This window comes from Symphodus melops (genome assembly GCF_947650265.1).
Source record: "Symphodus melops genome assembly, chromosome: 21".
NCBI lineage: Eukaryota > Metazoa > Chordata > Actinopteri > Labriformes > Labridae > Symphodus > Symphodus melops.
In genome coordinates, this window is record NC_136711.1 from 12,890,204 (window position 1) to 13,032,641 (window position 142,438).

General features: G+C 39.8%; 9 protein-coding genes and 1 long non-coding RNA gene across 11 annotated transcripts in view; 1 reads left to right on the forward strand and 9 right to left on the reverse strand.

Moving 5' to 3' along the window:
- Nucleotides 1–4,312, reverse strand: part of LOC306817219 (zinc finger protein 385D-like) — a 65,338-nt gene extending 61,026 nt beyond the window's left edge. Inside the window, exon 1 of the mRNA XM_079333921.1 lies at nt 4,137–4,312. Coding sequence (XP_079190047.1) covers nt 4,137–4,179 — 43 coding nt within the window. The 5' untranslated portion in view covers nt 4,180–4,312. The remainder of the gene's footprint in view (nt 1–4,136) is intronic.
- Nucleotides 4,313–11,833: 7,521 nt separating this feature from the next.
- LOC306817370 (ras-related protein Rab-5C-like) lies at nt 11,834–17,235 on the reverse strand. Its single transcript, XM_079334184.1, has 6 exons — nt 17,042–17,235; nt 15,971–16,318; nt 15,313–15,464; nt 13,926–14,048; nt 13,699–13,792; nt 11,834–12,784 (listed from the first exon to the last, which is right to left on the reverse strand). Exons 2-6 carry the CDS (start codon nt 16,137–16,139, stop codon nt 12,660–12,662), a joined length of 663 nt encoding a protein of 220 aa, XP_079190310.1. The 5' UTR covers nt 16,140–16,318; nt 17,042–17,235; the 3' UTR covers nt 11,834–12,659.
- A 1,250-nt stretch (nt 17,236–18,485) lies between these two features.
- LOC306817514 lies at nt 18,486–19,404 on the reverse strand. The gene is made up of 4 exons (XR_013778038.1): nt 19,337–19,404; nt 19,157–19,242; nt 18,808–18,921; nt 18,486–18,680 (listed from the first exon to the last, which is right to left on the reverse strand). It is a non-coding gene; the product is annotated as an uncharacterized lncRNA (long non-coding RNA).
- A 1,443-nt stretch (nt 19,405–20,847) lies between these two features.
- Nucleotides 20,848–51,894, reverse strand: kcnh4b (potassium voltage-gated channel, subfamily H (eag-related), member 4b). 2 transcript variants are annotated; one of them, XM_079333919.1, is made up of 17 exons: nt 51,730–51,894; nt 51,188–51,636; nt 42,795–43,028; nt 40,960–41,091; nt 40,406–40,539; nt 34,343–34,583; nt 33,431–33,588; nt 32,914–33,115; nt 31,818–32,012; nt 31,139–31,338; nt 30,634–30,883; nt 30,336–30,550; nt 26,787–26,825; nt 25,607–25,986; nt 24,480–24,571; nt 23,368–23,444; nt 20,848–22,632 (listed from the first exon to the last, which is right to left on the reverse strand). In XM_079333919.1, exons 2-17 carry the CDS (start codon nt 51,261–51,263, stop codon nt 21,712–21,714), a joined length of 3,546 nt encoding a protein of 1,181 aa, XP_079190045.1. In that variant the 5' UTR covers nt 51,264–51,636; nt 51,730–51,894; the 3' UTR covers nt 20,848–21,711. The 2 variants fall into 2 exon arrangements, with proteins under 2 accessions (XP_079190045.1, XP_079190044.1); XM_079333918.1 differs by having other exon boundaries at nt 51,188–51,894.
- A 4,544-nt stretch (nt 51,895–56,438) lies between these two features.
- ghdc (GH3 domain containing) lies at nt 56,439–61,241 on the reverse strand. Its single transcript, XM_079334261.1, has 11 exons — nt 60,998–61,241; nt 60,503–60,793; nt 59,741–59,937; nt 59,437–59,631; nt 59,168–59,287; nt 58,638–58,935; nt 58,308–58,497; nt 57,986–58,057; nt 57,744–57,877; nt 56,980–57,068; nt 56,439–56,889 (listed from the first exon to the last, which is right to left on the reverse strand). Exons 1-11 carry the CDS (start codon nt 61,080–61,082, stop codon nt 56,668–56,670), a joined length of 1,893 nt encoding a protein of 630 aa, XP_079190387.1. The 5' UTR covers nt 61,083–61,241; the 3' UTR covers nt 56,439–56,667.
- A 431-nt stretch (nt 61,242–61,672) lies between these two features.
- LOC306817171 (FERM domain-containing protein 6-like) lies at nt 61,673–65,988 on the reverse strand. The gene is made up of 12 exons (XM_079333843.1): nt 65,557–65,988; nt 65,274–65,364; nt 65,016–65,095; nt 64,817–64,875; nt 64,436–64,658; nt 64,014–64,352; nt 63,857–63,925; nt 63,462–63,636; nt 62,718–62,882; nt 62,285–62,416; nt 62,164–62,186; nt 61,673–62,075 (listed from the first exon to the last, which is right to left on the reverse strand). Exons 1-12 carry the CDS (start codon nt 65,626–65,628, stop codon nt 62,034–62,036), a joined length of 1,470 nt encoding a protein of 489 aa, XP_079189969.1. The 5' UTR covers nt 65,629–65,988; the 3' UTR covers nt 61,673–62,033.
- Nucleotides 65,989–66,198: 210 nt separating this feature from the next.
- Nucleotides 66,199–82,568, reverse strand: gpam (glycerol-3-phosphate acyltransferase, mitochondrial). Its single transcript, XM_079333753.1, has 21 exons — nt 82,368–82,568; nt 79,341–79,478; nt 79,031–79,150; nt 78,403–78,476; nt 77,667–77,780; nt 77,391–77,540; nt 77,155–77,254; nt 76,720–76,856; nt 75,992–76,091; nt 73,906–74,118; nt 73,679–73,792; nt 73,176–73,261; nt 72,285–72,397; nt 71,251–71,321; nt 70,542–70,809; nt 70,294–70,451; nt 70,080–70,157; nt 69,803–69,940; nt 69,464–69,653; nt 69,317–69,375; nt 66,199–69,226 (listed from the first exon to the last, which is right to left on the reverse strand). The coding sequence occupies exons 2-21, from the start codon at nt 79,422–79,424 to the stop codon at nt 69,110–69,112; spliced, it is 2,484 nt and encodes an 827-aa protein (XP_079189879.1). The 5' UTR covers nt 79,425–79,478; nt 82,368–82,568; the 3' UTR covers nt 66,199–69,109.
- Nucleotides 82,569–83,531: 963 nt separating this feature from the next.
- On the forward strand, nt 83,532–85,574 carry LOC306817286 (large ribosomal subunit protein eL19-like). The gene is made up of 6 exons (XM_079334038.1): nt 83,532–83,638; nt 84,442–84,548; nt 84,655–84,777; nt 84,943–85,063; nt 85,170–85,280; nt 85,382–85,574. The coding sequence occupies exons 1-6, from the start codon at nt 83,634–83,636 to the stop codon at nt 85,506–85,508; spliced, it is 594 nt and encodes a 197-aa protein (XP_079190164.1). The 5' UTR covers nt 83,532–83,633; the 3' UTR covers nt 85,509–85,574.
- Nucleotides 85,575–97,027: 11,453 nt separating this feature from the next.
- On the reverse strand, nt 97,028–122,473 carry LOC306817371 (SH3 and cysteine-rich domain-containing protein 2-like). The gene is made up of 11 exons (XM_079334185.1): nt 122,177–122,473; nt 110,039–110,405; nt 108,765–108,859; nt 103,453–103,537; nt 103,124–103,236; nt 102,939–103,002; nt 102,075–102,130; nt 101,837–101,925; nt 100,902–100,953; nt 99,452–99,589; nt 97,028–99,109 (listed from the first exon to the last, which is right to left on the reverse strand). The coding sequence occupies exons 1-11, from the start codon at nt 122,258–122,260 to the stop codon at nt 99,011–99,013; spliced, it is 1,242 nt and encodes a 413-aa protein (XP_079190311.1). The 5' UTR covers nt 122,261–122,473; the 3' UTR covers nt 97,028–99,010.
- Nucleotides 122,474–135,484: 13,011 nt separating this feature from the next.
- The window catches only part of med1 (mediator complex subunit 1), a 10,426-nt gene continuing 3,472 nt past the window's right edge, over nt 135,485–142,438 (reverse strand). Inside the window, exons 7-16 of the mRNA XM_079333751.1 lie at nt 142,263–142,334; nt 141,917–141,991; nt 141,430–141,590; nt 141,191–141,302; nt 140,858–140,982; nt 140,636–140,763; nt 140,201–140,402; nt 140,021–140,116; nt 139,751–139,856; nt 135,485–139,661 (exon numbers count right to left, since the gene is read on the reverse strand). Coding sequence (XP_079189877.1) covers nt 135,851–139,661; nt 139,751–139,856; nt 140,021–140,116; nt 140,201–140,402; nt 140,636–140,763; nt 140,858–140,982; nt 141,191–141,302; nt 141,430–141,590; nt 141,917–141,991; nt 142,263–142,334 — 4,888 coding nt within the window. The 3' untranslated portion in view covers nt 135,485–135,850. The remainder of the gene's footprint in view (nt 139,662–139,750; nt 139,857–140,020; nt 140,117–140,200; nt 140,403–140,635; nt 140,764–140,857; nt 140,983–141,190; nt 141,303–141,429; nt 141,591–141,916; nt 141,992–142,262; nt 142,335–142,438) is intronic.

A 142,438-nucleotide genomic window follows, 5' to 3' on the forward strand; every position in this document is an offset into this window, starting at 1 on the left:
ACTATTGTAATGTAAAGATCACCATTTGTTAAGTGTAAGGTCACCTCCCTCCATCTCTCTGTACTGCATATAAGGACTTGTAATGTAAGGGTTCGGGAGAAGATGCTCTGGCCTCTCCTCCGTGCTGCACGTATTAAAAGAGATCTGATTCAAGCGCCGCCGTGAATTTTCTTCTTGAGAATTAGCAACTCTCCACCTCGTAAAAGGAGAATTTTCCACGACAGACTGCAAGAGAATTGATCCATTTTTCTTTCACGTGTATTTTCTCTCACACACCGATCCAAAGACAATAGAAGGTCTATCTAACGGAGCCAGTGCAATTAGCTTTTCAATCATCATTTAATTCATTCAAATAAACACTCTATGGTTCCAGATTTTCAACAGAAGATTTCCTAGTTTTTCGTATACTGTTTGGCCTTAGAACAATATCTCTGTGTATTTATTATAATAAGAGAAAAAAGTGTACACATTAGCTATATCCCAAGGCAGATGAATAGTATTCTGAAATATGACCAACACAAAACAGCTTTTTTGCTACGTCTAAACACTGACAACAAAGATCTGATGAAAATCTAAATCTAAAAAAAAAAGTCCTCACACTCAACAGAACATCTTTTTGCGTTTGTTCATTCCTTGGTAGACTTTATCAGCAGGAGCCAGGAGTCCATTGACATAGAAGGGCGGGAGCTCAAGCTGCTCCCATCCCAATCTCGTTCCACATGATTATTCTCAATTTCACAGCTGATGGTTTTTACTGAGACAGACGACGGCAGCCAAATGGCAAAAAGAAGAAAAACGCTCAGAGGTAAGACAGACAGAGGGCGGGGGGAGAGAGAGGGGGGGGGGGGGGGAGAATTTATTCGGGTGGTCACTCAGCTTCATCATCGATGTTTGGGGTAGAAATAATCTGAAAATGGACTCATGCAAGGCGAGAGGTGCTGCAAGATCCCAGATCTGAGTTGTTTTTATTTTTATTTATTCAAAGATTGTTTTGGTAAATCATAAACAATATTTATAGAAGGCCTGAACAAGTTCTCAATATGAAATCAAAATTTAAACTGTCAATAACCAATTTAGTGGAATGGTATTTTTTTATTTTAAAAATGATTTTAAAAAAATGGACTAATGTGTTTAAACATTTATTTTGTATTTTATGTTTGTTTTAATTTAAAATGTTTAAATGTATTTTAGATTAAATAAAAGGAAAACATTTGAAAGTGTATCATCTTAAATAAATCACTGCATTGCAGCAGCAAATACAATTCTGTAAACATAAGGGAGAATAATTAATTGTAGACACCTTATATCCCATATTATTATTAACTTTATTATACACATAAAATATTTTTTTGAAGTTGAAATATAATACTGAAATGACATTAACCATGACATATATGAACTCATTTCCTCATGGTATCTGCTAAAACAACTCTCATATGTTAGACTACATTTGGTTTTGATCTGAATTAAATCAAATGCAGTTCATTGATTGATACATCTCATTAATATGATTATTTTTCTATTTTTTTTGGGCACCTTTAAATGAGCCTTGAATTCTCCACAGATCAAAATGATTCTCAGGTCCAGAGTTCAGACGGGTCATGTTTCTTTTATGTGTGTTCAAAAATCTGTTCAACACTTAATGTGGTTGTTTTAAATCTGCTATATAAATACACTTTGATTGGATTTTAGAATATTTTTTGTCCACAAAGCACTCAGCAGCCTTTAAAACTTTGTACGTACCACAAGATAACTGGAACTCTAAGGTCACTCTATAGTGTTTGGATCTATGACTGGAACTGTGTCTTCAGTGACTTCAGGTGAACCCAAACTCTCCTAATCCACTTTTCTCATTAAAAAAAACAAGACCGTATATTCTATAATTTTATTTAAACTTGGTTTTCTTTCTGTATCCATACAACAACTTCAGACACTGTGACTTTATTCTTTGTGTGTTTAATGTATATATAGCATAAATACTCAGCTTTACCTTTCTTTAAGAAACTGGCTCCTTTCATCTGAGTCTTCATGCTGCCCTGAATGTGATACTGACCCAGCTGTGTAACCAAGAAAGAATAAAAAACACGACCAACTCACAGCAGCTCACACAGGGGGGAGTGTTGGTGAAAATTACAGCATCACCCAGGAGAGTGAGCGATAGGGGGGGCGAGGGATTTGATGAATCAAGGACCTTTTGTTCACAGAAGAAAATGAACGCTTGCATGCAGTTGGAAAGAACATCTCTCCATCTCTCGGGCAGTGCGGCGCCGCTTGGCAGGAAGGGGGACATCATTTGGAGCCATTTAGGTTTGAAGCTGACGCAGAGGCGACGGAGGAGAGCAAGGTCATTGAAAGAGGATGCAGAAGATGACGAGGATGTGGTCGGTGCTTGGCGGGGGGGCTACTCTGCTTGGATCGAGGAGAAGCTGAGTCTGCCAATGCAACACTTAGAGTAATGACAGTGTGATAGACACACGCCCATGGAAAGATACGACAGAAATATGACAGGTCAGGTTAACATGTCTCTAGATAAACGAACATAACTTGATCAATCTACTGATAGAACATTAAACTGTAAACGCCTTGTAATCTCCGAGATTTTTTAGTATTATTGTAAAGTAAAACAACAAATATTTGGTGATTCTGTCCTCTTAGAATCTTAATTACAGCAAAACAAGCCAAGAAGAATTTCAAATGTGATGAAGATGCCATTCTTCAGGCTTTTTTAACAAATATTTTTTTTAGGTAAAGCTAAAGAAGGCTAAATTAATTCATGTGGTCCAAATGGCTTATTTCCTCATTGTGTTCTATACATAAATTTATTTTTTAAAACGTGTTCTATACTTAGGATGTATAAGGATGATTTCTTCTTTAAATCTTAGTCTTTAGGGATCAAACTACAACCATTGATCTGAAACTACAACCTTTTTCTCCCTGAGAATTTGTTACAATACATTTACATATACCATCAGGCTGTTCACGTTCTCCTCCAGCACACACTGCAGAGGCCAAATCTACATCAGGTGTAGCATAAAGAACGCAAAACAAACTGCAAAATATATATATATATATATATAATGAGATTTGTATTAAGCAAAGGCATTTAAAAAGGTTAAAATAGACTATGAGAGAGGGACCTACAGATATGATATATGACAGAGAAGCAAAGGCGAGTGGCCAATAATAGGGTGACACCATTGTTGTTGTTCCATAAACAGGAGAAGCTGTGCAAGCTACATATCAAATATAATATAAGGCGTTGGTTAGAGTTCAGACTTTTTTCCCTCTGTCATAAATTGCTGTTTGTAGTCCTTTGAAAAAAATAGACAGTGAAGAGGTCTTTCATGTGCTCATACAAAAGCCAGGATGACCCAAAATAAAATACACAAATGGTCGTTATATAATGTGCCTTATCTATCTCTAGCTCTTCAACTCCCAATACCTCTGGTGAGTAAAAAAAAAAAAAAAGCAATATGTGAGCACAAACACATTTCTGTTGTGTGAAAATGTGTGGTGAGTCAAACAGGCAGCCACACAGATCTCTGGACACTAGCGCAACATTCAGGCTAAACGAGTTGATTTAACCTTCACCTGTGAGCAAGACATCATACTTAAAAACTGCATGCAAAGCGTAACGTAAAAAAAATAGAAACACTTACATTTCATGATGTTTGAGATTCTGAGACATTATTAAATCCTAAATTCTCATTAATTTAGGGCAAACATGTGCCTACTACTGCTCTAAGAACGAAACAGTTTGCATCCTCGGACAAAGGTTAATGGCTCAACAGTGAACCACATTCAAAGCCACCAGTCCATTCCTAAGAAAAGTAGAAACTGCGTCTTAAACACAGGTAGGAAAAGTAAGAAAACTGCAAACACTTTGACAAGCCGACACCAGGGAGGATAAATAAAGATAGGCCCAGTCAAGTTATTTAAGTGACCAATGAAATGAAAGCTCAAGCCAAACTACCTGAAGCGAAGCCTACAACCTCAAGACAAAAATTTCTGACTGCGCTTTTATATCCAATTAATGATACTCCAAAACGTTTCTGACTATGAACTTTAAAAACACCGACTGAGAATCCACGTCCACAAGTAAAACAAGAAATAAAATTTTAAAAAGCTTCTCCTACCTGTTTGAGACGACTTCAAGGCTGCTCCGTTGTCACTGTCCATTTCCAGCTGTCACAGCTTACAACGCAAGCTCAGCTGCAACCTCTTTTCAGCACCCGCGAGCGAGTCCAGAAGAGATACACCACGCGGGTTGTGCGCGCACCGAGCGCTCTGTATGGAAAGCCAAGAGTGCCATAATTTTTTGAAACGCGAAATGCAAAACCTTATTTTTTAATGCTTTTTATTATTATTTGTGGAATGCTGTTTTTACTTTGAACACATTATTTGTTTTTGTTCTCCATTAAAAGTCATGAAACTGTGTTCATTTTAAAACTTAGACGTCCAATTTGGTGCCGCAATAAGTCCTAAAACCATGAACTGAATTTAAATTTTGGCACTTCCGGTTACATTGTCTGTTCGGTTAGATGCCTGAAATATAGTCTTTTTTTTCTTTTCTTTTTTTAACATATACACCTGGACTTGTCCCATTATGAAATTTGAAGCTTTACCAGTGAAGTGCAGTTGAGAGACCGCTCTAAGGTAAGCGCCAAACTATCACTGGTGTTGCTGGTGAACATGTAGCCTGATGTGTGATTAAGATAACAGTGAGATGGGGGTGACGGTGGAGCTGTGGCACTGCGCGTGTCCCTATGCATTGCGGCTACAGTCCTAGTGCAGATGTGTGATTTTGGTCTGCTATAGATAATAATAATAATAATAATAATAATTTACACTTTATTAATCCCACGAGGGGAAATTCGGTTTTTTTTTACACTCTGTCTAACACACACATAGGCCGAGATACACACTCATGCACAAACAGGGTTCTAGTGACATGCATTAATGGAGAGGTCTCAGAGTGAGGGGGCTGCCCACAGCGAGCGCTCCAGAGCAGTTTTGGGGTTCGGTGCCTTGCTCAGGGGCACCTCGGCAGTGCTCAGGAAATGGACTGGCTCCTCTCCAGTTACCAGACCAGTTTCCGGACTTGGTCCGTGCCGGGACTTGAACCGGCAACCCTCCGGTTCCCAACCCAAGTCCCTACAGACTGAGCTACTGCCGCCCCATCTTCACTGGGATCTTCACTGACTATCAATACAGCTCTCTCACAAAAATGAGAGGGGGTATTCTGTAATTTTCACATTTTAAGGGGGGGGGGACGTGCAAATAATGGCACTGTAGGCTTACCATACATTATGAGCTACCAAGTCATTGCTTTTATTTATGAATATCTGTAAAGTTTTAATATGTATGTTATTCTGTGTAGTATACTGTATGTAAACTAAAAGAGCCAAATAAAGTATCAACAACTCATATCAAGAGAAAATTCTGAGTTAAAGAAAAAGATGGTAAGCTATTTTAAGTTCTCTCTACTGTATAATACTGAATTCAAAGTTCCCTTTATAAATAAAACCAACAAAAAACTCCACCATACAACACCAAATGGCAACTGAAACCCCTTCTTTCAAAGTTTATAAAATAGTATTTGCTTTGTTAAGAAGTTATCCAGAATAAGATGAGATGGGCGAGTTATTTTCTCAGACTTCAGGCTTCCTCTGGAGCCTCTATGGACAATTTACAACATAGAGTGTCAACTGGTCTTTGATTGTAAAACTGTTAAAGCACCTCTTAAAAAAGTGACTGTGTTCGGTGTCCTGGAAGCCATAGTGTTAAGCCCTTGGACTAAAGAAAAGATTATGCTTTTCTATTATTTGCTCAGTTACTCCAGTGAAAGTACATTTTAGCATGACCTCACTTTAAGTATTTGTAAAACATCTCCTGGATTTTTTAAAATATGTTAATGTACATCCTTACACAGTACGAGTTAAGACTTTCTGCCTCATAACAGCCTCATGAAATAAGGCACACTGGTCAAGAGGTCAAAAGAAAATGTTGTATCACTCAGACATATCAAATCCTTTCAACCTTTTGGTCCTGTTTGTTTACAGGGGGGCTATCACCAGGCATCATTCCCTAATCCCTCCCCCTTTAACCCCCCTCATTAACATTGTTGGGCTGTGTTCAAAAGCAGATGCCTGCACATGAATTTTGGAGTACAGTGACACAGGCACATGCCTTTATGTGCTTCAGCCAACCTGGGCGGTGTCTGTTTTTGTCAGCTGTCAGCCGAATGGTGATGGATGTGCAGTGGAAAGATACTTGGACTTTGAGCTATGTCCTTCTCATTGAAGTCCTTTGGCACCCTGCTTGACCCCGGTGCAAGGCAGCAGCCCTAAAAATAAAGGTGCACATGTGCTTGTGTGCACATACAAGCAGAGACAAAGGTGTAAGATATCAAATCTCATCAAAGTGATGTCTCTGCTTGTGTGTGTGGCTAGAAAAAGGAAACACATGCAGAGCTCGCTGAAAATGGAAACTCCCACAATAGAATTGTTAAGGTTGGATACAAGTTTGAAATATATATGTATTAGGAGCCAGGGGCACGTTAGCCCTATGTACAGAGGCTGTAGTCTTCGAAGTAGACAGCCTGGGTTAGTATCTGACCTGTGGCTCCTTTCCAGCATGTTATTCCCCACCGTTCCACCAAAATGTTCAACTTAATCCCCTGTCCTCTCTCTTTCCAATAAAGGCACACGAAAGGACAAAAATGAATCTAATGTATATATATATAGTATATGATTTCTCCCTTTCAAAAAAGTTTAAGGCAGCTCTCAGCTCCTTTATCATCTCAAGTGCCTTCATTAATGGCCATTTTATTCCTCTGGTCACAGATGTGATTGAGAACCTGCCATCACTCAGACAATTACAGTTTAACCTAGCCATGATAGCAATGTTTTTTTTCTTTTCTTTCTTATTTTTATTTTTAATTTTTTTAATACGATTTTCACTTTGTCTTTTGAACGGAAAAGTTTAAGAGAAGTTGCACTTGAATGACATTGAAGGGGTTCATAGAGTCTTGAGGGAGAGAAAGAGAACAATACAGTAGCAGCTGGGACAGATAATGAGTGATGATTGGAGCATTGTTACCCTCAGCACACTTAAGATCATCTTCTCATCATCATCTCGCTGATTTTGACACACAGTAAAGTTATTAGTGCAATGTAGCAACTGAAGCAAGAAGTCATTTGAGCATTTATTTTTCAGAAGTTGTGCATCATTTCTTGGTACAGATTGACCTTGACTGATCGTAGAGCAATAACTTTCAGTAAAGAGAGAAAAATGCATCAATGTAGAAAATCTCCAGATATCTAAGACGTAATTAATTTTCTTTACGTATAGGTTAAGATAGGATAGAGTAGGATAACATACAATAGGATATGATAGGATACACCTTATTGCCCCTTTGGGGAATTTGTGTTAGACCAAGTACTGCACGTGTATCTGCTTCTACACCTGTATCAATTTAACAAATAAAAGAGAACAACAATCCAAATATATAATAATAACAATGATAATAATAATAATATTAATACAAATATCTATATATTGACTGTATGGAGAGGTTTAAGTTATCTCCATTTCCTTTATGGCTGTCCTAAGTGAAGGTTACACAAAGCGGGTGAGTGGGTTTGCATATTTTCTATTGATTATCAGCATCATCATCTTTATCATCATTAATTTCAATAGTCATGATCTTCTACTTTTGAACATTTTGTGTAGAATTATTTTTCTCTCTTTTGTTTGATAAATCATTAAACTTATCTGAACTTTGAATTTGATTTTTATACGCATGAGTCAGAGTTGTATGTTCACTAGTCTGTGTGCAGCATATTCTTCAATCTTAGCCTCTGAAATAGTCAGTTAGCTAGGCATTAGCACTGTATATTGACCGATGCAGCAATAAAGACTGGTGTTTATGATGCAGATTTGAATTTATTTTAATGATTTTTTTTTAAACTAGCCTGTCAAATATGCCAGGACATATGCCAATTATGAAAGGGGAAAAAGAAATGCTTACATAGGGCTTTCCATTTCATGTCAAAGAAAAAAAGCATGACTACTCTAATATTACTGCTAATAATGATAGGCTAGTTAACAGTAAATTTAAAAAAACTCAAAATTTAAAATAATAAGTTGCTTTTGTTGTTTTGAGGAAAATATACCAGTTTTCAGTGCTATTGTTTACTGTAGACGTCCCTTCCTAGCCGCCTGCTTTTACGGAAACATGGAAATACTCAGCGACAAATATCCCTCTGCTATGCCATCTGTGTCCCTTCAAGTCTTTATGCTAAGCTAGGCTAACCCGTTGTTAGTCAATCTTCTTCTTTAATTGTATGGAAGTAAATGAATACATGGGGGTTTTCCCCAGTGGCTCACATAGAGCCGTATTATGACCTGAACCCAGTGCTCCTCGTCGATTACTACATGGGTCATTTGCTGCATGTCTTCCTCATTGTTCTCATTCAGGTTTCCTTTGTCATTCCAGCTGTCACTGTCAAATAAAGGCAAAATGTCAAAAAAAAAAAAAAAAAAAGATAAGGGAAATGATCATTCACAGTCACATGATTCAATACAATGGAACAAATTCAAATTATGAAGAAAAAAAACAGATCTAACGACAGCTGACTGTGCTTCTGTGTCCTACCTCGCTACCACGCTATCAGTTGGCGACAGAGCAAATTTCAGATAAGAGACAATTAATGTACTGCGTCGCATGTGCTATCGCTATCAGCAGAAATCTCAAAGCACAGAATGCAGTCCAGATACCACCTCCCCCCGTGCCCTTGGTATTTAATGACATTTCTGTTTGTCCGAGGCGAAAGAAGGAATCTGTCTGAGCGAACATCTGAGACATTCCTTTATTCATCTCACAACAGAGAAATTTACAAACATTTGGAAATGTTTTCACTGTTTCCTGTCAATTTAAACCTTTGCTACAAAACAGTGCCAGTCTTTCTTAAGAAAAACACATTTACTGATCTTGAGCTAATCCAAAAAGCCCTGTTGTTAAGGCAAGCACACCATACCTGAATTTAACGTGCCTGATGTTTTAAGTATAAAGAAAAAAAGATAACGTGAAAGCACTGACAGCTATCGCCACCTTGATTTTCAGAGTACATTTCCTCCTCTCGACACAATTTCAGCCCAGCTTGATTCACAGAGGCCAAGTATGAAATTAGTTCTTTTTTTCCCCAACAGAACATATCTTGATTGACAGGGCAACAAATGAGAAATCATTTACTGTGAACCAAGTGGCTGCCTGCTTTTTGGCAGAAATGCAGCCCGTCTCTGAGGTGAGTGTGAGTGTGTGTGTGTGTGTGTGTTGAGATGGCTTTAAATTAAGATTTAATGGCAGGCTGCAGACATCAAAACCACAATAGCAGAGCTGTCAGCCTAACGGACAGTTTTCACTATATTCTGTAAAAAAGGTTCACCTGTTAACATGAATGTCAAAGCAACAGATCAGACTTTAATGTGCTTCACTTATGAGTGAAACATAAAGATAAGGTTTAAATGTGTCCCCTGTCCATGACACAAACTTGAGTCTGTTAAAAACGTCTTATACTTTAACTTGCTGCTTAAACTTGTTGTGCACTTGTTATCCATTTAAAGTGAATCCTTTCTAAAAATAAATGAACATCATTTTCACAAGTATGATTATCAATGATGCATAATCCAAAAAAGCATTGTTTCACATTTTACCTTAGAATCTTTAGCTCCTCATGGGGAAAGTGTCTCATCTGTGGAGTCCACCATGTTGTACCTTCATGTTTAAACACTTCAAGAAAGGACCAATCAGACACTCTGGCTTGATAATAGGTCAAGCACTTTGCCTGGTTTCTCCTTCTAGCAGTTGCTTGGTGAGGTAATTCCTGCATGCTGTGTTTCAAATAATTAAAGCTTCTGTTTTTGTAAAGATACACAATAAGCAGCAAATGAAAAGATCAGATCTACAGGAGTAATGAAAAAATGTTCTCATATTATGAAAAAAAATAAAATCATATCCATCTCCCCGTAATAAATAAATCAAATATGTTGTGATTTTTGAAAATACCAAATAGGTTCTTCACTACAATTAAGGGCTAGAACTGAAGAAGGTATTACAAACAGCTCTCAGGATATTGCGTTTACAATCACCTGCGGCAGAGGCTCGCTCCATTACAGGCTTAGAACATCCGCAGCATTAAGGCCATTTAACAGATAATGCATTTTTTTTAAATCTTGAAACCTTGAAGAGCTTTATGTACTTCTATTTTAAAGGTCAGTGTTCATCACAACAAAGTGACAATCTGCATTAACCCAGAGAAACCTGCTTTAAAGTGAGCTGGTGAATAATTAGGTGAGCACTCATGAAAGCACAGCGCTGTGATGCCACTCCTCTTCAAGACAGCAGTAAAAAGCTTTTTTGGAGAGACAATCTACATATTGTCCTCTTTAACACCCCTTTTATGAATACACACAGTGGGTGTATTCATGTAAATGCAAACGATAAATGTAACATTAATCCTGATTCAATTATGGGTAAAGGTTCATGCTTACATTCAGCTGTATATTGCTAATATGTTAAATACAACACAAAAACACTGAAACACTCAGTTCTTGAGAATTTTTTCTTAAAAATGATGTCGAGTCTTTATCAAAATAGTTGGATGTACAACTGATTTCACCTGAATACGTTTTTTTAATATCTTTATAGAACAGAAATCAAATCTAAATTAAAAGGATTGTGTGCTTTTTGTTGAATCTAAATGAAGGCATGATGCTGCCATCTAGTGGTTGGAAAGATTAAATGTATGTTTGAGACTTGTTTTAAAGTTGTTAAAATGTGGCCAACATAGTGTTAAGACAATTGTTAAGTGGACGAGAAGTTTGTTTTTTTTGACAGCATTGGTCATTTTAACCATTGTGAATATTTTTTATTGGCCCAAAGCTCTGAACAAAGCTTTACTCAAATAGTGATTATGGAACTAATAGAGCTTGAAAAGCATATTGCTTTAAAAACTAGGATTTTTTTTTTTTTAGAAAAAACAAAAACTAGGATTTTTATTATTTTTTTTGTTGAAATCAGTCCAAGACAAAGCTTTTTATATGTATGCATGTACCTTTAAGGGCAGTCGACGCACATTACTGACTAATGATCAGATTACAAAACTTTGTTTATCCCCAGCGGGGAAACTCCTCGGGACCAAACTCAAAACTGATTTGATCTTTGAGGGCAATCCTTTTGATGTTTTTTTGGACCCTGAAGCTCCTTCGGTGAGCGACTAGTGTTGCCTCAGTGTGACGACTGAGGACGCAGATGTTCAACAGTCAGATATTTTAATGAACATGTTCAGTTGTGGCTCTGATTCGTTGCTGTACATGATGGCTCAAATAGTTTCAGTGGTGTTTTTTTACTTGTCGTGTACTGTGGTTGTACTATCGATGTATGAACTGACATAGTGGCAATGCCAATCTCTAAATATTTTAATTCAGCAAGGTAGGGAGATATATGAAAATGTACATGTATTTAATACTGCTTAATAACCACAACATTTTGAACAAGATATAGTAAGAAGCCACACACAAAAATTTTGGAAATTTTGAATGAAATCAAGATAGTACTTCTGAATTGAAGAAGATTCAAAACCGAGGTGTTTATTGGTGTAATAAATGGGACATAAATGACTGTCTGAAAAGTCCAGCTAGTTCCCTCTGGGATCGTCTTGTGTTAATGTCAAACCAGGTGGGAGTGATCTGAACCCCTCACTATAGTCAGCAAACAGATGTAAAAATTCAGATGCAAATCCTCATCCACTCCAAAGCAAGTCAAACAAAATAAATCTTGCATGTTATTTATTCTTTTTAAGATTTACAAGTTATTTTCACATTTCTTTTTTTTCTTTTTCTTTTTTTAAAAAGGGCTAACAACTCTCTGGTGTTACAAGTATGGAAACACAATGAATGCAATTAACTGCAAGTGTTGCAGAGTTCGGAGACATCTTCACACGTGTAGCCAATGGAATCACGACCTGCTTTCAAAAAAAGCTGGAGCGTTTCTAACAACTGTGTCATGTTTAGGTCCCCTTTAAGAACAAATTGCTCTGATCTTAAATGCATTAAGACAAAACACCGTCAGGTTGTCTCTGTCATCTGAAACTTCTGCAATAGTAGTTGGTAATCTTTAAGAAAAGATGATCACTTTCGAGGGAAAGAGTAGACAAGGAAATTCAAATTCCAATAATACATGTATGCATATGTACTATAAACATACATATACATAACTAAGACACGCACTGAAAAAGGGGGATAGCAAACAACCTCAGCATCACACTTCAGAAAAAAAATCATTTTAAGACTATTGAATCAACTGAGACAGGCTGAAGATGAACAGGGAGGTAGATAGATAACAGGGGGAAAAGACAGAAGAGAAGTAGTGAGGGATCTTTGTAACTCCCTCTAGCTTATGATTCTTTAAAAAAATGTTCCTTTAATCAAAGAGGATCCAGATAATCTCATCTGTAATCTCAGTTTAAGTGCAGGGCTGGCGAGTGGCTCTGCCTTCCCCTGCCTCTCTGGGTTTTTTTTCCTTTTCTTTTATAGCTAAGAGATGTCCTTAAAATGATGTTCAGGGCTCGCTCACTAAGGTCTTTGTGTTGTACTGGCTAATTTCCCGAACTGCAACATGAGCTGCGGCTCTGAGGAGCAGCTTCCTGTAGATCCACGCCCGTCCTGGTCCGCCCGCCTTGTCCAGCTCCGCCCTGGGCATCGCTCTTTGGTAGCTTCTTCGCTAAAAGGGACAAGATCAGGAATGTTTAAAGTTATAACACATACAAAGCTATACTTCTGGATTCCATTAACTGCTGGCACTTGGGGGGGATAAAACATTCTTGGCACGTGACAACGAGATACATATATAATAATATAATAAAATAATTAGTGTTTCAATGGCAGCTTTGAATGGTGCCGCCCAAAAATACCAGTACCAATTAGGCCAATTCAAACCGCCTCCGTCAGAAGGTAGGTCCATTAGGGTGAGAACTTCTATTGTCCGTGAAGTGAAGCAAATCATCTCTTTTTCTTTTTGTCCATACTACTTGGGAGGTTGCGAGGGAATCACCTGAAATAACTTGAGCGCTTTAGGTAGCAAATTCCTTTTTAAGACATTTATGCAACTGATTGATTGACAGTGACAGTCCGTCTGTTTAGAGATTCTTTTAAAGTTTCCACAATAGGATCATAGTTTGCAGGATACAGATACATTAATACATTAATTTCATGCGTTATTCTCATTTCCAAATAATCGACTCCTTCTCCAGGAGCTGAAAAAAAGACGTTTGTGATTTCAGTTGGAGTCTTGTTCCTTTTCGATACATTAAGATATTTACTTTGACTCCTGAAACTGTCTCAAAACGCTCTATTATTTCTAACAAACATGGAAGTGAAGATTTGGTTCACAAAAAAAGGACATCTGCATAAAGCAAAGATGCCTGATATATATGGAGAGTCTCTAAATGAAGTTAACAGTAAATATACATCTTATCTAATCTAATATATATCATACAGCGAACGCTTTTGAATTCAGGTAAGGTTTGAGAAGCTGTGCCAGTTTTTTTTAATTGATCTATTTATATATAATTTTTCTTTGCTGGATATAAATATGCATCAGTGGGAGCAGTGGATTTATGATTTTACTTGACTTACCTATAGCCATGAAAATTTCATTGACGTTCATGGCAGTCTTGGCTGAGGTCTCCATGAAGAGAAGACTGTTGTCATCAGCGTATGTCTGTGCCTCCTGAGGACATCATTTAGATACATCAAGCGTTGTATTAGACATGTTATTACATTCACAAGTTAGAGGCGTTAAAAATCTTAAAATCATAAAGCTGTAAATGCTAAAGTTAATCGATATGTGTGCGTGGTCATACCTGGAGGTCTACAGCTCTCTTGTTTGCGATGTCCGCCTTGTTTCCAGCCAGAGCGATCACTATGTTGGGGCTGGCTTGTCTCTGCAGCTCCTTCACCCAGTTCTTAGCTCGTGCAAAAGTATCCTAAAATAGCAACATGCGCTTACCTATAATATTCCCCCACAAATAACGCATATGAGGAAAAAATGTACACTATGAGCCTCATTTACACTTTCAAGTGATCACTTGCAATCACAGTGATCTGTATAAATATACACATTTTTAAACTTATGCTGAAAGTAAAATTATATATACATGAAACTGACCAACACCTGACCTCAGACACCCACCTGTCTGAACCTACAGGTCTACGGTGTACTGAAATCTTCAGTGTACAGGTCGTTGGTTGGCCTAGCTGTTGGTTAGTGGGCCCCATGTATTCTGCCTCGGTACAGGTGGCCTGGGTTCAATTCCAAACTGTGGCTCCTTTCTCGCATTTCATTCCCTACTTTCTCTTTTTCTATAAATTGACCAACCTATATTAAAGCCTAAATGCCCAATATTGAATTCTGAAATAAATAAACAATATTAAACAGATGAACATTCTGGGGCTGCATGGTGGTAGTGATTAGCGCCGTTGCCTCACAGAAAAGACGTGTGCAGGTGTGAGTTCTCTTCGGGTACTCTGGCTTCCTCCCACAGTCCAAAGACATGTTTGTTAGGTTTATTGGTGAATTTAATTTGCACAAAGGAATGTGAGTGCAACTGGTTGTCTGTCTGTATGGCCTTGTTCACATTGCACCTCCAAATCTGATTTTAAACACATCCAGATTGTATGTAGTTTTGATTTTTTTGCCAGTCTGGACACAAAAAGCCACATGAGATCAGATTTTTCCAAATGTAATTCAAACCACATACACAGGTGATTTGAAATCTGATTCCTTCGGATCCTGAACATCTCGGTCGCTTCAAATGTGTCTTCTGTGTCACTCTCAATGCGACACCATGGAAAAATAACAATGACGTAGATCTAGCAGGTTGGAAGTTAACTGACAGGCAGATCAGATCTGGTCACTTACGATTTGTAATGTGGACAGTCAGTCAGTTAGATCAGATTTGGGCAGCAGTCTGAACAAAGTGTCGTGGTGCAATGTACTGGTTACTGGTGTTCAGTGGATAGTTTGTAACGATAGCTTGGATCGGCTAATATACATATTTAAGATAACGGATAGACTTAAATATTTAGCTTTTAATTATTTTGATGTCACTGACAACATAATGTAAACACAAAATATTTTAATATAACTACAAAAATGTGCTGAAGTTATTAACTTATATAACCCATATATTTAATTTCAGTGAATGTTATGACCCTGACCCCACTCATTACCCAACAGATGGAACCTACTGTATTGGTAATGTCGTAGACCACAATGGCGGCCTGAGCACCTCTGTAGTACATCGGAGCCAGACTGTGGTAGCGCTCCTGACCTGCTGTGTCCCAGATCTCAAACTTCACAGTGGTGTCGTCAAGACAGACGGTCTGAGTGAGGAAGGCCGCTGAGAAGAGTGACAAAACACAGCTGAATGACGATGTGTTTGGGTTCATCTTCCTAACAGATTCTTTTCATAAATGCAGCGAGTGATTGAGTGATTAAATTCTGTTCATAGCTCGTTGTTGTTTTTTTTGGACAAGTTTCAACCTAAAATATTTTTAAAGGGACAAACTTAAATGTGCAACACCCAGTGTCAACAACACTTAATCCAAATTGGTGTCGATGGTTGCATTATATGTTCAGCTTTCTTTATAGAACGGTTCCTGATTTGAACTTGACCTTTATGGAATTAAAAGAAGTTGAATGATCATAAAGTTCAATTCAATTCATATCAAGAACTTCGTTTCTATAAAATGTGTTTAAAATATAATCTCCCTTTGTGTCGCAATAAATAAAAGAATGATAGTTCCTTGTACACAAAAAACTGAATACTACTTACCCGTTTAGTCACCTGAAGCCATCAGGAACATTCCCTGCTTTTAAATCAAGAACCATGGTTATGTCTCTTACCTCCAATGGTACTCTCTTGGAATTCATGAAACTGGCCTTTGACAAAGCGCAGCACCAAGCTGGACTTTCCCACCGCAGACTCCCCGAGCAGCACCAGTTTAAACTGGCAGATTTTATTTGCTGCTGTGGCACCATTAGGCCTTGTTGATCCTCCTCCGCGCCCAGCCATTTTCAAAAACAGAGGCTTTCCAAAAATGAGAAGACAATCTACAGGTGTGTGCAGGGTGTAAAGATAAAGAACCTCGTCACACAGGCACTGATGGTGAGCAAGGTTGGACAACCAAAATCCTACAAAGGAAGAACCAGAACAACGTGGCAGTGGTGGAGTCAGCCAAGACTCTTTCTTTCCTATAATCAAAACAGAGAAAACAAGATTAATTAGATTAAAAAATGTACACAAAAGAAAATCAAAACATTTTTATGTTGCAGATCTACTGTCAAATACAAGCATCGTTCATGAAACATATTTAACTTATTAGTGATGGGAATAAAAAAAAAAAAGTATGAAGCTGTAAGAAAGCAAAAACCCAGAGCAGCACAGACTCTCCATAACATTTAAAGATCCTGTTTACAGTAGATTAAAACGTTTACAAAAAACATTAAATGTGCCACTGTTCAGATGTAGTTTTCTCAACCACATAAAAAAACTCAAACTCTAAACGTTATAACTCAGACACTGACAGAAATGCTCAACAACGACTTCAAATTGGAAACATTTATAAATGTCAGCACTTTAGCAAGCAAGCTTTAAAATGTTTCTTATCGACTTTACACGGTTATATTTATTTTATTTTTAACTAGTTTGCCTCTGAAGATTTTTATGTGTCATCTTTTTGATGTCAACATCACATAGAAATACACAATATCTACATGTTATCCACTCAAATTCATTTAAAACCTTCAAACTGACTGATTACATCACGAGATTACATTTGACTGTACAACCAGACTAAAAACAAACAAACAAACAGAACCAGATATGAGTTAGCTCTGGGGCGAGTTAGCAATGCTAAGTTTGGCTAACAAGTAAAATATAATACAAGGACATTAATAACGCGATGTTGTTCTCACCAACGACGGACACTAATATCCACTCCGTCCTAGAAACATTTAACTGCAACTGTTTTGTCTCTCGTTTTCGATGTTTTTCCCCTAAAACGGTTTTAGGTTTTGTAAATTGTACGCTTCCGCCTTGTGTAACCAAAATACTTCCTGGATTCGTCTATCATGTGATGAAACGTCACAGCCAATCATATGGCCGTATAGAGTACCGTCAGGAACAGCGCTTAAGAGGCATCAGGTAAGTCTTCTTGTATATGTGTGTGTGTGTGTGTGTGTGTGTGTGTGTGTGTGTGTGTATATATATATATATAAAGGTTTATATATGTGTGTGTGTGTGTGCATGTGTATATATATATATATATATACACATACATACACACACACATACACATACACATATATACACATATATATAAACCTTTATTTACGCAGGAAAAGTCCCATTAATGTTAAAACCCTATTTTTAAATTGATTCCTGCAGAAATTACACTCACAACAGACAGACAGCAATTAAAATTTTCAACAACAAAAAATCTCAGTTAAAAGCCATTAAAGTTATTTTAAAAAAGTTACACACCTTGAAAGGTTGGCATCTCTTTCTTATCTATTATATCTTTTAACGTGAATTACAACGTCAGATATTTGAAATTATCAATTGACAATATAGCCAAGTATGGGGGGCCAGACCCCGACTTTTTTGTGAAGAATATTTTTGCATTTTGTCGCAATATGTTTTCGCAACCTTAATATTTATTTGTTATGCATTCCATCACAATATTGTAGCCCACTGGCACACGAATATATATATATAAATTATCATTATTCTTTGAATCAGCCTAGTTGATGTTTGAACGTAAACAATATTACAGATGAAAGTCAATTCATTACCATAGTCTCTAATGACACACTTTCTTTCCTATAAGCTTTTGATGATTAATGGAGTTTTAAAATCTTGTAGGTTCAATATATATTTATAAAACTAGCTTTAAAGTAAAATCCACTCAACTAAACACTGTGAATAACAGTAGGCTTGCTCAGTAGGCTTGTGCATATCTTTCCACAAGGTGGCACTATGAGAGGGAAAACAGCAATTTGGTCAGCAGCAATATTTCTGTTAACCAAAAATAATTTTGAAACAAATTTTATTTAATAGCTTTGAAAAAGTAATCAAAGTGTGTCAGCAAAAGCATACAACATTTGCATATGGTATAGGAATAATCTTATTGAAACATATTTAAATTAATGTAAGGATTAAAAAAATATTGTAATATTTAAAGAATGATTATAAATTATTTATATTCTGTGTCCTTTATATGAAGTTTAAACCATTGTGGAAGTTTAAACTCCACTTTTTACAAGAATTGTTTCCATTGAACCAGAATTCTTTTTTTAAAAAACGCACAAACTTTTAGATTCAAATTGTTTCAGAGTCACAAGAAAAATTGAAAAGGGGAAAGTTGCAAGTGACTGAAGTTTATTTTGACGTTACAAAACACCACACAGATGAATATGGTTTTTCAGACTCTTGACCTTATACCATCGAATGCATTGCACAGATCGGTTGTGCAGCAGGTGGTAGTTGAAATGTCTGGATTATTTAGCCCCCTGCACTCCCTTGGTTCCATGCAACCTTGGTAGAAGAAGCCACCTGTAAAACAAAACAACACATTTATTTTCAGACAACTTCTACAAGGATTCAGTTAAAGAAAGCACTCTGAATGAGTTTTCTTTTTAAGCTGTTCAGTACATTGAAAGAGAGCACTACTTTTACTTACGTGCTGCAGAAGGAATGATTACATTGCCACAAAAAGGCTGTGAAGCAGGGCAGATCTCCACAGGGTTTGGACAGGGTCGTGCTGGGCCTCCACACTTACATTTCAAAGATTCCCCTGAGAATTAAATGTAAAATGATTTAAACAAACTGATAATGAATTTTCAGTTTAAAAAATCATGATCTTAAAGCTTTGGAAACTACAAATCAAAGTTTTGAAAATACTTTTGTTCTGCTCTTCTAGTTTTAAGAGGGATTTGAGTGTTTACATTTTTTCCTGGCTCTTTTGTGTGTGTGTGTGTGTGTGTGTGTGTGTGTGTGTGTGTGTGTGTGTTTCCGGTAAATTTACTCACCCTGGCTGATAACCAAAAACACCAGAAGTGCAAAAACAACTGCCTTCATGTTCTCTCAATTTCTTCTTTCTTTCCAGTACACCAATCTGTACGGATAAAGTCAGAGAAATTAGATGTTTTATTTTGATGGAAGCACAGTCAAAGCCAGATATTAAAAGTTTAAAAAAACATTTCCTGTACCTGGTAAAATGTGCAGGAGTTGACAGTGTGCTGTGCTGTCTGGCTGAATCCTTTTTATCTGGTCCCATGTTATGCAACCCATACAGATCCAGTCTTTCATTTACTCAATAATTGTTTACCATGATTCACTGACACACAGAGTGACAGAACAACAGACATGAGTGCTGGAAAAACCCCACTGATAACGTTAATGTTTCACAAAATCAAATGTGCTCAGATTTAGCAATCAAGCCACACTGTTTGTGTGTCTGAGAGAGTGATGGACTCACACAAATACTTTCCCAACAGGTGATATTTGCCAATATTTGTAGAGAAGCAGGCAATGTTGAAAGAGCACCAAGCCTGTCGTTACTTTGTACACCAAGTTTTTGTAGTGCTCTTTTCATTTTAATTCTTACTCCTTACACTTTGAGAAAAGAACAAATTAGTTAGGAAAGTGTGTGTGTGTGTGTGTGTATATGTACATGTATATCTCAACATTTTTGCAACAAGAGAGGATAAGATTTCCTGAAAAAACAATTTTGGTCAACCTTGGGTTTCGTTGTTTTTTTTCTGAAGAATTTAGAGAAGTGTGACAAAGTGTAAAAGAAATGAAAAACACTGAAAAAAATAGGGCTGTTGGATATTAAATTTGAATCTGAAAAAAAGAGAACTTTTTTTGGACTACTGCTAAGACTTTTATCTGATTTGGTAGCATCATCTCTATGTGTCTCACAGAACCACAAGCAGGGAAGAGAACAAAGCAATCAAGTTGTATCGTTATTGTTAATGCAGTTTTTTATCTGACTAATTAATGCACAATCCTTCTCCTTTATTGTTTGTCCAATATTCCTCTGAAGGAGCATCCTATTATAGTCATATTCCTTTTGCTCCTGTAAACTGCTTGAATGTTCAATAACTTTACTGATGTTGAGACTGCTTTTAGTGATGTTCTCAATCTTTTCAACGAGCCAGCGAGAAATGACGCTGCAGACACAATGTGATTTGGATGTATGATGCAATATGTTCCCCAACTTGTGTTTGTTTTTCACCAGACTTGCCAATAACCTAATCAACTTCCTCTTTGGACATGTTCCTTTTTAAATAAAAAGTGAGTCTTGAGGACCGCATACCTAGAGGACATAATGTCATTGTTTGTTTTGACCGAAACATGTGCTGTACTTTATGTAATAAGGGTAATTTTTTTGTATGACAACAGTTTTACTAAATTTAAAATGACCTGTCTAATAGGTTGACAAAATGTGATATAATTTTTACATTCTGACAACATGTTTTTGATTACTCAGTTCTAAACCTGTGGTAGATAATCCTGATTATAAGAACCAAAGTGAGCGATGAAGGACTGTACTGAGTGATTTTCTAGCCTCTACAGTAAGTGACTCAAATATTCATGTCTATACTCGTGAAAATAATTTATATCTGCAGTTTTCAGTTAAATTTACGAAACAAACCAGCAATTAAATACATGAATGCAAAAGCTTTGAAACTTGATCCTGACTGACAACAGTTGATGTTCTCAAAAATGCTAATTTAGGTTTGATACGTGTGAAGCCACAGTAAAGGACAAAGTGATAGTTTTCTACATACTTTATTGAGTCAGCCAAGTAGAAATCATTTCAATCGAACAAAGTTCCTTAATACTTAGAATATGAGTTTTATGATAGTATGCTTTTCCAGGCGGCATTCACACTTTATGATTTAATGACTGCACTAAATAATTTTTCATCTTAATCTTTTTTTAGGATCATGAGAACTGAGTCAAACTGGAGAGTTTCTTCATGAGTTATGTACTGCCTTGTTTACATAGAAGTTAAGCTAACTATAATGAAAGGGCTAACCAATAAAAAACTCAGAACAGAAGAAAAAAAACACTCAATACAAAACAAACAATCAATGCTAAGTGATGCACACTTGTGTCATTTCTGCCCCTTAGTTTCTTACGTATCTTAAACATCCAACATCACCTGTCTACATAAAGCATCTGTGTACACAATCAACAGGTTCTCATGTAGAATAGTTACACATTGATTTTGAAACCTTTTCCTTAGGAAAAAGAATAAACAACTTTACCATGCAAGGAGGTAATAAGTAGTATAAACTGCAAAATGCTTTAAAGGTTTTGGAAAAAATATACAGAATATACTGGAACTTACTGCTGTGGAACTTTTTCTTTTCCTCTTAAAGACGCACTTCAGTAAAGCTTAGACAACGCACAATGACATGCTCTTGCATAGAAACAGTGTTTGAACAACATGAGAGCCCAGAAAACAAGAGAAGGAAATACAGCACACAGAGTTGTTGTTTTTTTAAACACTGTCAGAAGTTGCATTTTTGAGTATTTTATCCAGCTGCAGTGTCTGCCCTCCGAAACGCGTTTAATCTGTGAGGTCCAAACACCACGACTGCTCTGTGCTCTGCACGCCGATGCTTGACCTTCTAGAAGACGCACTTTCACTGTCTCTGCTCTCCGTAGAGCCCCCGTTTCCCAGTAGGCACTCCAGACTGGTGTGTTCTATGGCAGACGGGTCACCCAGAGGTGATCCTGAATCAAGGGAAGATCTGAGGGGTTGGCCTTGTGATATTTCTGGAGAGACAGACACCGAATGGATTGAGGGGTTTGAGTCCTCAGTTTGAAAGATAGAGGTTTCCTGGATAAGATTATTTGGACGTGACTCTGAGGGCAGGCAGAGATGGGGGTAAGAACTGGGTGACGTGTCCAGAAGGCTGTGTCTGGAAGCACTTGTAGGCGCACTGGACGAAAGGCAAGAGAATTCATTGCTCTCACTGGGAGGCTGCAGGCACAGAGTGGGTTGGGACTGGCTGATGCTGCTAGGGCTCGCACTGAGAGGTCTGTTTTGAGAGTCTTCATGAGGTGCCAGGCATTGACTTCCACTCAGATAGCCATGGCTGACACTAAGAAGAGATGGGCCAGTCCACAGGTTTGTGCTTTCAGAGCCGTGACATGAGCCCAACCTGAATGCAGAGTTCACAGAGAGGGCTGGAGTAGGTGGACTTGAGGATTGGGGTCTGTGTTTGGTCTCTATTTCACCTGCTGAACTGTAGCTACAGTATCCAGCAGCGGGGCTGCCTTGATGGATGTCATGGCTCCCAGGATTGCTGTGGAAGTGGTAGGTTGGAGCTAAGTTGAAGGGTATGCTGGAGTTGGGGGCTGCGCCGTACGAGTTTGAAGGGAGGGAGGGGGTGCTGTGCTGCTGAGACACATGAACCTGCAGGAGGTGTATAATGTAGTGCAGGCCTTTCGTAAGATCTGTTACGTCCTTGTGCAAGGTGCCCATCTGGAAAGAGATAGAATACTTTGTCAATTTAAAATTGATTAAATGTGAAAAATAACGAGCACAGTTTTGCTCAATTTAGCCCCCAGCACAGAGACAAATAAATCAGCTTCTATCTGTGAGGTTTAATCCTAGACTCGTGTCCATATGTTATTTTTTGATGACCTTCCAAGAGAGGAGCAAATCATTTAAAATCATCTCTGTGACTCCGAGAAATGGCTTTGTCTGCAGTCCTAAAATCCAGAGGGACCCAGGCAGAGGTAACTGACGCAAATAGGGAGGAAAGTAGACAGAAAACCAGGAACAAGGGAGTGGAACAGGAGGGGAAAGGGGGCCAGAGGAGGGTGACATGCAGAGCTAGGCTGTCGTCATATTTTTTTGTTCCTGTGATTGTCTAGTCAGCACTCCCGGCTATCCTCTGCACTGCATTGCAGAAAGTGTCCTGCTGGTTGATAAATATCGACTTCAGACAGAAGCTACCTGGTCCCATCTGGTTCCTCCCACTGCACCTGCCTGAGCTCTATTTAAATCCAATGAAGAAATGCAAGGCAGAAACTTTTTGTATCTGATCTCATGGTAGGTTTCCCTGAGGCTGATAATTGGATAGGATTCTAAAATATAGGAAAGCTTTAAAGTTGATATTGGTCTCCAATCAAAGTTTATTTTGTATACAGATTCTTTAAAGTTGAAACATGTTTTCATTGGTTGTGTTTTCATTTTTAACATGCTGTATCTTACCTTGTGGTTGAGTTGACTGATGCTTTGTTTGACCTCCTCTGTCTCCTGCAGCAGGGCGGCATTAGCCTGAGCCGAGTCTGGAGACATGAGGAGGACAAACATGAAGTAGCTGAAACACTTTAGATGTAATAAAATCATAAAAAACATATAAAGTGATACACCAGAGGACACCGGATCACATGAAAAATACGAAATAACTTTACATTATTCATATTGCAGGTCCAAACAAGTGTCCTTGTGGGCACGACAAAGCTTATTGTATCATCTTGTACACCATTTATCTACTGTAGTGTATATATGCATGATTGTACAGACTCTAAATGTGGATACAATATAGAAAAGTAATGTCAGAATTTGCTCACATTATACCAGAAATGTTAGGTTAAATGTTAAATTGCTCCTTTGAAGATTGTGTTAACTACCAGAGTACCGCATATGAAACATTGGTCAAACTTTTAAAAATGTTAAAGTTTACTGCAGTAACAGAGAAAATTTTCCCCAACAGAGCCATTGCAATGGATTGTGCTTGTGATGTTAGGCTTGTTTTTAACCGTTTGTGTAAATACATCATAAGAAATGTCTTTTGCAAGCTTTATACAATGTGTCTTGACTAAGTGATGTTGCTACATTTTCCTGTATTTAAGACGGGGAAGCTTGCAATGACTTGAATGTTATGAAAGCAGGCTGTTTTGTAAAATAAAAGAGGCACAGAAAAAGAAGGCAAAGGAATGCAGTGTCGAATTAGCATTAATTAAAACACTTTTAATGTCAATAAACTCTTTTGTAATAAGTGTGCAATATTGTACATGTGTTTTTTAAGGCTCTTGATTTACTTTGGTTAATTAGTTGGACTTGAGCTGAACTGCATGCAGTATTCATCCAAGAGTGAACATCAGTGAAAGCTCAGGTCACAAGATCTGTTCCCTGCTTTGACCTATAGTTGTCCTTTCACATGTTCTCTCACTCTTTGGACACCCTGCTGTCATTTCACTCCTCTGTGCTCTCAAATTCCCCCAGAAGGAGGCAGCGCAGCGTTGTCCTATCCGCCGTTTGAACTCTCTGGCCATCTGGCACCCGTGTGAACCCTTGCAGCTGGAGACGGTCCTGCTTACCTTGGGCACTGCCTCCTGTGCTGGCTTTTGGCTGGCCGTGCTCGATGTTGAAATGGAACGTGTGCCCATTGTCTTCGATGCCGTCTACCACCCTGGCAGGAGGGATGAAGAAGAGGGAAGCCGGAGTTAATGTTACAGTCGAGCCTTTTTCAATTATCGCCAGAGCTGCTGCTGGCAGAGGAACACGAGGGCTTGAACATGAGGAGAAGCATCCAGTCTGGAGGGGAGGACACCTGAGCTCTCTGAACCAGCATTTACCCATCTCCACGACTTACTGGATGACTCAGGGATACATTATGAATACAGATGGTCGGGGCAGGAGGACAAGGTGCTCTATTAATGAAATGCACCGACACCTGCAGAAATATGCAATTCAAATACACCCCATTTACATTAAGTGGATGATGCAGCTTTTTAAAGAATGACTTTAGGTGTCCATTACTGTGACACTGCACTTGAAAATTGTAGACATTTTAAAAGTATCATATCTGGGTTACTATTAGGGCTGTACACAACAGAATGTTGTCATTCGTGTCTGATTTGGTTGTTCAAAGTCTTGTTTTTCTGAAAGGCACATTCATCAAGTTTTGTCAGCCTGGCATTTCAACATTTATGGTCCATGACTGCTACTGTTTAAGTTATGTCACAGTCATTTTTAAATATGTAATTTAGCTACATGAAGGGCTTGAGTCAACTTTTGATCTCAAGTTAAAAAAAAAAGCTTGGCTTTTAAAAAAAAAGTGTTGAAACAACATCTTTAAAGTGAAGCTATTTTAATCAATGTTTTTTTCTGCTTTAAGTTACCAGGTACGTTTGTTTAGAAAAGGATGGGAGCTCTTTGCAAAGTTAACTAGGATGAAAAAAAAAATGCGTAAAAGATGAACACTGAAGGAGTCTTGACCTAAAAAAAAGCCACCCACTTAGAAACAGGCTTGTAGCAGCTCGCCTTAAACCCCCTCCTGACATCCTGTAAATGCCAAAAAAGCCATCAGAGAAAAAAAGGTTTGGAAAGATAATTATTGAGGGACAGAGAACAGACAAAAAGCCCCATGGTGTCATCATGATTTTGATAAAACGAATTTGAATGCTTTCAAATTTTGATGCATTATTGACAGCTTCCACAATACCTGGGGCTCAGATCTTGGGGTGCAAAGCAGGTGACAGTTGGTATCAGTAGCTGCGAAGGCTTCTGCTCAGCCCTGGACTCTCCATGGGCTGAACTTGAGGCTGAAGCAGCTGTGGGAGGGCTGTGCTCTTTCTTCGATGGCGGCTGAGGAGATGAGCTCTGCCCGAGGAAGCCGCGGCTGAGGTTGGGTGAACGGCAGCGTCGCAGGGCATTGAACTGCCTCAGCTCGTCCCCGAGGAGATTCCCCAGAGATGTGCGGCGGACAGGGCTGCTGAAGTTGGGCAGAAGGAGGTTACGACGGGAGCGGGTGGCTGGGGAGAGGTGGAAGGAGTCGTCAGGGTCATCTCCCTTTGTTTCAATGATGGAGGGGAGTCTGGACTCCTGCGAAAAAATAAAAACACTCGCACCATCACCAACAGCACAGTTGATAATGTAAAATTAGTTTTTGTTTTTTCAAATACAAACACTGAAGATGTGAAATCAGATAAAGTTGGGATTGGGAATACTGTAATAATAACATTATTATCAATAAATAGTTCAAAACATTAATTACAGAAAACTTTGATTAAAAAACAAATTTACAACCCAAATCAAAATAACACCTTCTGCAACAATATCTGTTTCTATTTTTAAAGGCACAATCAAAGAGCAACAAATGTGTCATTAAGATATGAACAAGTTACTACTGATGATATTTTGATTGCACTCTTTTAATCCTGTTAAAAATATATTACGCTCTAATCGTGGCTGTATGTGTGCTTGTGGGGAAAAACAATTGATTTTATATTAAGCTGACCTCCTAATAGCACACCAAACAAGTACGGTTAACATTTTAATAAGAAAAAAAAATAAGGCAGAGAGATAAGCATGCAGAACACCCGTCGTGAGAAAGTAGCTCATAAGATTTCCTATTAGGAGAGCTACTGACCCAGTTAGTGAGCTAACTCCAGGGACTAAGCTGCCCTATGTGAACCGAATGAGTTTCAACCTGTAGGGGAAGCCCTTTCTCAAACTCACTCACAGCAATCACAAGTATTGTAGCACGTCCCAGAAAAACCCCCCCAAAAAAACAGGGGTTCCACATTGAAAGCCGGACACATGCATGCTTAAAAAAACCCCAACAGGAATTAACATGCACACATGCACCTTTAACACACTTGGTCAGTTTAAACTAAACTCACATGAGATAGCCTGGGTGACCTTGAAAACCTGCTGAGACCCTGCAGGAACGAAACACAAAGCTTCAGGAATGAACAACAATATGGAAAATCACATTTGTTAACATTGAGATAGAAGGAAAACTTAAAGGATCCACAAGGTTGCATTTTTGTCTTCATTAAAGAGGTCAATGTGTACAACTGCAGATCTAATAATTTGGAATCGTATTTAACCAATTCAGAATTTTTTACACCCATAATTACTTGTTGTAATTCCTCTTCCTCTCCGTCTTTGTCGGCACATTGCGGCATATCTTTATGTTATTACCACTGATGGATGAGTGCGACACTATTGGTAGGATTGTCGTCTGCATGGGTCCTCATGGGTGTGCATGATTTACTGATCAAAAGTCCAGAGAGCAGAACAACTACATTACTGTGATATCTTTCTATCACTACAAATGCAATCTTACATAATTTGAGCTTTGATTAATCCTTTTGCTACCAAAGAGTTTTTTCAATATCTGATTGCAGACTGTGATTTGGCATAATCACGAGCGACATGGAAAATGAATCTGTGGTAGTATAAACTCTCCTGCCCTGTGTGAGATATTAGTCACTGACAACATGCTAAAATGTGACAGTGGTACAAACCAGAGTCTGTCACACGTTTAGCGCAGTGTTGAATCTTTCATGGAAGCACACACAAATCATAAACCCCATAAGGCAGTGAAAGTGAATACATTGACTATGTGTGAAACTTTGCGTCTCTTCAGACGGTGACACAGGAGAGAAAACGGGGAAAAAACAATCTGTGAGAAATTTTAAGTAAGGGACAAATTCTCCTCATCAGGAAAATAAACCTGGGAGCAAGATAGAGTGATTATCCAATCAACAGCTGTTTGGTGATACGCGACATTAATTGAACATAATCATTTAATAGAGCACTAATAACCCAAGTGTCCAAAACATTGCAGGGTGGCTCTGCAGGGACTTCATTAAGGACTTTTTCCCTGTCACTCCCAAGTGTGCTATTTTTTCTATAAGAACAGAAGCTTTTACCCTAATACAACATATATTTTGTTCTCTCTTGGTACATCACAAACTTTGCTATTACTACAAAATGGCATGACTAACCAAACCACATGTGTTTAGTGACAATCAACAGATACAGAAGCATTATCATGCCTGACTTTATAATCACATCTTTAATAAACAAAAGCCTAATGGAAAAGTTGATTTGTGTCTTGTCAGTCATTCAGCACACTCCTGGTCAGAAATGTTATCCAGTCTATCATGCTAATAGATTTCGATCATCTCCTACGAGCACTCCGGTCTCTGGTTATTAGTGGTGGTTTAAAAAGCAAAACCATTTTGTTGAGCTGTTGTTATATGAGGGTCCTAGGGGTGCTGACTGATCCCTGTAAGTCCAGACTGACCAGCTTGTTCTTTACACTGCATGACAACTTAGCTCTCCCTGAGGCGTGTGGTGATTATAGTCCAACAAACTTTCGACTCAGTGCTGCTTCCCTGGTGGTCCAATGACCTTCCCACTTTGCCTTGGATAGCATATTCACTTCTCTTCTGCGCAAAAAAAAAAAAAAAGTGCATCCCTTAAGAAAACAGCCTCTATTGTCTTTTACTACATGCAAACCAAATAATCAAACCTGCAACATGTAATCTGCAATAGCTGGTGTTTTGGCAGCTTCAGATCAGCAACCACGACATTGACTTTTCAATATCTTCAAAGTTTATTTGGTAAACTTGTAAACCACAAGTCTTGTATATAGTTTCTGTTGCATGGAAATAAATGTCCATTATTTAATGTCTTTGAGCTCTGTTTTTGGTCTCTTACAACTCCTCATCATTTGTGTTAAAAGGCAGTATTTACCTGCAGCTGGTGTATAGTGAGTCAGTATCTCAACTCAAATCACACTCTGTTGAGGTGAGACCACTACAAACATATATTTGTGTGTGTATTTATCATGGGTTTGTGAGACTTGGCAGCTCCACCAGGTTGCTGAGCACTCCTTTATTGTTTCAGGGAGGCGCTGGTGTCCTGGCTTTGTGCTCTAAACTCAGAATACAGTAGATGGTGTGAAAGCTGTAAAGAGCGAAGACTCATGATCAACCCAGCCTGACGACATTACAATAAAAGCAGATAATAGTGATACCTTATAATGTGATATATAATACTTTAAACAGTCTGTAAACCAAGTAACATTCTGAGATAATAGAAGTACCTGTTTCTTTAATAATGAGCGTTCTGTTACATGCATGCTGTTAAGTACAAATAATACATACATAATAATTCCATTTCTGAAACCCCTCATAATACATATAAAGCCAGCCTCTAAGAGCATGACTGATGAAAACGATATCCATTAATGAGCACAGCCACACATCTACAATTCTTTAGGTTCAAAACCAGAAAAAAACTACAAACAACAAACATATACTTATATATAATAACATTTGTTTCAGGAAGAGAAATACTTCAAACAAGTTCAAATGTTTCAGCTTGAAACTTTAGAAATGACACAGAGTGTTGAAAGTCAAAACTCAGGAACCCTTTTTGTAATACGTTTTGATCCAATTGTTCAGAAAGTCCCACGCAAAACAGTCCCTGACCTATTCTGCACTGGTGCTTCAATTAATGAAATTATACAATTTGGTGGTTCAGAGCTGCATCATTGAAACAGATTATATAACTTTGCCTGAAAATGTGGCTACATGTGTAAGATCAACAGGCCTTTAGTTCTCCACAGAGGAAAGATTATCTGGCCTTATGTAATGCTTCCTAAATAACTGTTCGGGCTACCATGCAGCACGGAGAGGTCGGTGTCTGGGTGTAATGTCATCCCGCTGTGCTTTGGGGTGGCAACAGGGAAGCGATACGGCTGCCTGACAGTGGAACCCACGCTCAGTAATTGGTGTGACAATCAAGTCACCAACAGGCCTTTGGAAGCTGTGGTAGAACAAGTGTCAAGGAGAGTGACAAAGGCACCTTAGGGGGTACAAATGTGTTGTCTGCTGCGCTTTATGCTCAAGTCCATGGTGAGAGAAATGGAGGCGGGTGATGGTGAGGTGCTGAGATACAACGTGAAAAGTAAAAAAGACTTGAACACGTGTGGATTTGAAACTGTATTAGGTATAAGCCAATTATTACAATCCCATTCTGTACAGCCTAAAGTCCATCATGTATATGAAAGTGTAATATAGAGTTAAACCAATCAGTGTATTCATTAGGGTGTGTCTACCTTTATTTGACTCTACCATTAAAACCAGATCAATCAGAATAGAGACGTTGAACATCTGCATTCCCTCTCTCACTGGATCCGAAAGAAAAGATGCAAAAAAATTGACAAGTCTTCGAAAGACTAGTTCACAAACTAATGCATAAAATCTATATTTATATATTTATTTAGACATGTAGACTTTCATTGGCTACATCCAATGAAAATCTATAAATCAAATAGATGACTGTTACGACTGGGGGAAATAGTAATCTCACAGTAATGACACATTCTATCAACAGCACTTTTTCTGCCTATGAGTGAGTCTGTTTCCTACCTCATCCTGGCTGCCCTCACGCAGGTTGTAGGTGAGGTTGTTGTGGATGTCGGAGGCAAACACACTGCCATACTCAGGGTACAGTGCCAGCACCTCTTTGAGGCCCCGCACACTGATATACTGGAGGTCGCAGTATGTTAGAGCCTTCACATCAGCATTGGTTTTGATCACCTGCTCTGCTCCAGGCAGGTCAGAGCCAATCAAGTCTCCTTTTCCTAAAAAAAATAGCAGCAAAAATCACTTTTTTTTTGCTCAACATTATTATAAATGAACCTTATACATCATTGCAATTACACACCTAATATTGCGAGCACCATGTTGTCTTTCAGCACCTCCAGAGACCCGGAGCAGACAAAGTAGCTGGCGTGCAGCGCGTCACCCTGACGGATGAGGTACTCCCCTGGGACGCAGAATGAGGTTTTTATATGGAGGGAGAGAGAGCGCAGACAGCCACGACTGGCCCCCTTAAAGACAGGCAGCTGGAGGATGTCCTTATTCAGATGCATGGCGATGTCGGCCCGCAGCTCGTCAGGGAAGTCGTGCAGGAGCTGGGGGATGTGTGACAGATGTAATGAGCTATGACAGTGGTTGGTAATTAGGGAATGGATTGTGTTGCCACTAGATACTCTCTTTAGAATTTTAAAACAATTTCAATTAATGACGTAAAGGAAGCTATTGTCTGTGACAGATCAGAAACAGTTTTAGCTGCTCAGGGCCTTTAATGGATTTTAGAATGCATTTAAGAGCTACAAGAGCTGTACAAGAGTGTGGCATAATAATAAGGAGAGGGATGTACACAGTACCTCGTTTGCATCTATTCCATTGTTGACAGACCATGTGGTCTGGAAGTACTCCAGCATGCGTTGTTTGAGCTGCTGGGGCAGACGGTGGACACGGATGAAGTCCTTCAGGTCCTTCATTCGAGTGTGGTAGAGAGAACGCCTCGAGTACATACGCTGGATGATGGCCGTCACGTTGCCAAAGACAAGGGCGTGCATCAGTGCTGTGTGAGAGGAGGAAAGGAATAATGTGTGAGGCAGTTATTAGTAGTCGTTTTTTTTAATAGAACAAAGGGCTTGAATTGCAAAAGAAAATTAAAAAATAATTCTTTAAGTGACTTCTCTTGTTTTAAATAAATAACAATTTATTATTGATCATTGATACACAGTTTTCTACAATTATGGTTTATATTTTTGATGATCAGACACAGTTATTTATGGCTTAGTTTGTCGCAATGTTCTTACAAGAAGCATGATAAAAAAGTAACACAGTAACTATCCTCAGAGTGGTTATGCTCTTAATTGCCACCTCAGCTAAAATAGTCTTATTTTTTTGGTAAAAAAAAAGAAGAAGATGGAAACAAGCTGCGCCTTAAAGGGCAGCCAAACCTTCCAACCCACTTTCTAGAAATACGTGCACCATCATGTTGAACATTATGCACCACTATGCCAGGACACCAGAGGGTGAGCGTGTAAGACTTACCGCCGATGAGCATGGTGCAGATGGAGAAAATCTTCTCAGCATCGGTGTTGGCACACACGTTGCCAAAGCCAACACTGGTCAGGCTGCTTAGAGTGAAGTAAAGGGCAGCGATGTAGGAGCTGCGCACAGTCGGGCCGCCCACTGTGTTGTTGATGTAGGGCGTCTCTAAGCGTTTGCCGAGCTCATGGAGCCAACCTTGTAAGAGAAGATGTAGTATAAGGGAAAATGACCTTCAAATCACATTACTTCCTTAAAGGCAGGGTACACTGATACTAAAGTATCCACACAAACATACTCACAGCAACACAAAACTATTCATAATGCACAGAAAACTAGAACCGATGCATAATTTGCTGTGCCACACAATGTGTTGCTTTTTTCTGTTTAAAAATCAATCAAAATTTCAGGCTGTTGTAATACAGGATTAAACTTGTGATTTGTTTTTACTCATTTTGGTGATTATGATCTACATATTGTTACATACATTTTTGATCTTTCCTGGGCACTTGTATAAACAACAAGACCAGCACTCAGATATTAATTATTTACAGAAAAGAAACAATAGCCAGATTCTGACTTTGTTTTTTGTTTTTTTTTGTTTCTTATTTTCAGTCCTTTTCAAACAGAGACAGAAACGACACATCAGTGCATTTCTTCCTTGCAGACATTTTTCTCTCAGCTTTTGATCAGGTTTCAGACAGTCCTCATTAGAGTGCGGTCTTCGCCACTATCTCTACAGTGAGAAAAACTATCCCTATACAGTAGATTTGCCAAACTATTTATATCTGAGTGGGGACACAACAAATGTCGACTCACTGTATTGGCAGAGTCTAAACTATGATCTTATTTGTTGGAGTTTTTCCTGTTTAAACAAGGAATCAGCGGATTAAACAGCACATATGGTGACTTAATCAAGTCTGAGCAGTAAGCACTTTGTCTTACATAAGGAGTTTGATAATATATTAAATATATTTCAATTCCATACTATTATCAGAAGACAGTAAATGGATGATGATACAACAATAAGAACGATGAAATCATTTATCCTTTTCTGACATTGCTGGACACATTTCTGTAAAGCTACAATCAGACTCACTGATTTCCCAGGTGTCAGTGGTCTCTATCTCCTTTCGCCCAATCATGTACCAGATGCAGGCCATCCAGTGTGCCAGCAGGGCAAACACAGACATTAGTAAGGTGAGCACCATGGCGCTGTACTGGGAGTAGCGATCCAGCTTCTGAAGCAGACGGAGCAGGCGTAGCAGGCGTACGGTCTTCAGCAGGTGGACCAAGGAGGTCTGAAGAGGAAAGGTGACGAAAGGGAGATAAAAAGTGTATTCCTCTATCTCTGTATACCTGAAAACCCTTTTTGACTGTAAATTTACACATCTGAATACAACAGCTTGGACAAGCAGTGTTTTTTTTTTCTCAAACAAATTTGCCTTTCTGGAACTCGGCACACAAACAGGCCGCCTTTGGAAATGATTCTGAGTGAGTATTATTTCCAAGGATAGGCATTCTTTGTAAGTGATCGATGTGCAGTCCATGTCAGCAGTCACAGAGGGCAGGGAAACAAATGTAGGCCTAACATGTTATCGCAGAGTTGTACTCACCACTGTGATGTTGAAGGCATACAGCAGGTCAAAGGGCAGCGCAGCCACCAGATCCACAAAGAACCAGGTGGTGGCATAGTGAATGCAAATGGAGCGTGACTCGTACACCACCTGCCCGGACTGGCTGACGTAGGTGGTGCGAAAGTTTAGGATCATATCTGCAAATTGAGAGATTAAAAGGCCGAAATAAGAGTTTAATAAAAACAGAAGTAATCATAGTTACAAGTGTTACAACCGGGTTGTAATAAGAACTACTTCTGAAGTTTATTTGAAAATACATTGCCTTTACAACAAATGTGTCCCCAAGTAGGTTACCTCCCTTATTAGTGAAAAAGCGTTAAAACCATCCAAAACTACATCGAACATAATTTGACTATCTTAGAAAGCACACACAGCTTTACTCTATCAGGTTGTTCAATGTTCTAATTATTCTTTCCAACAACATACCTCAAGAAAGAAATCACCATGAACAAACCATTTTCTGTCATGTCCCAATCCCAAATGTACGGTGTAAGTGTTTATCTTCACTGAATGGATTCATATAGAACAGTTTGATAGCTGAGGCATATGTATCCATCCCTTGGGCTCTTTCCCATTAGAGGTTAACAAGCTATCATAACATCATAGAATTCCCAGTGAGAGACTTAGATCCTGAAGGGACAACTAAACCTAGGTTGCCTGGAACTGGTGAAACCTTCAGAGGAAAAGGATGCAGGTTGTTAACGTGTTGCTCTAGGAGGAGATAGGGCAAGACAAATGTATTGTAAGGTGTATGTTGAAATGTTATGTTTCTCCACATTTGAAGAGTCCTAGCTTGTTTGTTTGAGTAAAATCAAACTGATGATTGTAGAGCCACTATTTGAACACATCTGTATGTGAGTTAATTAATCAGGAACCCAGGTCTTTGCTTACCTACAATGAAGAGCATCTCCACAACTATGTCACTGACAATGGTGGAGCGTGCATCTGAGTGTGTGTCTTCATAGGGCGTGAAGCTGACATTGTAGGGCACAGTGACAGCCACGTAGAAGGTGGCCAGCAGAATGAGCCAGTCCCACAGGGCTTTGGAAACACTGTAGTGGAGCAGGATGAAGCGTGACTTCTGCACTGCTGCCACTTTGTACTCTGGTATTGAAGGCTTATCCATCATGCGCTGTGAAAGACCACATGGAGGAATATTAATATTTAACATACACATACTTCAGCTGATGAATTTCCAGCTTTTTACAGCTTAACTTGATAAATATACAACAGCTCATTAGAGAAGCTGCATGAATGTATAACTTGACAACCAGATGGTCACAAGGTGGAGTCCTGGGAAAATAAATGATAATCAAGCAGAAGCGGCAGTGCCAGGATTCTGCAGAAACAAACAATGTAAATGTCAACGCCCTCTCTTGTGCTCTGACCGCTCATGATTCAGTGCATTAGATATCTAAAGTGAAACAGTTATGGTAATGTAGCTGGCTATCTGTCTGTGGCAGTCTCATATGGGCTGTGATACACCTTTAATAAGGCTGTGCATTAACGAAGCAAACTAATGGAGATAGAGCGGTAGTCAGTCAGGGGGAAAAAATTAAGACCAACAATGTCCACCGATAATTTCATACATGACTTGGCCTTGGCTATATTTCATTCCTCAAATTGCCATTAGTGCTTTAAGTCTCCTGTGCAACATCAGCTGAGCCATTATTCTAAAAATGAGGGGAGCTAAAACCTCGTTCACCACATTTAATTTTTTATTGGGAAAAATCCAATTGCAGAAAGTATGAATTGTTCCTTCTGATGGGTTTTAGGACACCATTCGAAACATAATGAGGCTGCAGCTCTCCAAATGGGGCCATGCACTTGGCACAAAATAGCCTTAGCTGTGAGACAGGATGAGAAGTGGGAAGGAAACAGATAAATGAGAAATAATCCGTTCAAGAACAGTGAGCTCACTTCACAACCAGGTGTGGGCAAGAAACAAGGAGGCTGGTTAATGGGGTCTTAGAATGAGCTTTCTTTTGAAGGGCTCTGTAGCTGCCTGCTTGCCTTAACTGGAATTACTTTCTTTGGAATAATTGGGAGACAATGATCACCTTATACTTCTTCTAAAAAAAAGAATTAAAAAAAAGAACAATGGCAAACTCAACTATGTAAATGAAGGAAAGGAAATAGTTCAAAATTAATGCAACACAAAGTGCTCAGCTTCAACTTTTAAATCTGTATCTATTGTGGCAGCTCGACATCAACAATCTGCATTTTGTGGATGTCATGATGTGTGGAAAATCAAGCAGAAAAGACCCTGCTGACCATCATAAACAGCTGTAAACACTCCTATGGCTGCTGAAGCCATGTCAGTAAAAGCTGTTGCTGCAACTGATTTTAATTTGCCTTACATCACAGAGGTCAGGACGCCCACCCGACCTTTAGCACTGGAGGCAGTCGGCCGAGCACATCCAAATGATTAGAAAAGAAAAGCTCAGCCACAGTGGGGACACATGGGACAGCATGCTACACTGCTACAGCTGCTGTTCACACTTCATTATCTCACACTTTAGCCCAGAGCTTATAGTTCCAACTACATCTCCCATCATGCCTTGGGCTTTAGCACCGATAAAAAACAAACATGTATTTTATGGAGGAGAGTACACAGCTTATGAAACTGATGATCAGAAAAGGATTTAAAAAAATAATTGGCCTTATTTGTACACCCCAAACATCATCACCTTTTTCTATAGGATCATTTGTGATCAAAAATTCAGTAGGATTAAAACATAAGGATGACTGTTTTATGACCACCGTGTGAGGATATTCCACTCTTCTCAATTCACTCTTAAAGTTAACGCAGAATTTTCCTACAGTATACCTAACTGTGTCAAGATAGAGAGACAACATTTACCTGATACCAGTGCATGGGGAAATACTCAGGTCAACAACTATTAGCTTTTAATTTAGCAGTGAAGTAAAGTTGTATGAGAGTCATGAATGAAAAAAGACTCCAGATTGCAATATATTCTCTTTTATTGTTCTCTGACAAGTAGATCAAAGTTAAAAAAAAAAAAAAAGCGATCGTGGTTCTCCCCTGGGAAATGCTTGAAACGAAATCTTCTTGACAGTGTGCCTTGGACTGGTAACAGTAGCTTATACACTACCGGGGTTGACAGTTCTATACAATCAGAACAGAGGAAACAACTCAGTCAGTATGAGAAAGAAAAAGTCACACTAGCAATATCACTGAGAGAAAGGTGTCGTTTGGTGTATTATTTTATAAAGTTTGAAACCTCTGCAGTACACAACGTGTTGTTAAAATGTGCAGTTCACAGATTTCCATTGGTAAAGTATCTCTACCTCGGTCTCTGTTTTCATGGCTGTGCTGCTATTTAAAGACCTAAAGTCAGGGTAGATGTGCCAGGCCTAGGTGTGGAGGAACATGAACACATTGTTAGTGAGCTCCTTCTGAGGGACAGACAGAGAGACAAAGGAAAAGGGAGATAGAGAGGAGACAGACTGAGAGGAAGGAAACCAGAATGGAAAAATATGTAGGAGGATGGAAATGGTGGAAGAGGTATTTCTGAACTATTACCTAAGTAAGGTTGGACTGGCATATTAAAAAAAAAAAATACAAAGTCCAGCATATACAATTCCAGAGGTATTTTCAATTTGACAAACATCATGTATTATAAGTTAAAATACACATCATGCAGAAAAGTAGCACTTGCACTTGTTAGTGTTATATTATTAGGCTTATTATAAGAGATTTTATTTGGATCATATTTCACATGCAATATTATTCAAAATAAATTTTATGTTAAAGTTTCCAAGGTGTAGATACAACGTTACAACCTATCATAAATCTTATATCCTGCTCTTGAACACTATTGGTGCAGTAATAAATAGAACACTATTGCCACCTAAATGCAATGAAAGTGTGTGTGTGATCCTCTGCTTAAGTACAAGGGCTTTAAAAGTGTTAGTGAAAGTTTAACGGAGAGGAATGATGAATGTAAGGAGAGAGATTATTATTATTATTATTATGGAAAATAAGGGCTACAGAGCGACAGATAGACAATATGGGGAGAGACAGCAGGATCTAGAGGGATGAAGCCAAAAGAAGATGAGGTTAGAGTGACAGATGGAGAGGGAGAGAAAACGTGTAAAGCAGCTGAGGGGGGAAAAAAAGGCTGGTTGAGGCTAAAAACAGAAAAGGATGAGGTTGAGAGATTAAGAAAAAAGCCTATACAACGCTTTTCAGAATTTTTAATAATAAAAACTAACTTTGTGAGTGGTAATGACTTGTCCAAATCTCCAGCAATGGCAATTAACTTCACACATAACTAAATCCCTTATGCAGCGAACGGACGTGGACGTGTGTTGCTTCATTCATTATGAGGTCATCCATAGCTTGCGTTAACAAGTTGTCATGTTAATGCTTTTATGTCAGGACTACTGACCGCGCAGCACACAACAACAAAATACTTTTAACCTTCAGAGTCAAATTTGAACAGGTTATCCATTTATTTCCTGTGCTTTACCTTTATTATGCTGACTTGAATGAAGCTTAGTTAGCTTTATGCTGTAATTAAAAAGGCTGTCGCTATGGTTACCTCCAGTTCAATATCAATCCGCAGTAGAACCTAGACACAAGCAAACGATTTATATTTTACTCATAAAAAAACACATTATGTTTGTTCATCAAGTGAAAAGCCTTCTCTGGTTGTAACCTCATAAACAGGGAGATGTTTTTATCTTGTGTTACAGTTGGTTTTAAACAGCTCAAAGATAATATTTTGGAGCAATTCAGGCGCAATTGTGACATGCCGTGTCATGAATTTGAGTCTTTTCATTGGTTACTCAAATAATCAGTTATAAAACTTATAAAATGTAAACAAGACAAAACAAAAACAAACAATCATAAATCTACAGAAGAGGATTAGGACACTTGTTTTTTTCGATTCTGACTTTAATCTCAGAATTTTGACTTTATTCTCAGGGCTGCAAAATAAATAGTTTAACACTTTTTCAAAACAGATGGTTGGTATACAGTATTTACTTTTTGTAAATTTTATTTTATTTTCATGGAACAACTTGTGATTTGTCCTTTCATTTTAAATAATAGCTGGAAGGATTCATCCATATGTGTACTAACTATTTACATAAATGAACACAAGTGGGAAATCCATTTGAATACCATAACATATACAAATCCAACACTTGTGCCTTTTATTTCAATAGTTGCTTGTCATAATAGCTTTGAATGGTATTTCCATTTAACCTGCATATTATCTGTTTGACACAGGTGACATGTCTGCAGGTTTTCTGAAAGAACTGAAAGAATCACAAGATCCAATTTGACACGCTGACCCAGAAAAGCAAACAAAAAAAGCCTTTCACAAACATCTAATTTATGTTCTACAGAGTAAATGTTTTATTTTGCATTATAAAAAACAAGCAGGTTGCATTCATTTTGAACATGCACCATAGTGCATTATGGTACTGACAGTCAAGATACCTTATTACACATACAGGTAAAATGGCTGTCAAGGCAATTTTTGTAGTTTTAGGTTGTTTGGATCTAATGGCTTAAGTTGTCTTTCCTACATTTTTATATCCTGTATGTGTGAGAAAAACTGTGATGGTGTGACAATACAGACTCGTGCTGGGAGATCTTGAATAAAATTAAACATGAATATTGTTGCATCTAATTCAGACTGTTTGAACGTTCAGCCATATGTTTGTCTCCACTCTCCCCCGAGGGCAAGCCATCATTCACGGTCTGTTGTACATGTGTGAATGTTTTTGTTAATGGTGTTGTGTGTTTGCAATCTTGGAACAGGTGTGTGTGTGTGTGGTGTCAGGGAAATATGCCATCTGTAAGTCGGTGTGATTGGAAGCAGGGAAACACAAGGCTTGACAAATGAGGGAAGGGAATTTATCTCTGCCTTATCAGACAGCTATGTCAGTCTGATACTTAATTTCAAATGTGTGTTATTTGTGTTCTTTTATCATCAAAACTAACTTTTCTAAATAAAACTCGAAGCTATGTATGTTACAATAATATAAAACTAAAGAAAAGACGAAAGTGCAAACTCTTATCAGCACTAACAATTTAACTTCTAAATACAAGAGTAAAAGTAAATCCTACGTGTTTTGAATATACTGTACCTAATAACATGTGAATATGTTTTTGTGAATGTGAATTACATTTTCCAAACACCTTCTTTTTTACATTCCTGACAAAATGCATACAGTCATTTCAATCCCCTTATTTTGAGTCACAAACGGCTCATTCTTCCAAATCAACATTTTTGTTCAAGAACTGAGAAAGGAAATGTAGTATGCTATTAAAATGTAAGGATACTGAAAAAGAGTAGCTACTACTCAAACTTCAAAAAGTAAACAGGGGTTTAAAACTCAGACACCCAAAGGGTGAATTAATTACAGCAAAAAACATCATTCTATTTCTCGGCATTTGTCCTTTTTACATGTTGCTTGTAGCCGCCCGTTTCACACACTTCACAGGCTTTAATATTAATTTATCCCAGAAATATAAGAATTGCTTTTAGCCCCATGGAAAGAAACAACACAAAGTGTAAAACAGTTTTAAGAACAGACCCAGTTGGTAGCTGAGTGCCCAAAGGGAGCATGGAGCGAGTGGAATTATCTGAATATGGTGCTCCCCTAGAAACACTGGTCCTGCTGTGTCAGAGAGCTAAGCGTGAGCTCATGCTAATGGATCACATTTTTCTTGGATTCTTTATTCTCTCGAAATAAGACAAGCAGCAATGAAACTGACTGTAGTGAGACTATGTTCCTTTAGGTAGTTGGAAGAATGCCTTATCTAACAAGGATTTTTTTTAAAGGTGATGAAGATTCCTTCACTTTTGCCAAAGACACCTCACTGTCAGTGAGGGCCTTTAATACCTTGTTAATCAATCTATTTATCCATCTATCCATCGATCCATCTACATTTAAAAACATGAGAGTACTCACGCCGCCGAGGTTGACGTCTCCTTTTCCTCCTTGGGAGAACTGTCTGGTCAGATGGTACAACATGGTGCGTCCTCGCTTCCTAGCTTCGCTGAAGTGAGTACTACTCTTCCTCCTTCGCCTCTTGTCCTCTGACCCTATTGCACAGTCATTGTCAGTTAGCATATAAATGAAATCACACAGTTAATCATTTGTATCACTATTACAGTGAGTCCAAAAACACAACGGTTCTTGTAAAATTGGCTGTCATTCCTTTGCATTGTAACAAATGGACAGTTTATTTCCCCTGGCATGGTGTGTAATATTTGTGGCAGATTGGGCCAAGGTTCCACTTAAAAACACACCGCCACCCAAATCACACTCCCCATTGCAAAAACATTGTACGAGTTCAGTGAACTAACACCAGCACAAAAAACTGCTGGGCAGAATATGACAATGATGAACAGGAGTGCACAAAGAAAATGAACGCCTGGGACCAGAAGACAGCCTACTTATAAATCATCTCCCAAATAAGCAAATAACAGGACATTTTCTTTGTAAACAGGGTGTGAACCTACCGTCTTTTTTGCTGTTGTGGTGTCCCTTTCCATGGGTGTCAGTGATGTCTTTGAACGAGAAGAGGAAGAGCACCATTTCTCCCTTTTCATTCTTTATTGGCACAATGTCTAACAGACACCAGAAGGCCATACCTGGAACGTAATCAGACATGTTCAGTTAGTGCAGGATTTCTCCTCTCTGAATCTCCAACAGGCCTGTGATTTCCCTTGGTCATGCCAACACTCACTATCTTTGAGCTGTGAATCCTTGTCAAGTACTGGCACAGAGTTTCTATAAATACACTCAAAGTTAGATATGGAACGTGTAAGGGAGGATTGTGCTCAGAGAAGTCAAGCAAGAAAGTAGCACCAATAGATCCAAGACCCTGCCATAACCCGGCGCTCTCATTAGTAGAAACTGTTATTCACTGCCAAACAGATGTCGCACATCTCCTACAGTGTGCCCCAAGTGGGCTTCTGAATGTGTGTGTGAGGCAAAGACAGGGAAAGAAAGAGGATTGTCATAATTTAGCACAAAGCTACTGGTGTGAAAACAACATGAGAGAAGCTTTGTGTATGACTTGTTTAGATCTTGTTAGAGAGAATTTTGTGTGCTTCCTGCATGTGGGTGCATTTTATTGTATTATTCAGATCCTCAATTTTATTATGATCTAATTTGCTTTATTTAAATGTACCAGTTTTATACTTGTGACGACCTTCTGACTGTGTCAGTGCTCCTCCTGTTGCCTTGTGTCTCTCCCCATTCAGGTAGTGTTCAGATAGAGAGGGGCGGAGCCGGTTCATTTCATGTCATGCGCCTGCGTATTCAAGTTGACTCCTGAGTCTTTCTCTCACTCTGGCTTGTCATCACCAACTTGGTTTGTTGTCTTTGTTTTGCCTCCACAACACCACTCATACATTTGTTTATTTCCAGTTCTTTTTTTTCTTTTTTTAATCTTATGCATATTTTTTTATGAATTTTCTTTATATGTGCTACACTTTTTTATTAAAAAATGTCTGGAATATGAAAAGTCCAACACTAATAAAATCTGATTGAGTTTATAGCATTCTGTTTTTCAACAGCTCAATTCTGTCTTTCAGCATTTCATATGAAGGACAACTGCAACATTTTAAGGGATTTACTGTACTATTAGAACGAAAAGAAGTATCATTCTGTCATAGTACAGATTCAGCAATCCACCAGCATAGTAAGCTGTTCTTTACTTCGAAGCTGCAGGTTTGGCTTTCTGTTAAAGGGAAACATAATCCTGTGTGCCAGTTATTAGTTATAGAAGCTGAAACAGTGTTGTATGTTCTCTTTTCATACATGACATCTCATTTAGAGCCAGAGACTTTGTCAAAGTTCAGCTACAAGTAAGAGGGAATTAGTTAAAATACAGACTAATGCTACTTTAATAAACACACAGACACACACACACACACACACTCTGTCGGTTTTTTCTGCATTAAGGAATATATGATTCGCTTTGAAAATATTTGAATGGGGGCTGACTTTAAGCTCAGTACGGAGGCAGTATTTTTCCAGCAGAACCCATCAGCTGAACATTTTCTCTCCATCTAAAGGTTTTGTATTCATAATAAAGAGCATGTAATGCACTGCTGACCCGCTGTGTTTAAAATTCTAAATCACTCTGAGGCTTTCACCAAAATTAACTGTTCTCTTCGTGATGTGTATACAGTATACATTTCACACCAACTACTGATCAGATAATCTAACCAAAAAAAAAAAAGATCAAAACATGTCTTGAGAGTCTGATGAACAGAAAAAAATAAACCTTTCTACTTATAAATGAAACAATGCTAAGATCAAGTAAGCCTCCTTTGTTTGCACCCACCATTTTTCTTGTAGAAGTGCACCTCGGCCTGATACTCCTCTCGGCCCTCGAGAGCCTTCTCCATCTGCTGGGCAATGTGCTCGCTGGTGTCGGCCCCGTACAGGAAGCGACAGCTGCAGTTCTTCTGCATCACTTCAGTTCTGGTGAAGCCGGTCAGCTCACAGAAACCATCCGAGCAGTAGACAATGGGGTAGCCACGGTGGCCCTGGGCGTTACCCAACAGGAAGTTACTGTCTAAAAGGGGGGTAGAAAGGAATAGCGTGTAAGAAGTGGAGCATTATAGAAAGGAACATTAGTCAAAATTAGGACATTTTGAGGGGTTCTTTTGCTTGAATCTGTCTCTCGGTCACAATTCAGAAACAGTCAGATGCATCAATCTCTAGTTTGTTTCTTGCAATAAAATCAAAGTTGGTTAAATTCTTTTAACTCAAGTCAAAGCTTTGCAGATTTAATTAAAAATTACTTCCCAAGTTCAAAGTAAACATGAATCAGGCTTCGGTGTAGACTTCATTTGGAGCTAAAATTAATTTTCCTCGGGTGTCATCATTTGATTCCTACTGCTGGTGGTGGCCATGACTACTGATGTTGGCTACTGAAGGAACTGGGCTGCTGACTGAAGATATTAAAACCACTGACTGCAATTTCAAAGGAGCACAAAGGTTAGTGAATGATTCCCACGTATTCCTCTGCTACTAGATTTGATGACATAACCATGATAAAGGTCCAGACTGTAGAATTTAAATAAAACTGGTTGCATAATAGTAGAGAGCATGGAGGCAGAAAAAAATGATTGTAAAATACGATGGATGAATGAAAAGAAAAAAACTATAAAGAATGACCTCATACCAACTGCTGCATTACAACGTCTCATTAAAAGTTGCAAATGTAAGACTGCTTTAAAGAAGCGACTGGAAAAGAAATGTAAATTTGATGTTTTTAAAGGAAATATACCAAAAACCTTTTTTTATTAATGCTATTGCATTTGATCTCATCTAAAAATCTTATTTAAAAAATAAAGTATTGTCAACATCTGCCTCTCTCATGTTTCATTATCAGCACTTGAGTGCATATCTCAAGGTAATAATATTAGATTAAAACGCAAGGTGACTCATTGACCTGGTTGAGATCCATCTCATGAGATCCGCATAAATGTGAAATTAATTTGGGAGAAGATTTATTCTTGAGTGCAGGATCACAATGATGTGGATATTGCTCTTGGGCTGTACTGTTTATTCAACACAAAACCTTTGTTTGCCTTGATTTCAGCACCACGGACAGTTCCCCAGTGGCAGGCTGTTTTCTTGCTGCTTTTGTTCACTCACACTGAACGTTTCTTTTGTATACCTACATACATTTTGAAGACAGACATAATTTGACAATTTACCTCTATTGCTACATACACGAGGCCTTGCTAAGCAAGAGCAGGTTTTATGCTGCAGTGTAGCTTTATTGTTTGGGTTTCTGTTTGCCAGAGCAACCAGTGAAAAGGGCTTTGAAATACATGACAGTTCTTTCTGTGCTTCTCTTTCACGTTTCAAAACACAGCAGCACACTCAGTGGTGCTTGAGCAAGATAAAAACTAATGTAGGGACTTAAATTGACTTGGACTTAATTAATTTGGCAGTATTCGATGAAGGGAAAAATACCCAACAAATCTGTCCCCCTCTCTGAACTTTGGATTTCCCCATATAGTCCTGCTCAGCCATTTCAAGAGCCCCTTTATGGTTGTGGAAAATTATTTCAACAGAGTGGCTCTGATTGACACAGTTTATAATATGAAGCAAAACATACTGTAGAAATCAGTAGAATCACTTGCAGTGCATATGTCCTATAGATAAACATGTTTGTTTTTTCAAATGAGCTGAGCTAACCCACAATATTTCCACATGCTCTCCAGGAGTACCTTTCACACTTAATTAAATGTAAATTAGAGCCCCCCTACACCTCTAATCTATCCTCCATTTATTCATAATCTACTAATAAGGTGTAACATCAGACCTTATCTGCTGATTAGCTGGAATTACATATTTAAGGAAATATAAGTTGATATTCGCTGGCTAAGTCTTTGCAAGAATCCCTCCCTGCAAAGGCATAAAACTTCCGCTTCCCCTTAGTAACTGGCTGCATTTTACAGCTTCTCTCAAAACACCAGACCTCGTTTCTTTTAAATGCCAAGTAGAGAGGCAGCAAATGTACATACATACAGAATCGTCTCAATTCTCCTGATTTTACAGAGGGCAACTCTAAGAAGCAGGAGTATTAAGCAGCTGCTGCAGCACTCTCCACAATCTAGCATTTTAATTGGCTAGCCTAAGCAGAAAGCAATCCATAGGGGGATGTCTTTTCTGAGCAGTGACAACCTTTCTTTCTCGGATAGTGCAGTGAGCAGCAACTAAACTGTCACTGTGGAATTATAGAAAGAGACAAGCATTAGTTGGATCCATCAACAAGCAGAGGGGATTTTATGCCTGTGAGATGCATTGCTACAGTTGCCGCTCAATAAGGAGGAAGATATTTCTGTTCTATATCCTGCTGCAGATCGTGGACTGCAAATGTTTCATGAACAGAGAGTATTACCTGTTGCTTTAATGTCGCAGCTGCAAAGGAAAGCAACGCCGGATCTCTGTTTTTTTTTTTTTTTGATTTTTCACATCTATAAAAAAATATCCACCTGTCAGAACACAAAGTCACAGCCTATATCGAGTTGGAAAAGAAAAGAAAAACCCAACAGCCATGCCCTCTTTTTTTATGTTCTATAAATTTCTAACTTTACAAGTTACAGTGCACCAGAAAGTCTTGGAAGGCAACTGCATTCATCTCAGGTTTATGTAATGTTAAGAATAGGAGCATCTTTACTTAGCGTCCCTAAATCTGTACTTCAAATAGGCCAAAGGCAGGTGTAGTCATAAATCATCTTCTGAGCAGATATTAAAACCAACAAGTCACGATGGAGAAAAAACTTATGTTCTGCATCATTGAAGTTCATGGCATAATTCTGAGCACTTAGGATTCAAGTTAGGATGTTTGACACAGTCTCAGTGTATTCACTTAGTACTGTAGTATTTATGTACTGTAGACCTAACTGATTGCAAACCAAACAGGGATGCTCTTATGTCTGCATGCTAATATGGCTCATACTCTTTGTAGCCTGACAGTAAACTTAGCATACATATTAAAAAGGGGGACCCAGTCAGCTTTGCTCAGTCCCCATTAACTCCTAACATTACCAATTTACATCTTTATTAATTGTAAAAATGTGTATGTTTTATGGTGGTATTATTCAAACCTAAAAATTATCGGCGATCAAATAAACCAAGTAACTTTTCTTTTCATTCATGCATGCCCCGTTTCTTGGCACATCTTTTTTTTTTTTTTTTTTTTACCAGGAAACAAGTATGATGTTGCATTTAAAATCTAAAATTAATCTTAAGGAATTTGTTAGGTCATAGATTTTACTAAATCCAGTTTCCAGTCTTTTCTTTTTGATCTTAAACAAGCAATTTGTCACCCATGTGTAGGCTGCTTGATAAACACTTCATGAGATTCTTTATTTGTGTGTGAAGTAGGCTGTTGACAATGCCTCATTTCTAAGGCACAAATCCTCTGAGGGATATTGCTTTGAGTGGCCGCTCTGCTGCGCCAGCTTCCTTAATTACACATCTGTGCTGACTTGCTACAACTGTAATCTGACATGATGATGCTACATGCTACAGCTAACTGCTAGCAGCCCGCCTGCAATGTGCCCAAGTGTCACTAGCTCCTTGTTATATATAAAAGACAGATGAGGGTTGGCCACTGCTTCACCAGCTAATCACCATCCAGCAGCATGTAATTACTTATTGTGGCAGAAGGTTAAGAGCGACAAGAGGAAGTAGACTTTCAAGGGAAAAGGTTACTACACTGGTAAAAAGGCATGACAGAACACATCAACCAATTGTTGTTTTTGTAATATCAGTGATTTCACGGAATTGGGATGAAATTTATTATTATCTAGAGCTTGTTAGACGAAAATATCTTTGTTGTTGTTGACTGAATCTAGAACCCCAAAAAGACTGCATTTGTGTCATGTCTTAATTCTCAAAGGGATGCACAGTGCTACACAAAGCATCATGCCAACTCACACCTACATTGACACAACACTGGAGGCGTAGCTTGCCACGCATGGTGCAGAGCTTCACATCAGGATTGGATTTAGATTTAAGTGTCTTACTAAAAAAAACAGACAGTATGTCTACTGTAGGAGAAGACAGGGTTTAAAGCTGTAAGATATGATTATCAGGTTGAGACTTTTACAATGCCAAATATATTTAATTCAAGAGGAAAAATAGATGAGCCCCTACAGCAGATTCATCCATTCACCAGCTCCTGTCTCTCGCTGCCTCTTTAGAGCCATTCATCAGCTGAGCTCAGTAAGGTTCAGTCTGACAGTCTACGCTGTCTCTTCTTTGGTTCCTCTGTGGCCTTTGAATAAGAACAGTGTTTAAGGGGGAAAATAAACCTCGTTCTTATCTCTGCCTGCAGCTGCCCCGTGGTTACACTGCCACACTGGGCCAGCGCTGAAGTCAATGTATAAACGCCACCGGGTAGGTCATATAGATGGGGGATGTGAGAAGTGGGTGTAAAGGACAGGCATTTATGATGTAGCACACACAGAAACAAACATCTCTCGTGAAGCGCTTTTGACTTTCAAGTATAAATGTGGAGGGCTGAAGAAATGTGTGACAAGAAATATCTGCCCTTTTGAGATGCCCTGAAGCAAAAATACATTTTCAGCAGTGTTGTTCGTCAATGTGGTCCCAACCTTTGACCACTGAGAGTTTCCCCTTCAGCGATCAATATATGATTGTCGCACATATATGGACACATATCATATGAAATCAGCATATAAGCACTTGACAAACAGAAAAGCCCTGAGCCCATGGAGGCACTTACATACAAACACACATATAAACACAAACGTGCACACAAACCCTCAGGGACCATCGAACGCTGACTTTGCCAAGAGCCAGTTGCTGCGCTGTGCAGTGCCAAAGGTTACTGAACTAACCTGTGAAAATTTGCGAGCATAGTGTGTCGAGCGTTTCATGACCGAGACAGGCAATTTTTCAGTCAAGGAACTTTTGTATTAAAATCAACATTCAATTGCTTTCAGTTGTACAAAGGTTAAACGCTGAGGTTGAGCACAGACCAATCAATATGAGCATGAACAACTCTCCATTAGAGGCACAAGCTGCAAAAATTACACTGGAACTCTGTGATGCCATTAAAATATGGGATGTGAGGCTGTTTTTAAGACCTGTTGTAGAGTTAGTTAATGTTACTCTCAGGCATATTGTGGTTTTGTTTTGCAAACTGAAAGCAGTCTGGGTATCTATACAGACAAGAGGTTGTTTTTTTTTACATAAATATCTTAAATAAACTGTGCTGAAAATGAAAGAATAAGCAAGGCGCTATGTTAGACAGACATATTTGATAATAAGTGCACAAGTGTGGAATACAGTATGTGACATGCATCATGCATCAAGTGGGTTTTTTTTCCAGGAAAATGTAAATAATATTCCTAATTAAAATGTTCACTTATTAACGTGTTATTCAATGTAGTAGTTGTAGTGTTTTGTATATATTCAGTTATTACATCTTAAACAAGATTGTTTGATTTATAAATAGTTCCATATTAACGCATACACAATATGTTCATCTCTACAATATTATCTGTCTCCTTTCTATGTTGTTTGATATTTTATATCAGCTCTCAAACTAATAATATTCAATATATATCATATTTTTGTTTTGTCTTACAGCTTTGTAATATTGTGTGAATATTTTGCATCATTATGTCCCATCGCACAACAAATGCAACAAATTCATCAAGTGTAATCATGTTTGCTTCTAGTCTTTTATTGAATAAGAAGTCAAGTTTATCTGGTGTAGCAAGTTCTGAACTTTTTTTTTTTTTTTTTTTAAATCATCACAAGTAGTCATGAAATATTGAACATAGTAGAAATGTGTGAAAATGTAAAACGTTTAAAATGTTGATGCTTGATTGATTGCTTGTTGTTTTAGTCTGGACAGCGAATATGGTCAGTGACACAATTACTAAAAATGTTTGACAGCGTTCGACTTTTTGACTGCTCAGTCAGCTCTCTATGGTTTTGCTGATACAAGCACTTTTTAAACTACATGTTTCCATTATTCTGAAATAAAGTTCATTTCAAAGAGTTGAAGGCATTGTTCAAGTGAACATCACTTTTTTTATGATGTGTTATGGTGTGTGTAATAAACAAGGTCTAACTGAACCCAAAAGGCAAAACAAGCACTGAATGGAACAGGTGTCTGATCTTCACAGTCTCTCGCTGTCGGTCTGACTGTTAACACTTCACTTCAGGAGGAAAATTTGTCAAAAAGTCGATTAAAGAAATAACTAAAGTAGATTCTCCAGACATTTAAGAATACTCTGTTTGCAAAAAAAAAAAAGAGCTGATTTTTATTGAGTTATTGAGTTTTTATTGGAGTTGCAATAATCATCTAATTCTCAGTATATAAAATCATAATTTTGTAAAAATAAACTTTCCTCCTTCAAGTGAATGTGAAAATAGACTTGTAGTGTTACTTCATGATATATTATCCTTAGTTTAAAGGAAACTACTGTACTTAATCAAGATTGTGAACTACAATTTTTAACATTGAAAACCAGCTTCACTTGCGGCAGGTTCAAGACAATTTGACTTCAGAAGTGGTCACAGCTGCACGACCCACAATGCCGCTTGTTCCTGAAACAACAGACCAGCTGCCTTCTTAAAGTCCTCATTCGGGGGGAGAAGTTTAAGTGCTGTCTCTTTAGCGGACCATCTTTTGTTTCTCATAGACCCAATGTGTTCAAGCATCATCCATGTCAAGTGGCGGGACCCTGTCGCCCTGGCAACAGGAAAGAAGCTATTTTGAGCTGCGGGCAGTCTGCCACCCTTTGAGCCCCAGGGCGTCTTCAAGAATGGGTTGAAATTGGCAAAAATCTGGCAAGTCGATCAGACATGTATCCTGCTGCTATGAACATGTTTTTATCTTGTACTTGAAAGTAACCGTTGCTCCGAAAATACTTCTATAAGTCATCTTGTCTCAAGAATTCAGGAAAATCACTACTGTTTTCTACATATCATTCAAGAAAATTCATAAGAGGAGAGAAAATGGCCTACCATCTTATTTATTCAAGGGGATGAATTTGTTGATATTCTTCCTAAACCTAACTGTGTTAAAAAATGGTTGTACAGATTCAAAGGTAATTAGCATTAAAATTAGTTTTTTTTTTCTTCATTTGCCTTCTTGTGTCTTTCTACTTTGAGGTCAGAGAGGAGTCAGCCCTCTAGAGTTGGCAGGGAGTCCATGTTTAGCACAAGTACCCTTCATCAGGACAGATGTATCATGAGGGCATGACCCTGCTCCTCCAGCTGAACCATGCACAGTGTACGTCATTCCCATATTCAACGTCTCTTCATCCCACAAATCTCTGAATTAGATTCTTGAAGTACACTGAAACTGAAGATAAGAGAAATATTCCTGATGGGAGTTAAGAGATTTACTAACACCTCATTAGAACCCCTGACTCACAAGATAAAGCTATAATTGTATACCCAACACACCACTTACACAGAAACATCATCAATTTCCCTTTTTAAATATTCGTAAGTCAAACCAGCTCGGCGACTATCAGTGAGCCATCCAGCCATTCATTCAGGCTGTTGTGTCTAGCAAAGGGGAGAAGAGGGCTGAATCGATGAGTGAGCAAACAAAGACATCCCAGCGGTATTTGTTTACAACGAGCCACAGCCTCCCCTGAGGTGGCACAAGGTTCAAAACAAGAGACACAAGCCATGCAGAAAGTGCAACACTGCCCGATGGGCTGTGGCAATTTGGAGGTAAATCAATGTGGAAAGACAGCATGATTTCCTGATGGTCGAATATACTGTTAAAGTACAAACATCTTTTCACTTTGGAACAGTGAGAAGATGTGGTTTTAGGAAGCCAGTGTTTGGGTGCCTTAAAACACACCTACAGGGACTTACAGGAGAACAGATTCATCTCTCCCTCTCTTACCCTCCTTTGCTGATAACCTTCCGTAAACTGCTCTGAGACTATTATGGCTTAATTTTAAACTTCTTTTTCAGTTTCAGCCTTCCTTTTAGTAAGTATTCATCTTTGAGAGTATTCTATACTTGAGCTCCTACGTAGAATTGTCTGTTTGTTGTTGTGTTTTATGGAGTTCATGTGTTTTATGTATGTGCATAAACTGCTCCAAACTAATTGCCCTTAGTGGGGTTAAAAATATTTTATTTATAGCTCGTCATGCAAGAATTGTCTGTTCAAAAGTACAAAAAAGAGGTAGTCCTCAGAGTACTTACGGGTTCCATCGAAGCGAGTAGCGATGGTGTCCAGAAAGGTATTTTGCGGGGCCAGGAGGCCCTTCATCACTGGCATCTTGACCCAGATGTGGGGTAGCCAACTGCTGGCTGGATGTCAAACCATCCCAATTGCACAGCAGGGGGCTTCCAGGAGCTCTCAGTGGGTGCAGGAGGAGACTTGAGGGTGACAGTCCAGTGCCTATCGCTGGGACACACATTTACAGAAAAAGCAGCCTCCCTTTTTCCTCGAGCAAGGCTTCTTCTGAAGACAACAAAGCAAACCGGGAAGATTTTAAAAGCTCCCTGAAAGCAGTGAAATGCAGGTTCGAATATAGGTAGGGCAGACAATGAGATCACCTGGAGCTGCAAACCATACCAGGTGATATTGAGATCCAAAAATCTTCAGATCAGTCCTCCCAGCTGTTTCCCCTCCTGAAGAGTCATTTTAGCTGCAACATGTCAGGAGTTGTCCTTTAAATCTTCAACATGTCCATGGACACAGAGAATTGAAAAGACAAAAATAAGAGCTCATGTGTGGGCACCTCTTCTATCCCTCAGCTCAGCGCTCTGCCAGGATGCTGTGGCAGAGTAGTTGCATCTTCTTCAGCTTCCTCTCCACCTTCATCTCTTGCTCTCTTTCCACTCCTGTGAAATATCACAGCCAATGAGATGCCAGCATCCTCTGTGGAGACCTGTTTTCATCTGTGGTGGGGGTATAGACAGAGAGAGAGAGAGAGAGAGAGAGAGAGAGAGAGAGAGAGAGAGAGAGAGAGAGAGACAGAGACAGAGAGAGAGAGAGAGGAGCGAGATAGGGAGGGAGGATGCTTTTGGAGCAGCTGACAGCACCCTTTACACCCTATAGTGCCACTATCAGCACATGGCTTTTGTGTGAATGCCTGCAAATGAAGGAGAGATGGATTACCTGCATGTTGCTCAATGCAGGCTATTGTATTCAGTTGAAATTGGGTGCTATTGTGCAGTTTCGTCAGGGGGTTTACATTCAGAGTAATGAAGGTAGAAATATCCAGAATTTTTCTTTTCCATATCTACTTTTCTAGGAGTAGGATCTGTAAGAGCTTTAAGGACTCAATTTCCTCGAGTTTGTCTCGTCTGGATGGAGCTGGTCTCTGCTGCCCTCTCAGCCCCTCACAGTATCCTCATGGGAGATTTAAGGCTTCGGGATAAAGGCAGCTAAGAGCAGATTAAAAGGATAAGCCCGGAGATGTTTTTCATGAGGACTTGATGTTAAACACACAAAAGTAAAGACCCGTCTTAACTCACTTTGACCCAGGCAAACAACACAGCTTATAGCCGACCCATGATATACGTCTAGCTATGATGCTTAATAGGAACACTTGTTTAAATGGCATCTATTCTTAATGAGCCTGCCTGCATTAGTTTTACAGTATGCAACGAAACACGATACTGCTGTTAATTTGATTAATCTATCCTTCATTGAATATTTATTATTGGAATTACATTAAGAAACCTGAGAATCTGGGCATGATAACTGAGAGGAATGCATTATATTTCTTTATATCACTTGGTGTGTTAAATGTCTTTTTTTAAGAGGACAGTAAAGGTTTGGTGCATTTTTGAACACAGTTTTCCTTTTAAAATGTCTACAGGACAGTTTTTTTTTTTTTTTGCTGGATTTTCTTTATAATTGTCACAGTGATTTATGTGGAGCTGGAGAATGGGACCAACAATGGTGCTGGGGTATTAAAGATCTTCTGAGAAACGAGGAAAAAAACTAGAAGAGCTTCAACTATACATCATTTTTGGGCATTTTTCATTATACGTCTTAGTGACCTCAACTGCAGGTAAATAAGCAAGACTGTTTGTGGAACAATGAAAGAAGATGAAGAAATCTTTGGTTATTATCTTGAAGTATTTTTAGGCAAATAAAACACATCTTTCATATATGTATCCCTAAGCAAGAGTAACTTTATGCAAATCCGGAGTCAGAAGAAGGCAAACATCTTTCAGAGATACACAGATATGTATGAGTTTTCTTGTGGGGGCGTAGGAAAAATCTTGGAAAAAGTTGAGCCGATTCAGCAGCTGTGTGGGTGTTTCCTCAAGCCAGAAAAGAAGTTTATAACATTTTGTCTGAATAATAAGATTCTGAGAGAAGAATGACAAGGGGGAAAAAAAAGTGGTGAATGGATATAGATATTTTTCTGTACAGTGTGCATAAGGTCATTCAAAAAAAAAAAAACAGCAAAAGAACATGCAGGCACTAAAGTCTGCTGGGAAAAGTTGTTGAAACATGTAGGACTAAGTTGTCCAGCAGACAGCACAGGTGAGCAGGATTTGGAGAGAAGAGGCAGAAAAAAAAATGGAGGCAGTGAAAGTAAAAGGCTGGCTCTCAGGATGTAACAAAGTACCATTCCCTGTGTCGGATCCAGTTCGGGCGCTGGCAGCTCTTCTCTTTATCTATTTTTAATGGCTTCTCATTGGGCTTTCTTCTTGTAGCTCATCCTTCTCTGCTTGTCCCTAATAAAGAGGCTGATCCATTAAACATGCTCACTATCCATTCTGCAGCCTAATAGGGCAGAGTGATGCACAAGAGGAGAGGTGAAATACTATCCAAACCGCATTTCCAAAACTTCAAAGCTCTGAATTTACCATGTTAAGTCATATTAGACATGTTTTTTCTTTGGCTCAAATGTACAAAAAAAAAAAGACTCTTCTTCCCTCTTTTTTTAAACCTCAATGGAAATCTTCAGCCCTTAATCCTGACTTAAACTGTAATAAAGATAAGCTCTGTGCAGCATCATTCACTCAGCATGCAAACATCCATCCTCTGGGTTAAAAACGTCCTCCTTCTCCTCAGCAAACCCCATTGAGAAAAGCGGCCTGTCATTCTCAAATCTCAGCTGTTTGCTTTGAATTAACTTGTGACTGAACAGATGTGCTTCAAAGCTCTGTGTTTTCTTTTTTTTTGTTGTGTGTGTGCGAGTGTGTGTAAATCCTCAAAGCACGTGAGGATCAACACACATACTGTCACCGAACACCGTCAGAAAGAGGACAATCTGGAAGGAATCAACAAAAATAAATGAATATTTTGAAAGATGGGCACCGGCTTTATTCACTCAGCACGCTGTCTCTGTATTTGTGTTTTTAAACCACACCAACCATGTATGATCAAATACAGACAACAGAAAATAATTTATCCCTGTCCATGCCAGTCCTTTTCTCAATTATTGTTGTGGCTTAAGCGTGACAATTCGGGGAAACTGCTGTTCTCGCTTGGAATTAATTTTTCCACATTGTGGTATGATGGGAAAAAAGCCCTGTTTTGACTGTATAGGGAATTTTTTTTTCATGATTTGACCTTTATGCTTCAATATTTGACACCATTTATAAGATCAAATGTTTCACAATCATGTTTTTAACAACTCTGCATAAAAAAAAAGGAAAAAAAACAGCTTTTTACCTGACATGTTAAAGGAGAATCATTTTCATGATTTTGTTGACCTGGGTCAGATTTTTGATCCTGTGCATTAGTCTGACAAAATCAAAATGACATAATGTGATATAATAGATGTGCAAATATTGTAAGACCCTTTTGGTAAGAACTGGGCTGTGGAAGTTGACTTTAATCAAATAATAACCCGAAGTGCGTGATTTTGCCTTTCAAAATAAAAGCTTGAAGTAGCAGATAAAACATACTATTTTTCTGTAGGAGGTGAAGTGGATGATTTAGGGGCTGATAAATCATTGCACTGAATTATACAAGAATGGCGTACTTACCAATTCAAGAAACCACATCTGCAGTATGGCTGTGTAAGAGGTATTTGTGATAGTGATTTAAATACAATTCTACTGATTAAAAAACAATTAATATGTCATAACCTGACTCTATCGTGGAATACTATGCTTTTGTTTTAATCTATCCAGCAGCTGTTTAAAGCTTCAAAGTTATTATGACACATTATTCTCTGCCAAGAAGCAAATTAGTCCATTTCCCAAAATGTCTAACTCATTTCTTACCCACACTCTACAAGGTTGGCTCTGGTTGGTGTCTTGCTCAAAGGCACTTTTTCCATAGTTGTCAGAGGCTTTAATAAGCCCCAGAAAGCTTTAGACTGCTGCAAAACAAGAAAGGATAAAAGCAACAACTTCCAAACTGTCCTCGACATTTCCAGAGAGGAAAACAAAACACTATCAGGTTCTGTTGTTCCGACTCATCATGTCATTCAGTCTGGCCCTCAGTGAGATGGTTAAAAAAAAAAAATCTACCCCTGTTTAGGTCTTATCACACTATGGAGCCAGAAAGAGCAAGAGCAATGTCAAATCCAAGCCGAAGTGGGACGTTTCTATAAATATTAGCCCACTTTGTGAACAGAGGGACCTGCAGGAGAGAAGCATGCCAACGACAACACGAGTGACGGGCTTTGAGAAAATAGGCTTCCATGTTGTTCAACTGCTTTTTGTTTAAGCTTCTAAAATAATAATAGTTGAATTCAAAAATGCTAAACTTTGATAGATTCAAATATTTCATGAAAGTAAACACTGATGTTCGGATCCGGTTACATGACAAGCCTTTACTTTCTGCTAAGTCAACACAAATCCCCTTCTGCTTTTACAAGAAAAGAGAAGTAGTAAAAACTTGTTTTTCTGTGGCATATTGGTCAAAGTGTTATGACTATGAAATCCACTGTTATGGTTAGGACAACATGTACCACCAGTGCTCAGGATTACAAAGCAGCTACTTTAACAGTCTTACGTGTCAGACTCACTCCCCCTAGTGGTGAAAGAAAAGTATTGCATGTAGGTAAAGTCAGCAGAAAGTACCATTATAATACATAAAGTAACTGAGGCATGCAGGATGTTACAGCGGTCTTTCCATCAATACTCAAAGGGTGAATTATTTGTTTCTAAAGTAAACATAAACTGTTTCAGAATGTTTCCATACAAGCCCATTTTCCATTATTTAAGTCAACAGGAGGGGTTTAATTTGAGATTCTGCTGCTCTTCACAAGTCAATTTTTCATCTTTTGAAAAATGAAAAACTGTGGTGCAGCTGCAACATTCAAAAAACATAGGATGGTATCCATTAAACAGAGCACATGTCTAAAAATGTATTCTTACAAACATTTTTAAAAAAAGGTTATTGAGGTTTTCGTTTTTTGACCGTCTGAACTTTACAGAAAAATATCCTCCCACGAGTGATAAGGCAACAAAATTGAAACCAGGTTTGATACATTTCTGTTGCAGTTATTCACAATTAAATACAATAACATTAACAGTTTAAGAGTCGACTTTAATATTAAAATAAATATAGTTGAGTCAGTCAAATTAACATCATTATAAATGATCAAAAGAAGGATCATGTTGTGTTTTTTTTTTCATCAGTTCCCAAAGGCACAACTCCTCAACTCACTCACGAGTGTTTGATATAAAAACTGGAGAAGTTTCATTCAGTCAGTGCTCACCACAGTCAGAGTCCACAAACTCTGTCTCTGCACGGCTCAGGAAACAGTTTTTCCCAAAAGGAAGTCTGCATATTCTTTCCTGCGCAGAACTCGGTGCATTTTGAAAGTGTTTGGCGAGGTGTTGGAGAAGGCCATCATGTGCTTGCGAAGTTCCTTGAACGTACCATCAGCCACCAGCTGCACCCTCATTGGTCCGATGCTGCCTTTGATGCGGAACGACTTGTAGACAGCCGAGTCCTGCTGGAGACAGATGTCCAGCTGGACCAAAGAGAAAGACAAATGAAGCTGGATGTTATGATGAACATTAAGACATTGTTGCCCGTTGCTGCGCATTACAATTCGTCTCACCTTGTATCGTTGCTCCTCCGTAAGGTTCCTCACTCCTTTCAGCTCAATAAAGACCTGATAATGAGGATCTGTGCCGCCTATGGAATCTCCTACAACAATAAAGCAAAGACAGATTTATAATGACAAAGCAGTTCCCCCTTATTCCTTGGCTGTAAAACATTGCTGCTTCATGTTACATAAGGAACCCTTTAGTGTTCTAAAGTCACTTTCAGACATGCACTAGGCACTCCTCAATATTTTCAAGAATTGGCTATGCCAGCTACATGTGCCAACACATTTTCCTTCCTCCCAGAAAAAAAGTCAGCAAGAAGTCAGGGCTTAGCATACCGTATGTGTGAGCACAGAGAGTCATGAGTGGAAGGAGATAGGTGGAAAATGTCTGGGCAGAAATTGCTTAAATTAATTGGAGGACATATGAGAGACATTGAACTTTTAACTTAGTCCAATGTAAACTTATCCATAGCAATATAACATAGTGCGAGAAACTACAAGTGCAGTCAACGACGTAGAAGACCACATAACCACTGGAAAGCGTAAGCCCCCCAGGTCTTCGTGGTTTCTGTTTCTAATCAAACCCGTGCTTTAGTCAGACGTTACTTCAAATGTATTTTATTTTCTTTAACTCACTAAAGCAGACAGGAGAATCTATGACAGACAAAATTAGAGTATGTATATGAGGTGCAAAAGGTGTGTCACAAAAGTGTATTTGAAGACGTCTGTGATTAGGACATGTTGGACTGAGAGGGATGAGCGGGACATCTTACCCATGATGCCGCTCTCAGTACAGCAGTAGTCGACCAGCTGAGCTCCTGGCCACTGAGAAACGGCTGTCTTCAGAGCATCAAGGAACAAAGCCTCTGACACTTTCTCCCCTCGAACATTCAACATCTGACCCCGTCTGAGAGATGCCAGAGGAGGAAATATTTAGTTATGTTGTACAATTTTCAAAAACTACATATGGCAAGCAGCATGAGACTATAAGCATTGTTCACACATGTTCATGCACCTGTATTGAAACTCAACAATGGGACACTGGTTGTGAAATCCAACTACTTTCAGAATGTCTCCAACACGATATCTGCAACACAGAAAAAAAAGTCATTCATGCAAAAGTCCAATAGACATGAGACAGCTTCATGTAAATGTTAGACTTCTTATCATCAAAGTGTTTAATGACGAGTGCAGCCGACTCATTGTGAGATGAGCAACAACAAGAAATTCAACTGAAATGGCCTTTATTTATTGTCTTTGTTCCCTTAAATCCTAAAAATGATCTAAACTCAACAGACATGTCCATGATCATTACTAAAAAAAATATTCAATGAGACCTGAAGAGTCCTGACGCGTTTGTGACAACCAGCTCATAGTTCTGTCCCTCCTTCACCTCCTCCATCAGCAGGGTCGGAGGTGCGTTCTCCTCCAGGCTGCTCTCTGGCAGGAACTCGCAGAACATCGAGCGAGGACACAGCAGGTAGCGTCTGTTTGGCTCCTGAGGCCACAGGTTCACCCCAATCAGCCCTGCAGGGGCCCATACACACAATCAGCGCTAATGTTGCTAACCGAAGACAAGGAAATGTAATACCCATTTATTTTTCAGGTTAATTAAACAGTATAATGATAAAAGTACAGTGTTAATTTACTCTCTCTGGGGTTCCTACCTTCAGTAGCAGCGTAAAATGGTGAATAAAAAGGCACTCCCTGGCAGAAGTTCTCCCTCAACATGTCTCCATAGATCTGATTGGAGCCCGAGTCCACTGCCAGAACCAGGTGAAGGTCCGGCCACAGGCGTTTAGCGATCCCACGAAAGCCGTCCTTGAAGTGGGCCCGGAGCTGAGCTGCCCTCTTTGGGTCTGGCTTCATCAGGGCCTCGATTCTGGACCTCACTATGGGCTCCAGGGCCAGAGCGCTGCTAACCGTTCCATTTTCAACGTCGTCGACAAGCTCATGCCAGCGATCCTGCAGGTTAGAGGGGAGAGCAGAGGTAGTATAGTTTTTATTCTTACTTTGTCAAAGGAATTACCCGAGTTGTTCTGAAATAATAATAAAAAATTGTTTCATAGCAAATCAATGAGAGTCCTGCGTGAAAGTATTGTTACTTCAAGATATTAAACAACTTGTTTCAAGTTGTTTTTTACCTGACATAAAAACATTTTCGGTTTAATACATCCTGGCTTTTGATTTGCTGTACCTGTAAAGCAGTGAATGCATAGAAGACTGTGGAGGCAAAGTTGGACTCAATTGTTCCCACACTGGGATCTTTGAGAGCGAACAAGAGGTGCAGGTAGAGAGTATCCTTCTCGCTGGGAACCTAAAAGGAAAGATTTAATACACAGAAACGGGTAGAAATTAGCTTGAAAGTGGAAAATATTAAGTAATCCAGCATTAAAATCAAAGAAAAACAACATTAAGATGCGTTTCAAAATATTGTTGGTCATGCGTAACAAAACCAGGCGGTACCTCAAAGGCTGGTGCCGGGGTGGTGTAGAGGTTGAGCATGTGTTTGGAGGAGGCTGGCGTGGAGGAGTTTGGTCCGATGGGGATACCGGCTTCAGACTGTCGAAAAGTCGGAGTGTAGAAGAACTTGGTGGTGCGCTGGAGGCTGTCAGTCGCTGGAAATGCTGTTCTCATGGCCTCCAAACACACAGCCACTCCCTGATGGAAACACACAATTATAGTGTAACAAATGTAGCTATACATGCAAACGAACAATGCGTAATCTACAAACCGAAACATAACCATGGTTATTGTTGTCCATGTTCACCTGCAGGAAGAACTCAGTGTTGGTGTCCTTGGTGCTTAGCAGCATGGCACTGGGTCCTGACGTCCCAGACGTCATGGCAAGGATCAGCGGCTTCTCGGCGAGGATCACCTTCTCCTCTCCTGCAGCGATGCGACTGATGAGATCACGATAGTGCTCGTATGTGGTGATGGGGTGACGTGCCCTGAAGACACTGCTGTCTGAAATCATAAAAAGAAAAGATCTCTTTATGAGGACCATTTATAGATCACTATATTTGAAGGCCTGGCATGTGTTAAATAAGGTGCGCTATGAATGTCATTAAGGTGTCTTTAGTCTTAAAGGACATTATGTTAATGTGCATGATTTGTTTTTTCATTTACAAAAGCAAAAAAAAATCAAAAAAAAATCTGATTCAGTGCAAATACAAAATGATATTCATTGTGAATTCATTAAAAAAATTCTTAGCAATTGTGAAGATTGTTTACTTTATTGGAATCTAACTGGGAACTGATTTATTTTAGACTTTGACTAAAAAAAAACTTGAATTCATCAACTTTGTCTGATTCTTGGAAGCAAAAATAATAATAAGAAAATTACATCAGAGAATGCAGACACAGACTGGATAGATACAATTGAGAAAAATATGATAAATATGAGGCTGCTGCATGTTTGTGTTGTAGAGTTGGGGACTGTGAATCTGTCATGCTCTCCATATGTACACAATACAGAACGTTACATCACGACTTCTCAGGGGACGTGTTTGTCACCTTGCTGCTTTCTTACCTGTAATCGAGCTGAAGTCGTACTGTCTTCCATAACATGTGTTTGCATTTTTACGCAAGCGCCTCAGCAGAGTTTCCTCCTGGACCTGCTTCACGTTGAGAGTGTCGCCTTCCAGTTTTCGTCTCTGCCGCCTGCCCAGCCAGCTCACACCTTTCACCGCCACATACTGACTGAGCAGGCTGCTTAAAGTGCGGTTTTCTCCCTTTATCTTCGAGCTCAAGTCCCTCCATATGAGCGCCATGCCGGCCAGAGAGCAGACACCGAGGACGGCAGGCAGGGGAGACGGCATCGCTGTGAAGGACAACCGGTGTTACACAAGAAATTAAAGACAAAAAGGAACCACACGGGGGCGCTGTTGTCAAACTTTACACTGTTGGTTTGATAAGAGTAGTTCAGGAAAGAAACCCGTGCACTGTTATTATAGCGGAACAGCATCGCAGGGGACCTCCCCACCCTTTTAACACTTCCTACTTGTTTCATGTTCAAGAAGCTTACCCAGGTTGTGTCCAATGACGGCCACTGCCACCGATACAACCGCAAAACAAAGCGGCACAGCCACGTGATGTGAAGAAAGGGCCATGTTGAGAAAACAAAGCTCGAGTTTTGACAGTCACTGTTCATATGAGTAAAGTTTTAAAATACCAATAGAGACACCAATGCATCCATGAGAGACACTGGACTTTTGCTTTCGCAGGAGTTTAAGTTGCTTCCGTGTTTGGGACCCAGCCTAACACGCTGATTGGCTGTCAACAGAATGACGTCTTTTATTTCGATCTATGCCATAAATATTGTAAAAATGGTTAAAAACAGAAATACGCTATTAATGAACTTACATTCTTAGTGATGATCAGCTACAGTACACCGTTTTGGTTTTAAATTACAAGAAGTACTTCATTCCTTTTCCCCAATTACATATTATCTTAAATACATGATGTGTATAAAAGTATAAATATTTATTAAAGTCATGTTAAAAGCTTATTCCATTAAATGATAACTTTCTTTTAGCAACATCTATGAATCCAAATACTAGTTTGAAGCATGTATGTTGTCAATTAAGCTTTGAGTAAAAGAATAAAAAACAAAAAAGGTGAATAGGAACAACTAGCACATGAATAATTTTTCTAAACTAGATTTTGATTAATAAATAATTAAACAAGCCGAGTTTAGCAAGTTTAGCAATGACACACATTTGAAAAGGGGGTTTTGATTGAATTAAGACAGTAACTAAAACAGTTACAGTATGACCATACATTCTTGCAACACAAATATCCAAAGATGTTTTTATTTAAACACTGTTTTAAAAAGCATTTTGACAGAAGCCTAAACTGTAAGATATTTATTTATATGCCTGTTAATATTAACTTATGTGTAAGGCTTTTTTTTGCACCCAAAAAATACAATCATCATAAGCATAATTCTTTATTAGTTCCATAATTCCTCATTTTTACAGTGATGTTAGCATTAGAGCAGTAACATTTATCCTGAGCTGCAGAACATCAATTTAACCCTCTTTTTTGCTTCTGGCAGTACATTAGTCCACAGAAACCCCTTCATCGGTTCTCCTCATCAGAACCTGCACATAGATCAGAGAACACACTCAAACCTTTGATGCAGGACAGTGATGCAAACATTCAACCAGAGACGTCGGCAGTTTTGCTCACCTGTTTCATTTCCACATTCACAGCTGATGATAAAAGCATAAGAAATTAAGCGGTGGACGTCAATCAAAGAAAAGGTTATTTTAGAAACTGTTTTTTTTGTTGTTTTTTTTCAAAGACCAACCTGCCCAGTAAGTGGAGGGGAACTCTAAAGATGCATCAACAGACACATCAGAGAGCAACTCTGCCAGCCATGACACCTCTGCTGGGTTGTCAACAAGAAACTCCTCTGGGTCGTCCACACACAGCTCCAACTCTGCCATAACATCGAAACAGATGCTATAAATGTACACTCTTAATTGGAGACAAAACAACCTTAGATACCACCATGTTTCTCCTGACTGGATTGTAATGGCCCCATGTTGCATGGAACTTGAAAATGCTCTTTATAAGGAAGTTTTATTTTCTATGTTTTTCTTAATAATCATTAATTTCCTATTCAACGAAACCCTACTGAAATAGAGAATACAACACAGGATGCACAAAAATTACCTGACAAACATTTCTGAACATAAATACATGCAAAATCTTGCTTAATGCGTTATTTCTGTTTTAACCTGTATAGGGCACTTCCTCCTGCTCTTCTTCTTTGGACCAGGCTGGCGTTGGGCCCTCTATAACGTTGTGGTCAGACATGAACGAGGTGAGGCTGTTGTTGTATTGGAGTCTCTGTGTTAGGTCTGTTGTGTCCCATATGTAGGCCTCTTTGTAGAGCTGACTGGCTGCAGAGCAACAAAGACATGGAACAAAGGTAGATTTGGATTGTAATATAGGATGAATTCCTATGTAATGTTTTGAATCAAATTGTTTTGAAGATGCTTTAGAGTGGGAGGATAAGAAAGTTACACTTTAATAATGTAGTTTTGTCACAAAAAATGTCTGATGAATTATTGTGAAGAATCGGTTCTTATAGAGTAAGAGTAACAATAATTGACTTTAAATAAAAGATATTCCAGATGCTTTGTTGTTTAATAAGGATCCAGCACCGACCTCGGAGCAAGGACTTTTTTGAAACTAAAGGAGTTATTATTCTCCCTCGCCACAATGAATCACTTATTTGGGGGCTTTAACGTGCATGAAAAACTCATGCATGTGAGTGGACTGGAATTGCACATGCAACTTGTTCCAGGGCATATGAATGGACCAGAATTGCCTCTCATATTGCCACTCATATGTGGACGTTCTGGTCCACTCATGTGTGGCATATGCCACACATGAGTGGACCAGAACAGCATATGTTGTAATTTAGGTACATTAACATGTTCTCAAACAAAGAAATAGCTCTAAATAAGATCGCTGACCTTGCCTGGCCTCCAGCTGTTGGATGTAGTTGAGTGCAGGTCTGGTACTGATTTGGAAACGGTGACTGTCAGTGAGGTGCTTAAGGATATGTTTGGAGTGAAAAGCAGAGGGAGTATAATACAGGAGCTTTGGGAGGCAGAGAGATCCCACCGCAGAGATTTCAAACCTGCTTCCCTGGAGAGAGCAGAGTGAGACTAAGGTACAGCCTCTCCAAAAAACAAACAAACTGTGCTGGTAGAAAAATCAAGATCCTAAACTGAAGTTAAAGTCTTGCTGACAAACTGTGAAAATATGCTTGTACACTTTGTCAGTATGCATATGTTAATATAAGGAACAATTTACTGGTACTCAAAATGTAATACACTACTTGATTGAAATGTTGCAAAAAAGAAACCTGGAAAGTGAAGCGATCAATATCAGTCCAGGACAAATCATACAGGAGAAACTGCTTCCCTTCCACCTCCTGAAGAAGAAATCGATTAGTTTTCATTTCTAATACATGGGAGTCAATGTCTGATGACTTTTTTTTTATGACATTGAGGATGAGCCACCTCATAAATTTGGACTCCTCTTAATACCAATCCAAGAAGGATTGAACTTCTCGGCTCCCTTTTCTCCTGCAAGAAGGAGAACAGACGAAGGAGCAGTTTAAAATATATTACATTCTGTATGTCCATAAAACACAAGTTTGCATTCTGGTGCTTTTCTTTAACTGTTGTGTCTGTGTGATTGACTTTTCTCATCCTGTAGAAGGTGACCTCCCCGTCCTGCAGACTGTTTGCGTCTTTTATAAACTGCAGGATGGCTTGGCGATGCGACACACCTCTCAGCTCCCCGTGTAACACAGGGCCATGCTGGAGCAGGAAGTGTCGTCCACGACGTTTAATCAGCTGTGGAGAAGACAGGCATTGAAGAGCACATACATGTGAAAAATTCCTATGATTTTACAAGGACAACATTTTTTATTTTTCACCCAGGAGGGGAAGTAATCTTCTGGCAGAAAGTAATGCTTTTTCTCCAGCCTGTTTTCTCTTCCCTCCTCTTCATCATTGGCCTCGCTCTGCTCTAAATCTCCGACCTCAGCTTGCAGCGCTGAAGCTGCCAGCTGGAAGAACAGAGCTTCCTGATGGTGACTCTTTGACTGCAGCACCTTCTGCCTCAGCTCAGCGTAGTAGAGCTGCTGCACCTTGCTACTGCTTTAACAACCAAACAAGACACAAACATATTTGATTCTAATGGTTATATTTGCATGTCAAAGAAACATATACAGAAAAATACAAATTTTTAACACAAAGCACATTTTTTTGATTTGTATGTGTGCAAAGTTGAAGATGCAGATGATGTACAGACTTACAATAAAAGCAGCCCGCTCCCTACGTAATACTGCACTCTCAGAAATAAGATGAACTGGACCTGAGTAGACAAAGAGAACAATTTGCTAACTTAAAAATGCGAGTATCTCCTACAGTTGAAGCTGAAAAAAGAAAAAGATAATTCCGATAAGAGGCGAAAAAGTTGTAGGGCTTAAATGCAAAAAGAAAATTATGACTCACCATTGAAGAACCTCGCGTCCATGTTTTGCCAAAGTACTTGCTCAGCTTTTGCTTCAAATCCAGAAACAGGTATTCATTATCTGAGAATGAAAACACAGTCTCTAAAGTAACTGTGAAGTAAATGTGCGATGGCATACATTGTTTATCCAATTACCACGCTTGTCTTAAACAGCATTTACACCTCCCCGTGTTCTCGACTCCAGCAGAAAATGAATGGAAAATATTTTTCTTACAACCCCCACACAGATACTGACTGACCTCTGAGAACAGCAAGCCCAAGCACTTGAAGTTCGCTGACACCAAGCTGCTTCAACAGACAGTTCAATACCTCATGGCCTCTGGATCTCACCTTTAAAACACACATCCAGCATGGATTCAGAATTGTGATCATTATTGTGTATAAGTTATGTTGTCCTGATATGATTGAAGCCCTTAATCGGTTTCCTAACCCAAAAACCCTACAGATTGAGCTTCTGCCGCCCCCAACAATCAAGGAAGACGTGATTATTAATATGAGAGAAAGATAATGTAAACCACTCACCCCCACAGTGCAGTCAAGATGCTGCTTGTTTGGTAGAAGGATGCAGACTTGTCGTGTGTGTCTCATCCTCATGGTGAATGAAGCTTCTGTTTATCTCAGACCTTCATATATCCTCCTCTTATCCTCCCCATGGGTTGGCTACAAGTTAGACCAATAATTACACAGACTTCACACTTTTTTTTGATTGGGTTTACTAACCAAAAAAAAAAAACAATCATTGAACAATGCTTCTGTTCTAGATTGTAATCTGTGATCACAACTTTGCACTTTATCTGTGAACCGATTTGCACATTTTAATTGCCTGCTCCTACTGTATCGTTAGTGAACTCTTTGTTAATCATCTAATGTTTATTATGTCGTGTGCCAGGTCACCTGTGAAACAGAGCTTGATCACAAGGGGTTAATTAACTTGCTAAATAAGTCTAAATAAAACTAAACCATGAGTGGATAAGCAAAGATAATTGCTATTTAAACCATATTGTTTCAGCTCGTTCAGTTTCTGTCTGACAATATTCTGTCACATCAATTCTTATAAAAACAGTTAAGATGCAACTAGACTATTGATTAAGTTACAAGGGCCTTGTATCATACATGTACTAACTGTATAGTGAATGTATAAAGAAAAGACACAAGATACAACTGTTAGTCTATCATTAATTTATTTAAAAACAAAATCTAATAATGCCAATTGTGCTTTCTCTGACAAAGCAAGAAAAAACGTGACACTTTCATATTGTAGCTGGTGATTCTTCTTAGAGTAACCACAAGATCTCTGCTCGCGTTTTCATTTTTTTTTCTTCAAGTTACAATCTACAGTGTTCTTTTGGATTTCCACTCAAAATAACCTGTTAACATGCACAAAAAAAAAAAAGACACAACCTAACAACACTACAGTGCATTACAAAGGCACCTGCTCCCCAGGTACAGGCATTTCTTCTTTTATCCTACAAAGTTACATAGTTGCAGAGGGATGTTGTTCGTGTAGCTTCAGCTGCGGCGGGTCTCAAAATTCCCCGTGAGCAGTTCATAAAAAGCGTATCATATCTGTACCGGCTCCATCGATTGCTTGATATCACATTGACCTTTTCAAGGGACAGATGAGATACATTCAAGAGGTAACACATGTCATCTCCTACACACATACACACACACGCACACACAACCAACTTTCTCTGAAACATTATTCACACACTAGGCTGCAAAATACAATTCTCAGGCTAAGTAGGGCTCACATTGAAGTGTCCATGATTAAAGGCGGTCAGAGGAAACATGCAGTACAGTACGTAGAGTGGTTTTATTTTGGCGGAGTGGGGGGGTGGGGGGGGGGAGGGGGATTGTACACATTTCACGGGCTCAGAAATGCTCCTCTCATCTCACTCTCATTTAAATAACATACTTTTCTCTCTTTCACATGCTCTGGGTTTCATTCATCAATCCCATATCACAATATCGGTGATATTTCATACAGACATTTGAACAACCGCATGAAAATATGCAGTTTAACAAGATTAAACGAGGTTGAGGAAAAGCTTTTTAGATGAATTGTAACAAGCAGTGTTGAAGACTAGTCTTTCAATCTTTCAATATGTACTGACAGATTATAAATTCACACTTGCCCGTCTTCACATTATCAGTCGGGGATTTTCAGCTCTCCTCCAACAATAAGTACAATTTATCGAACTTCCTCTGCCCTTTCAAAACAAACTCCCACTTCTTCGCCCTGTCAGCTTTGCATACACAATAAATAACTTGGGTTCATTTCTGTTCATGTACAATGCAAAACACAGTAACACCAAGTATTTAGTCCTGTTATGTTACTTCTGCAGCTAAATGCACACAGCAGCTGTGTAATGACGTCGCACAATTAGGTTCAACGTTACAAGAAGAGTTCCGGTATGCGTCGGATTTTCATGATTAACATTTTTTTGTGGTTATTTCTAACCTGTCTGGCTTCTATTTTCAAAAGGTTTTAATAGGATATTTGAAATCAATCAAAATGTGTTTCTACAATTCGGGCAGAAATCTTTCAGAAAGCATATCTATAAGACAGACAGACCAAGAACAGATAAACCTGACAGGAGTTATGCAACGTTTACTGAAACATCACTGCCCCTCACAGCTTTCAGGAGTAAGCAAAGAAGAGAAACGACCTCTCCTTTGTTCAGCATTCCTTCTTTTCACGACAGTACAACAAAAGAACTCGCTCTACTTCAAACATTATAGAAGTGGGCCTTTTTTTTTTTTTTTTTTGCACAGGAATAACACGATGGATATGTACCATTTATTTTGTACCACACCTATATCCAGCAAATGCCCAAGCTTTTGAGCAAATCTGATCTCTACTGCAGTGACCCCAGAACAACTTAATATACAACAACAGGTATATAATACAGAAAAAAAAACCCAGATGGAACTCGTAAATGTCTGACCTCCCTGAAAGGCATACGACCACAAAGTGCCTGAGCTCTTTGCACCTGAACTAAAGTAGATAAAATGGCTGGTATGAAAGCATGTTAAGTGCTGTGCTATGGAACATTCATTGACGAATGAAAAGGTTCTAAGAAAACAGAGGTTAACTTTCCATCCAAACCGATGAAGAGAAGAGTAAATGAACGCACTTAGACACTAGTGGTGTGAATGCACTTAACTGTAGATGGTTGGGATTCGAGGCTCGACTGCGACGACTTTTCAAATGTACAACTTGCGTTTGCCACGAGGACACTTTGCACGGCTTCACTGATTTGCTGCTTACTTTTATATTTTAAGCCAGTACCAAACTGTGCTGTTCACGTTACCAAAGCTGTCTACTCTGAATATGGGATTCTTTCAGTAATATTTGCAAATAAAAATGTGGATTTGTACGCATCCTGCAGAAACAGATTTAAAGGTCCTCTATTATTAATATGTAATGACATGAGTGTGCACGTATTCAAATGCACCCACATGACAGATTGTTCTTGTGGACTATTTACAGAGTCTTGTTAGTCCTCAGCCTTTTATCAAACTCCATTATTATTATTATTTTTTTTTACATATAATGGAGACTACATTAGGTTTACAAACCAGCAGGAACATAAAAATGCCTTTGTTGTTTATGGTCATTTTTACCGTTAATTTGAATGCATATTTTGTTCATTCGTACAGACGAAAGGCAGCTTGCTTTGTCGTTACTCCTAAAAAAAAGTTATTCTTATTTACTAAGCTGCTTGGGTTTATTTTGTGATAGTTTAAAATTTTGATTTTATTAAAACCTCATGACTTCACTGCCAAAGTTCCCGAACAGAAGAGGATTCTGAGAGGAACCCCTTCAAAGAGCGATAAATGGGTTCAATCAGCTGTGCAGTTCTAAGACAGGGAGTCTTAAACTGCGACAAGAAGGGGAAGACTGGCTTCGAGTCTCTTCCGGCAAAACAGCTAACAGCGACTGTTACATGAAGGCACTTCCTGGTAAAGCTTTCCACAGAGTAGCACCTGTGATCGTTTAGAAGTGACCAGTTAAAAGCCCTTTGTTGGAATGAGCCTGGGGTCTGAGCTGGGCTGGAAGGGTTCTCGGTCACAACAGGGTGAAACCTAAGATGTACTGCAGGAGTTTGTTCCGATTGGCCTGAGGTAGAAAAGTGCTGCTCAGCTCCAGAGACGTCACCTGGTTCTCTCTTCTTTCCTTCAGGACCTGCAGAAAATCACAACGCAGCAACTCAACACCAACAAATATAGTGTGTGTCCAAGTGTTCATAAACATGTGTGTTAAACTCACGCTTACCCCAAGCTCTTTGAAAGTCCTCACTGTGTTCTTGACCAGGTAATGAGTTGCACTTTCACCTGGACAAAATAGAGAACATGGACATTAGACACTCGTGACACCTGTTTATATAGTGTAGCATATACGAGGGATATTTTGCAGCATTACCATAAGCAGCTACTCCTCGCTCGGTGCGAGTGAGCAGGTATCTGAAGAGCCTCTGGGTGTAGTCGGACTCAGCCATTGGCTGACTAAGACTGTGGACGAAGATGGCCGCCCCACTGTAAGCCTCCAGGACCGGGCTGAGCAGTCGCTGTAGGAAGATGAAAAACTCCTGGGGCTCCGCGGCAACACTCACCTGTTTGACAAAAGTATATTAAAAAAAAAAAAAAAAAACACGACTGAATGATGCCTGATCTAATTCCACTTGAAGAAAGTTCCAGACATTATGCCCGAGGCTCGGTTTGCTTAAAAAAAAAAGATCAAAGTAAGTACAGTATATGGGACCTTTAAATAGCGATCTCTCTGCTCCTCTCCGAAGTCACTGTCCTCGTCCTCCTCGTCACTCCTCCAGGAGAGGGGCTCGGGGAACTTTTTGGGCCAGAGCTCATCTGTGGGGCTGGGACTCAGCTCCTCTTGGTCCTCCTAACACACAGACGCACATTAAACCATCTTCGCTAAGGAAACAACCACTTATTACTCACATTAGTAATCATATTTAACGCCTGGAAAAAAAAAGGTTGCCAAGACTCAGGGCGGTTGCTGTTGTCGCTTTTGCACTGACCTCCGCCACGTAGAGAACTCCGTACTGGATCAGCCGGGTCACTGCGTCGTGAAACACCTGGTAGATGGTCTGACAGGGCTGCAGGACAGAGAGGAGGAGAGGGAGAGATGTTTGGAGTTCAGGGACATCACATAGATTTTATCTTATCACCTGCTACGCTTGCTTATTCTACAGAGCAAACTTTAGAAACATATTGACATTTGGAAGGACTTACTGGTGCCACTGTGACTTCATTGATAAGGAAGTAGGAGAGGCCGGCAGCCTTGCGAATGAGTCTCTCCTGACTTAAAGGGAGACTATTGAGACCATCGGGCTGATTATCTGACTCTGATTCGACGGCCAGCTCTCGCTGCAGTGACAGGATGCTGCAAGCTGGAGAGGAAGACATTAAGTGAAGATGAATTCTGACTTTGACATGAAGCAGTACATCAGAGAGACACAGAACCTCTTATCTCAACGTACCAATGATTGCATCCGAAATGAAGACGTGGAAAAGGCAGTTGCTGTAGAAGTTGAGCTCAAAAAGCGCCGGTACAGTTTGGCTGGGTGCAATCGTGAACTCTCCGTTGCGGTTCGCGCAGCTGGTCACGTTGACGCAGTTACCCAGCAGGTGGAGGGCACGCATGACCACGTCTTCCGAGTTCCCTGAAAAGCCCAGATCAAAGTCCCTGGACAGGATCTCCTCCTTCATGTTGAAGAAGTCTTCCACCAGCTTAGACAGCACAACTCCCTGGAGGAAAACAAGCGAGGAAAAGCGTTTAAAAACAGAAACACAGATCTTATCAAGACACTGCTGACTCCCTGAATATTTAAAACAATAAATGTCAGCTTTAGTTATCTGCAGCCCAGGCCAATTCCTCAGGACTGTTTCAGTAATTGTCCGCTGTAACCCACTTACATCAGTGCGCCTGCAGAGGGCAGCGAGCCCCCACTAATGCACAGAGGAGATTGGATAGGCTGCAGGAGGATTGAGATCTCATTCATTACTACTGTACCACACACTGCTCTGACATTTGGATCACCTTGATGTAAGGGAGGGAGAGGGATCGCCAAGAGAGCTTGCTGAAAAGGAGGAAATGTGAAACAAGAGAGTAGAAAACCGAGGAAGAGAGGGAGGGAAGAAAGGAACGTGGGTGCAGCTTACAGAGGAAGAAGTTGCTGAGCGGCTCACCTGTCTGTGTCTGTACAGCAGCAGACAGGCTACAATGTGCGTGGACATGATGGCTGACGTCTTGTTAGCCGCTGTAAGGTCAGAAGAGAAGAGCGTGAACAAAAATGACCAACAAACAACAGACCCAAAGAAACATCAAATCAGAAAGTACCTGACATTGATCAGTATGTTTGTCTGACTATAAAGCTGGAAATCACCTGAACACATTTTCCATTAAAAACCGCAATAAAAAAAAAAGAAAAGTAAAACAATAATAAAAAATAAGTGCACCAGCTTTTGTTTTCCTATCAAGTATTCACTTAACTTTTAATGAACACAGGATAAAATATCAGAGGTTATAATCATATTACAAAGAGATTAGGCCAAGAGTGTGTGTGTGTGTGTGTGTGTGTGTGTGTGTGTGTGTGTGTGTGTGTGTGTGTGCGTGCGTGTGCGCACATGTCTAGTGTAAAGGTTACTAGTGGTCATCTTTAGTGTAGCCCAAGGGAGGCGTTAAGCATGTGCGAGCACCGGTACTGCATTCCTCCCCTCTTCAGCTTCTCTGCGCTACCTTTCTTCTGATTGGCTGAAAACAACATGCCATCCAGCTGGATGCTTCCTGATTGGCCGGGGCTAAGAACCAAATAGGCCTAGCGTAGGAGAATGCAGCTGAATGAGCTGGGGAGAACCGGTTTCTGCAGTGCTACCACGGAGTAAAGGGAAAAAAAAAAAAAAAAAGAAGCCCTTAGCGATGTGAAGCGGATGGACTGATGCTGTGCTGTGTTAGATTTCAATTAATGAAGGCAGTATGATGGATAGCATTTCAGGAGCACTGCCTTTAAAGAGCAGGTGCAACTTTAGAAAAGGGAGAAAATGAGACACGTGTGCAGAAAAAAAAAATACAATAGATAAAAGAGGAATGCTGAAGGAAGCAGTGAATGTGCTTCAACAGCGTGATGATTTACAACCTCTGATAATCGATTTGAAATATCAGAGGACGATGCAAAGATCAGGGTTTGATCAATGGAGTAGCTGTGGATGTGTGAATTTCTTACTGAAGAGGACGTGCTTGGCCAAGTTGTTAATGAGCTGTCGTCTTAAGATGTCATCCGGCAGCTCTCCGTTCTGCTGCTGCTCCTCTTGTCCCACAAACAGCTGGGCATCAGGTCTGGAAGAAGGAAACCTGGACATGTTAGAGGGGTTACGATTGTCTTCACATATCAGCTTCACGTGTCCTTGAAAATTCAAGTGCTCGGTCTCAAGCTCTGTTGTTGAGCTGGTGGTGATGGGTTGAATACGCTGCTATAAACCACCATTGAATCCTTAAAGCAACTCATTTAAATGCTGATATAATGTTTAGATGATGGTTCAGGCTCAGAAAAATCAATAGAAGGGCACCACAAAGTTTTGGGCTTCCCCTGCTTCCCCTGCGCTCTACTTCTTTACATGGTGCCTATATGACGTAAACAGATTGATCTTTTTATCTCCAAAAACACTGAAGCAAGCTTCATGTGATATTTATTTACCATCGCCCATCTGAACTTCAGGACGTCTTTGCTTACTCTTTTACTTCTATTGAGATTAAAAAATAAAAAGTTCTGACAGCCTCCGCAGACACTTTTCTAACACAGTTCTACTTGCACCCGATCTGAACTCGTGACTTTGGACCAGCTGGCTTCGGAGAGTTTTACTGCATCCGTTTTTTTTTTTTTATGAAGGAGGGACAGAGCTAATCTGGAGTGACCCCTGCCCGTGTAAACTCGAAGCGCTGCGCTCCGATAGCAGACCGTGCTGTGAAGTGGTAGGAGGGAAGAGGTCAAGTCCGTCACACATGGGTTCATGATGTTGCAGCTGAGACTGCTGGGCTGGTCACATGAGGATATAGATGTTTGTCAGAAAGAGACACGTGTATGTGTATGTGTATGTGTGTGTGTGTTGTCCCTTACTGAGCAGATATAATGGTGGGCATCAACGTGTGTTCCAGAGACACAGGAGGTGGAATGTGACGGTTTCTCTGGCTGTCCAGGTACTCCTACAAATGAAACACAAACGATGATTTAAAACACAAACTCACACTGGCAGAATGATTTTGTAGGAGCTGGGTTAAGGACTCTTATTATGTTAAACCTGATATGATACGATGTATTCAGCTCATTTTTTTATTTTTTTTTTAAACTCTATTTGTCACCGTGGGGCAATTAGCGCACCAAGCGGTCGACCACAGGAGCAGCGACCCGCATACACCCTGACGGAGCAGAAGGAGCAATTTGGGGTTAAGTTTCTTGCCCAAGGACACATCGGATATGTTGCTCGCAAGAGCTGGGGATCGAACCTTCGACCTTCCGGTTGAGAGACAATGACTCTACTGACGTCTGAGAATCAAAAAGCTAGAGTTCCTACAACTCCCTCACAGTTTGAGCTAATGTGTAACAACATGTAAGTCTGTCACCTTTAGGGAGAAGGGCTGGTTAAAATCCACCCGGACACAGCCGTAGTTCTTCCTCAGCATCCTGAACACTCCGCACGCTATCCCCCACAAACTCTCATTCTTCTTCGGTTTGCCCTGGTGAGATTCAGAAGTGGAGATCGTTAGAAAAGAGCTACTAATATACATTCTAAAACCTCGGCACTATTGTCAGACAAGGAAAAAAAAAAAAACAAGATTTAAACTCTTACCAGCTGCTCACTGTTGTAGTTGCCTTCAATAATACGATCGTAAGAGATGCCAACAGGCACAACCAGTACATCTGGGATTGACCCCGTGCACAGCGTTTCTACGACGATGGACAGCATGCCTGCACGCGCTGTGGATGGCTTACCGCTGCGAGAGCGGGTACCCTCCAGGTAGACTTCCAAAAACTGATGCTGACGCAGCAACTCTTCAGTGTACTGAGAGAGGATTGAAAAAGAAATCAGAGCAAAGTCTTAACAATGAAAAGAAGAGAAGTCAACTGAATGTGAAAAGTAAGAGAATTAAAGTGCAGATAGTAAAGTTTTTTTTTCCGACACAGTGGAGGGAAGTTTTTGCAGCTGCCTAGCGTGCACCATGAATAGACGTTCTGAACGGTCAGAACAATTTGACCCCCAAACACACCGCAGGGAACTGGGCAAAAGCCAAAGCAGCCGTGTTGAGTACAAGCGCGCGCGTGCAGCTGTCTCTTGCTATGTAGACACATTTGAGAGGAGAAGCTTTGTCCTGAAATGGACACTCGGCTGTGGCGTACAGATAAAGCTGTGTAAAGGACAATCAGGTTCAGCTTTCAGAGAAGTAACTGAAAGTACAGCAGAGTGTTTTTTTTTTTGTTTCTTTTTTTAATTGCTTGCATTTCGGCCCGTGAAGCAGTTTGTCCAATGAAAGGTCTGTGAACAACACAGGCAGGACAGATTCAGGGCTTTACCTCTATGGTATGAAAGTGGTCCATACTCCACAATTTAAGTCGCAAATGTGTCTGCTACTTCTTGTATGGCTGGTGGGATATGTGGTAAAAAAAAAAAAAACTCAAAGTACAAAGGGATGAAAAGTAGGTCATGGTTACTCCTGTCCCCCGATGATAACTCTTATCTTCGAGCCTCCACGCATGCTGATCTTAGAGGGCACAAAAGGCAGTCTTTGTTGTGTTTATTACTCTCAACACTCCAAACTCCAAACAAATTAACAGCTATTCTAAACTCTGTGAGGCAGGCATAATAAGGAAAATCTTTTAAGCAGCCTAGCCGGGTTTTTTTTTAGAAAGCATGCTTACTGTAGAAACATCGCTACAAGTCGCTCCTGATGACAGAGTAATAATATTAACATAAGTCGTCATTAGCATCAATTCTACTTCAGGTTTCCTCATGTCATTGGCCTCTTGTTTCTTTCATGGTCATAGAATTTCTGTAATGACTTCCTTTATGTGTAATGTTAACTCACTGTTGCTGACGTCAGGCAGACCTGATACAGTTCAGCTTTGCCTCGAGACCGAGGACAAGCTCAGAGAGAGTCAACTCTCGATCTATCTATCTATCTATCTATCTATCTATCTATCTATCTATCTATCTATCTATCTATCTATCTATCTATCTATCTAACAGCTCTTTCAGATATCTGCAGGGATGTTTAGGAGAACTTGTTGTTCACTGCAGGCTCCTCAACTTTATAGATTAGTCTTGGTGGGTCAATGTGACACCACCCTGATAATGATATCTTTTTGAATACATGCAGAGACCTTTGGAAGTGTCTGACAGTTACGTTTGAGCGTCACACTGAACCACATGTGCGATGTTGAATCAGGTCTCAACGAGTGCGCCTTCTCATCTGATGTATAAACGAGTCCTGATCATTTCCTCGACGATCCCCTGAGCTGGATGTAGATTACAGTGATGAAAGGCTTTCAATCTCAGCCAAACACCATCCTACTTTTAAAGCTGCGTTTTTAGTTTAGGCTAGTTATACAGACATTACTAGAGGTGAGGAGCAGTGTTAGACAGAAGTGAGTCAAAAACGATGTGCATAGAGGGATTGTAGAGCATTAGAGAAAATGACGACTAAAAGAAAAAAGAAAGAGCTGTGCTGACATTATGCAAGGAAGGCTTTTAACTCAGCTTCACTCAAGAATGAAAAGAGCACACGGAGCAGAAGAAAAATCAAGACCTTAAGTTACATAATAAATCACACTAAGAAAAAAAAAAAACACACACACACGCCCCGCTGCATGTCAAGAGAATAAAGGAACAGTATGTGAAACCAGCCTCAGCCGATGAGTAATAGACATTTGGGACTTACTGCTTGTAAAAGTGATCTGTACAGAATGTCTTTCTTCCCATCTCCCGTGTCCTCCATTCGTCGTCGTATGAAGAAGCCTCCAAGTTTACGAATAAGAGTGCTGGAGAGAAAAAAAAGTTCGATCAAGTCGCTATAAGCAGCAGCGAGTCAGCGACTGTATCATTTTATTTGACTGAACCAATATAAATGTTTAAAAAATGGCATTTTCAACCCTAATGTAGTCAAGTATAATAATGAAACTTGACTGAAGCAGGAGCTGTTTGAATATCCTGTAGCATTCAAGCTAAAGCTGTGTTGCATTGGTTCATGTCTTAACTTATAGTTGATGCTTCAGATTTCTGTCCTTTTTTTAATGACTCAATTTTTAACTAATTTCCTGAATATTTTCTGTCTACTGTGGACTTTGTTTCACTTCACAAACTATTAGAAAGTGATTCCTTTTTTGGTAAGAATGGTTCAGGTGTTAAAGAGCCTTTTTTTTTTTTTTTTTTAACGTAGCATACCATATAAAGGACGTCCTGTAAGAGACTTATAGGTACAATCAGTGTCTTATGTCTGACTCGTTAAATTAGCTTTCTTTCCTCTGTGATCCACTTCACAGGACTTCCCTGGCTCTTCATATCAAAGTGATGTTTGTGTTTTTCAAGTGGTGAGCAGAAATAGACCTTGTTTTGTTTTTTTTTTGGGGGGGGGGGGGGTTTAGATGCAACTTGAAGTGATGTTTTTACCTGAGGATTGGGATGCTTAGGTTATTCCCAGCGGCGATGTGTGGGGCTTTGATGTTGTGGCAGAAAAGGATCAAGGTGATGAGCAGGTAGTCAATGTGGGATTTGTGAACAGGCAGGAACACCATGGGAACGTTTTGCTGCAACGAGAGAGGTTTTAAAATAAACAGTGCTTCCCCGTGCAGATGGACTTGTACTGCAGGAGAACAAAAACGGTGTACCATATATAAGCTCAAGTTTACCCTGCATGCATCACACTGTGCTCATACTATAAAACAATTGCTTTGTACAATAATCAATACACATCTTATTGTGTCCGTTTTCAATATTAGTGGAGTAAATCTTGGTCACTGATCGTGTTACACACAAAAAGAGAAACTAAGCAGATCATGGTGTTACGGCAAACACGTTTTCTTTACGTGTGTAATAGCTGCTGACCTCTGTAGCAGCTTTCTTGACCATTTCCAACTGGCCCTTGTGGATCTGGATGCTCCAGAAGAAACCATTAAAGAGCCTCAGGAGAACCCATCCCGTCAGTCTGAACACAGTGACAAGTAAAGAGAAGAGAAGATGATGAGGTGAACTTAACGTGGGGCTTTTTATGCCTTCGATGTAGAGATAGAGAGAGCAGGGAATGACATGCGGGAAAGGAATTTGTAGTCTACATTACGTACCTGATAAAGGCTGGTGAAATGTTGGCCACCATCTCCTGCAGGAAGGCTCTGGCTTTCTGCTTCACTTTACTGACAGCTTTAAGCTCCTGGCCAGGTTTGCTGGCTGCAGCTTCCAAATCTGTGGCAACCGTCAAGATGGCATTCTCCACCCTGCAGTAGACCAGAAGACAAGAAGGCCGTGTGATGTAGCATCCAGAACTTCACTTTCATACAGCTGTGTACGGAGTTCACAGCTGCACGATCCCTGAACACGGCCCGCGTCTTGTTGAATCTCACCTGCTGTTGTTGAGCACGTTGTCCACCACGTTCCGTGTGAACATGTCCTTGTTCACGTCTCGCTCCGTGACAAACAGCACGTAGCTCAGCCTGCGCGCGAGCCAGCCCCGCTGTCTGCACGAGCACACAGAGACACAACGATTACACAGGTGTACGCTAAAACAAATGCATGCAAGCTCACACAGATGCACTTAAAAGGTCTCGTGTTCAGTGAAATCCCGAGCACAAACTCGGTCAATTGTTGGTTCGAAAGCTATGTGAGGGTCAGTCATTGAAACACTTTTTTACATTTAAGTTGAAACATGCCAACTCCTTCATTAAGGTACTTTAACCTGGGACTGCCCTGGCTTTCTTAGAGCACCAAGATCCACACTCAACTCCTGTTTATTTTGTCTGGGGTTGAGGTATTAAGGTGATCTACTTCTAGGGTTGGTAACTGGATTCAAGTTCCCCGTGTCCAATGACAAACACTTTGAATTATTCAGCTGTCTACTTTTCCACTGTATTCAAGTGCGCTCCTCTTGACTTCAAGCCATTTATTATAGAAAGGATGTTGAGGAGACGCCTGCGCTGTTTTTGGTTGCGCCGGGCAGGACAAGTCAAAGCTTGTGCTTTTGTTGGGAGCAACAGTTCAAGTGTCACCAGAGGGTGGAGAGAAAAAAAAAAAAAAAAAAAAAAGGACATGTGAAAGCTTGATCTTACTACAAGTTATACTACACAGGTTTGCTATGTTTACCTGGTGTGGGTCTCATTGATGTAGATGACATTGCGCAGTCCCAGAGAGGGAATACTGGGGTTGAACAGTCTCTCCTGGGGAGCAAACAAAGACTGAATAAGGATAAGACGTCCAAGGACTTCAATGATAAACACATCTTCCTAAAAAAAGAGCCTTCCTATTGACAGGTCAAATCTATCTTATTTTGTGTTTTTAAAGGAGCGGAAGATAAGACCTCATCCCAAACAACAAAACAAACTTCTAGAAAGTCTCGTATCAAGATCCAGTGTAACACCAATGAAGAGTCTGGTCTGAATTTACTAATTACACAGCAATGGTCTTGATCATTGCCATTTCATTTGTTAAATGTTTCGGGACCTAGTTATAATACTGTACATTTTGTCGAATACAAAAAGTCGTGGGAGCAAGACTGAAACGAGTTAAAAAGTTTCTACACATCCATCTTTGAGTTGAAGAGTCAGTCAGACGAACACACATTTTATTTATGTTTTTGTTTATTTTAGCAGGCTGTATGTCGTGCATTTATATTTTTTTTCTTTTGAGTAACAGGGATGTCAAACTGTTTTCCCAGAGCCTAATAGATGAACTCGTGTTGGTGTTAATTAGCTGTGTTGCGGTGTAATATTACCCAGCTCTGTGGTGTACAGGAGTGACAGCAGCGGCCCACGAAGGGCCTCTTCCTGTTGAGCAGACCCTCCTTCCACGTGCTGGCAACACAGCGCAGGACCGAGGGGCTGGTGCTGCGGTCCTTCACACACAAAGTCATTCAGATGTGAGCGGATCACACAACTCTAATCAAGGCATGAATGTGTGTGTGTGTGCTGGGAAGACGATATTAAACACCAGTGATCTGACGAGGTGGTTGTGTTGATAAGACTGGTGATCTTGCTGTATAATGAAACTATAATGACGCTGTTTGATCTGGGTCTACTGCTTACCATGTCCTCGTTGGGATGTTTCCAGCGGTTACACCACTGCTCTCCATTGTTGACCTGCAGCAGTAATCCATCAGACACCTCCATCGTCTCTGCTCTCTTTCACTCCCCCGTCAAGATCACACAGCACTAGCTGGCACGCTGTCAAGACATAGTGAAAAAAATGCTTTGAATCCAGCCCTCACTCCTGGCAATATCTAAGCTTTCATTTGATGAAAAAGAGAGTAGAACTTCCAACAGACCAAAGGATCATTGTCAGACCAAGAAATGAAATCGGTGCATTGGAATCTGCAATCTCTGCCAGTCAAATTTAGTTTTAAAAGACTAATTCTACTGAATGTCAGTCTGAGTCTATAAGAGAATAGGAAGCAATTGTGACTGGGCTCCTTTCGACAGGAAGGCCAAAGAAACTCAAAGCATCGATTGGCTTACAAGAAGGTATGCTGATGCATCACCCGGGTATTATGAGTCGGGTTGGGATCGTTCCAGTTTGGCCAGATTTTCTGAATAATGTCAGAGAGTATCACGTCGTATCATCCCTGGACACTTAAGAGTCAACTAATGGGTGAGTCCAGAGGGGATCAAGTAACCGGCAATAATCTTTACCATAAAGTGATTTGAATTACTCGCCCCAAACATGGACAGAAATGGACTTACTTGCGGGAGAGTGATCCTGCTATTTTAGAGAATAGTTAAATTAAGGTCAAATCAAGTATTTTTAGCTTTTGTAACTCACCCAAACTCCCATACTCTCATCATCAAATATCTTTGAAACAAGTGCATGATTGTTTTGCAGTAAGATTACTGTGCTGAAGTGAACAGTGCAGCAAAGCTTTTCTCATTTCAACAACTCCTCAAACATCTTCTGACATCAAACGACTGACTTCCCCGTATGTAGACCACGATTATTTATCCCCCCTTCAAGACAAATTTGAATTAACTGAGAATAATTTCATCGGGTATTCAAGCGTTTCACTCAAAAAAGGTGAAAGAATATGAGGATTTCTTTCTTTTTTTAACAACACCTGCAGTAACAACCCACCGAAGGTATGTGACAGAATAACCAGTTCATCATAGGTGAGGAGGTTTGCCTGTGGATACAAAGCACTTAACCAACACCCCATCCCATTATGCAGCAAGGAAAACCTTCCCCGAGGAAGATTAGGTTGAGTCAGTGTGTGTTTAAAAATATCCAATACAGGTTTCGATCTGTAGTTTTATCTCATTGTTCTTAGGGTGTATAACTGAAGTGATCCTGGTCTCTGCTCAGCCTGTTTGAGAATAAACAAAGGAATGTTGGCTCTGGGTAAAGTAGAATAGAAATGGTCAAGATTTGGAGTAGAACTGTCGCCTGCAAAATACCCTTGGAAAGTTTCTGACCTCTGCTAATTTAAAAGATCTCAGTGGTCGAGTCAGAGGCTGCTGATCCTTTAAACTTTTATCAAAACCAAAGTGTGCAGCGTCTGGACCCCAAATTGAAATGTTCAAGGCAGGTTTCTGGAGTGCAGATTGTTTTGGCCAAAACAGGCTTAAATCAGCATATCCTGTACATATTGTATGATGGAAAGGTTTAACTTGTACCTTTAGTTTCCTTTTAGGACTAAGACTTAGATAAAAAGGATGAAGAAAACCCCTAATTGTAATCAGTCCCGCTCGTTAGTTTTAAAAAAGGTTAGTGAGCCTTTTTTATGAATAGATGCATACACACCAAACACTGCATAATATATGTGTTTGAAAAGAGAAGGATCTTCAGTATTTAAAAAGGTGGCAGATGTATAATGCAGTCATGTAGCTGTGGCTTGTTGTTGTTGTTGTGGTGCTGGTGTAGGTAGGTGATATGCACACTGATGAGGGGGAACTGGCTTTTAAAAAGGGGTCATTGACCGGCAGTACTGCTCTTGATGGGGTGACTTTGTTGGAAGCAAAACAAAGATGTTGAGGAGGAAAGAGAAGCTAGGGGGGATATTAGGTAACGGGTGATAGCAGCCATAATGAAAACCCTGAAAGTTTCCATGGAAGTTAGTATACTAATGAAAGCAGACCATTTGTCACTTTTTCTACCCTCAAATAGAATAAAAAATAATAAAACCCCATCATAACAAGAATTTCTTATGTTTTTTAACTCTTCAAATAACTTGAGGACAAGGAGAAGCATGCCACGGTCTCCTAATTATAAGATTGTATTGGGGGGGGGGGGGGGGGGGGGGGGGGGCTAGGAGTATTAATGTTTAAATCTGGTGCAATACTCCACTAAATCACCTGACATTTATTCTGAATGACAAAAACAGCCCTGTTCACACGCACACTGTACACCACTAGGTTAATCCGTCACTAACTCTCCTTCTGTCTGCAATAAGCAGGTCAGACAGGAGCGGTGTCTCTGTGACAGATGGGCTGTGCAGTGCAGACAACAATGGCTCAAACAGGACAGTCTGATTGTCTGGATTGATTATAAAGTAACGCCTTTTTTCCCCTTTAACTAACATTGCAACAACCTCATAAAACCCTGGTTTAAGGGCTACATTTAGATATTCGTATTAAGTTATATTTAACCCCACAGTAAGGTCTTTGGTTTCTGTCACATTGCATGTCATGCTGCTCGAGCCTCATGATGCAAACCTGGCGCGAGGGGCTTAAAGGGGCTCGCGCGATATCCACCTAATGTGAAACACGTTGACGTACCAAAGCGTGTTTAAGATTACATTTATTCATGTTGCTAAGACAGACATGACAAGCCAAGGTTGGGTGTAAAAAAAAACAGACAAATGGTCTCTTGAACCCAATGTCAACGTAAAGTTAACCGGCTTACATGAGGTTATGACACAAAAACGTCGACCTCGTGGTGTTTAATCTTTGTCTATTCACACACATGATAACGGCGTCGTGTTTGCTAACGTTACATTGCAGTTAATATTTTCACGACGACACACGTTTGGCATTTATAGCGGTTACTTTCACGTCGGCGATATAGCTAGCACTAGCTTGATACCCCCAAGCTCGCGAGAGAGAGAAAATCAAATCCTCCCTTACCTTGAATGTTGTATTAATGCGCTGACTCATGTCTCAAAATAAACTCGACGACACAACTAAAGAAAGCCCGCTGGGTCCTTTGTTGCCCTTGTGTATCCTCCACAAAGCTCCACTCTACTCCGAGGGAGAGACGATGCTGCTCTGTCAGAGTGAGGATGTGTGACAGGAGGAGCGATGTTGTTTTGGTACATCGACGGCGAACCGCCAGCAGGGGGCAGCACTGCGCAGATTTAATCAGATTGCTACATTTTATGGCCTTGATATTATTATTATTATTATTATTATTATTATTATTGTTGTTGTTGTTGTTGTTATTTATTTATTTTATTATATTTATCATTATTATATTTATTACGATAGTATCATTATTATATTATTATTCTGTCTCAATTTTCTTTTTAAAAAAACTGTTGGTTTGGGTCACTTCACCTCTTCATTGTATTTTTTATTATTTATTCTTTTACTTAAAGCACATTTCTTTCGGTCTGTAGTAAAATCATGTTTGTATGGAAGGAACATATGTTTGTTCTTGTTCAGCATTGACTGTAACTTAAATGTGTGTTATACGTTGAACCAAATATCCCATAACATAAAATAAGATAATCCTTTATTCATGTAGTGTTGCAGCAGCAAAACAGGATAGCAGAAGAAAATCACACAGTGTAAAATTAAACTGGATAAAAATACGAGAATGTAAAACAAAAATATATGCATCAAAAATAATTAAAAGATCCAGTAACTTCAAGTTGTAAGTCTGTATAAACGGTATTAACACCATCATCTATACAGTGCATAAGGATGAACATGTTATTGGCCAATTTTACCCATAAATTATTATTGCAACGCAAATTGCATTATTCTTTTTTTTTTTTACAAAACACAGAAAACAGCATACGATGCACACAGAATACCCAGTTCAACGCAATTTAGTACAGTAAGCGCATAAATATATATGTATTCAACGCACCATCTAGTGGTCAAATGTGTGCATTACAATATGTTGGGAATGTACCACTCTGCTAATGGGGGGGGGGGGGGCGGGGGGACCATTGTTTATATTTAGTACGAATTTAAAGTAAAATAAAAGTAAATATGCTGCATGTGTTTCCTTTGAAACGTAGTTTCAATACGTACTGTAACCACTAACCCTTTATCAAATATTCACGATATTTTATAAGAAAACAGTTTACGCACCAGTGACGTTAGCTGTAATGGTAGAGCCTCGGACGTTCTAATTCCTCCGATTCTATCAAGCTAGCAGCAGTCATGAGGTAAGATAGGTAGATTATAAATATGTTCATATTTGAGTTTCTATTCGTAGCCCACAATTTACGCTGTAATAAGCGGTTATATTAGAGTAGATTGGACTGCTGTACTTAGATTTAAATTCCTCAATTCTTTAAAAATGTGTGAAGGGCCTGGTTGGTGAGCTAACTTGCTAAATGAAGCCAGACATGTCACAACATGTTAACATTGAAGAGACACGACAACAATACTGTTTACAGCGTCATTATCAATGCTATTATCGCAACAAGTGTGACAATTAAGAGACCCTTTCATGTTCTTAGTGGATCCTTGTACACTTCACAGTTGTCTGGCTCGTATTATTTCTCACTGCACACCTGTTAATGTTGACTCCTGTCAGTGTTTACTTAAACAGTTCGGTGAAAAATTCAGAGAGTTTGATGTGAGCCAGATGATCTCAAAGGAGTACAGGTTATGCTCATCTGACAATAAAACCATGTTATAATTAAATAATTAAACAATGAATGTTCACAGATCTGTATTTTTTACGTTATATTTCTTTAAACATTTCACACATGGTGGATGCACTTGTAGATGTTTTGAAGATTATGTAAAGCGTTTATTCCCAAATTTCCCCCATTGGGGATCAATAAAGCTTCCATAACATTTGTTGCAAGTGATTTTGACTCCTAGTAATCAGACGTTTATAATGTCATTGGCAAAATATGAAGCAATTATTGGTTTAGTTCATATAGTTTTGTCTTCCCCTTGTTGTAATTTTATAAATTCCAAACAAACAAATATGTTTTTTACTTTCCTCTTTATTCAGCATGCTCAGGCTCCAGAAGCGCTTGGCGTCTAGCGTCTTGCGCTGTGGCAAGAAGAAAGTGTGGCTGGATCCAAATGAAACTAATGAGATTGCCAATGCAAATTCTCGTGAGTTTTTTATTTTTATTTTTACTATTATTATTTTCTTTGAAGGGTTCTCTCTGTGTATTTGTTCGGTCTTGGCTCCATAATCAAACATCTGTTTCGCACACAGGCCAGCAGATCCGAAAACTGGTGAAGGATGGATTGATCATCAGAAAACCTGTGACAGTTCATTCTCGTGCTCGTTGCCGCAAGAACACTTTGGCACGCCGGAAGGGACGTCACATGGGTTATGGTGAGTAATGGAAGTAATATTCATCATTAACATATGTTACAAATGACATTTATAGTTAATAATTTAGACAGATATTTTAGCACAGTGATGTATGTTATCTTTCTTGAAAAAATATTGAATCCACTTTAAGGAGGTTAATTTAATTCACTATTCTCCCCTTGCCAGGTAAGAGAAAGGGTACTGCCAATGCTCGTATGCCAGAGAAGTTAACTTGGATGCGGCGCATGAGAATCCTGCGTCGTCTTCTTAGACGCTACAGGGAGTCCAAGAAAATTGACAGGCACATGTAAGTGTGAACTTCTGTCTGTGCCACTGGGAAATTAGGCAGTGTATAGTTATGACAGTTTCAAGAAGAGGCATGAAAAAGTCCTGAGGTATTTTTTTCTCTTTAGGTACCACAGTCTCTATCTGAGGGCCAAGGGTAATGTCTTCAAAAACAAACGCATCCTGATGGAGCACATCCACAAACTGAAGGCAGATAAAGCTCGCAAGAAGCTTCTCGCGTGAGTTTCTCTACTTTATCTGTGTTTTCGAGATATAATTTTAAAAAATGAGATTGCTGTGTTACTGGTAAATACATTTACATCTGTCTCTTCCCCCCCAGTGACCAGGCTGAAGCTCGCCGCTCTAAGACAAAGGAGGCTCGCAAACGCAGAGAAGAGCGACTCTTGGCTAAGAAAGAAGAGCTCATCAAGACTCTGTCAAAGGAGGAGGAAACTGCAAAGAAGTGAATCTAAACTCAACGTTTTTCTTAAAAGACTCCCCTTTTTCTTATTAATAAATTTGGTTAAAAGAGACTGCCTGTGTTAAGTGATTGCTTTCTGTCTAATCTTTTGTAGGTGTCCATCATGTAGGGTATTGGTGTTTGTTTTTGTTTTTTTTTTAACCTCAAAGCAAAAGATAAAGCAGCTTCTCCCAACATCCACTGTTTTCTCTGTTTGTTTTTTTTTGTCACACATAAAGAGTTATTAGTTTAAAAAAAAACAACTTCCAACAGGTGGCAGCAGAGAGCTAATGTCAAATTTAACCATCACCTCAGAAACCTGCATGTAGTTCTGTCAACCAGATGCTCAAACCACCAGACAATATTCCTATTTAATAATGGATCTAATCATCTGCCTCCACTTAGCCCAGAGGTCTAATCAGCCACATTGACAGTACTCTATCATATTTTCAGTTGTGTAACAGTAACTACCGTACAACAGATGTGTACCAAATATAGTAAAGAACAGTGCATAAAAAAACAGTCTCTCACAAAGGACATTCATTATTCTTACTTAGTCACCTGTCTTGAACATTCTGCCTAATCTAGCCTCAGGAACACTTAGTTTGTGTTCATTGCTCAATATCGAGCTCCTAAATGTATAACTAGAGTGTAATAGCAGCTGTTTTGCTGCTGTGTCGAAATGCATTTTTTATGATGCACTTTCAAAGACATCCATAAATATAATGCTGACTCCCTCGCTGAAGCAGGAAGTTTTGAAGTTGAAAGAAAAACGGTATATTCATACTTAATGATTCGCATCTGCACTTTTCACCTTTTACTTTTTTAACCCAGCAGCCACTTTCAAAATTCAGGTGGCAAGACAGTGCCTCCAGGAACACCTGTGAGGAGAGAGTGCTGTTACACCACCTTCTCTTGGTTGTTAATCGATCAGGTGGAAACATACAGTACGTCTTCAAAAGCCGCCACACTCCTTGGATTTCCCCAGCTTTTCCCTAGATGCGTTTGTGATGAGTTGTGTACCTGGCTGTTGAAATGCATTTTATCCATGACTGATCAATTAATCCAGCTAACTGAGCACTCATTTGGCATCAGTCACTTTAGTCATCTTGTGCTGAAGAACACAGCCGGCTTTTTCCCTGGATGACACGCAGATGAACCCAAACAGTTGTCATTTAATGCCAAAGTTTTATGAATAAATGATTCAACAATAAATAAATCATTCTCCTCATAAAATGTTTCCTCGACTTTGCTTTTCGTAAAGCAACAAAAGCCACAAATATCACACCTTCACACAATCATCATCAGCCAGACATCCAGCTTACAACCGCTGTCAAACACATCCAACCTGCGCTGCTGACACCTCAGTCATTCTCACTTTTGGCTCAGGCCTTGAAGGATCCCGTCTGTTATGCTCCCTGGGAAAGGTGTTTGATATAAGTGTTTACAGATGCAGACGTTGCAAACATGGGCAGACAGGCTTCTGATTAGAGTGTGTAAGATGGAAATTTAAGGTGTTTCTCTTAAGGTTTATTCAAGACAGTGCATATTCAGAATTTCTGATTGTATTTGAACAGAAGTTGTTACGATCACAAAGATTGAACCGTACGCTCGTGGTTTGCAGAGATAATACTAATGGATTCAGAACTTTGGAAGTACAGCCGACTTTTCAGACTCAAAACTCATGGGTTCATGGGAGCTCACTTCCTCTTCACTGGCAGATGTTTTCCCTGTTACAAGTCCTGGTTGTAGCAGCTTCTTTCTCAGGATTATGCACCATCATGCATAAACAATAGGACACCCAAGCTTCAGAGGCTGCCAGTGACGAACCCTTGTGTTTAAAATCTGGTTTTCAAAGGCCTTGAGGAGCTGGAATACGGCAACATCATGCATCTGCTTACCTTGACATCCTGATTTGATGTTTATACACTGTAGCGCCACATACTTTTACTAAAAAGCAGTTCAAATGTAAGCCAGTCAACTACCTAAATGGATTCTGCCATGTATAAATAAAGACAGTGAAACTATTCATATAGGTGCATGTGATTTACATCTATAGAGAGATGTCAAGGGACTGCTGAAGGAGAAAACAGGCTTTGTGCAGCAAGGCCATTTTGAAGCTGGGTTAATGTATTTCTTCATTACCAGGAGGCACTCCTATTTCCTGAAGCGTGAGCCTTAATGGGATTAGATAAGGAGGGGAATATGAGATGAAACCAAGCAGTGCTTTTTATTACAGTTGGCCTTCAACCCGCTGGCAAAACAAATGGAGCTTGCTCATGAGTTCAGGGCATCTTTAATAACAATTGAGACGAGGTGATGGAGGTAATTAGGGGAAGTTATTTTTAAACATGTTAACGGTTATCTTACATGTGCAAGAATTAACCCTTACTTAACAGTCTAATGACCAACTTTAGATTCTGTGTTGGGCTGTCGTTGTCTGCTAATTTACTCTTCTGGTAGGCAGGGCAAGGCAAGACTTTTTTTTACATCACACGTTTCATATGTCGAGGCAATACAACGTGCTACACAGAGCATAGAAAGAAAACAATATTCTCAGTTAAATTTGAACCAGTTAGATTGCCCGCTCACATCACTACCACACCTGATAGTTTGCTGCCTACCTGGCAAAGTGAGGGGCCTCCAAAATGTGTAGATACTTTAAAAACTGCCTACCTTCGTGTTAAAACAAAAACAAACCATTCTGGACCGCAATCAAAACCTGGCAGTAAGGTCATTTTATGATATAAATCAGATATCTTACATATATTAGTTACATTATTAACCCATCTCATTCTACCATTTTGAAGCCTATTTTTTTTTCTTTGGCTAAGAACTATAGAGGGGTATGACACCATAACATTTCAAGATTGTAGAGGTTTCATTTATTACCTTGATCTTTGTCTCTTTTCTATCTGGAATGATTGACAGGGGGATTTGACACTCAGTGATACAGATCTCAGATCAGTTAAACAGCTCTGTCAGATATTACTTCCAGATAAACGCCTCAGCCCTGTCATCTTTAAAACAGCACATGTATCTTTACACTTCCTGACCTTCCAGCGTCATCTGCACCCAGATATTGTTGATCACTTAAACATATCTAAAATTAAAGATGTCCTAAGAGGTCTTGAGGTGTTAGTGGGACGGTTCAACCAAGGGTCACTCACATAGACTGTAAATATTAATGGACGAAGCCTGAGTGAGTCTGTTACTGCAAGTAGCTTTGGAGTCTCATCCAATGCTGGTAAATGCTGTCTTAACCTAACTTTCAGTCAACCAAATGTCAGACTGAGAACTGGAGCTTAGGTGGGTTTGAAACCTCTTAACAAATAGTTCAGGTAAAGGTCAGAAAAGGGCCTTTTTGTGAATGAGGCTCCCTACCTACCTACCTACCTACCTACTTACCTACCTACCTACCTACCTACCTACCTACCTACCTACCTACCTACCTACCTACCTACCTACCTACCTACCTACCTACCTACCTACCTATCTACCTATCTACCTAACTACCTAACTACCTACCTAACTACCTAACTACCTACCTAACTACCTAACTACCTAACTCAAATCATTAACCTGTGTATTAAAACACTATCACAAACTGAATTTACGGCTAATTACATTCAAACTATGAACTGCAAGTTTGACAGTTCTCTTTAATATGAACACTTCAAAAAAACAACAACTCTACATTTAGATGTACAAATACAGTTTGGCCAGTGCCAAAAATAAAATAGGAATTTTTGATAGGAGAGTCAGAGAAAGAATGGGGAATGACATGCTGGAAAGTAGCCACAGGTTGGACTTGAACCCGGCTTGCTCGCTTGTAGGGCTTTTGAACTTGTACAAGGGGCACGCAACCTAAACATGATGCCATCTGTGCTCTGACAATTTTTTACTAGAGCCACTACAGCCTACATTAGGAGCACAAAAAGGCTAACAGCACACCAAATGAAACGGATCAATAAAGCCAGTTTAAGCAGTGCCAGAGATATACATCAGTAAACTAAACGCTCCATTTCATAATAAATGAGTCAGCCACGCTCATTCATCAATAACTGATTAAAATGCTAAATTAATCTGTTTTCTACAGCATGATCAGATGACTCATCTTATCACTTTTTTTTTTTGCAAGATGAGTGTGAAATGTAATTAAGATATTCAGTGTTTGGTTGCAAAATGCAGAAAGAATCAATCAGTTTAAAGTAGATTTGGTCTGCAGCAGTCAAAGCTCAACGTATACCCTTTGTGCAGGTTTATACTTTTTCACAGATCAGAGAGTAATCGTTACACACAAACTATGTTTATATTCATTTAATGCAAAGACAAGACTTTAAAACAATTAACTTAATAAAACAATTAAGTTAACATTAATAAACCATTAAGTAACCATTAATAAACCACTAAGTAACTTTAAAACCATTACATAACCATTAATAATCCATTAATAAACCATTAAGTAACCATTAATAAACCATTAATAAACCATTAATAAAGCATTTATAAACCATTAATAAACCATTAATATACTATTAATAAAATATAGACCATTTATAAACCATTAATAAATCATCAACTAACCATTCATAAACTATTAATAACTATTTATAGACCATTTATAAACCATTAACAAACCATTAACTGGGAAGATTATCACAAAACAAAACTTTCCTTCCGGCAAATCAGCAGCAGGATTAAGGCTAAAACATGAACAACCTCAACAGTGGTTAATTACTTAGATAACAAGGATGTTTAAACTAGCTGGAATGTGCCCACTATAATTATGTTCACATGCTGTCAGTTGTTTGGGCATATTTTTATTCCATTTTATGCAATGCAGACACTTTCATTAACAACTAACAACTGAAGCTGAGATATATTTCCCCTTGCATTTGATGTCTTTATCTCTCTGTTCTCTCTTGTTTTTGTATTTTTTTGTTTCTCCTTCCTGTCGTCCTCTCGCCTCTTTCTCAAAAGCTTGCACTTTCTTTTGTGAAAGCACACAGCAAGGCAATACTTATTCCAAACCCAGTCTCTGTCTTGCTGATTCTTCAGAGGCAAGAGGAAAAAAGTAGCTTCTGCTGATAACAAGGAAAGAATCTTTGGTGAAACAGAAAAGCCACAATTATACTCTAATCCCTGCGCCTCGAGGCAGGCAACCCCCAAAGACATTTTAGAAGGGGCTTTATGGGAAAAAAATACTTTAGGGCGTAACTGAATAGAGGCAATCACAATAGATTGCTGGAGTGTGAATTGTAACTGTGTATCTGAATATATACAGAGTTATATATGGACAGAGAAAAGAGCTGAAGCGGGGTCGCTAAAAAATTCATAACTGCAGTCCACAAATACACTGTAGTGTGAGCTGTGTATGGTGGGAGAGAGTGCGCAAAGAAAACCTGCGTTTATGGATTTTCCTTATCTGACTTAATGGAGTTTGAAGTTTGCTTCTGAAGATTTTCTAGCAGGTTGCATTTGAGAGGAAAGAATTGACAACGTTTTGAGTCAGTCACTGTCTGCATTTCTTTGAGAAAGCCAAAACCTAGATTCACCTATTAAGTGAAAACGTAACTTTCTTCCCATTTCCACTAATTTCTTCAAACAGTCTCTTTTTTTAATTCACAAGTAAGCCATTGCCAGGATTCAGTATAATTTAAATATTATGACTACAGTCTCCCAGGATCAACCACATCTTGGAGATGAAGTAATAAAAAGTTGTATAGTCATGAAAAAACAAATTATTTAAAGTAATTTCCCAGTGATTCAGACAGTGGATCAGAAAGGGAGGATGAGCTAAATCACAAGAAATAACAACAGGTAGGAAGGTATACTGAAACTAAATAGAGACAGGGGTAATCAGACACAGGTGAGACTAACAACACATGTGAAGACAATCAGGGCAATCAGAATGGAGGGAAATCTGACAAAGGGAGGAAGTAAGACAAGAAAATTACAAAATAAAATAGGAAACACTAAAGACAAGAACTCGTTTTAACAATTCACACTACTAGAAACATGAGGATAAGAAATAACAAAATAAAACAGGAAACACTTAAGACTAAACTCACAAAAACAATGATCCAAATGAGAAAATACAACAAGAAGCATTAGATTAATAAAGGGATTCAAGCAACACAAATAAAACAGGAAACTAATATAATACTGAAATTAACAAAATATAAAGCTAAACAAAACAAATCAAGACAGCCAAAAAAAAAACCCAGTATTTACAGTATTTGTTTCCCAGTTTGAAGGTCTCTCAACGGTTGTTGGACCGTCAAAATAAAAAAAAACAAAAAAAAAACCCAAAACAATCTTGATCATGTTGGCTTTACGCTACATTGTACCATACTTAGAGAGTGGTACTTCATTGTGCCCTAGATGAAGAAAATGTGTTCAAACAAAGCAGTAAGTAACCAAGGAAGCAGGACACTGACATGACAAAAAGTGTGTTTACTCAATCATTAATGGAGATAAATCACCAACAGTCCTGCTGCCATTAGAGGACACAAACTAACATTTTCAAACCCTGACCTTAGAGATGAACAAAAGCCATCTGGGATAAACATGAAGAACACTCTCCTCTCCACTCAAGAGCCATGTCCTCATGACCTTGAGCCTTAATTGTGCTCGACCTTCTTTGATTTTCCATTTGAGGCCGAGTCAAGAGGCCCTCATTGCATCAAAGCTTCCTAATGGCCAAAAGGTTAAAGATGAAGAGGAAAACATGTAAGGGGTGATTTGTGGTGAAGGGCTGTGTGAAGTGTTGTTGAGTTAAATCCTATCAAAAGAGTGGAGCGAAAGTACTCAGAGCAGGTGTGGAGGTGTGGTCAGTGTGCAAGACTGGAACATGTCATGTTTTCACAAGATGTCATGGGCTTAATCCAAAGAAATAACTGGATTTACCAGATTTACCTCTGTTTATGAGGGATAGATTATGGGATAGTTTTCATCACAAGTATGACAGAGAATAAAGAGATAAATGATTGTAAGTTGCTGCAGTGCTCTGTTCTTGTTTTATTGCACATTTTTTCTGGAATGTTTTATTGTTTTGACAAGGCTTTTTTTTATGATTGAACTTTTGGAAAACTGTTCAAATGAAAATAGTTGGAGGCTAATCCATCCTCATAAATAAAACTTTCTTGATCTATTTTTATTGTGAGTGAGTATACACACCAAATCACCCCCAGGCATCCCCTAAAATACTGTTTCTACAGAGTCAAAGAAGCATATGCACTTCCTCAAACCTATCATTCCCAGTGTAGCTTCCTTCAAAGACAGCTTTCATGTGTCAACCCTGGGGCCTATTTTCTCTGTCCTGTTCAACCTCTAAGATCAGCTCTGAGGATATACGCTGACTTCTCATTATTCAGGCTCAAAGCCCTGAAACACTGTGTACCATCTTTTACTTCTGGACTCAGTGTGCCATGCGGTGCTTATTCCTGTCACAAGAAGTGTGTTTTTGCAAGTAGCTTCCTGAGCAAGCGGTTGTAGCCTCGGCGTCGGGAGATGAGACCATGCATTAAACATGCCATCTCTGTGTACCTTGTTCATTTTTAATGGTCCAGTTGGCCAGGGGTCTGGAAGATTGTCAACACACCCAGAATCCAAGGATGGTGATAGGACAGGGAGGAGGAAAGAGCCGAACCTCAGGTGTTCTCATCAGGGACTTTAGCTTGAGCATGACATGTTGATATCTATTTAATAAAATTAATATTTAAAGTTCCTTTTTTAGTGACTTGCAACTTTGAGTTGTTTGGATGCCATTCAAAAACTTCTGCTATTCCATTAAACATGTGAATGATAATGACTAACATTTTAGAATTGTGAAGTTTTCTTTAAATTAAAAATAAAAACTTAACACCTGGTGATCAAAAATGGTTAGCGATTGAAGCTATCTAAAACTTTCCCTATTATGTTTTGCTTTGACCTATGTTGCAATTTTCAAAAGCAGTATGAGAGAGAGCATTCAGTTCTCAAGCCCCTCCTGCATCATCTTCCAGTTTGTCTGCAGGAGGCAGACCGCCTGGGTTCCTCTTTGATAAGATTATAACTGAGGCTTGTTTTCTTGACTTAAAACTCAATCTCCAAAGTGACTGACACAGACTTTACCAAATTTTTGCAATCTGAGACGACCCCATTTGTAGATGCTCTGACCACTTTTTAGATTTTCAAATGGTAAAACTGTAATTTACAGAACCTCCTGTGAACTTGTCCACCTTACAGCATGTAATTGAACATGATCTAGAACCAGGGTTTTAGACCCTCGGCCCCAAGTTCAGATGCACTGCTTATCATCAAGCAAGGCAGGCAACTGCTTAGGGCACCAGATCAGCATAGGGGCCCCTAAGCAGTTGCATATAATGTGCAAATATTGCAATGACAGTAGGAAACCTCCCTAAGTGGGCCCCATCTGACAGCAGTCACTCCCGTTGCTTTGCTGAACGTTAGCTGGAGGCCCCTCCCCCCAATTGATTTTTGCCTGGGGCCCAACAAGCTCTAGAGTTGCCACTGCCCATGTTGTTGATCAATTCACAGCTCTCACTCCTCAATCTCTGCTGTACTGAGCACTGAGTGTTTGAGCCACTGTTAATGCCCATGCATTTGATGTGAAAGTGTGAATTCCCTTAAAGCAAGATTTTGTTACATCATACCTTTTAGATTTGTATTTGTGTTATATCCTCTCAAGTTCCTGAATAAAACAGGCCATAAGAGGAATAGAAGATCATCTTTTCTGCATGTGTTTGAGTTATTTGATTATGTTCAGCGTGCGAGAGAAAGCTTTGTTTTCATCTGACAGTGCTTCCCTCTCCTTCTACCTGCCTATAGAATCCCCAGCTGTTCTGAGCAGGAGTTTTCCTCTAGATTTGCTTGATCCCTGCTGCCTGTTTGCGTCCCTTTTTGTTGCGATCATCATCCCATACTGCGTGTCTGTCCAGCAGCTGTGGCTCAGCTTCGAAAGATGCAGAGAAGTGTGAACATTATAGCAATGGAGATGATTGTGCGACAAATCACACATTTAATGAGCCATTTTACTTCATTTTACCGCAGGCGGGCATGATATGCTCATGGACCAGCCTCTTTGATGCTTCTCTGTGAGGATTTGTTGCCCCCAACTACACACTTCAGTGTCTCGTCGTGATGTTGATGGATGTGGCGTGACAGTAGAGTGAAAGTGATTTTCTGAGGGAGAGACGGTTACTCAGTCTTACATTTTCTGCTTATCACTGGCGTTTGAGCCACAGAAAGAATTTCCGGGGATTTTAACTTCCTCGGCTCTCTCATGGTAGACAGACACGTGAAGAGCTTAGTTGTTGAGTAAATGGAGCCGTCTTGAGCGCCACACTTTTATGAAATGTACAAGTAGCTTGTTGTACTGCTGGTTGCACACATCTCTCTCTCTCTCTCTCTCTCTCTCTCTCTACAAAGTGGAAAATCACATTTGATCCAATTTGATAACAGAACTGGGTCATGATTTGAGAAATGTTCCTCACACCACAGCAGGGACACACACACGCACACTAGCACACGCACACACACACACACACACACACACACACACACACACACACACACACACACACACACACACACACACACACACACACACACACACACACACACACACACACACACACACACACACACACACTAGAACCGTCTTTGCCAGCTTAGTCCACAGCCTGCCAGCAGCTCCTCCGTTGCCAATTAATTTGATTTGGAGTTAATCACATTATTTATGGTCATTAAGAACAAGAAGTCCTTCAGTCTCTTCACTGTCGACTGAAATGAAAGAACTTGGTGAAACTCTGTGGCAAAGAAAGCAGACATTTTGTTGGATTCAGTGGATATTTTTATGAATCAAATTCTAAAATTGCGTCTACAAACACAAACATACTGCAAGTGGCAGCAATTAATTTTTCTTTGGGACACTGAAAGTTTTGAACAGAGCTAGGAAATGCACGCATAGTGTTGTTTGTGTCAGGATTTGGTTGTGTTCTTTGTTTGGTTGTGTACTCAATACTGTTTAATAATATTATTCATTTGTTGTTGGCTGTGTTCCTGTATTTGGTTGTGTTACTTTTGGTTGCGTGTTCATGTTTGCTTCTGCTGTCACATTGCTTGTGTTGTCAGTTATTTTGTTTCCTATTCGTTGGATTTGTTTAAAGTATTTAATTGTGTTTTCTATTCAGTAGTGTTGCTGCATTTAGTTTTCTTTTCTTTTCTCATTTGTTTGTGTTTCGTATTTGGCTGTGTTGTATATATATTTGGGTGGTCTTCTTGTTTGTGTTGTCTATGACAGGGGTTTCAGAACTGGGATCAGAACCAACCTGGAAGTTGTGAGCAATGAAGACGGAGTAGCTAGAAGCCTTCCACGAATGTTTTTTGAATACATTAGAAATAATTTAGTAAGTGAAATCATCATTTACAGATTTTCCCAAAGGGTTTAATAAAGTATTTTTGATTTTGAAATGAAAAGGAAATGAACGTGTAAAAAAACTTAAAACGCAGGTTCGTACATGAAAACAACAATGTAGATGTCTACTGTGTTTTGTATTTGAATGCTTCATTTGTAACTTGTTGTTTGATGATGTGTTGTTGTATTACCGTTTGTTTTTTGTTTCCTGTCTTTTCGGGTTATATAAATGTGGTTTTTGTGTTGTCAAATAAATGCATATATAGGGACATCGTTCCTTTTTGAATAATAGAGTTAAACTACTGTTAAAAGCGACAAGTGCAGCCTCACAAAGCTGTTGTTGTTGTTGGTCATTCGCGCTGAGTGGTACTATCATTTAAAAATGGCCTTCACTGTGGGGTCACAGTTTAGGTTTGAGCCTTCAGCAAACTGATTAAATAATGAAATATGTTAGCCAATCGTGCTGTCGTTTATCAGGTCAGCTCATGAAGAAGCGTGGGTGACAGTGTTACTAATTAATGTCAGGGTCACTGTCTGATTGGTGTCAAAGTAGAACAGACTGGTGACTGGACAGAACATAGCTCAACACTGTGAGGGGATAAAAAACAGCAGTGACAGGGGCACAGATGTACGTCCTTCTTCAGTAAGTCTGTCCCCAAACTCCCAGGATGAGCCCAAACCAGTGATTTATGCAAAGATATTTAGAGAGTCACGGAAGGTCACTTAAGGATCCTTTACTTTTTGCACTCTTATGCTCTCTTTTTTTTTGCTTAAACCATTGTTTTTTACTTCAGTACATTTATCTATACACCGTTGGCTTTACTAAAGTTAATAAATGAACACTTCTTTCAGCACCTGTTCTCTTCAATGAGCTTCTGTTCTTTATTTTCATTATCTGCAGACGTACACACGAGTGATGTTGGAAATTATTCTTTTTTGTGCCGAGTATTACGAAAGCTACGAAAGACCCTGAGACTTCATGACTTCTAATTGTAGCAATGATTTGAAGCTGCAATGACAGATCAAAGCTCTCAGCCACAGAACAAAGACTGAATTCATTAAAAAAAAAAAAAAAAAAAAAAAACGAATACACAATTTGACAGTTCATCTGACTTTATTGAGAGATGTGAGGGTCAAAGGGCAGCTAGCCATGCAGAGAACTAGCCTGGCCGAGTGCATGAACGTGTGAGAGAGAATTCACCTGGGTAAAACTGATCCTGAGCCAGCCTTGGTTCTAGTCCGTGAAGGAGATGTTGGAGATGGTGCAGACTGATCCTACATGGACAATGAACTCTCCCAGAGCTGAAGTCTAGTTTCAAATCTTAGCAGAAGCACAGGGTATTTCCTGAATTGTGTGTGTGTGTATGTGTGTGTCTGCGTTTGTATGGCTATACGCTGGAAAATAAGCAGAGTACAAAATAATGTGAAGTGACTAAAACTGTTGTGCATAGTACTTGGAAAGATTTGTGCTGACAGGGCTAAGTGTTAATTGAGCGTAGGGATGCATACATCATTAAGTGGGATAATAAATAATAATCTCTTGCTGTGAGGTTAATGCCCTTAGTTGGCTACTGGAAAGCTGCAAACCTTGAGGAAAGAATGCAATTCAGAGCCTGTATGTACAGTTTTTTTACAAGGCTATTTACAAAGTCTGTCATGTTTTTAATTTACATTTATTGCTGCAACAAATGCAGTTTGTCATTGCCTTATAGTTTATAATGACGGAGCAATAAATCAAGAGGTGTGCGCTAAATGTGCCTTTCATCACCTTCAACAACAGCAACATAAAACAGTCTCAGAGTGAGTTTAAGGAAAATCATGTGCTGGGAGAAAATTATTTTTCAAAACTTCAGCACATTTTTTTATTTATTTTTTGCTGGCTAAATTTTGAAACATGACCCTCTGAGACTGAAAGTTTGACAACCTCCACCACGTTCATGACAACAAAAAACCCCAAAAAAACACTGACCTTGTCTTTATACCCCATCAACCTTAATTACTGCAAAACGTTGCTCCGCTCTACTATGCGAGAAAGGTAAGAACATCAGCAAAGTCCATCTTTGAGATCACGAGCAGATATGACAGCTTATATCACAGGACATAACACACGTGTAATAAACAACGCAGGGAAGTTAATGACAGGAATTAGAATCTTGTGGCTGACTTTAGAGCAACATGGAACAAAGTGGAGCTATAAATATTAAATCGATGTGTGCGAGCGTGTGTAAAGGGAGTGTGATTGAAGGGCGTACTGAGAGAGAAGCTCCCTAAGGTGCACACAAAGCATTTGTCACATTGGAGCTGTGAAAAGCACAAATGTACTATAATACCCAGAGAGAGAGAGAGAGAGTGTGTGTGTGTGAGTGTGCATAATGACTTTCATTTGACCAATGTGTGGAGGAGAAGAGTTTTTACACTTTCTTTGAAAAACGCAATGTTATACCTGAATCCTTTTCTGGCCAGAGCAGGAGGGAGACATGTGCACGTCATGGATCGAAATTAAAGTGCTCGTCGGAGTTGGGTCTTTGTAGTTAACACTCTTAGTTGAGCCAATCAGGTGGATGCAGAGGCCGCTAGAACAAACAGCTAGAATCGTTCACAATCTTTTATGTCTTTTTTTTTTTTTTTTTGCTACACAAAGTAAAATGAACATCAAGTCCCTTTACAGGCCATGACATCATAGTAAAGTAGTCCTCATTTTTCTCATACAAATGGCCAATGGAAATGGCTAGTGAGGTAGCCGGACTTCCTGTGTACTACCATCTTCAACATGATGCTACATAGCTGTTGTTGTTGTGTATAAAACCACACAAAAGTCAAGTTGTGCTACGAAAAAAAGTAGCTCTGAAGAACTTTGAAGAATCACCTCCTGTCCTTCCTTTAACCTTTAAAATCTTCGACAGGGAAAAAGCGACGTTGTGGTTCGTCATCCACTCGAGCTGCTTATTCACTGCCACGTTTTGGAGGAGTGGAGGTGGTGTTTGGTTGGTGGTCAGTGAGGGTGCTGGGCAAACACTCCTCTGAGTATTCCTCCGTCATTGTGAACTTCTTTCGGAAGATGAGGGTCAAGGTGAAGAGGGCCGACATCATATTTCGAGCAGACACTTCACAGGGACCAAGCCTCTCTTTTTCCCACTGCTCAGCCGGAGGAAACCGTCAATCTCCTCGTTTTTACCAACACAGATCTGCAGTATGAGGGATGGGGACGGGGTGGGAAGTATTGAGCAAGAGGAGGAGCGAATGACATTCAGTAATGTTAGAGAGTTTGTGCACTAAGGGGGTAAAAACAAAAGAGCTCGAACAGAGGCCATAACATGCTGTCCTCTGTAATGTCAGCACTTTTCTGCATCAATTTACATACGTTTATTCAGTGTGTGTGTGCGTGTGTGTGTGAGAGAGAGAGAGAGATGGAGAGAGAGAGTGCGTGTGAGAGCGTGTGCATGTGAGTGTGTGTGAGAGAGAGAGAGAGAGAGAGAGAGAGAGAGAGAGAGAGAAAAAAAAAAGAAGTGTAATTTGTGTGTTTCCACCTGGGCCTCTTTCACAGTCATCTGGCCTTTGTCTCGGTTGCCGTGGAAACCGGCCGTGACCTTCCACACCCGCTCACCAGGACGGACCCGCTGCACAAAGTTGGCCGGGAACAATCCCACCTTGTCTCTGCTTTTCCCCTGGTAAACACACACACACACACACACACAGACACACAGACACACACACACACACAGTCTGTTAGTCTTTGAAAGATATAAATAGATATTTCATGTCCTGTTCTGAGCGGGTTTGAATTGCTTGTTGTAGAAAAATCCATGATGCTGACTCCTCTTGTGTTCAGTACAATTTCTCCTCTATGCCGCTACAATTTACTGCCTTATTGCCAAAAAAACAAACTACCACATTTCAATCATTGTCCTGCTGACAATTCAACACAAACAGCAAATCCAACACAGTCATCCTCCACTACAGTCCTTGACTGAACATATCCAATTAGATCCCTTTGTGTGTTCATTACAGTTTGCTTGGCCAGCTGCCTAAATATGCATCACATTTATATGGGATTAAAATACGTTTTCGCAATAAACAGGCATAAGTATTTTTGTTTTCTAATAACCAGTCCAACTCTCGTCATAAAAAAAAAAAGCATCTGCTATTCAAGGCGCTATGTTTTCCAGAAGCTCTGGCACACAGGCAGACATGGACCCATGGGTGGCCACTCAGTCATTCTGCTGATGTCTGGATGTTGACATTTAGAAAAAAACATTTAAACTGAACAGTGGCAGGAAAGAGGAGTCTCATTGTAATTTCTTAAACACAATGTGCTTTGCATGGCGCTCACTCTCAGGACAATGATGACAGTATTTTGCATTAGGCTTCCTTTGAAATCTAGCATGACCATAATAGTAGAACATCAAATAATACCTCTTGGGAAAATGACAAACTTGTTGCCTCATGATGAACATTCCTTTAAATACTCCACAGCCTCTGTCCTGTTCAACTCTTTTTTAGGCTTCGTAAGCTGTAAATGAGCTCATTGCGGGTCTTTAATACAGTGAATTTCAGCAATGCAAACATGATCATGCTGCTGCTGTTTCATGAAAGTGGATATCTAATACTGTTCCTCTGTGATCCATTATGCAAACGCATATCTGTCCTTCAGCAGGTGAAGGTTAAGATCTACAGCTGCCTCATTAAAAACAATCTGCAATCTGTCTTCTTCCTCTTTTTCCTGTTCATGCTAGCAAAGCTCTGCTCACACCAACAACTGGCGTCTTCAAGCACATTCACCAGCTCTGAAGTCCTACTGTGACTGTGTTGTATTATCTTTTTAAAGGCAAGTCAGAGATATTCTAATGATGATATTTTATCTCCCTAAGCACTGGCTGAGTAGAAAGATAGAGAGAAATGGGATCGTTTTCTTGATTTTCAATGGTTCCATCAGTACAGCGCTGTTGAATAGATTTTTTTTTTCCCCATAAAGCTCACCTTCCACCAATCCTCGTTGGAGTCATCTGTAACTTGAACTCTGTCTCCAGGCCTGGAGGGAAAACAAAATGCTTTATTGAATGGTATATTGCTTTGAACCTGAGCTTACAAGGTTAAAAGGTTTTTTGCGGCTCATTCACACATTAATGCACACGCTGATGGCAGCTGGCAGGGTGTTCAGTAAATTTCAGTAAGTGAAATTTACTTAATTAACTTATTTTTTTTAGATAAGAAGATTAGCAAAGCCAACTAAATGCTCTAGTTTAAGGTGACTCAGGTGAAGTAGATTTATTTATTATTTATTATTATTTATAGATCTATTTCTGTAAAAGAAACCAGCCTCACTTTTTCTGTTAATACACTCAATAGGGTGACTCAAAGACAAGAGAGATTCTCATGAAGTAAAACTTTTTTTTTTGTTCGCACTTCACTTAGTTTCTCCTGTCAGCCTCCTTGTATTTTACCTCAGGAGACCCCACGCCCATACACAACCCCACGCCGACTGACAGGGATAGCCTCCCGCTGCGCGGTGCATGATGTGAACAGCCAGGTCAGGAGATTATCTGAAGCAGTCCTCCTGAAATTCTCTCGATTTTTTTCATGAGTGTGAAAACAGCTTAAGGGTCATCTTATACAGACGACTCCTTCAGGTTAGTGCTTGGTGTCAGACCACACTTCGCAGTTTCCTGGTTCTGCTAACAAACAATGATTTCTTTATTTCAAATGTCACATATTCAATGTCGCTGCCTCCCAGGATGCCCCCCCTCCCCCCTCCCCATAAAAAAAAATAAAAAAATCCTCAAACCCCCCACCATCATCCTGCTGAGTAGGCAGATGGTGTGCAAACGTTGATATTATGGCCAGGTACACTCTTCCTCTTCTGTCAGCCAATCTCTCATTTACACATTTGTACAGTATAAAAAAAATGGACTAACTGTAGCTCCAAATCGTCCTTCTCCTGAGGCAGAAACTTGTAGAGAGCCACGTAGGTGTGGATGGAGTGAACCTCTACTCTCTTTGGAGTCTGAGAAAAACAAATATGTGAGGTCGTTATCTCAGTGTTGCTCATTTGAATGTCTGAAACTGAGAGGAGAAAATATGACATTTGAAGGGGCTGACAGAGTGTTTTTCCACCCAGAAAAAGGAAAGAAGCGAGGAACGCTGACTACACACCTTCAGGCTGACCCTGTCTTCTGAATCAGCCTTCTCGCTTTCAGGAGGGGTGAGCACTGGAGAGACAGACGCAGAAACACAGAGCGACAAAGGGAGGGAGAGGAGAAATAAGAGAATATGATTACAGAGAGTTGGGACATGTGTAAAGCAGAGAAAACGTCAGGGTGAAAAAGAACAGAAAAAGGGAGGGTTACACGGAGAGAGAGAGAGAGAGAGAGAGAGAGAGAGACAGAGAGAGAGAGAGAGAGAGAGAGAGAGAGGTCTTGTCACTTTGCAGCAAACAGAAGGAAGGCTGAAGACAAGGTCATTGACTGTAAAGTGGGGAGCGGTACAAACAGAGATGATCCCGTCTCCCGGGAGCAAAGACAGAGAGGTTAAAGTACTGCAAAGAGAACATGCACAGAGCTACGAAATCCTGACAGTAAGACCAAATATCACCTCTGTCAAAAGTAAGTTTCATAGGTGAAAGAATTTCAAATTTTCCACTTTACAAACCTTAGAAATCAAAACGTACTCCTCTTGAGGATTTTCCACAAAAACACCGGGACATTTTTTGCAGAATTAAAATATTAGCATTCACATGAGTGGGATAGGTCAATTGATGATTAGTAACAACCATTTTTGTCTTAAATGTCAAATTAAAATGAAAACTTACACATTAAGGTGTCACGTCTACACGGTAAATACGGAATTAATATATTTCAGTTCATAAATTAACTTAGGTCCGGGAGCAGGACCACGCCTAAAGCCACCTTCAGTCCCCTCACAAGCCTACGTGTACCATCCATCCCACTCCACCTTGTTTGTCTCAGTTCTTTGACCCGCCCTCCATTCCCTTCCAAATTAAAACTATATTTGACTTACTTCCTGGTATTTGTTCCTCTTCAGCTATTGGCTGGTTGTCTTGTTTATCTGGATTTTCCTCTGCCTGTAAAAAAAGAAAGCGATGTGGGGTAGCAAAGTCAACAATATTCTTTGTATGATTTATGTTAACAGGACTGTGTGGGGTTGACCGAGGTTGTCTGTGTAATTCATGTGGGGTTTTATACCTCATGACACGGTGACTCTGAGATACTGCTGAAGCTGGAGCGACTCATCTGGGCAAGCGACGTCCCATAGCGCAGCGCCTCATACACAGGGTCAACAATGCTATTATCTGCCTCTGCACACCGCCAGAAAAGAAGGAACAAAGCAACACACGTGCAGTTTTATACCAGACACTTCACTGCAGCACACACACACACACACACACACACACACGAACACACAGTGACCTGTCAGGCATCAAGAACTGAAGGCCACAGACATGGTCATCAGTCATCTTGATATTACAGTTGTTTAGTGCTGCTAGAAATCAGGCGAGGTTTCCATCGCTCACCCTGTGCAGCCGGAGCCTCTCTGACCACACCCAGCTGATCAGATGTGAGCAGAGGAGAGCTGAAGTTTCTCTTGAACGCTCCCGTCTGAGGCCAACAGAGAGACGAGGAGACGGGAGAGGAGGGACAGAAAAAAGGAGAAACGTCACTTGAGGCTGAAATAAGACAAAGTGTTAAGTGATAAACTGTGAGCTGTAAGACAAGTGGAGGATTGACCTGCAGAACATGCAATGAAACTGGAGCATCTGAACATGTGCAAGGAAGTATCAGAGTGCTCTCTGAGACTGATAACTCCTTCAACTGACTTTGACACTGATACTTTTAAACATGATCTGAATCTGTATATTTATTCTAAACGCACAACACAATCAAAAAAGGAGGGTAGAACTAGTACAACAGCTCCCCAGTTTAAAATGTCTAAATATTTGTAAATAACCCCGTTGTTGAGCATTAGTTTCTGTACATGACCCACACGACTGACGGCTATCTAATAAAGGTATAAAAATCCCTCTTACTTGATCAAAAAACATTTCAGTCTAACCGTCTTCATCAGGTATAATCATACCCACCTTCCAATGATGGTCGGTTAGACCAAACATTGTGCGATCCAATAAATCTCAGCATAAAGTGAGACCGTGTGCTTTCAGTTTTAACCTCCTCCACCTGTCATACATTTAGGTGTGCCGAGGTTTTTCTTCATAGATATACTGCGCATGTACAAAAGTCGTTCCTGACCAGTGGTATAAAAAAAGTGTGAATAAAGTTCCACACAGTACGGATATGCCGAGCCGTGTTTACGTTTTTTTCATTTACATATTATTGATTTATTACTGTTATTGAATTGCTGGGTCAGCATGCCACACATTAATCAACCTAGCCAGCATGTTTACATTATGTATCAATGTAAACATGCCTAATTAGCACAACAGCTACATTTCACCAGTAGTGTGTTTCACCAAACACACACATGCACACATATATACACTGTATATGATCACAGGACAACTCAGCAGACAAGCTCAGACGAGCTGGCAAATACTTTGTACTGCAGGAGGCAGAATTTAATGTATTATCATGTGTACTTCTGTACTTATATCTAATGTTTAAAGATCAGTTTGACACATTTAAACAGAATGGTTAAAAGACCAAAAGAATCTATTCGACACTTTCTTATTACTGGATACTTAAAGCTGAATTCAGTGATGTGATCTATTGTTGCATTTCAATAATGAATGACATTAATAACAGGAAACCTTCTCTGGAGTATGACTGAGGATCTTCTGCCTTTGAGCTTACTTCTTCATGTGGTTTCTGTTAGACTGTACATGGTTAGACAGTACAGATGTGCTACTGTACAACTCTGATCTGACTGTTTCTTTATTTAGCACATGAAACATGCTCACAGTATTTCACTCATCAGATGAAGAGGGCCATGTACAAAGGGCTGTTTTGAACAGAGGCTCTGATGTGCTGCTCTTCAAATAGAAAGCGTTTTTAAATATAGCATCCCTTCATATTTTAATCTGAATCAAAGACACTGATATAAACTGAATTATTTTTCTGTCATTCTTTAGGACTTCTAATGGATGAACTTCCTATATAATCAACCTATTCTGATGATTTAAATGGACACGTTTAAATACACTTTAAAAAGATATTTCTCTCACATACAATGCCTTATCATACGTCAAGTTGGAGGTAATGATTACAAATCTACTACATGAAAACATGATGTTGAATAAGTTTGGATGAGTGTGCCTTTAAGTTAAAGTAGGAGAACGTAATATTATGAAAGGAAATGACTGCCCTGACGTGTTGGCAGATCGTGTGAGTGTCGACCTTCTTAAAAGCACAAAAGTCCCCTGAAAGTGAGACATTGATTTACGGTTCGGAGGGATTGAGATGACTGCTGCAATACTGACAACGACAAATTCACCCACATTAGGTCCTCTTTTTTTTTTTTGGCAGGGTTTATATTTGGCTTTGTATGCCTTCATTTTAGAGGACAGGGTGGTGGATAGAGTAGTAAACCAGGTGAAGAGAGTGGAGACTGATGTGGGAAAGAGAGGGAGGGTGGATGTCGAACCTAGGCTTCTGTACACTGGGCACTTGACATCACCACTCGGATAATTAACTCCACTATGCACTTGTGAAATTATTTTTAGATAATTCCAGGAGGACTGTCCCTGAAATCCGTCTGATCTGGTTGTTAAAACTTGCATCTCACAGCGGGAAACTTTCCACACCCTGACAGGTCCGACAGGCTATAAGATCTCGAGATAAACTTCGGATGGACAAACACAGAGATAAAGTGAAATTTGCTAAAAGTTATGGCTGAAGAACTTTCTATCAAAAATGTACATTTCCCTCCAATTCATATAAACGTAGAACTTAAGGCCCACCAACGTTTCTGAGGATTTTTCTCCGAGTACGGTTTCTATTCTCCTTGTTTGAATCTCACAATGTGCTTTAAAGGAAACACGGAAATGCAAAATAAAAGAGCTCTCAGTAGATAAACTTAATGCTATGCTAGCTGTAAGTTGATGCGTTTGAATGACTGGCAGGTACTGTTGTGGGTCACTTCTCAAGCAAGGACCGTGCCACAGCAAATTATGTTTTACATATTTCTTGATAGATCATATGAATGATAAGACAATGTATGATAAGACTATGAGGAAAAGAGGATGTTGTTAAATAATGTCCTCAATGTTTAAAATCTCCCTTTCAAAGCAAATCGACAGAAAACAACCTCTATCACACACGAGTGTATCTGCACTGCTTGATCGTAAAGCACGACTGGACACTCTTGGATTTATAGAAGTTTTAAAGAGCAAGCAAGCAGAAATGTTCCACTTTGCTCAGAGGACACTATATTTCAGATTAGGATGTGTGTGTGTGTGTGTGTGTTTGTGTGTGTGTCTGTACAAAGATGTCCTGCAGAAGCAATTACTTCCAGCAGTGCCCAGCAGGCCTTTTTATTTAATCAAACCGCAATACATCTTGAAGTTCAATTAACATCGATAAGCAAATGGTTATCATTGTTGTAATTTAAAGAAACGGGCTGAGAGTGAGAGCCAGACGGATGTCGGTTATTGTCAGTCTCTGATCTAACTTCTTTACAGGGACTTGTGTTAATGATTGAACTCTTTAAGGTTGATCATTGACTTTTGCCAAAACCTAAAATGATAAATCACTTTTTGGAGAAAAAACTTTTTGTTTCTTTTTTGATCTGCGAGTCTAATGGGACTAATTCCAGCTGTTTCCTGTCATTATCAACCTGTTTCGAACTGTCTTAAATAATATATTTGCCAAATATTTAACGTTTTCTTCGCTCTCGCCTTTTAAAAGCATGATCATGAAAAAAAAAACGTAAAAAAAAGTGTAACATAAGGGCAAAGGGAGCGCAACATCATCTGACAAATAATCACATTGGACTATTAGCCCTGGTTTTGGATTTCTACACCTCCGGGTTCTGGGTCTTTTTGAAATGTAAAGGAGAAGTAGCTCAGGAGGAAAAACAGTGAAAGCTCATATAAATCATTTCAGCAGTTCAGTTTATTCAAGATGATGTACTTACATAAATCTTTAAAAATGAAAAAAGTAGAAATACCTGAGATGGGTACAGTAAGGTACATTACTTGAGTGGACTTGGTTGATCACCATCTTTGTGAAGGTGTTTGCTCCCTGCAGCACTTAAACTGATATTCATTATTAGTTACACTTGGGTGGCTGCCTCCTCCTGCTGCTAAAAGACATTTTGCTCTCCTCTCCTTGCAGATACTGAACAAGTACTCGCTGTGGTCTCAAGACATTCCAAAAGTGAGGACTATTTAACCTCTAAAAATTTAACTTTACCTCCCAATCGCTTGATACATCAAACTAATGTCGACAATTATTTATCAAAAAAAAAAAAAAAAAAAATCTGAAATCTTAACTATGTTGCGGTAAAATTAATTAAATCAAAGCACAAACAGGCGGTTAACAAGCCTTGGATGACACAGACATGTCGGGTTATGACGATGTATACGAAGTGGCCTTAAATGCCATCCTGATACAGTAAAACGCCCAATCCTTGCTCTGATGAGTGTGCAGTGATCGAAAAGGACACTGCTGCAGGCTGCGTCGAGAGCCTGCCATGTCATATCCTCGAGGGATTGTGCGCGCCTCAAAAACACTGAATTTCACAGTGAATTAGCCAGACCAGCTGGTACAGGGAGATATTGATTTTTCAACAGAGTCAAGAGGGGAGGAAGGAAATGTAGCATCCAGACAAGAGGGGAGGAAGAGGAAGAGAGCGAGGAAGAGAGGACGTCAGCAGCACACGCAGCGAAGAGGAACACAAAGGCCAAGTGGAAAAGTGTTGGGACGTGGCCGCTTTAACAACATCTGTGCCATCCTCACCACTACCTCATTCTTCTCGTGGCATTTAGAAACAGGAGAACGTTTTATCGAGCTGCTTCCCTTTCACACGCTTCCAACTGTCTTAGTCGACTTTGCAAAGCCCCGGTCAATCCCCATTCCATTTATAACCTCCACCTTTTTGTCTCTGCTGGTTTGAAAATGGCTTTATCCTCTTTAAACAAGGCGGGGGCTCTGAGGCTAAGCATATTACCAGCCTATGCCAACCGACTGAGGGAGACAATTACAGCATCCAGATGCTGTTTAATTCTGCTGACACAATGCATTCTCGGTGAGTCTCTGGCCTGTGGAGAGCTCACACATTTCCACTCACAAACAAATATGGAAACTGTAAATATGTAATTAGCTTCGTAAGATAGATTGTTGCGCGTGGTTATTCGTGTTTCTCACAGACAACGAGAGCAAACAAAGAAACACCAGAGCACTGATTTGAAAATGAACAATGAATACAAAGACACGCTGAACAGTGAGTGGGCTTTAATGTTAATGAGATTTTGTAGATTTTTTATGAACAACTTAAGAACTCTAAATGTATAAGAGACGATTAAGGAAATATCTGTAAGTTAAATATGTTGTATTTTTTAACAGTTATTTGAAAATGTTAGTAAAAAGTCAGTCAACCAAAAGTATTTCAAAAATCACATTTTACACCTTTTATGATGCAGCATATTCCTGCTGCTTCTTCACTGACCACGTGTTCATTTCAGCTACTTTGGGGATGGTGAACATAGGATGACCACTTGTATGTAGGTGTCATATCCGCCAGAAAAGGAGGAGACACTTGTAGAGAGATGCGTGTTGTAATTCATATGTGTTGGCTTTATGGTGTCACTGTTAGTTTCATAAAAAGATTCAAAGTCCCCAGAGGTTGGACCCAGTTATGAAAACCTCTTACCTTGCCGTTGCAGGGCTGCTGGGAGAGTTCTGACGAGCACCATAGGTGAGCAGCCAGCTTACACGCTTTACAACGCAGCCCCTGCTTGGAGTTCCCTGCAGGGACAAACATGTCACTGCAACACAAAGCTATAGACGAAGGCGAAAGACAGCTGTGACCACATCTGTTTTCAGAAACAGGTTCAGACCTCTAAAAACGGCAATATCAGTTGTGTTAGCGTAATACAAATGAGGGAAAGAGAAAGGGAGAGCAAATGTTTGCGATGCTGGTATTCACAATGTAGATGATTGTGTTTTTGTTTTTTTCCATTTTACAAATACATAGTTTATTCTATAAAAGAAGTCGGTGTCCAACATGTTGTTTAGATCATGAGATCAACGAGAAGTCTTTTCTACAGATAGAGCAATGAAAGCAGAGAATAAACCCTGGACTTGGATTGTTCTTAAGACTGGTCAGAAGGCCACATTATAGACCTGTAATCAAACCGTCAGAGATCACAAGTGGCTCCCCTGTACTCTATCATCACAATCCTGAATTGATCCTGAAAGACGACTGACACAGGCTGAGCTCAGCCACGGTTTTACACCGAGGTTCTTTCTACAGCAGAATCTGAATAAGGTGCCTTCTTTGGTAACAGAGAAGCATGTTAAATACTGTCTGAAATCAATTCTACACAAGAGACACACACACACACACAAAAAAACTGATTTAATTGGAATATGTTTTAGCGAAACAGGTTGTGGAAGGTGTGCTGTTAACTCTGACATGTGGAACAGCCTCGCTTAACATGAAAAGTACAGCAGAGAATTGTCAACAAGGTAAATCTATACAACCCCCAGAGGAGGCATGTAAACAAGATTGGACCGCCGAGCTTGCCGTCAATAATTTCAATGAAGACAATTTGCTTTTAAAGAAATAGACCCATTGCAAAATGTCACACACTTAAGATTTGTTGATGATCCTGACTAACCCTGCGAGAACCACAAACCGCTCAGTACTCAGTGAGAGAATGAGTCATTTGTGTGAACTAACCCTTTAAAGTATTTGTTACGCCTGGTCCATTTTAAAGCGATTTCTTTCCACATGGGTGAAGAGAAACTTGATTGCCAAATAACATACTGAAATTACCCAGCATTTATTAAACTGTTTGTTCTTGTTGTTTGGGGACATTCACCCCACAGAAAACATGCGTTGCTTCTGATCCTGGCTAGTGTTTCCTCAACTCTGTCTGACAGGGCTGCAGATCTCCCATGAATGCTATGTTGCTGACCTACCTTGGATCATGTGTTTACACCTCTGGCAGCTGGTGGGTCGACGGAAGACATGCTCCTGGAAACAGTGGGTCTTGACCGGCTGGGCCTGAGACTTTGGCTGCCCTTTTGAGGTCACTGACAGCGAGGGACTGATGGACGGCGAGTGTGAGGACAATGAGGCGTTGGGACTGATGGACGGCGACTGAGGGGGAGAACGCTCGTAGGCCAGGGGGGATTCGGAATAGGGGGGAGGAGATAATGGAGGTGGAGGTACGGTGATGAGGGCTGTGGGAGGGCGAGAATCACCGTTGCTGCGCTGGAAAAAGTTGTCCATGCTTTTGCTGCGCATGACAGATTTGAAGGACAGAGAGCGCTTCAACCGCTGCAACTGTAAGACACAAAACAAAAACAAACAGCAGATGCATCAAATTTCAAACCGTTCAAAATACACTGTGTTTTCGTTTCATTTGATGATCACAAAGTGCAGAGAAAAGTAAGAGCAGAACACAACTATACTCAACTGTGAGAAGTTTAAAGGTCTCATTTTAACTTTTAACATTGCTGTGAAAAATATTCCTACAGACAACCACTCTTACCAAAGAAAGAAATAGTTCTGCTCTTACACTGGAAAGTTTTGTTTTTTAAATGTGTTTTTGTCTGTCCTCTCGTTGACTACAAATGTGCAGGCCTTACGTGGAAAAGGTGAGGTCATGTACACAAATCAGGACTCAACAACATTTAAATCCTATTAAGAAAAATATCGGATTTCTCTTGTTTCCAAGCTAATCACAATTAGCCATGTAGCGGTTCACCTGCTTCACAATTAACCGCAAATTAAATCGACACGGATAATTACTCGCAAAGGTTCAGCTACACCATGTCAGCAGACTTGAACGTTTGACTAGACCACACCCACACAGATACACCGACAGCACAAATAAGCAATGATACATGTTGAACAATTAATAAGGGAATAAAAGGTTGCTGCTACCTAATGTCATAAAAATCCTATTTATTGCTTATCCTATTATTGATTACTTCCACAGAACCTGACAGATCAATCCTTTTCTAGTGACAATAATTACAGCAACAGTTTCAATTTAAAATTTGACCAATGTTGATGGCTTTTAAATGTGTCATGAAAAAAACAACAGAGTCCAGCAGGAGGTGAAGTGCACAGTTGAAATGAATCAGTCTATTAAACTGCAGCCTGTTAGCGTTACCCTCTGACTGCCCTTGCCTTGTCTGCATGGCGTTGGATGTTCCAGCTTTTTTTTTTTTTTTTTCCTCTCCATCTTTTTTCCTGAGTTCACAAATTCGCCATCCCTCATTAATCCCTCCCCGTCAATACCCCTTAGAATTCACGTTTGATTGGTTCTATCGAGCGGCCTGCATCTTCACGTTTCATGCAGTCGGTGATGCACTGCAGACGCCGTGTTTATCTTTGGCTCTGTCGGATGCCTCTATCTCCTGCATGAGTACAACCTGGCTGTTCCTGGCTACAACAAAGGGGGAAACTGATAATGACAATCGATTACGGCGAGTTTGGAGTCATATGATCTACTTTAAGGAAATAATACCAGCTATGGACTCATACATCAAGAGAATGGCCTGGAGAAAGAGGCCAAGGAGGATAATAGGTTCCCATTACTGAGGAGTACCTCTTCCATTTACACTGAGCTCATTAGCTGTCATTGTTAGCGACTGGGTTGAGCTTCAAAGTTCATGGTTTTTTTTTGTTTCATTCCTTAAACTATAATGCAGGTTTTATATACACCCGTTTCTTTATGTTTCTATATGATGTGGTACCGTCCTGTCTATTGCACCCCTGAGCTTTGAAATTCACTGCATCACCCATCTCTCTGCTTTACAGAAGATTCGATCAATTCTATCGAGCAGCTTCCTCTTTTTCTTCTTTAAGCTACAGATTCACAGATGCCAATTAGTTTGAGTGATGAAAAGAGTCCTCTCCATTGACTCATTAGTGAGTGCCTCTCGTAAATGTTTTCTACAGGGAGCTGAGTCCAGGCTTTCCTTAATGGCCTTTTTCTTGGCTCGACCGGTGGCCCATTCAGTAATGGATGTTCCTCTCTATTAGATTTTTTTTTTTTTTTTTTTTTTACTTGTCTGACTTTGTTAATCTTCTCAGTGGTGACGACAAGTCTTTGAACGGGTTCAGACGAAAAGGAATTCTTTTAGGTTCAAAGCAGCAAACACAAGACTGAAAAATCAATATCCAAAAATTCCTCCCGGATTTATAGGAAAGCGATAATGAACTTAAACAGGACTTATCTGAACTTAAAAGAATAAAAGATAATTGAATTCTTAGTCTGTTATAAAGTTGCTAAGCTGAGCTAAAGAAAAATCCACTTTCCTGAGCTATAACCGTCATTAAAACCCTTTATCACCAACGGACATGCATTAATGAAAGCAATAAATGTTTGTTAAACAAATTAAATTGGATGGTTTTAAATAAATTAGTGGTGAATCTATTATTCAGCAGTTCCTTTACACTCTCCCATTCATCCACTTCTTTGAAAGTCCAGACAGAGTGTTTTACGAAGCTAAAAAGATGCAATGTAGTCTCGCAATTTGGCAACTGCTCCAAACACTTTTAAAAGTCCATCTGAGGCCGAGAACATTAACTGGCCAGAAGATAGGGATGTAGATCTTCTAAAGTGAAGTTATCTTGGATTTACAACCAAAGAGGAAACCACAAAGACCTGAAAGTGAAACGTTTCATTAACTCAGGAAGATGCATTATTGTACATTTTCCTTTTCCAAAACAACTCCAAGGTGCTCTGGTTGGCTCAATAGCTAGCATTTGTATAAAATGGAGCAAAGACCTTTACTAAGGTGGCTTTTTCTGAATGGATTATGAAGCAGTATTAGAGAGGACATATTATCCCCCCCTTTCCAACATATATAACATGAATCAACACCAGAGGTGTGTGACCCTGTGTCAACAAGCTAGGTGTGTGTCTCATTAAGCCTTCATCAGGCAAGTGACTATTTTTGGTCATTTCCATACACATTACATATGGCCACGCTCCTGCACATCAGTCAGGTCGAGAAGCATTTGATCCTCACTCAGCCAATCAGAAGAGATCACCCTATGTCACTGATCCTGGTATTGTGGCATTTGAACCCAATATGGGAACTTAAAAAATTTTGAAAAATGTTTTAACAGAAATAAAATTCTGTTATGTCCCCCAATAACACTGAGGTTGAATTTTTGAATTTCATAGTATTTCAATGAGCGCCCTATAAACTGTTAAATACAATGAGCCCCCCAACTTTTGAGCACTTTTCTCTGTGTTGTAAGAACACAAACTGGACTGGAGGGTTTTTATTTCACATTTTCTTGGTCAGTAGACACTCAGGGACCCAAATATATGTTCAAAAACACTGTCAAAGTGGATTTTTCATTAAATTTCCCATTTAAACAAATTAGACGCAAATTCAGTCAACATGTACACGATATCTGTCTTGGCTACTAAATTGTGTCGGTTGAAAAATGGATGTATTTTGTTTATAAGCCATGGATTTCAATGTTGGAAAAGGCAAACTCTTGCAAAGCAGCCATACAAATTTTTTTTTTCAAATTGTGTTAGTCTGACGAGGTCTCGGTATATTTAAATATTTCCAGGCATTTTGGATTCCACCAGTGGAAACACACAAAAATAAATAAACAACGGAGAGGTCCCAGACTTCAGTGTTAAAAAAAAAATCAATTGTTTAAAAAAAAAAAAAAAACGTTCTCATAACTTGATTGTCCAAACACTTACAGTTTGGACAATACAGTCTTATAGTTAGAGTCTGACAGTTACTCATAAAGGAGAAGATCGATCTACTTCACAATGTTGTGTCTTCTAATAGGCACACAACTGGTCACTATAGTTTGTAAGTATTGAATAAGAAGTCTATTCTAGAAGTTATTGTCGGAACATTCTGATTGGCTTAACAGATGTGTACAAATGTGTCTAAAGATCATGTCATGACTGTTAGAGGACTGTGTTAAAAAAACAAAACTAGTCTCTTCTTTACATGAAGACAATTTCAGTAAGAGTAGCACCTGATTCATCCAGTTTTTTCCTTTTTATTCTTTTGGCAAGGCAAACATGTTCTTGCGTCTGAAATTGTGGAGCTGCAGCAGACATCACGTCAGACATGCATCACCATCCTGATTATCTTCCATCTCTCATTGTTCTATTTTTTACATTTATGTGTTGGCTTGCATAATTGATGATACTATAGCAGCTGGTGTGAGACAGATAGTCTCTTGTGTCTTTTCATACTTTCTTAACACTCGACCCTAAAAACAGAACTGAAATTAATAGCACAGTTCGGATGAATGCAAAAATCTCTGTCTCTGTGTCTCCATGGCACTCTTGTGTCTCTGTGTAACGTTTTTGAAAAGTCTATTTATAGATTTCAGAACTGGGGACCGATCAAACTCTGAACTACTGGCAGCAATTAGCTCATCACAGTGCCAGTAGTGTAGTGTACTAGAACAGCCTGTGGTTTGGGAAAGAAGATGAAGTGAAGAATGAAAGTAAAGAATGCCGGCAGTGACAAAGAAAGGGAAGAAGAGCAGGTAAAACAGAAGCAAGAACGGGTAAAAATAGCACATATAGAGAAGAGACGGACAGAAAAATGCCACATAAGGATGCGTGAGGTCCCATTTTTCGTTCACGCCTCAGACAGACGGAGCAGATTTAACAGTCTTGTTCTATAGCGATTTAAAAATGAGCACAGGGATGTTTGGTGGAGGTTTCTAAAAATAGACTGTTGTGAGGTACGCTCGGATAAATTAATGATTAAGAAGGGGGGGGGGGAGGATTCACACAAGAGATGCCTGTAAAAAGGCGCAAACATATCCTGCTGTGATGTTCTTCTGTGCCATCTTTTTTTTTTTTTTTACACAACACAGTGATAATTCAATGAAGCTACTGGAAAGAGCTGAGGTGATTAAAGACAAAATCTCAGGTAATAGGTCAACACTGATAAATATTGTAGCTAGTCTAAACTACAGTGGGTATGTTGTGAAGTACATACACTCATTAACTGTGTGTGTGTGTGTGTGTGTGTGTGTGTGTGTGTGTGTGTGTGTGTGTGTGTGTGTGTGTGTGGCATGTTGGCGTGCAGTCTTCAGGAAAGAGGATTAAACTTTTTCCAACTGAACACCATGTTCCTCATCTCCTCTTCAGCCCCACTGTGCGTGTCAGAGCAGCGCTATGCATGAAGGCAGCCGACTGCCTTTGAAATTCATGTTGTAAAGAAACACCTCACAAAAGGTACTATATTATAAAACGTGTCCACCCTGACAGGAGGAAGCAAAGCATCATCATTTACAGTTCAATATGTCATTCCCACGTTCCAAAATCTGACAACCAAACACAGACATGATTAACGCGTACTTTTTTCAGTGTGATGTTTTCGAGACCTATTAGCCACAGACGGCTAGTAAAATGACTACAGTAAATGTATAACGAACATGCAAACGCACAAAAAAAGAGCCATCACACAATACTCCAGAAGGACATTTTCAGACAAAGATAAAATTCACTTCTGCTTGGTCACATCTCATCTGGGCCCAACAATGAATCAATTGGAAGACTGGCTGCAGACGCATAAAACTTAATGCTTGAAGTCATAAAAATGTTGTCTTCAAAGCACCGACTACTTTAGGTTTATAAGCCGGTGGGCTTGGATGGTTGGTTTTATATATCGAGTGGAACCTTTAACAGTGCCAGAGCCATGGTACAGATTTTATTCATCAGAGGCCACAGGCGCAGCACATTGCTTGATGAAACACAAGATCAAATGCAGCCTTATTCAAAATATAATGATTTTTAAAGTGTTTTAAACAGCCTATTCACATCTTTATAAGTTAATGTTTGCCCTATAAATGACTTAGTAGCTGTAAGTCAATGTGTAGCGGTCGTAGAGTAAAGCACTGTTTTAGGTACCTCCAGTTTCAGGGTGAACTCACACTAGACCTAGTCTTCCCGTCCCGTGCTGAAGGTTTCTTTGCACTGACCAAATTTTGTTGTACATGTACAATAAAGACCTTCTATTCTAAGTGTGCTCGCCCCTCTCCTCGTTCCCTCACTGGCCTGCATTCATCCTGCTCCGGGAGTAAACAGGCCTGAGCGGGGTTACTTCTTGTACATAACGTTGTTAGTACAACACACACTTGGCTTTACGGACACGGTCAGCACATCAGTCTTGAAATCAGGAATAAAGACCAACAGAACAGTTGAGTTTGTTGAGGAAAAGAAACAGTCATAGAGCTCCTGTAGAATTTAAAAACCATCTTGAGAGAACTTCACGGTTAGTTTACGGACTTTGTGGCTTATTTGGAGTCATTTTAGTCAGATACAGCTATAACTCTCCGGGATCTTTTGATAATTGAAGGCTGTCCACATCGTCTACCCTTACCCCCTGTACGTGAAATTTTTCATGACGAATCACAATTTTTCCAAGCGTACCAGGGTCAAAAAAGTGTATCGTGCTTGAGCATGGATCAGAGCATTGTCGAATGAACTACACTTTGGGGATTCAGCATGCTTAGGCACAGTACAGATTGTCCAGTATGAAAGTCTATCCAATACTTACCTTCAGACACTGTAAACTCTGGCACATTGCATTCCCACTGCAGAGCTTTTCCCCAGACATACAGTATACGTCTACTTGTGATAGTCAAAGTATTGCGCACAGGATCCTGATTAAGTTTGGCATCTTTCTTCCAGGGACCCGGGCTTTAAATTAAAGATGACCTTATTAGGCACTGCTCCAGCTGGAACCTTCTAGGTAGAAAGTGCACCTACTGAAATGACCTTTTGTGCAAATGGGAAGTTGTAATACCTCGATGCACAAGCTGCATGCTGGTCACCGAGAAGGCAACAAAGTGATGACTTCCAGAGCAGAGTACGTTCTCTTTCCATCTCTACGCATTGAATGGGCCATGAAGAATTAACACCATTTAAAATGAAGTCTTGTTGCATCCATATCTCTCATTCTGTCATTATAGACAGTTTAAAAATAACTGCATTTCTAAAAACGAAATGAACTTCTTCTCTATCTCCCTCTCATAGTCACAATCACAGCTCTGTGTTTTGCTTCAAACAAAGAGCTGAGTTTCAGTGACCCGCGAGTGTCTCGCGAGCAAAGTGTTTGCCAGCTCACGACTGCCAGAGTGTGCAACAAAAGCAGCTTGTGTTTCCAAATCCAGACATTTAAAAGGCTTAAATCCACAAGGAGCTTTAGCAGGTAGTGTTAGGCGACTGCCACCGTAGCTCTTTGATTTTCACGCGATGGCAAAGCAACAACACTCATTGGGCTGCTCATTAAAAGTTGGTTATCCTTTGATTACCAAATAGAGCTTAACCCATTTACATTAAACATAGATACAGAGATTAAACAGCAATCCTCTGGATTAAACACTCAGTAAATCTAAAGTACGGGTTGTGTTTGTTTTATTTGAATTGACCGTGGTTTAACAATGATCATTCAGTAAGAAGAGCACCAAATGGCATCTCTCTTTCTATTTTTTTTAATTGACCTAAGTTGTTGGCCTGTATTTTGTGTGGTACGACACAAACTGCCTTTTTAATTCCCTGTGCATCTCTTCAAAAACAAGGACAGGAAGTGTATCATAGGTGTTTAAGAAATAACCTTCTTAAATGGACTTTAATGTGTGTTCAGGGATTCGATCCTTTGATATGAGCGAAAGATTTAAAGCGAGAATTTCATCCATTCAGGGGAAGGATTATTCAGTTAAAAACCAAAGTTTTAAACTTGGAGACAACATCAACATATTTATAATTATTATGAATGACTGAAAAGTATCTCAATGCGAGAGGCTTATTTGTGGCATGCTTTTGAAAAAGTTGATGAAAGTGTTCCATTATAGCTGCTGTCTTCAGTTCTCTTCACGGAGTCTGTTACTCAGAACTATCTATTATTTAGAAAACTTCGTCTCCATGAAATCAACAGCTCTGCCTTTTGTGGACAAGTTACTTCAAAAGGTGCAAAGTGTCAAACAAAAGGACGAAACAAGGTCCCCTTCTTTGCTCTCTGCTTGACCGTACAACGAAGACTCGGCTGAATCAGCAGCATGTTAGAATCAAGCACAGTAATTCAGAGACGTCACCATAAATCCAAACAGAGCTGGTTTCGCCTCCTTTGATTCTTTGTTGGGTTTCTGTCTCTCCCCGTTTGGCCTCCGTCTCCCTCTGCTCCACCCTTTCCTGTGCACTCTATAGTTTTTCTTTCAAAAGGTCAGCAGCGCCTGTCAATCATTCTGGCAGCAGAAACAAACATATCATGGCCTGTCAGAAGTCAGACGGTTGAGTGATGTCCTGCTGACAGCGACACGGATACAAGCGCAAGGAGACGCCGCACGCTTTGTCGTGAACACATTCAAATCATACGGATGATTCAGACTTGACAGGAAAAGCTCATTAAAATGAGTTTAGTTGGCTCTTAAAACAGGAAATTCCAACTTTGTAAATGTCTGCACTGTCAAAAGTCCAACAACACGAATTAAATAAAATGTTGTTTCCAGTTCCCCTCGACACCTGCCTCTACTGTTTAACTTTTTCTTTGACGGTTTTTTTGTGTCCTTACTCTTGCTCTCCTCCTCAAACCTGTACTTCTCGCTTCTTCCCTTTCTCTCTTTTCTCGTATCCCTCGCAGAGCTATTCTTGTCCTCCGGTCCTGCCAAGAACCACGGCTACCATCACCGGCAAGTCACTCAGAGATATGGGTAAAGTGGACAATGCAGAGAAGGAGAGAAAAAAGAGAGAGAGAGAGAGAGAGAGAGAGAGAGAGAGAGAGAGAGAGATTAAGGCTGAAAGATGAGGATAGGTGATGAGGAAAGGTGATGTGAAGGTGGGGAAGAAGTCAAGGTTTTGGGTTTCATTTTAACAAGCCAATAGGAGAGAGAGAGAGGGAACGCCTTACCCTGAAGTGGGGGAAAAGAAATTAATTAGTTTTACAGGCCGATAAGGAAGTAAGTACAGGAGAAAGGAGGTGATAGGTGAGAAAGTGATTCTGAAGGGCAAAGTCAGGAGAAACAGTTGCCATCATTTCCTCTCATAATGACGTCCTCGTGGTTGCTGAGAGAGCGTGAGGCTGCAGACCATTAACACTGCTACACCAGTTGTCCTTTGTGAATACAAACTGTATGAAGCTGCTGATCCTGAGCACAGCTCTCACACCCTCACCTGCACAACAGTGTAGAGTTTAGAGACATAAGTCGACAGTTTGTCATATTTGTTTTGTCTGCTCTCATTCCGAGAAGCTGCAGGAGATCAATACAACTTCGAGGCAAGGATTACAAAAGGAGGCAACAGCCATCGGCCACATAGCAAAGATTAGCATACAAACTGAACAGGGGGAAGCGGCTAGCCGGGGCTCAGTTAAAGGCAACAACGTCTTAAGCTCAATAAAAGTGTGCAATTCATTTAATCCGCACAAACATGGAAGTCTTAATATGGGGAGAGATTGTTAATTGTGGTTATACGATGGATTATTTCTTTGCTAAGGGGTGTATTTTTCCTCTGCTGTTTGTCTGGGCTCCAAAGGCAGACAAGATTTATTCCGGCACAAAAACACCAAGAATCCGCACAACGCTTTTTAAGATTTCAGCTCTGGATTCAACAAATGAGAGAGAGAGAGAGAGAGAGAGAGAGAGAGAGAGAGAGAGAGAGAGAGGGAGATAAGTTTCTCTCTCCTTTTAATAGTCTGTACGCTAAGATAAACAAACCCTCAATTTTGTCCTGCACTTTCAAGCATCACTTATCCACAGTCTAGTTCAAGAAGCACAGATGTTTATTGTTATTGACACCATCAACACAACATGTTAGTTGTCCGGTTCTTAACGTAAGAGTCGTGGTCCTCCTGGTCCTCTTTGGGGGGGGGGGGGGGGGTACTTTTGCTCCAATCAAGTCATTTTCCTGCAAATGTTATACACAATTTCCTTCCCTATATGACCCGGAGAAATGGCACGACACAGTGAATGCTCTCGTTTTTATCTGGAGTTGGAAGACACAACATGAGCATGACATCAATCTGCTTTAACTGTTCAAGAGAACGCATGTGACACAACTCCTTTTGACTATTGCTATTTCTTCACACACTCTTTACTTCACTCGTCACCCACTATACAGCTCTGCACGTCAAACGGCGTGTGCTCAAGGTGATTAAAGAGGAATAATAATATTTTAGGAGGCGTCACCTTGCCCGTAGGCGGAGGAGGTGGAATAACTAGTCCTTCTCTGTCACAGCGTCTATTAGGCGCACTCTAGGAAGCCGGTGTGCCCACTTAGCACTGCAATAAATACTCTGAGAGCTGAGGGACAGTGGAGGGGGGGAAATCAGGAGTGAGCGATAGAGGAAGGAGGAAGAACTGATTATGTGAGGAGTTAGACTGCAGAGGGGGGACGTTTGAGGAGCTGAGAAAGAGAGGAAAGAAAAGGAGGGAAAGCTAAAACGAGGAAATAAAATGAAAGGCGTGGAGATTTATGGTGAGAAACAAGTGACGCTGCAGAAAGGCCCTGCAGCAGACGAAAATGAAAGAGACCCCACTTGTCACACGCACGTTTAATCTTTCCCTTCCTTCTTTCACCACTGTTATATTCTTTGGCGGGCTGCGGAGTGGTCGGTGCTGCCAAGGAGCTTGGCAAACACGTCAGCTCCGCGTCTGACGCAGCCCGGACGATTGTTTCCTCCCAGTTCTGTTTAGTCTGGATGGCCATTTGTGTGAATTATGGCCCAGCCCCTAGCAAGAAAGCGCAAACATCTGCTAGCTGATTGGCTCATAAATTTACACAGCACCTCACTGGCCCACCATCCATTGTGTTTGTCTGTGGTCAAACAGAAGCAACAAAAAGAGACCCATCCTGCCACGCTTGTTCCAGGTCAACACTGTTCTGACGAAACCACAGCCATTTGTTTTCATATTTGCTGCAATTAAGGTCGACCTCACAGCTTGTTTATGTTGTTAGAAAAACGCAGCAGAGAGATTAAGGTCAAAAAGAAAAGAGAGCGCTAATTTCTTTAAATATGCTGCGAGATTGCACAAGTCTTGATAGCTAACAAGCATTTAAAAAAAGGCTCCTGCACTGCACCGGGGCCGAGGGACTCCAAGGGCCCTAAGAGCGTCAGGAAAATAGTTGACTGATTGAAAACACAGTCAGTGCCTCAAGGTTTTTATCCCCTTAAAGACGGTCACAATTCTTCTTCATAACTTTCATTACTTGGATAGTGCTTCTTCAATTTTAGTAGACAAATAAAATCAATTTTTTTTAAGGAGGTCTGTTTGTGACAACAGTGGCCGGGTCCAAAAACAAAGGCTTATTTCATAATGTCTCTGTATGTTAGAAACAGAAGGTAAACCTTGTGTAAGTGACGTTTTTTACAGTCTAGAATATGGGAGAATAGTCTAGAATAGGGATGACTGTTCGATAAAGAGGGGACCAGTATCACTTTGAACAAAGGTGCAAATAATAAGTTGTTGATTAGGTGTCATCAGAATCCGAATCAGCTTTATTGGCCAGGTATGTTTAACAAACAAGTAGTTTAACTTCGCTAGACTGTGCTTCTTTTGTACAAAGTAAATATTAAACAATAACTATTAGCTAAAATGTAATTACATAATTAAAGGCTAATATATACAATACTAAATAAAATTATATATATAATATAAAATTATACAAATTATTGTGGTTTAAGTGAAGAAAAACACTATCTCCACGCATCTTTCTTCACTCGCCTCGATCTGAAGCCAAAACCTCATCATCATAAAGAGGCCACAAGAAAAGACTGTGTATTCTTAAAAGTCGGCACTTACAATTGCACACACATGCACACGTTAACGTAAAGTCTGACTTGACAATCTATGGGAGGGTAGTTAGGAGAGTTAAAGCGGCTTAGCGATGTTATGCAAGACCTGCAGAATTAGCAGCAAGACAAGCAACGTAAACATTGTAAAGACTGTTAAATAAAGAACACACTACATCTGACTGAAAGTCTTTCAAATGTCACACTGGTCACAGAGGGCACTCGAACTTTATAAAAGCATTTTTTCCTAATCAGTGATCAAGTATTTTGTTTATGTTTCGAGATAATCGAACACAGGTGTGTTGTTACCTTTGATTCAGGTTGGCTCGGCATGGTAGACTGTGGTCGGTGAAGGTTTTGTGGTTCATTCTCCTTTTCGCTGATTTCCGTCATCACGTTTCAGAAAATGTCTCTTCGAAGGCAGAGCAGAAACAAATTGTCAAGTCCACAGTGACAGAAGAAGGGAGGCAGCTATGCCGAGAGAGGTTGAAACATCGCTACAGTGTCTTTCACAAAGAGGTAGAGCTTTAGTTTGAACTGTCAAGTCGTCAAGGAACATCCATCTGGAAATCTGCTTTGAACTGAGACGCGGTATTCCTGGGACGAAGTGCGTCTTGGTCTTGGGTTTAAAGGTTAGACTATTAAAGACGGCACGGTGGACTACAGAATCCAGTATCTGCTGTCACTGGATATGCTTGTCGAAGGCTACTTCTCTCCGCTTCAGTCTCGTACACCGGCCAGTTCTTCTCCCCTCGTGCACACACACGCGCGCGCTCTTACAACAACTTTGATTTCGCCGAGGCAAAGTGCTACGCTCGATCTGATTGGTTCAGCCCGGTAAATTACGCCACAGGGACGTATAGAACGCGCCGTGATTGGTTGATAAATTATGCCGCTGGCGCTGCAAGTAGTGGGAGGTAGGACTAAGGAATCGAAATTGGTATGTGTTTTTTTTTACAGTATTGTAAACGCCATTTTAACAATATTAATGTTGTTGTTTTGTTGTTGTTGTTGTTTGTGTTGGGGAGGGGGGGATAAGGCTATAAGGCTATATGTACTTATAACGTAACATTTAACGTATGTAGGCAATAAGTTTGCTTGAGATTGCCTATTTCAAACAACATTAGGTTATACTTCCCACATATTGAATTTCAGTGACAATTAATACATAGTCTTTACATTAAAATTACATTGTAGACACTTTAATTAAAGACCATGAACACTAACATATGATTGTGTCATAGAATTTAATATGCGGTTTTATTGTGTACAATTTAATTTGAAATTATATTGTATTGATTGTTGTATTGCTACTTTCACATGCCAATAACACTGCAGGAACCTACCTACATGCAGGAGTTTGTTTTTAGGACTTTTTTCGATGAGGCGACCAAAGCAAAGATACCATATTTATAATGAATGGTACAAGGATTTTGTTATTTTCCTTGGGTTTACTCATCTTCAGCGAACAAGCAGACAATTGTAAAAAAAAAAATCATGGCTCCTATATCTATAGAAAAAATATAACCCTGAGTTAACAGTTTGAACGAAACAAACACCATGGATTAGATCAATGAATGAGAATAAATATGACCTTCCATAGTAGTGCTGAAATGAGGATAAAAATAGAAAACAGCATACTGCAAAACAGTACAAGCAAACAATGCTAGAGTGTAACACATTGGTCGAAAGCCACAGGCCAGCAGACAGCAGCAGTCCACTGGGAGCATCACAGCCAAGCATGGGAGGCTGATTCAGCACCAAGGACAGCTCTGCTCTGCTTTCTTGTCTGCCTCTCTGTGTTATGCCAATTATTAACCCTATCTGCATTTATACATGTGGTTTCATGCTGTTTATGATGTATTTCTGACACTGATGAAGTTTCTCTTATTAATTAACAGCCTGTGAACGGTATGAGGCATATTTTTTCTCAACTCCGGGCTAAGAATAGAAAGAATTCAGAACAGAGGAATGGCATGGACTACTAACAACTTCTGCTCTTGCTCAGGCAGATTAGTTAAAACAGCAGGACATTTGTGGCTCTGTAATTAACAGGCCAGATGCTGGATACATAAAGGTTCATTATAAATTCTGCATTCAGGGCTGGATTTCATTAATATTTAGGTATTGTGCAATTATGCACAAAGCATTGGATCTATCTATCTATCTATCTATCTATCTATCTATCTATCTATCTATCTATCTATCTATCTATCTATCTATCTATCTATCTATCTATCTATCTATCTATCTATCTATCTATCTATCTATCTATGTATGTATCTATCTATCTATCTATCTATCTATCTATCTATCTATCTATGTATGTATCTATCTATCTATCTATCTTTGTGTAAAGTAGATATGTACACCATGTCCTAGTTTTAAGTCACAGTTGTCTTCAATAATCGTTTGTTTTGAGCAGCTTGACTAATAGCTCCTGGTCTTCTCATTTCATTATGCAAATGAAAGAACATGTTATTTTGTGTAAATGCATGCAAAAGCTTATAAGAACCCTTCAACAGCCGTTCAGTGTACTCATGTGTCCCAGACAGGGTTATAATCAGCTTCACATTTGGTTTGAAGAAATGACCTTACTGCATATCAACGATATCTTAACATTATATCACACCAAATGTCTTCACAGTTGAAACTCTACATACATGTTTTTCATGACGTTTTACACATAAACAGTGTAGTATTGTTTGTAGGTCACAAATCTGTTTTTGCTTATTTTGCAATGTTCTCTTGCAAATTGAGTCATTCAAGTAAACCCCCCCAGCCCCCCCAAAAAAGTGTGTTTCTTACTCTCTTTTTAATCTATCTTATTGCCCATTTGGCCAGTTACGTTTTACAAATTCAAGTTTCATAACTGTGGACCTCTGACAAAACATCTACAGAACACATCAATCTTTCATAGGAAAGCATGTGGTAGACAAATAAAATGAAGACAAAACAGTAGTATTCTGTTTCTCCCATGCCATGTCAGAGTAGTAGCTGGTGTCTATTTTGCAGCATCATCTTTTATTAACTGCTCTGGGGAACTTATTTTTTCCGCTCTACCAATGATACACTGCCCTCCATCTATTCACTCTGTCTCTGCTACGCATACAGACGGAAACACACATGAATAGTAAAACCTGTGCAGCCAGGAAACTTCATTTCATTTGAGATAAAACAAACAAAAAAACCCCTCTGAAAGGCAGTAATACAAATCTGCTTCAATATAAATACAGCTTATTAGATTGGAACACATTTCCACGCAAGACTTGTGAACGATGCATTAACAAATAATGCTGCAAGGAGCAAGAGAGCAGGATTAGGGTCCTGTCCCTGGAAGGCACACGACCTGATATGACTCTATTTAATCTCCCCATCCACTCAAATGAACATAACCCTTTTCTCTCCATTACCCCCCCCCCCCCCCCCCCTCTTGTTTTTGCTCTTCCGTTTCAAAATCACTTTATAATTTCCCCCGCTTGCTCGTTATCATGCCCTTACCCAAGCCAACTTTGTTTCTTATCTGTTTCCAGTGAAAAGAGGAGCCATCTCGCAGCAGGCAGCCCAGTGAGACAGCTGATGTCAGCTGTTTCTCAGTGCAGGGTGGCCAGAGATTTTTGTTATTGCAGTGGGGTGGCTTGGTTTGGCTCAGCTTGGTTTGTGGTTTATATGGAGCCTGACATGTTCCCATTAGTTGTGGATTGTCTTCTTTTTATGGTGTTTGTGCAATCATTGCTATAGCTGCCTCTAAAAAAAAGACTCTTAACCATTATCTCAATTCATTATGCATACAAAATACTGATTATGTCTCCATGATCTTAATCTTTGAACAATAAAAACAAATGATAATACAGGTAAATTAACCTTGGTGCATTATGTCCCAGCACAATCTGTATGCTTTAGTCTTTCTCATTTTATGCGCGCGCACACACACACACACACACACACACACACACACACCTCTGAAAGGGTCATCTTGGCCATAATTAAAATATGATACAAGGAAATGACCTTGATAAATCAAACATTATCTCTATAATTTTTTTCCCAACTTCAAAAGGAAATGGAGGCAAGAGTACACGTCTAACACATTACTGAAGATCTTACCTGCATGGTGCCAGAAGATTTTATTAAGCTACGTTATACAAGAGGATTCAGCAGGCTAATATTATCTAGTAATACAATTCATTATTCAGTCACTAACCTTGGTCAGTCAGTCTCTGTGGAAAAAAACTACGAACGCTACTTTAAAGTTGCCTAAAAGGATATGTGGGTGGACGAATGTATGTTTTTCTACATGTGAAAAGAAAATATAACAAAGATACTTGGCTGCAGCAAACAAAGGACTGAATTAATGCAAAAGATAAAGTGCTCTTTATTCTCATGAATCTCAGATAACGCATCTTAGCTTTGAAATGCTTCCTTGAGTCGTGCAAAGGAGAACAATCTCTTTTTTTTTATCACACCAATTTTTTACAGAATAAGAATGTAAGTGTAAAAAGTCCACCTTCGACTATTAGGCCTGAATAGTGTGTTAAGCATATAGTTGTTTTTAATAGTCAGGTGTGGTTGCAAATCTTTACACATCAAATATTGTTAGCAAAACTTCATACATAAAAGAAATTTAAAACTCCGATTGCCTCAAGGGAGGCTCAAGTAATGTAACTTGAGTCAGCTTTGCTATGCCTTGACATCCCATACAACCTACAATGGACTATTAGGGCCACATGAAAGAATAAAATAGAAGACTTTAGAGATTAAAGTCATAATATTAGGAAAAGAAATGTGTAAAAGAAGAAAGTCATAATGCACATTCAAATTTTAAAAGCTGTAATTTAACAAGATTAAATGTATACTTTAAACAGAATAAAGTCTTTAAATTATGAGATTAAAGATCATATTCTTGCAAGAATTATTTTGTAAATTAGCTCAAGTAAAATTTTAAATTATGAATTTGAAGTTCGATTGAAAGTGCGATTCAAGTCTTAGGTTGATTTTGAGAGAATAAAGTCAGATTACGTGTTCATTTTGCACCAAGCATTATTTGCCAATGTTTATAGAGGGCGATTCCACCCATTTTATAACGCATTTCAAAAGACAATGATTTCCATCGGTAATTTGCAAATTCCTTTCATAAAGAGGATTGGGATGGCTGAAACTTCACCAGATGCTCTGCGTTCCAAATTTTGGCCAAGGCAACTGGCTGCTGGCCAGGTGCTGGTGTCCTAGTTTATCCAATGTAGTTTGTGCACAAAAATCTGTGTTTGATCACGTGACCTGTAGATTAGTATGTTGCTCACATCACACTTGCAGTTGAGTTAGGCAGTATGACTCACAAACGTAGTTTTCAGGTTGTAACTAGAAAAGAGGAACTGTGGAATTAATAGGTTTGGCTCTGTAACACAGAGCATTTTTCAAATTGTGATTGTATACCTTATCTGGCTGGACTGATTTGCTGTATCCTTTAGAGCAACTTGTGGATTTTAACCCAATATCAATCAATCAATCAATCTTTATTTGTATAGCGTCAATTCATATCAGGCGTTATCTCGAGACACTTAAAGCAGGTAAAGGACCTTACTCTTTGTCTGTTAACATTACAAAAGAGCAGATAACAAGACCATGTTCATCGTTTTGTTTACAAAAAGCAGGTATAAGACATTACTTATTGCTATTTTACAAGAGCCCAGCTTAATCCGTCATAGCGTGGCAAGAAAAAACTTCCCTTCAACAGGCAGAAATCTTCAGCAGACACGATGCAGAAAGAAGGACAGGATAGAAAAAAAAGTGAGTTGTGGCTCCATTTTCAGTGGGTGGCGAACATGTGACTGAAAAAAAAAGTGTCAAAAAGTCTATGAAGTGCTCTTAAAACATACTGGTTTTGTTCCTTCTCTTTTCTCCATCACATGTTTCGTACCGTCTGAGGGATAAACTGCACTATTTCTCACTCAATAAATCTGATTGGTTGGAAAAAATATCTGAATCTTTGGTCACAATTTCCATGATGGAGTGGGTCCTTAGGCTAGACCTGTTGAGATCCACTGCTTTAGAGCTGCATGATGAAGGATGCAAATCTTTCAAATCCAAACTGAACCTTGGCACAGTCAGAGCACTAATCACTTGAACACTCTTACTGAACCAGATCTGTGCTCAGTTCTAAAGTTGGTGATGCTTTAGAAAAACACAACAAAGCCAAACTGTAGCTGTCATCCTCTAAAGGAAAAGTAGACATGCTGGCTAAATGTTCCCCTATTGGCCTTTGCACAATGTTAAGTTGTAAAAATAATAACGCTGGATATCATGGTACCAGTAGGTTTTAGGGGAAACTGAAATTTAAAGATAAGAGAGAAAATGAACACAACTGCTTATTTGTGTTTTCTCAAGACAACATAAAGAGCTACAAAACACAAGCTTAGAATTGTACACGAGGTAACAAACGGTATTACATTAAAGATAATTTTGTATTTAAATGAATATGCTTAATTTCAACTGTTTGATGTAATGAACACCCAAAGATCACTGCTGTATCTGGGTCAAACGTTAACCCAGTAATTCCTGATGGGAAACAAATCTGTTTCATGATGTAACAAGCAAACGTTTGCTCATGTGCGAGACAACCTTGTTTTTTATTTATCACTTTAAAGGCTTTTTCACCGTTAGCATGCTCCTTATGGAATACATGGCCCAGTTTTATTTTTTCTGTGTCTACTTGATGCGCACGTGTGGTGCGTGAATGTTGCCAACATTCACATTTTCTTGTGTGATTCTCTCTCTTTGTGACAACAAAGAAGACCTCGCTCAGTCATAGAAGCTGATGACAATGTGAAAACTGAGTCCCCCCATGCACAGCTGACTTTAGACCTTTGCCACCAGGTTGGTTGTGAATGATGAAATTTATAAAGGTGGGAGGTATCGCATAAAGATGTGTGCGCAAGGGTGTCAGCGATTCCTATGCAACAGAAATAGGTTTAAAGACAGAAGGCAATAAAAAAAGATGTTTTTGAGAAAACTGGAGAGATGCTTAAATAGCTATTACTTTAGACCATTCAGGATCATTGAATTTCTTTCAAATTGATCACATTAGGCTACAGACAGCCATAGGGCTGCTGACTTCGGACTTCATATCCAGACATTTGGTTGACATCAAACCTGACATCGGGCTAATGTCAGATCCCCTTTTTTGCCTGATGTAAAAACCCAGTGTTGGGATAAAGTCAAATTCTGCAATGGGCTAAGGTAAAACCTGATGTTACGCTGACATCAGAAACCAACGTTAGGCAGACATCAAAACACCTGATGTTGACCTGACATCAGATCTTAACATCAAGCTGATAAATAAACCCTGACATTGGGATGGCCTCAAAAGAAAAAAAAACAAGAGGTGACATCAAAACATCAAGTTTGGCAGACATCAGTTCCAAACCTTCTGTTGACGTCAAAACCTGACGTGAGGTCACATCCAAAACTCAACAACAATTATTTGAATTAAAACCCGGCCTTAGGCTGATATTAAATCCAAACTTTGAAATCAGATCCCAAGTGTAGCTGTCGATAAATCTTGTTGAATTAAAGTCGGATGGGTTGAAGTCATCTCATTGCATTCAATTTGAAACAGAAATTGAACAATAAATAATACTGAAGGATTTACATTATTTAATTATAATAGAATAATTTAAACTACAAACTTTAAAATAAAAAAATGCTCTTTATGGGCAAAATGATTTGCCTAAAGACAAAGATGCAGGGCAATATTTTTATTATTTGAAAAAGATGGGATGGGATGGGGGGAGTCACATGCCATAAAGCACAATATCATCCTATGGAGATTCAGATAGATAGATAGATAGATAGATAGATAGATACTTTATTGATCCCGAGGGAAATTCAGGGCATCCAGTAGCAGTATACAGACAGGCAGGACACAAGACATTGGTTACAATACAAGACATCGGTTACAATACACACCCGCTGTCCCCCTCCCCTCTCTATACAATAATCCCCCAAACAAGAAGAAAGATTCAGAAAACTAAGTTCATATTATGTCCTCAGCAGCAATGCAGTGATATTTTTTAGCAGAATTATTAGCAGCAGTAAAGTGAATGTAAAAGACGGGGAGATTTGAATGAAGAGGGAAAGGGCGGATGGCCAGAATGACATTGGGGTTTGTTTTGGATTTGACAGAAAGGGGGTTGGCGTTGTCATTTGCTGACTCACACTGCGGCCCCACGTAGATTTAAGGGTGAATGATCTTTTATAGCCCTACAGACAATTCACTGTGCAGAAATATGGCTACTTACATGAGAAACGATTCCAAGGCACAGACCTCATGAATACATAAATGTTAGGATAGATACTGTAGCCCTTTTGTTTAACATGCAGCACACAAAGTTTGGTGTAGCTGGTGCATGTAATAGGGACACCACATTCTCGCTGCAGATGAAATATATCTCTTGTGATATGACATAACATGCTGTATCACTTTGGTCATGAAGTAATTGTAATTTAGGTTCCGTTCATTGACTTCTTCAACAGAAAAATAATAATATCCTGAGAAAAAAAAAGTCAGTATTTTAAAGCAATTAAACTGGAAATGAAGGATTTCCGCATGGCTTGTGATTTTAGTACCAGCATGAAATGACCTGACAGAGCTACCCAAACCCCTTTAATGTGTTTAATAAAAATAAATCACATAACTGTGCACTAACCTCTTTTATACATGGAGCTGATCGTGTTTGCTTATCTTCTTTCGATAAAGCAAACCTATTTGCTGAGGAAAGGCACTGATAGACAATTGAAAAGTAAGTTAGAGGAACTTTAATGATTTGAAGTGATCAGATCAACTAAGGTTAAAAACGGTAATGTACTCTCAATGTTATGTATTTCATCAGAAATGATTAGTTAGTTAGTTACTTTATTTTCCCCGTTTGGAAATTCATTTTCACAGCTGTACAGGCAGGGAGACACCATAGCACACACTCACTCATATAACACACATTTGTGGCAAAGTACAGATATCTATTTCCATGATCACATATTGTTCAGAGTGTTGATGGCTGTGGGGATTACACTGTTTTTAAAATGTACTCTATTGTGAAATAATATCAATGTATTGTTATCCACTTTAAAAAATGATATATTACCATTACGGATTACGGATTGGGAGGTGTTGATCTTATTTGTGCTGATGTCATGCTGTATCGAGACACTAAAACGTTGTGTATCTGAGTTGTTCATGTTACGTTTGGTGTGACATTTGTCATTGTCATCAATCGTAATTTGAACATCAGAGTGTTGAAAAAAAAAAACTGCAGGGAGATTGTCAGAAACTAGCAACACTCAGTTGTACCTTCACTCCCTTCAGTGTTGTGGAGGTTTCCTTCAGGTATGTAGCCACTTACTTCACTTTTTCCTAATCGTAACTCTTAAGATTGGCACAATTAGGAATAACTTGTCTAAACACATTTCAATACATCTGCAAAGCCATGAAAACCGAACTAAATTCAAAAAGCAATAAAGGGAGATTGGCTATACATGCATTTTCCTCTCTAGTTCAGTAAGTGAATGGGAATTAATCAACTGATAAACAGACAAAAGCAATTCAATTTAACATCGACAAATTAATTTTTGATTGTCTTGGTTTCTTCTAGAAACTTGTAAATGACAAAGGTGGGCTAAATTAAATGTTAGTGTCAGTCCTTTCTGCTGTGGTTGTTTCTTGTCAAAAAGGAACATGTCTCAGTAAAAAAAAAAAAGCAATCTACATGACCATGCACACAAAATGACAAAATCCTGGCACAGTGACACAATTGCATTTCTGTGGCTGATGAGGAAAAACTAAATTTACTCTGATAGCAACCCTTCGAGGAAAGATCAAATGCAGCACTCCCTGCTGCCTTTCTCCTGTGAGCATATATAGCTGGAGTTTGTCTGAGAATCTCTTGCGATGATAATAATATCCTTAGTTGAGGGTGTAGCACAGAGGCTGAAAATACATCTAAACCCTCTCTTCCTCCCTCCCTCTTTTTCTCCCCTCCTCTCCAAGCTAACTATGTGCAGCAATAAAGCTTAACTTACTGGCAAAAACACTGCCTCCTCATGCTTGCTTATCAACAGGATAAGCTGGGAGGTTATTTCTATGCCTTAAAGCTCCTCAGTAGTCCTGAAATGCAGCTCTTCCTTATTACAGTGCACGGGAGATAAACAATTTGCAGAAACCATCACACTGTACTTTTTTTATGTCTCATGTGCTGAAATGAAATGAATTTGTCCTCCACAAAAATTCAAAGATTTTATAAGTTATGAGACACAATCTAATGAAACAGATGGGCACGGTTTTCATCCTGTTATCGCCAACATGTACCTTTTGGACTCAGAAGGACAATGAGTTCAAAAAGAATCTGTAGTGGTGCTTCCAAAAAAGAGAAAAGAAGCTATTAGCTCTTATAATGTTAACGCTTGGCATATTGTGGTTGTAGAAAGTTTTGAATGATAGGACAATGACAGAAGCAGTGATGCTAGCAGCCCTGAAACTGTTCATTTTACAGAAGTAAAAACGTATAGCAGTAAGTAAGGTCATTTACCTGCTTTTTGTAAACATAACAATGAATTTTTACCTGCTCTTAAATTAAATAACAAATAGTAAGATATTTTACCTGCTTTTTGTAAAGCGTCTTGAGATAACACTTGCTAGGAATTAGCCCTGTACACATAGAGATTGATTGGGTGATTCTATCGAAATGCTAACATCAACATGCTAACATGCTGGCAGTGATAATGTTAATTGAAGTTGACCAGCTCCTGGTGGTGAGAAAAGTCCATAACCTAAGAACCCTCACTATATTCAAAGTTAAATGAAGTCCATTGAACAGTTGTTGGGATATTTATATAAAGCTTTTAAAAACAGGAAAAAAACATTGACATACTACAGATTGTTGAGGGCAGAGTATATACTGTATATCAGTGTAAATGACAAGCCTTAATATAAGGAACATATTCAAAAGCAACGTTTATATTAGCAGACCCAACCTGCAACTGCTCAGTAATTTCTCAGGCATGCAGTTGACCTCAGTATCGTGTGTGGAAAGAATAACAGAGTATACACATGATGAAAGGATGAGGAAAGAGTAATGATGTGGATATTTTAACAGGCAGCATAAGAGCGAGTGTGAAGCCAGGCATAGTATTTGAGTGGCGGGGTCGACAATAGAGAAATAAGCCGTGCTGAGGAAAAGCTGGATCAGCACTTTGAAAAGGTTGACAGGGAAAAGGAGGGGAGAGGCCCGACTGAGAAAAGATGGCAGTTTCTGAGTTTCTTTTATTTTCCTGGAATTTGAGAAATAAGTTAAAAAGTGTTGCAAAAATTAACTAACTGAACCCTAAAAATGAAAACATTTTTAAAACTAAAGGTTCCTTAATGGCTTAAGTACAGTATTCAAATCAAACAACATATCTCCAGTACAGTAGTTTTTACATTTAGAAAGAAATTGCATCAATGTTTTAAAGCAATTTAAAGATCTTACTGCGGGTTGCTGTGTTTTAGCTTATTTCTTGGACTGTTTTGACTGGGTTGTCACCAAACAAAAAAAATACACTAAGGATGTGGTAGGTGTTGACTCACATCTGTAGCACAATGTTCAAACTATTTCAGAACCAGATATCTGAGTTAATTTCAAATACAAACAAACCAATTGTGAGATAAGTCTATCCTCTCCATCTCTGGTCTGCTCCACCTCTCAGAAAATGTGTGCTCAAACAGGCCATTTGTAGATTTTCCCTTCATGACATCACAAAGGGCAGTAACCCCTCGTCCAGGTGGGTGACACTCCCACATTTAGGTGTTTGTTTTGCCTTCTCACTGTAAACAAGAGGGCATGGTGTGAGAAGGCATGTAAGAGAAGAAGAGCTGAAATAGAGGGGTTTGGGTATGATTAAATACAGGATTGGAGTTGAATTCTATCAGGAAACTTCTACGATAGGTTTTGGGGACAGATATTTAAAGGAATAAATATAGAAACAATTACCACGTTCAACTAGTTTAACTTCATTATAATCACACAGTTTAGATACATAAGATGTAAACACTAATCAGGGTTTTTAAAGCTAAGACATTTGAGGGCAGGCAGAATGTTGTTATATCTAGCTGAATATGATACTTTCCAGCATAAATATTAAAGTTACATTTTTGACATAAAAACACAACAACTGGGACAATGTCCTTGCTCAGTGTCTCTTCAGCGGCTTCTATAGGACCCTGCTTGTAATGCGATTCTAAAAACCTATTAAACGGCAGCCCTAAGGAAGCTTCTACCTATTTGAGTTTGCATATCTGATGACATACCAAAGCAGTTTTAGCTGAGTGTCATGTTTTTTTCAGAGCAGCTCACTCCATGATGAGCAATTGTTTTAATATACAGAGACTCCATTTATTAATGTGAGCTTGGCAGTTTAGTCGGGCTTCTGGGAAAAACACCCAGACCAGTCAGCAGAGATGAAGAGAAGTGAGCTGATTGGTCAGAAGATCAGCTGACTGGGGGCCTTGGGGTCTTGGATGGTGTCACTTGCAACAAAAAGGGTTACAAAGGTTATATATTTAGTTCTGTTTTAACAGAAGTAACTTATAGATTTAAAATTTTCTGCTGGCCTTTTTTTTTCTTTGTCAAGGGATCTATGTGCTAAACACTGTCACCCTCTCAGGATGCAGAACATATCTATACTCCAATGAATATTTGCTTACTTGAGGATAACACTGAAGAATTATCTACAAAATGTTACAAAACAAACGAAATGGAATAACGTACTCTCCAAATTTCATATAATTAGATTACAAATGCTACTGTATTTAAAATAAAGATATTCCAATTAATTCGACAATGTCAACATTGATTTTTCTAAAATAGACATACTTTTAAATGATCTTCTAGACTTCCACTTAACAAAAACGATGTTGATGCTCTTTAATCAAATGTTATCAAGCCACCAGGGTGACACTTATTTTAGTTTGACAAAATGCATACAGACTTACCTGTATGTAATAGTTGTGCTCGTGCTTTAGGTTTAGTCACATATTACACGTTGTATTTAAGTCCTTGTATCAGACAAATTCTATGGATATTGCATTTGGCAGTTGATATTTTATCCTTTTATTTCATTAATGCCAATTGTCATTGTGAGACATTATTTAAGATGTCTTTGGCTATTTCAATCTCCCTAGTGGCATCTTGATTTCACAATTCTCTTTCTGAAATACATGTGAAAGGTTTAATGTATTTAACTTCTAACCATCCCCTCTGGAAGTAAGCAGGTCAGTAGAAAATATAAAGAGAAAAGTTGCCGTCAGTAATTGAGCAGCTTAAGCCACTGCTGCCACCTAGTGTAGGTTTCTAGACGAGCTGTTAACTCTCCTCAAAGACAAATGAAATACACTATTATCTGTATTTGATATATTCATTCATTCATTCCTTCAGACCCGGTTTGGAAGTTGTTGAGTAATTTTAAACTTTTATTTACAGATTATTTATTTCACTCTAGATGATCATGGGAAAACAATCAAAATGAGCCTCTGCTGCTGTTGCTACATAAAGAAACAAAAACAGAAATGCAACAATGAGATTTTTCAAGAAGTGAAATGTTTATTCCAAGCTTCCAAAACTTAAACAGTTAAAAAATTACTCACTTTACCTCCATTTACATCATTCCCATCATCAGCATTGCAGCCTATGCTGCCTACATTATTTTACAAGTCAAATCAACAGTTTAAAATGTATCAAAATCTACAGAGAAAATACCCCTTTATTAAGAAAAAACAAGGCAACTTTACATTGTACCCTTCCTGCTTTACCGCTTTGCTTGGAATACATGAAAACAATGACTGAGATGCCAAATATTTCTAATCTAGTTAAATAAATACAAGTTTGTTTTGTATGTTAAAAGGCATGTTAAAATAGTTGGGGAAAAAAAGAAGAAACCATTTTTTTTTAAATAAAATTAAAGGTTGCCAGTTAGTGCAGAGTCCATAAGATCATCATCTTCGTTTCTCATGTACATTGGACTGGGCCTGGATGGACGCTCTGAGCCCAGCATGGACAAAGATGAATCGGAAGCAGATATGGGCGACCGAGACCAACTTTCTGTTTTTATCTGATGCGAGGACTGCCCTATTGACATAGAGGACTTCTTCTTCTCTTTGTCCCTGTCCCTTTCCCTGTCTCTGTCCCTCTCCCGTTCCCTTTCTTTTGCCTTCTTCTTCTCCTTCTTGTGTTTCTTGTGCTTCTCGCCAGAGCTGAGAGGAATGGAGCTCATGTAGTCCTGGGGGGGAAGTGGGCGAATGGCCTGGTCATCATCTGAGCTTGGGCTGTTCTGGTGGGACTTCTCTGCCACAGAGCTGCTGCCGGACTCACTCTCGCTGTCCTGGTTTAGTGGGGTGTATCCTGGAGAGCGGCTGTGGCTCGGGGAGGAGCGGTCATGTTTGGGAGTAGAGCCGCTGAAGAGGGGGGATGCTTTGAGGCTAGAAATCTGGGGTCGCATAGAGTCCCCAGATCCTTCGCCTTTCTGAAGGGTCACTTTGGCTTTGATGCTTGGTGAGCCACCATCGGGTTTGCTAATTATAATTTTGGCCAGACCAGTCGCACTCACCCCTCCTGTTTTAGAGTCCATCATCTTTTTATCCCCGCTGTTGCCCACTGACACCGAAACTTTCGCCTTTGTCTCTTTATCAGACTTCTCCCGCTTATACTCCCCACTTTGAGAAGATGAGGCATGCTTGGACTGGCCCATGTTTGATGGTCCACTGCTGGGAACATTTCCAGGACCAACACCACCAGGAGCAGATCCGGAACCAGATCCACCTACTGGTGGCCCTCCCTCACAACCATCCTCCCCCACTCCTCCCCCACCAACACTCTTCAGTTTGTCTATTACCGCTGTGAGAGAGGGTTTCTTGTTCCGGCTGGGGGACTTCCCTTTCGCATTGGGGTTATTTGCATTGTTCTGACTTCCACCACCTCCTCCCCCACTGCCTCCACTTCCTCCTCCTGACCCTGCTCCCCCTCCACCCCCATACTGAGACTGGGAGCCTCCTGAGAAGTTCATGGAACCCGAGGACGAGGAGGAGCTAGAGGATGATGAAGATGTGGAACCAGAGGAGGAGCTCCCACCCATTGGCTTCTGGGAGCTCATGCCTCCACCAGAAGACTTTGACCCTCCAGAGTTGCCACCTCCAGAGCCCATTGGGGATTTAGCCTTCGAGGAAGGAGGGGTTCCTGGGACCTGGGATTGCTGCATTTTCATAGGGGAAGACAATTTATCTCCAGAGCTGCCAGAGCGGGAGTGCGAAGGGGATATGTTGGGCTTTATGTTGGGATTCATTAGAGACCCAGGAGGTTTTCCCCCCTGTGGCTTGATTTTATTACTTCCACTTCCACCTCCACTAACTCCAGGCCCCGACAGTCCATGTTTTGTGATAGGGGATGATCCTGGTTTCCCAACCCCCATTCCCTGGGACGAGCCTTTAGACTGAGAAGGTCCACCTCCTATTCCTGCACTCCCTGGCTTGGAGCTGCCACCTTGTGTTGTTGAACCTTCCTTGGACTTGATCTTTCCAGAGGAAGAAGAGTGAGAGTGATGGCTTTTGCTGCTACTGGTCCCCCCTGCTCCTCCCGTGCTGCTTGAGGCGGAGCTGCTTGATGTGTACCCACTATGGGATGATGTTTTACCCCCAGTTATGGTCCCTTTTGCAATTTGAATAGTGATTTTAGGAATGGGAGGTGTGGCACCACCAGGAGGAGTTTGTGACCGTCCTGAACTACCTGGAGACTTGGAGCCACCTCCACTTATGCTTCCACCAGAGCCTGAGCCACCACTAGGGGGTGTATATGGTCTCCCACCTGAGCTATGAGAGGGAGATTTACCATCAGGGTCCAGCTTTTTGCGTTTAGGAGGCTTGTCTTTTGATTTTCCCTCACTGGATGGAGTTCTGCTACGTTTGACCTGTTTGCCCTCTGTGGAACTACTTCCCATCCCCATCCCAGAACTGCTCCCTCCACTTCCACCATTCTCATCCTTTGGTCGCATAAGTCCCGGTTTAATTTTAGGTTCTGCGCTTTTAAAGTCACCAAGACCCATAATGAGGGGGCTCTGAGAACCTCCACCATGTGCATCTCCTAAATCAGGAGCTTGCCCAAGAAGTGGTTTACCACCACCACTGTTTCCTCCAAAGACCATCCCCATATCAAAAGGGTCCTTCAGTGAGGGCTCTGGGGTGCTCTGCCCATGTGGAGTTGGGTTCTGTGGTGTTCCTGATGGGGTATTCTGCTGGCTACTTGCCCCAAAACTCTTCACCAGGTCTATGTCTCCATCTGCACTTGGGGAGCTGTCATCAAAGTAGTTCTGGGAGAAGCCCTGGCCTGAGGTCAGAAGGTCAGGGTTGAAATCGGCAGCATCAGGAAAGAAGTTGGTGGAAGAAGAATCACTGGTAGGAGTGGCTGCAGTTGCTGCCTCAGCAATCAGGTCAGCAGGATCAGGGAAAGGATTCTCATTGCTGTTGGTGTTAAAAATGTCTGCAGAGTCGAACACTGCACTGCCCTGCCCTGAGCTGGAAGAGTCACGGATTGGAGTACCTAATGGACCTCCATCATCCCCACCACTGCCCATGGGGTGCTGACTATGGCTGCCTTTCCCAGTTTGCTCTGGCAAATCTGACAAGATTTCTGTGATATCAGGTCCAATGCTGTCAGAGCTAGAAAGACGGACCATACGGGGCGGTACAGTACTCTGTGAATGCTGTTGCTGGGACTGGACATGAGACTGTGAATAAGGCATGCCAGGGCCAGAGGGTGGTGTTCCACATTGACTAGGTGCTGGAGTGATACTATGGGGAGTATCTAGTCCATCACCAGCCAGGTTAACATCAAAGATTGAATTCTGAGATGCATCTACATCCATAGAAAGGAGCTCACGATGGAAGTCATCCTCATGTGTAACTTGATGGTGCTGGTGGTGTAGTGGCATTGACGATGCTTGTTGTGATTTACCCAAACCAGCACCTCCACCAGGACCTGCAGCAGTACCTGTAAACACCCCACCTTTTTCTGTCCCCCTTGGACGCTTTTTCTTTGCTTTTGGCGTACCTCCAGGGCAGGTACCTCCAGCACTCATACTTTCAGTCCGTGGGGAGCCTGATGAAGAATTCTGCCTCTCCAATGGACTTGAACTATACAGGGCTGCAAAATCTTGTGTGGGATTATCTTTCAACAGGTTCATCAGCATGGGATGATTTTTGGTATTGCTGGCAGGGGAGGAGGTTGGGGGAGGCGTCTGGTGGGGTTGTGGTGCATTCTGGGAGCTAGGACTGGAACCCACACTTCCAGTTATCTGCAGCAGACTTGTCAGAATTGGATTCTGGGTCACTTTGTTGTAGTCATCTGTGTTGCCTTGACCAGCCTGTTGTTGCTGCAACTGTTGCTGGCTAACTACCCCTCCTTGGGTTGGACATTCTCCTCCTTGGCTTTGCCTTTCAGTTCTGGATATTCCAAATAATGACGGAATGGGACCTGCAAAATTGGGTCCCCCGGGGGGCCCTCCTCCAGTAGGTGTGTTGCCCCCAGTAAGCCCAGGCAGCCCCATAGGATTGGCTCCTTCACCTGTAGCCATGTTGTAGGTGGGACTACCAGAGGGTGGCAGATTATTCTTCACCATAATTTCCACTGTCTGAGCAATTAGCGAGAGGGCTGGAGTGTCTGCCTGGATGGTCTCTGCTTTCCTTCGAATCGCTCGCATCGTTACTGGGATGGACATGCATCTAGGAGGTTGATGAAACAATTACTTAATTACAGTGAAAAAATACTGTGCACATCGAGTAATGCACTCAGGAAGAATAAACAGTCTCACCTCTGGACCACTTTGGTTATGAATTCATCAGTGCAGATCAAAGCATCTGAAAGTCCTTTATATAGTTTGCAGGATACCTGTCTTGAGTCAATAACCTCCATTACCACTGCAGAAAGGAGGCCAGATTAGACAGGACTCATTAGCAAAAGATAGATGTTACAACTGATACCACAGTTAATATATCGATAAATCACAAATGCTCAAGAATATTTTTTGTCAATACCTACATATGTTGAATTCGTTAGATATTATAAGATGTTTGGTGCTTACCACAGACTAATGACTCATTAACTGGATGCTGGAATGAGACACTGAAACTTGAGTCTGTCAAAGGACATACTTCAAACTGCAGAAGGCCTGCACTGTCTGAAACAGAAAAACATACTACACTAAAAATATGCATGGTAAACAGAGTAGATGTATTTACACAGTTAATAAGAACTGAGATACCTTCTTTGATGGAAGTTCGTTTCACACAGCTGCCAATCAAGTTGTTATAAGCTGCTTGGTGCCTAATGATATCCAACAGGGTCGGCACTTGTGCTGGGTGACGGAAAGGGATCTTGGACACCAGCGCTCCTTGAAGTGAATGACCGTCTTGGACCGGGGCATCACCATTCAGAAAGTAGCAGTGCTGCTGATCAGGCAACACCTGTGGAATCATAAAGGTAGATACAATTAATGACTTTTGTAGTTGCTTAAAATAAGCAATAAAGTAGAGCGGGTTTGTTTTAAAGTCAGTGACCAAAAATGTAACGTTGTATGCTCAAACCACAGGACATTAACCCTTTGGCCCAAGTTGCACCAACTAAAACAAGTTGAATACAAGTATTCAAGGAAAGTCAACTTTGATGATTTGAGTTGAGGTATTTTGTGTCTTCTCACAGAGTAGAAATGCATATTCGGTGGTAGCAGTGGTGCCGAGCTGCCCTCCTCCAGAAGCTGTCGCTGGCTCTGAACAATTAACTGGTAAAGAGGTGAGAGGCTGGGGGAGCTTTCAAACACTGGAATGGCTATGAAAAAAAAGAAGAAAATATTTGAACTATAAATCATCAATCGACACACGCATCCTCCTCTCCGCATACAATATTTACGAGGTAAACTCACATGTAGCATTACCCATCCTTTGAATAAAGGACAGTGAGAAAGGCATGGGCCGGTTCATCTTGAGGAAAAAACAAGCTGGCAGGTCGACACAGTTGGAGTTGGTAACAGTGGAAAAGGAGGGTGTCCTGAAATACACCAAAGAAAGAAATCAACTGTCTCAACTCTTACACTAGAACAATCATCGGACCGTTGTTTATATCAAAGAGACTGCCAAGAATGCATATTTTGATAAATCTCAATTATCTTTTGCGTGCTTGTAATGCAAACATGATGAAAGAAAACCCCAGCAGGATATGACAAGGTACCTGAAAAAGCAAGTTACAAATCTCTTACCCCTTGTTGTCCACTGGGTGGGATCCAGTGATGAGTGGAGCAATGGGGAGCTTGTACACCGCAGAGGTTCCCTCAATTGTCACTGAAACACTCACACCCAAGGAGCGTGGAACTACAAATATGATAGCAGTGATGACACAAAGAGACGAGAGTGAGAAGTCAGACAGCTATAGCCACAATACTTAGACGAATGATCAATTAGTTTTGACTGAATTCACACACTTTCTCTATGCACTTACTATTATCTGTTAAGTTGAGCTGTGTGTCCATTCCCTCCTCAAATATGTCATAGGGGGAAACGTAACACTGAAGAGTTACAAGATGGCCACCACTCCTTGCCGTTAGCAAGCCCACACCGCTATGAAGAATCGTCTCCACTGTGTTAGCACTGGTTGCTAGCCTTGAAATCACAAATGAAAGAATAATTGAGTCAAAAAGATACATTAAAAATACGACTTTAAATGAATAATCAATACTACTAAAACCAGATATTGTGTGATGTTTCCCATTCACATAATAAAAACTGCTAACCAGACAATGACATGACCCCCAAGTGGCTTTCAATGCTCTTTTCACGTTATGGCCTTATAGCAAGCTACAAACAATAGATTCTTAAGGCTCTTACAATCCAAACACACAAGCTCAAAGCATGAAAACACAGACCTCCCACTTTTTGCCAGACACTTACAGCTCACAAATAAAAAGGATGAGTGCACAGGAACTTACCTAAACATGTGCATCATCTTGGTCAGGTCAAGCTCCAAAGACTGCAGCGCAATGTACATCTTGGTTTTTAGCTTACTGAAACACATAAATTAAATCACATTATATAAGGCAACTTTCAAAATAAACAAAACAAAGACAGATATCTTTGGCACCAGTGTTTAATCAAATGTCTAATTTGGAGAAGAGTGGTGCTCTACATCAAATACACCGTTATGCCTCAGAGAACTTTTTTTACTGAGAGCATATTTGGCTTCAACATGTAACAGCCATCTTTAATTTGTTTGGGAAAAAAAGATATCTTAGTGGAGTTAAAACCTGCCATGCTTATGGCCTAATGTGTACTTACTTGTCTCCAGGGAGCTTGTAAAGTTCTACCAGTCCTTTCAGATGCTTGGAAAACTCTTCAAAGTTCTTCTCCCTGATGTGAAGCATGAGAGAGGTGGTTTAAACCGCTTTCAGGATTAAAATATATTTCTCACAAGTATCTACATCATTTTACAAGGAACACTACACTCTGATCAT

What these genes read in the sequence shown, in the direction of transcription:
- ghdc (XM_079334261.1), bottom strand. Translation starts at nt 61,082, where the DNA reads ATGGCCCTTTCTTCACATCACGTGGCTGTGCCGCTTTGTTTTGCGGTT. An exon ending in ATGCATTCACTGCTTTACAG is followed by an intron (nt 58,936 to 59,167) that starts GTACAGCAAATC and finishes TCTAACCTGCAG; the next exon opens with GATCGCTGGCATGAGCTTGT. An exon ending in AACGCGTCAGGACTCTTCAG is followed by an intron (nt 58,058 to 58,307) that starts GTCTCATTGAAT and finishes TCTGTGTTGCAG; the next exon opens with ATATCGTGTTGGAGACATTC.
- LOC306817371 (XM_079334185.1), bottom strand. Translation starts at nt 122,260, where the DNA reads ATGACGGAAATCAGCGAAAAGGAGAATGAACCACAAAACCTTCACCGA. An exon ending in CAGAGTCACCGTGTCATGAG is followed by an intron (nt 103,003 to 103,123) that starts GTATAAAACCCC and finishes CTTTTTTTACAG; the next exon opens with GCAGAGGAAAATCCAGATAA. An exon ending in AAGGACGATTTGGAGCTACA is followed by an intron (nt 100,954 to 101,836) that starts GTTAGTCCATTT and finishes TTTTCCCTCCAG; the next exon opens with GCCTGGAGACAGAGTTCAAG.
- LOC306817370 (XM_079334184.1), bottom strand. Translation starts at nt 16,139, where the DNA reads ATGGCTGGGCGCGGAGGAGGATCAACAAGGCCTAATGGTGCCACAGCA. An exon ending in TCTACGACATTACCAATACA is followed by an intron (nt 14,049 to 15,312) that starts GTAGGTTCCATC and finishes TTGCTATTTTAG; the next exon opens with GATACTTTTGCACGAGCTAA. An exon ending in TGAAATTTTCATGGCTATAG is followed by an intron (nt 12,785 to 13,698) that starts GTAAGTCAAGTA and finishes TGTCCCTTTTAG; the next exon opens with CGAAGAAGCTACCAAAGAGC.
- LOC306817286 (XM_079334038.1), top strand. An exon ending in GATTGCCAATGCAAATTCTC is followed by an intron (nt 84,549 to 84,654) that starts GTGAGTTTTTTA and finishes TTTCGCACACAG; the next exon opens with GCCAGCAGATCCGAAAACTG. An exon ending in GCTCGCAAGAAGCTTCTCGC is followed by an intron (nt 85,281 to 85,381) that starts GTGAGTTTCTCT and finishes CTTCCCCCCCAG; the next exon opens with TGACCAGGCTGAAGCTCGCC.
- LOC306817171 (XM_079333843.1), bottom strand. Translation starts at nt 65,628, where the DNA reads ATGAGGATGAGACACACACGACAAGTCTGCATCCTTCTACCAAACAAG. An exon ending in TTGATCGCTTCACTTTCCAG is followed by an intron (nt 63,637 to 63,856) that starts GTTTCTTTTTTG and finishes TGCTCTCTCCAG; the next exon opens with GGAAGCAGGTTTGAAATCTC. An exon ending in GGAGGAAGTGCCCTATACAG is followed by an intron (nt 62,417 to 62,717) that starts GTTAAAACAGAA and finishes ATGTTATGGCAG; the next exon opens with AGTTGGAGCTGTGTGTGGAC.
- gpam (XM_079333753.1), bottom strand. Translation starts at nt 79,424, where the DNA reads ATGGAGGTGTCTGATGGATTACTGCTGCAGGTCAACAATGGAGAGCAG. An exon ending in CCTGTACACCACAGAGCTGG is followed by an intron (nt 78,477 to 79,030) that starts GTAATATTACAC and finishes TTTGCTCCCCAG; the next exon opens with GAGAGACTGTTCAACCCCAG. An exon ending in TCAAGAAAGCTGCTACAGAG is followed by an intron (nt 76,857 to 77,154) that starts GTCAGCAGCTAT and finishes CTCTCGTTGCAG; the next exon opens with CAAAACGTTCCCATGGTGTT.
- kcnh4b (XM_079333919.1), bottom strand. Translation starts at nt 51,263, where the DNA reads ATGCCAGTGATGAAGGGCCTCCTGGCCCCGCAAAATACCTTTCTGGAC. An exon ending in ATGCCTTCAACATCACAGTG is followed by an intron (nt 33,116 to 33,430) that starts GTGAGTACAACT and finishes TTTCCTCTTCAG; the next exon opens with ACCTCCTTGGTCCACCTGCT. An exon ending in GTGAGGGCAGCCAGGATGAG is followed by an intron (nt 26,826 to 30,335) that starts GTAGGAAACAGA and finishes TCGTTCCTGCAG; the next exon opens with GGTCTCAGCAGGTTTTCAAG.